The sequence below is a fragment of the Euprymna scolopes genome, chromosome 3 (assembly GCF_053919585.1).
Source record: "Euprymna scolopes isolate OS-2025 chromosome 3, ASM5391958v1, whole genome shotgun sequence".
NCBI classification, from domain to species: domain Eukaryota; kingdom Metazoa; phylum Mollusca; class Cephalopoda; order Sepiida; family Sepiolidae; genus Euprymna; species Euprymna scolopes.
Genome location: NC_136484.1, coordinates 21,146,712 through 21,290,890, shown reverse-complemented (window position 1 = coordinate 21,290,890; position 144,179 = coordinate 21,146,712). Strand labels below are relative to the sequence as shown.

At 35.6% G+C, this 144,179-nt stretch overlaps 1 protein-coding gene across 1 annotated transcript; it reads right to left on the bottom strand.

Annotated features, from left to right (window-relative positions):
* Positions 1-43,921: 43,921 nt before the first annotated feature.
* On the bottom strand, positions 43,922-138,649 carry LOC145253699 (ubiquitin carboxyl-terminal hydrolase isozyme L3-like). The gene is made up of 8 exons (XM_080112958.1): positions 137,063-138,649; positions 96,893-97,021; positions 91,984-92,119; positions 78,489-78,571; positions 74,563-74,610; positions 58,301-58,376; positions 47,246-47,304; positions 43,922-45,840 (listed from the first exon to the last, which is right to left on the bottom strand). Exons 2-8 carry the CDS (start codon positions 96,944-96,946, stop codon positions 45,751-45,753), a joined length of 546 nt encoding a protein of 181 aa, XP_079969084.1. The 5' UTR covers positions 96,947-97,021; positions 137,063-138,649; the 3' UTR covers positions 43,922-45,750.
* Positions 138,650-144,179: the final 5,530 nt, after the last annotated feature.

Below are 144,179 nucleotides of genomic sequence, written 5' to 3'. Positions count from 1 at the left end.
ATATATATATATATATATATATATTAATTTTATTTATACAAACATTAATGGCTACATATGTGCATACATGTTTCTGTAATCACCCACGTTGGGGGATTACGTCTTCAGGCCAAGAATTACCGTCGAAAGTGATATTTACACCAAAAACATTTTTCTATTTCGTTTATCAAGTTAGAATGCAATCTGGGTGGGAGTCATAAAAACGGTGACAGGATAAGTGAGGTCTTTGAAGATAATAAACATCTTTTGGATTTTCCTTCCCCCCCCCCATCCAACCTAAATTTTGGTTTTTATGGCATAAGGTACTTGAGAATTTAGTTTTTTTGTCTTGGAGTCTGTAAATTAAAAACATTAGCGATGGTCAACTAAGTACTGACCGGTGCCTTTTAATCTACATCCATCCACACATACATGCAACACACACACAACACACACATACACAGACACCGCCACACACACACACACACACACACACACACACACACACACACACACGTTAATACATATACTCAAAAGCGAATCAATGCTGTACGCTTTTATTTTACTCACAACACACGTACTGAAACTAGGCAATAACTCTAAACCCATAGAGAAGATTCGACATGAATGGCGATGGGAAAAATTAAAGTTCTTACCTTTAATAATAACTTTAATTTTGCCCATCGCCATTCATGGCGAATCTTCTCTCCTCAAAATTTGAAAAGATGTTGAACCTTTTCAAATTTTTGTACTTTAATTTTTCTTGCCTCGTGATATCTAATATGATTGAAACGGTATGCACATCGTAGCAAGATATGACTGTATTCACATAACAAAAAATTAAAAGATATAACTTCCTCTCATCTGATTGAGCACTATCAACGACCCTTGTTGAAATTCAATTATTTTCAATTTTTGGATATCTTTCCATCGGAAAACTATATATATATATATATATATATATATATATATATATATATATATATATATATATATATATATATATATAATTTTATTTTTTGTTTTATATTTTATTTTTTGTTTATTTTTTATTTATTTATTTATTTCATTTTGTGTCTTTTAATAACTCTTGCTGACATTTTCTTAAGTAATAATCTGTACATTTCAGTTGACCTTTTTTTGCCTTATATTTTTCGCGCCTTTTAACGTCATCTTGCTTGGGTCATTTTGACATTTGATTTCCTATTTTATATTTAATTCTATCACCATTTAATCTTTTTTTCTCTTCTTCTTCTTCTTCTTCACTGATTTTTTCTAATTACACTTTGTCTCGGCAGCCGTGTTAAACGCATATCTTATTTTTCTTTTATTAATATTATTGGAATTTTTCCCCCTTTTTCCTTGTACATATTTGTGAATTATTCCACGGATTTCGGCTTTTTGGATTATTTTGGACCATCTTCAATTACGCGATTTCCTTGGATTTTACTTGTGCGAATGGATATTTAATTAACTTTTTTGGATTTACATTTTTGGATTTTACCGTCATTGGATACTTTACCTTTCATCAGACTATCCATTCAGGTGAAATCACCCTTTTCTTCACCATATTCCCTCTGCTTCACTTTTTGTTATCAAGTAAGATCTTTGACTTACTTGAAGTTTCATCAAATACTTTTGTATGCAAAATCCGATCCCGCATTTTGCTGATTCCTACCCTATGATGAGAAGGAAAATATTTCTTCGAAACTCCACGGATTAAGGACTATCCACTTATTAAGTGTTTCCTTTTCAGATTAAATATGTTTTTAACTCTTTTTCAAAGTGTTTTTTAACATGTTTTATTAACTATTTGCTCTTTTATATATATATATATATATATATATATATATACATACACATACATACATATATATACACACATACATATATTATATATACATATATATACACATACATACATATATACATATATGTATATATATATACATATATGTGTATATATACATATATATATGCATATATATATATATATATATATATATATATATATATATATATATATATATATATATATATATATATATATATATATATATATATATATAACATACGATTCGTCTAAACCCGAAGGATCTGGATTATATTAGAATGATTTAAATTACAGAAAACAAAAAAAAAATTCCGCACAATTTTTTTTTTTTTTTTTTTTTGCTTTTTCACCACACTCTATAAATACTTAGCTATAGGTTTTGAATTTGAATTAACTCTTTATTTCATAATACATTTATTTATTTTGTGTTTTTTTTTGTTTTGTTTTTTAGTTTGTTTGTTTTTTTTTAGTTTTTTTTTTTTTTTTTTTTTTTTTTGCTTTTTTATTACTTTTGGCTTAAATTTCGTTTTCAAACATACGATGGTAGACTGAAACTATTTACTTAGTCATTATTGTTAGTGCATTTTTAATTAATACATTTGTTTATAGTAGTAGTAGTAGTAGTAGTAGTAGTAGTAGTAGTAGTGGCCTTTTTATACCGTTTATTTTTTTTTTTTTGGCGTACACGAGTTGATGAAAGTCGAAAGGTTGAAATTTAAATTGTTCGAAAACAAAGAAACAATGGCAATGCAAACTCTTTGACCAGGCGCGAAAATAATGTGCATTTTGTTAACAATAGCTACGTAGAAACAAACGTCTGTTTACAAATGCACATACTGACAGACGCGTGCACACACGCGTACACACACACACATGATTGTTTTGCATACACCTATATAAATAATGCAGAAAATGGGTGTTTGGAATGTTAAATGTATATTGGCAATTTATGAGCAAAGTTTCATGAAATTTAAGAAATATTAATAGTTTATTAAATGAGATGCGGTTAAATATGAGATTGCGTGTTCGTGAGTTTGAAGATGTGCATGTGTGGATATGTACATGTGTGATTATATATGTGACTATGTATATGTGTGATTGTATACGTGAATATGTATATGTGTGAATATGTATATGTGTGAATATGTATATGTGTGAATATGTATATGTGTGAATATGCATACGTGTGAATACGTATATGCGTGAATATGTATGTGTGAATATGTGTATGCGTGAATATGCATACGTATGAATACGTATATTCATGAATATGTATATGTGTGAATATGTATATGCGTGAATATGTATATGCATGAATATGTATATGTGTGAATACGTATATGTGTGAATATGCATACGTGTGAATACGTATATGCATGAATATGTATATGTGTGAATACGTATATGCGTGAATATGTATATGTGTAAAAATGTATATGGGAATGACCAAAACTGAAGAAGGGGATTATGTCATCCATCGTTGTCAATGAAGATCACAAATATCACTAATTTGGGGACTAAGATCAGAGTGTACTATCTGTTCTGATGCTACACTTAACCTATCCTTTCCTCGTTCAATGAAGGAGAAATCTTTCTGGGGAAATTTTTGTGTTTGTTCTAAGCGTGCTCCATTTTATGGGAGCCTGATTTTCGCCACACTAAAAACCGATCTTGTGTCTAACTCTGCCCTCCTGCGAGATGGCAGACCTCGAAATGTCAAACCTCAAACCCTGCAAGAATTGAAGGAAAACATCAGGAACGAAATAAGGGAGTTAAATAACAATCCAGAGATTCTGCAATCTGTCATGAATAATGTTTTGGAAAGAGCAAAAATATGCGAAGCTGAAAATGGGCAACATTAAAAAGACATTATTATTCATAAATAATGATTGTTTGAATTTTGTATTTTTTTTTTTAATTTCCCAATGTCGTAGATTATGTTAAAAACACAGAAATATATCATGTAAAATAAAGAATCTATTTAAGTTCAAAATCATTCAGTGACTGTTTGGATACCCTCTCTCTCTCTCTCTCTCTCTCTCTCTCTCTCTCTCTCTCTCTCTCTCTCTCTCTCTCTCTCTGTATATACATATATAATATAATATAATATAAAGCTGAATGTGTGTGTGTGTGTGTGTGTGTGTGTGTGTGTGTGTGTGTGTGTGTGTGTGTGTGTGTGTGTGTGTGTGTGTGTGTGTGTGGTCACGAATAGACTCCTATATGGTTGACTATTTAAAAAAACTGATTACATATAATGATAGAAGATGTGTCGAGACACAGGAATGGGTATGTTTGATTTGGCAGAACGGTGGTTCATTAAAATTGTGGAGTCTGCGGTCGTATGCATTTTGTAAACAAAGTATGGAAATAAAAAATTTAAAAATTAAAAAAACGTTTACAAGTGTTTTTGATATAGATGTACATAAGAATACTTTGATAAGTATGTTTTAACTTAAATAGGGATGGTATAATAAAATTGTGGGGTCTGCGTTCGCGCCTAGCCTCCATGGAATGGAAATAGGCACAAACTTTAATAAAGACTTTTCATATCTATCTGCGTAAGTATACTTTGATAATTATATTTCAGTTTGAAGAAATGTGGTATAATAAAATTATGGGGTGTTCTTTCGCACCTGACCTCTATCGAATGGAAATATGTCACAAAGTTTAACACGGTTTTTTAATATAGATCCACAGACTATTGTGATGAGTGTTTCAGTGTGGACAGGTATGATATAATAAATCATGGGGGTTATCTATTTTATTTTTACTTTCATCATATTTTGCTTTGGTTTTGATACTCCCAAATTCGAAGCTATCTCTTTACAAGCCTTCCTTTTCATAACCTACCATACTTTGATAAATCAGAGTCCATTTTCTGTAGGCTGTTTTTGAACCCAGTCAACGACGGGTACTTTTGCTAGTATATATATATATATATATATATATATATATATATATATATATATATATATATATATATAATATTCACACATATACGCATTCACATACATATAAATATTCACACATATACGTATTCACACATATATATATATTCACACATAAACACACATATATATATCTGCGTAAGTATACTTTGATAATTATATTTCAGTTTGAAGAAATATTGTATAATAAAATTATGGGATGTTCGTTCGCACCTGACCTCCATAGAATGGAAATATATCACAAAGTTTTACAAGGTCTTTTAATATATATATATATATATATATATATATATATATATATATATATATATATATATATAGCTTACAGAGTTAGGAGAATGGAGTAAATTCAATTCTATAAGAAACTTATTATTCTCAACTCGCATTTAGGTAAAAATGTACTTTCGTATAATTCATTTCAAAACAAATATCGCAAAAACAAATAACACACACACAGATATATATATATATATATATATATATATATATATATATATATATATATATATATATATATATATATATATATATATATATATAGCATACCAATGTATAATAAACACTTACAAGCCTCCACCCCTTGGAAAAACTTCAGATTAACTACGAAAATCGCCATTTTTACACATTTGAAAATAATTTCTGACGAGGATGCATCACAGACCGTCTGAAACGCGCGTAAACGATTTCAATGACTTAAAAACATTATTACAATGATCCAAACATAATTCTCAATGAAAAACCAAGACACGGGATAATAAAAAAATGTTAAAAAATACACATTGTTGGTGACTACTCCCTTATTTAAATATACATCTTTCTTTCGTTGGAATTTATTAACCCATTTTATATATATATATATATATATATATATATATATATATATATATATATATATTTAGTGGAAATGGTAATTAATAAAAACTGGAGAAAGTGTTCAATACTGTAGAGCAAATATACGTTTTATTTTTTATTACCGTATCTTTCTGTTAAGTTACATTATTGTTTCAGCTACTCGGTCATTTTTTTTTGGGGGGGCGTCTGTAGCTTCCTCAGACTTTTACAGAAATGTTCGTTATTATCATGAACATTTCTGTAAAAGTCTGAGGAAGCTACAGACGGCCAAAAAACAGCCGGGTAGCTGAAACAATAATGTAACTTAACAGAAAGATACGGTAATAAAAAATAAAACGCATATATATATATATATATATATATATATATATATATATATATATATATATATACTTTATGAAAAAAAATTAAACCCTTCTTCTTCACTTAATCTTCAAAACAAACGTTAGAACTAAATGAATGTATTTTGTCTTATACCGTAGTTTCTATAAAGTAACCATAAATTTTGGAATTTTTTTTCTCAACGTGATATGCATATATTGAGATACAAAATGCAATTATTAGAAACTCAGGTTCTTATGTAATAATAGTTTTGCTTATTTTTATAGAAAATCATCCTAAATCCTTTAGTCAAAAAAAATAATAGATTCAAAAACCTTTTCCAAAATAATTAATTATGTTTATCCATCGAGATAAAAAAAAAAAAAAATAGCGTTGAATGGTGCGTTTTTTTTTTTTGGAAAATTTAAAATTCTATTAAAAATAGAAGAAAAGTTTTATATTATTTTGTCTTTCATATGATTTTGTTTTTCATGTGATTTTGTTTTTCATATGATAATATTCAGGCTTTTTTTGGTCTGGAAAAAAAGTTGCTCAAGAATAATGGATTTTAATTGATTTCAACTCGTTTTATATATGTGTGCGTATGTATGTGTTTGTGTCTGTGCGTGTTTGTGTGCGCGCATGTGTGTGTGCATTAATTCGTTATATATGCATATATATATATATGTGTGTGTGATTTTTTTACATGTGCATAACTATTTATTAAAATGGGTGTACCGTGTTCGAATCCAGTTCGTTCCGCAGAAATTGTTTTTGCTAAGAACGTTAGCAACTTTCACGTGGTCCTTCCTGTAAGTACACGATGTATTTCTAGAAAGAATTCTAACTAGAAAAATATCGGGATAACCAATGCCAACAATAGAATCATGAATAATGATGAGTTAAGAAATGTATAACAAAGCTGATACAATTTTGCGTCCTAAATTAATTCGTTTAAATAATTTAAATAAGAAATAAATAATAGTTTTTGTTTTTTTTTGTTTGTTTATTTTTTGTTTTGTGTGTTGTTGTTGGTGTTTTTTTTTATTTTAAGCCCAATTTCAGCAGAAAAAACGTTTATTCTATTCAGCACTCTCTTTTCACTTCCTAATTTGTCAGAAAATTTCGAAATATAGGCGTTAAATGTGAAAATTTTGAAATATAGGCGTTAAATGTGAAAATTTCGAAATATAGACGTTAAATGTGAAAATTTTGAAATATAGACGTTAAATGTCAAAATTTTGAAATATAGGCGTTAAATGTGAAAATTTCGAAATATAGACGTTAAATGTGAAAATTTCGAAATATAGACGTTAAATGTGAAAATTTCGAAATATAGACGTTAAATGTGAAACTTTCGAAATATAGACGTTAAATGTGGAAATTTTGAAATATAGACGTTAAATGTGAAAATTTTGAAATATAGACGTTAAATGTGAAAATTTTGAAATATAGACGTTAAATGCCTTACACTTTTCGCTAATATTTTGACGCGGATTTTGTTCAACAATTTTCAAACATTCACAATAAAAAAAGTGTCACTCTAGCATTCGTACGTTGCCTTCAAGTTTCTCATTACAATTGCACAATTTATAGAACCACCTTCTTAATGTCAATCAGTTCTATGCCTTACTCTCTTCAAGTTCGTTTTTTCGTCTTCGTTTTTAAAGATTTATACGCTTCCAAAATTATATTACGAAATACAATATTGTAAAGTCTTTAAAGACTGCATACCAATTATTAAGCGTGTCAAATGTTGTATGAAACACTATAAAAATAACGAACTAAGCAAATTTAATTTTTAAAAAAACCTGGTCCAAAAATAAGACAGTACTTTCCGAACAACCTCATACGTTTAAAAAGCGTCGAGTGATAAAACAAAGGCGTATAGTTTCAGGGAGAAAGAGAAAGAATGAGATAGAGAAGAAAGAGGGAAAAAAGAGAGGAAAAGAGAAGTGTGAACAGAGAAAAAGAGAGGGCGAAGGAGTTTGTCTAAATAATAAAAAAATGTTTGCATTCCATACGAGTCAACACAATATTGCATATCAAAAAAGATTGAATGTTTTCAACTCCAAAGCAAAAAAAAAATGAATTTTAATTACAATAAAAATGCGACAAATCGTCAAAAAATGCTTTTTTAAATAAATAGATTATATTTTTTTTATATAACTACGTTAAGAATATTTAAACAAAACATATACCGTTCATTTTAAATGTGCCTTATTTCTAATTGCTAGTTTCTTTCTGTTCTGAAATCATTGCGCGTATGAGGTATTTTATCCTTGGCCCCCAACAGAGATTAGACCATTCCTGTAATGATCCGGTCCCAGTTGATTTTGCGGTGGGAATTTAATTCTGTGCAGTTCTAGGAGGTTCACCCTCCCACGCTTTGCCTTCTCTCTTTGAGAAGAGGTTAGTTTAATGCTAATGGCTTAAGGCGCCCTTGCCGAGGAATGCCGATGGGACTGCTCAGGTCTTTTTGCAGGTTAGAGTTCCCCTCCTCGGGGGCGCTGACTTCTCAGTCCCACTTTCCGACCCTGGTGTCTAAGTTCTTGCAGTGGGGAAGAACAAAAAACCTTAATGGATATTGTCGTAGACTATAGAATCGGTAATGCTGGGTTCAAATCCCATCCTGATTTTTTTTTTCTTCTTTTACTAGGGGTTTATCATTTATCAAGATCCAGAAGCTAATCAAGAGTAAGAATAAGACAAAGCAGGAATGTTCGGTAATGTTGGAAAATTGGTAGGATTTGAATAATTAAGAGGACGGCTTGGACTTGAAAACGAGTGTCAGCGGGGAAGCAGTCTCGCGATATTGTGTTCAGAGACAGACAGTTCTATGAAATAAACTTTGCTCGTGGAAATTTCGTTTAGTTTTAGGCACACATAGAGAGTAAAGAAAACTGTCGATATTGCCTGTGACTAAATTAGTGTGTGTTGCGAACGTTTTACTGGGGAGGGGGATGTAGGTTGAAGCTCAGTCGAACACCTGCCATAAAACTAATGACAGAACAGACATAGACTCACAGAGTCTCTTCTGTGAGAAGAAAAAGCTGTTTTCTAGGTTGGCAGTATTTTGCGCGAACAGTTGGCAGAGATGGCGGAAATTTTCTGTTTCTATGTCTATCCTTGTAGCCATGTCACTAGTAAGGGTGCTGGAGGTAAACGTTTTGTCTGGGCTGACGTTATCCGCCTGATAGTCAGGGACCCGAACCTTGGATTAACCACCAAGGAGGCTGTCCTATCAGCAGGTGCAAAGTACTGGAGCTGCTGTATTGCCATTTGGTGAATGGATTCTGGACCATGCAGTAGCTTCTGGTGGGGCCTCTCGATGCCATACTAGTGGGTAATTACGGCTTTACCTTTTCTCTCGATGCCATACTAGTGGGTACAATTAAAAAAAAAATAAAAAAAATTTCTTCGTTTCTTTTTCTCTCTTAGTTTCCCCTCTCTGTCCTGCTCTAAGTAAATCTGAAGACCTAGTCCACAAATTCCAAAAATTCATCATGACAAGTTTCAAGAAAAAATACACGATTAAACCCGGTTCTCCAACTTCCAACATAGACCCCTACTACCATGTCTCCTTCTCCAACATCAGGGGTCTACGTTCTAACCTTCCAGAGGTTGAGACCCAATTACAGGAGACTAAACCAGACCTTTTATTTTTAAGTGAAACTGGTATTGGACAGGCTATTTCCCTAGAAGAGTTCGCAATTAAAGGATACTCTAACTTAACTTCTAAATCTGACCCCCAAGATCGCCATGGGCATGGAATTTGTGCCTATATTAGGGATAACTTTCCATGTGGTAGGGACATCTCCCGGGAAGATTCTAACTTACCCTATATGTGCTTCCGGGTTGCTTTAGCTCACACTACGGCATTTATATTTACTCTCTATCGCCCCCATAACAGCGGAGTTACTATATTTCAAAGCATATCTAAGAAAATTGACCAAGTCTTATCTGCTTATCCTTCAGCTAACATTCACGTATGTGGTGACTTCAATGTTCACAACGTCGAATGGTTGACCCACTCTAACAAGACCGATGATGAGGGAAGGTTCTGTCATGATTTCTCCATTGCCTATGACCTCACTCAGATTGTTCAGGAACCCACCCGTGTGCCCGACAATGTTGGCCAGTATGCGAGCCTACTAGACCTTTTTCTCACAACTTGCCCTGAACTATGTTCAGTTTCTGTTCTGTCGCCTCTTGGCTCTTCCGACCACTCTGTTGTATCAATTAAGATAAAAATGAAATGTAATAAGTCCCCAGACGTACCTCTCCATCGTACAGTATATCGATACACTAAGGCTGACTGGGATAGCTTCCGTACATTTATATCTGATCTACCTCTGCATTCCATGTTTAAAAAGGATGTGTCCTCTATAGTAATAGACCTGACGGAATGGTTAATTGTAGGTATTGACCGTTTCATACCCTCGAAAAAGTTTCGGCAAAAACCTGACAGCCAGCCATGGTTCTCTCCAGAATGTGCTGCTGCCATTGCGCACAGAAATCACTTTTTCCACTGCTTCAAACGTAATAGATGTATGAAAACTAAAGCCGCTTTCAGGACTGCCAGCAACCATTGTAAGAAAGTAATAAAGAATGCAAGAGAGTTGTATGCTCAATCTGTTAAGTCCAAAGTAGCTGAGCAGCGGCTTGGTTCCCACCAGTTTTGGCAAATAGCAAACAGAATCATGAACAGCAGCGTGTGCTCCATCCCAACTATTATCAATGGACCTGAGGTAATCTCGTCAGCATCAGACAAAGCCAAACTCTTTGTCAATAACTTTGCAGCTAATTCTACCCTTTGCGATCAAGACTGCCAACCCCAATATTTCCTCCTGTATCAGAAAACACGCTATGTGATATACGTATATCTGTACGTGATGTTGCCAAGCTAATCAAAAACCTTGATTCCAGTAAAGCAACTGGCCCTGACGGTATTCCAATTATAGTACTCAAAAAACTTCAACCTGAACTAGCGCCCATACTTACAAAACTGTTTAAACGTTGTCTTAAGGAGAATAGTTTCCCATCTCCCTGGAAAATTTCATCAGTATGCCCTGTATTTAAGAATTCAGGTGATCGCTCATCACCCTCTCAGTACAGGCCAATAAGTCTCCTGTGCGTCATGAGTAAGTTGCTGGAATCTGTGTTAAATACAGAAGTAATCAACCATCTCAACAAAAATAACCTTCTTAGTGACACTCAATATGGTTTCCGTTCTGCTAGCTCTACAGCAGATGTGCTTACAGTTATATCTCATAGGATTAGCAAATCTCTCGACGGAGGCAACCTTTCTAGGGCAATTGCTCTTGACATATCTAAGGCCTTTGATAGGGTATGGCATAAAGGTTTACTTCATAAGATCTCTAGCTATGGTATTGCTGGAAATGTCTTCTCAATTATTAAATCATTTCTTTCTGATAGGTTCATAAGAGTAGTAGTTGAGGGGCAAAAATCAGAAGCTCACAGTATTAATGCCGGTGTCCCTCAGGGGTCCATCCTGGGCCCAACTCTTTTCCTGATCTACATTAATGATCTTCCAAATCACATCCTTACATCATTTGTAGACATCTATGCTGATGACACTACCATTTATGGTAGCACATCTAAGACAGTAAACGACCAAGTTCTCTCCAATTCTCTCTCCTCTGATCTTGAGCACGTAGTACAATGGGGTAAAGAATGGCTGGTTACTTTTAATGCATCTAAAACCAAACTTCTATCTTTACATCATCAACATTCTGATCCACATCTGACATCAATTGAAATGAATGGCTCTCATCTTCAGGAGGCCTCAAGTTTTGACAAACTTCTTGGCTTGACCATTACTCCTGATCTTAAATGGAACACGTACATCAAATCTGTTGCCAAGGCCGCTGGAAAAATGGTGGGATCTTTCTATCGATCCGGTAGATATCTCACTGCTGATGCTATTCTCTATCTATATAAGAGCCAGGTACGTCCAAGGATGGAATACTGTTGCCACATCTGGCCAGGAGCTGCTAGAAAGGACTTGGCCTGCCTTGATAGAGTTCAAAATAGACTTCGTAGCCTCGTAGGAGATGTCCTTTTCTCTTCCTTGCAACCTTTATCTCACAGAAGAGATGTTGCGAGTTTGTCTCTGATGTATCGTTATTTTCATGGAAAGTGTTCGAATGAGCTTCAATCTATGGTCCCCCCTCGCCAAACTTTCACAAGAAACACTCGTCTAGCTGTAAACACTATCAATAATTCCCCCCACTCTTTATCTGTGCCTAAACCTAAACGTAGATTCCATGAACAAAGCTTTTTTCTTAGAACTGCACGCCTGTGGAATTGTCTTCCGTTTTCCTGCTTTCCGGCTTACTACAATATGGTTGTCTTCAAGTCTAACGTAAATAAGTTCTTGATGAGCCGTTCCATATAAGTTATCAACTTTACCAAATTTTCATTACTAATGATTACTATAATGTCCAATTTCTACTGTACACTCTTTAACCCTTATCCTTGAGTGGCCTCTTGGCCTTGATAATGTGGTGATGCCTATGTAAAAAAAAAAAAAAGAGGTTGCAAAGAAAGAGAAAAGGCCCTCGTCCACTAGATTTCGTTTTTTTAGGGGGGGTCATGTACTACAAGGTAGATGGAGCTATAAGAGGAAGACAGCTGACATACTGCTCCTAGTCATGCCGATGTACGATTTGTTTTTGGTAACATTGCGTTATAGGACATTTAAAAACATACACGGTGTTACTAGTTTTTAGCAATTTGTCGTCGGGTGTCGAGTTATTACTTATTAGCAAATGAGTTTATTTATTTATTTATTTATTTATTTATGGGCTATTATCCTCATCACCTAGTTGTTGTTTCGCAATGTTTCGGCCAACTATTCCTCTGGCCTTCGTCGAGACGTACACCGCGACGTGATAAGAATGCTGAGTCTCTTAACTGTCTCCTCAGTAATTACTGCCTTCCATAGTTGTTGTCGTCTCGCCATGTTTTGACCAACTAATCCTCCGGCCGGCTTTGGGTAGTATTGAAACCGTTATCTTCAGATAATGCTTACCTGGAACCGTAGAAATTCCACGTCTCTATCTACTGCGCCACAGGCCCTGAGGGAGCGATCAAGGTTGGATTCTTACATATCCAATGTTGCAATATGTTGGGATTAATGGGGTAGTTATTTAATTGCCGCCCACATCGGCAATATTTGGCACAAGGCCTGGAAAGTGGGAACCCCGCAGGCTCCCCTAAAGGAGGGGCACTCCTGCAATTTTAAAAATTGCCTGAGTAACCCCGTCGGCATTCCCTGGTCGGGGCGCCTAAGGCAGCAAGCAATAAACTTGCCCCACCGGAAAGCCCGGTGGACAGGGCTGGGAGGGTGGACCTCTTAGGTATTATCCAGGCGGTGTACCTCAGTCCAACAGGTGCTGGGCCGGTTCCCGGCCCCTCACCTGTTGGGCTGAGTGTCAAGTGACGATTCCTTGACATGTATTACCCTGTCTCCCTGCAGCCGAAGCCGCTAGGAGACACATCCCATCACACTGGAGTGGTAATGTGGTTCAATATAATTTAATTTTTTTTATTACATTTTCACCCCAAACAAGGCACATTGCCACTTTGATGTAGGGGGCTACTATCAAGGACATAAGATCCAGGGATAATATGTGGGGAGTTGGGCAGCAAGATGTCGGTCACGTTACACTTGAACTTCTGCATCTCAGTACAGTTGGGGAAGCAGGAATCTGGAAGAAAATCCCAAAGTCTAGCGGTTCTGGGGAAGAAACTACTGGAGTAGAAGGCTTTCTTACATCTAGGGATCTCAACTGTGAAGGGTGGGATTTTGCTGCTTGTCGGGTTTGTCGGGGAATTTACGTAGAGGGGTTACAAGTACTTGCAGTTCGTCGGAGCATTCACCGTTAAAGTACTTGTAGAACAGGCAGAGGGATGCTACATTTCATCGATGGGACAGAGGCTGAAGCTTAGGTGACAGTTCAGGACCTATTAGGTTGGCGACTCTCTTTTGAACCTTGTCTAGGCGTGAGAGACCAGTAGCAGATGCACCAGCCAATATATGACAACAATACTCCATGCATGGGCGAATCGTGGCCTTATAGAGGCACAGGCTACTTTCGGGCGTTAGCAGCTTTCTAGCACGGTAGAGAGACCCTACTTTTTTCGCAGCAGTCCTGGCAATGCTCTCAATGTAATTGTTCCAACTCATGTTTCCTGTGAACTTTAGGCCGAGGAGTTTAAAAGATGTACTTTCAGATAAAGAGTCTTTGGCTATTGTTATTGGTGGTAGAGAAGGTTTCCTGTAGTTATTGAAGGAAACAAGTTTAGTCTTGGCAGCATTGACTGTGACCATCCATTTTTGTCCCCATTCCACTACAGATTGGAGGTCATCCTCTAGTGTTTTTTTGCCATTTCCTTAGATATGTGTTCATTTGTTTTCCTGTCGTGCCTGTTATAGAGCGTGGTATTATCAGCATATATACCCATCTCACAGACAATTTTGTCAGGGAGGTCATTTATGAATATTAGGAATAATAGAGGTCCAAGGATAAACCCCTGAGGCACTCCTGCATTTATATCATATTGTTTAGATGTACGACCATCGAGGACAACCTGGATTTTTCTCTCATCTAAGAATGATTTAATTATGTTAAGTATTCTTCCAGTGATACCGTATGATCTGATTTTCCTGAGAAGACCTTCATGCCATACCCTGTCAAAAGCCTTAAATATATCTAGAGCTACCGCTCTACCCTTCCCTGCTTTATCAAGTGAATGGTATATACGCTCAGAGATTATCGTTAGGATGTCTGCTGTGGAACGGGCTTGTCTAAATCCATATTGTTGGTCGGTCAGAATTTAGCATCTGTAAGGTGATGGACTAGAGCTTGGTTAATTATGGACTCAAATATTTTGGCGAAACGTGGGAGGAGGCTAATGGGGCGGTAATTTACTGGATCAGTTTTTTCGCCAGAATTCTTGAAAACTGGTACCACAGAAGCAGTTTTCCAGCAGGCAGAAAAGCAAGATTCATTAAGGCATTTGTTGTAAAGTTTGGAGAGAACTGGAACTACTTCAGCGGAGCACTTTTTTAATATGAGATCAGGTCCACATGCTTTTGAAGTGTCAAGATTTTTTATGATAGCATGCACCTGAGGAGGGGTGATTTTCAGATCTTCTAGTGTGGCGATATTGAGTAACTTCTACTTACCATTTGAAATATATCTTAATTTCATTTTTAATAAACATTTTTTACTTTATTATTTGTTTGAACATACACTCACATAATCCCTCCAATAACCCTAAGACACAGTGGCAAAATTTTTCAAAAGAGTTTGATTTTTTTTTTTTTTATTACTATTTGCCAAATAAAAATTAAAACAAAAATATCTTGGTTCGGTACCAAAAACAGACTCTTCGACAGGGGTGTATCAGGCGATTGGCAATGAAATAGTCGCCATTCTCAGATGGTGCACCTCACCTCATAAGACTGAAACGGACTATATGATTCCGTCTAAAAATGTGTCTGATAGATCCTAGGTGCCAACATTATGCCAAGGAATTAGTTCGGCTAGGTTGAACACTTGATCCAAGGCAAATTCGATGACGTAACTTTGTTTTTGTTTTCTTGTTTAACAGGAACACGACTTTCGATAAAGCATGAACAGAATATTAAATCTCGTGTCTTTGTTCTCGTTTGCTAATTAGCAACACAACGTTGTACGAAGCAGCGTTTGCTGCAAATTCGAATTCAAATTCACGAAAAGCTAATGTCAACTTCTGGCTAATCTCTAAGTGGTTAACACCCAGGTTAGTTTACAGAGATTAACATTAAATACTTCTCGTCTTTCTTTTTTTTTTCTTTTTTTTTTTTTTTTTTTTTTACGAAAACGTCACAGAACTGTGTGGTTTGTTTTATTATTATTTGGGAGGGGGGTAACTGATTAACTCAAACAAGGTCAACTGCGTACATGGCCACATGGGTGTTCTTCGTATATATTCCAGCTAAAGTACGTGGCATTGCCGGGCTACACTTTGTACCTTGGTACGAAAATAATACTTCGTATCAGATCGGTACTTGGTTCAATGTTGTCTGCCTTTGTTGCATTCTTTTGTGGAATGTAAATATTTACGCCGTGATTTTATCTCATCTCCGCTTTATCGTTATTTTCATGGCACGCGCTCGACTGAACCTTCATTTATGCCCAACATTCGCGACAAACACTTGTCTAGCTACAACTACTATCTACAATGTCCTATACTCTTTGTCTGTGTCAAAAACTAAACGAAAATTCCATGAATTTTCTTTCCTAAAACTGCCCGCCTGTGTAACTCTGTATCGCAGCACTGCTTTTCAGATGACTACAATATATTCGTTTTCAAGTCCAATGTAAACAAGTTATTTTTGAGCCGTCCTCTTAAATAATAAAAATTCTGACCAATTTCCACCACTACTCCTCATTATGGTGTTGTATTACCGACCTCCTGATACTCATTAACCCTTATCCTCGATTGACCTTCGAGTTTTGATAAACGGAGAATCCTTTGTAAAAATCCTGTATGCTATTGTCTTACAGCAGGATAGGATTAGTGAGAAGGCTGCCCCTTCAGCATTAGATTGTTTTAGATGCCTTTTTTATTTTACTTTATATTTTATTGTTTACTAGCTGTATCCGACCACGCGTTGCTGTTGCTCAGTTTATTTAAATAGAAATACAATAACAAAAATAAAAAATAACAATGTACTGTAAATTTACTGAGTATATATATTTATTTATTTATTTCACGAAAAGTTTTATTCTGTAATGTTTATATAAAGTTATTATGTTTTTGTAATTGTTTTTACGACAAAATTTGTTTTTTTAACACACGCACACAAATACACGCACATAAATACACGCACACAAATACACGCATGCACGGACTATAATAAGAACAATTAGTGGCGCATGTTTTTTGTTTGTTTTGTTTTGTTTCGTTTATGTTCTCAATACATGTGGATTCACAATATTTTGGACCTGGTTAATGTGTATAGCAAACGCCCAGCGAATTATGAAGTGCAACACACACACACATACACACGCACACACACACACAAAGAAGTAATGACCTAAGCATGAAACGAACATGACGCTGTGCGAAGTAATATGTCTGTTAGTGACGCGATATAGTAATGTTAGTAACCATTCGGTTATGAAGCGTAGATTTGGATTCCAGGATATGAGAATTATCAGAGCTTAGCGAGTCAGAATTGACGGAGTTTGACGCGGGAGCTTTTTTTTTTTTTTTTTTTTTTTTTTTTACAAAGGCGTCACCACCACATTATCAAGGCCCAGAGGCCACTCAAGGATAAGGGTTAAAGAGTGTACAGTAGAAATTGGTCAATATAGTAATCATTAGTAATGAAAATTTGGTAAATTTAATAACTTATATGGAACGGCTCATCAAGAACTTATTTACTTTAGACTTGAACACAACCATATTGTAGTCAGCCGGAAAGCAGGAAAACGGAAGACAATTCCACAGGCGTGCAGTTCTAAGAAAGAAGCTTTGTTCATGGAATCTACGTTTAGGTTTAGGCACAGATAAAGAGTGGGGGAAATTATTGATAGTGTTTACAGCTAGACGAGTGTTTCTTGTGAAAGTTTGGCGAGGGGGGACCATAGATTGAAGCTCAGTTGAACACTTTCCATGAAAATAACGATACATCAGAGACAAACTCGCAACATCTCTTCTGTGAGATAGAGGTTGCAAGGAGGAGAAAAGGACATCTCCTACGAGGCTACGAAGTCTATTTTGAACTCTATCAAGGCAGGACAAGTCCTTTCTAGCAGCTCCTGCCCAGATGTGGCAACAGTATTCCATCCTTGGACGAGCTGTTATTATTTATGAATCGGAAACTGTGGAGATTATGGCAGGCCTATTTTTGTAAAAGCCAGTTACGAGCGGTATAAGCACAGAATCTGGGAGTAATGGTAGGACTAAATATTTAGAAAGAAAATAGGGCTTCTTCCTCTAAAGATGTTGCGATTGTGATGGTGTTGCTCGTAGGATGCAATGCAGCATTTTAATATCACGGCTAAATTTGTATACAATAGTGTTCGAAAGCTACATAAGACAGTAGCTATTAGCCTAGATGTATTGAATTTGTATGTGGCATCTGTTGTTATAAACCTACGATAATTTGGTCCAGAGGGGAATTTCTGCAGACATTTTATTATACATGGAGATTTGTTTCATCGCAATCCCACTGTCAGAATGGACAAATATTCTATTATGTTGAGAAGAAAGCTTTTGTCGAATTTTTAATTTTGATTTCAAATGATATATTTTCAAATAAGTTTTCATAATAAGTCATTTACTTTATATATCGTTTTAAATTACAATCGTTTTAAATTACAATCGTTTTAAATTACAATCGTTTTAAAGCAATTATATCTTCTTTACAGAACGGTCAATACAAGATGGAAAAAAGAAAATTCACATAATTTTTTTATTTAAATTCAAGCTAGGCCGAAAAACTGCTGAAATAGCTCGCGATATCAACAAAACGTTTGGCTCAGGAATCATTACTGGGCGCACAGCATACTGGTGGTTTAAGAAATTTCGTGGCGGCGACGAGAGTCTTGAAGTTGATGAGTGTAGTGGTCGGCCATCGGATTGTTGAAATAGCCTTAGTCGAAGTCAATCGACGCACAACTGTTCTAGAACTTGATTCTGAATGAGACGTATCGTATACCACGATTTCGAACCACTTGAGAGAAATTGGAACGACAAAAACCTTGATAAGTAGGTGCCTCACAAATTGAACGGCAAACAAAAGAAACGCCTTTATGAAATGTCACCTGCCCTTATTTTGCGCAATAAGAACGACCCATTTCTCGACCGGGTTGTGACTTGCTATGAAAAGTGAGTTCTTTACGACAACCGGGGACGCTCAGCTCAATGACTAGACGCCAACAAAGCTCTACGACACTTCCTGAAGTCAGAGTTATACAAAAAGTTCATACTGACTATTTGGTGGTCTGCGACTGGTCGTATGTATTACAGATTTTTTTAATGTATGCGAAACCATTACTGTCAACGAATGGATAAAAGTCATCAGAAACTTCGACAACAACACCCAAAATGCACAATTTCCCACCACGACAATGCCCGACCATGCAGAAGTTGAACGAATTGGGTTACGAAACTTTACCTCATCCGCTATACTCTCCAAACCTCTCACCTACCGACTACTATTTTTTCCAGCATCTTGATAACTTTCGTCATTAAAAATACTTCATAAACCTAAGCGATATTAAAAACGCCTTCGGCGACTTCATCGGCACCAAAACGCAAGATTTTTATGTTACTGGCATAAATAAATTTGTTTTGAGTTGGCAAAAGTGTGTTGATTCTGATGGTGCTTATTTCAGTCAATAAATTTTTGTTTGATCCGATATATGCTCATCTGAATTTAAAAGTTAAAAACAGCAAGAAATTACTTGTCAATCTGATACAAGATATTGCGATGATACAAAAAAAAAATCGCAACACACTCGAAGATATTTTATTCAAAAATGGCTTAAAGAAAAAGACATTGCGAAATACATTCCCAAATCTCTACAATCGACCACACTTTTTCCTGACATTCAGCATCTATTGCATCACCCCTTTTGCTATCGTTTTTCCTCCCCTGGATGTTTCTCCCGTCAATGTATAAAATGTCGAGTTCTGTGAAATAAAGCTCATTTTTACCAAACGAATAATTATCGAACTTTCGATCGGAATATCTTGTCCCAGCTTTAATGATGAGTTTGTGTCCTTATTCCTACTGGCATGTTTCCTTACTTATCCACATTGCCATAAACTAATTTTCCATGTTATCTTTCATTTCATATTTACTCCCTTTATATATATATATATATATATATATATATATATATATATATATATATATATATATATATATATATATATGAGTGTTCTAAGAAAATGGTCGAATTTTGCTACGGTGCAATGTGTATTCGAAAGTTTGTATACAAATGTTCAACTAATTCATAACATTTTGCTAAATTGTATCTTTTTCTCTCTAGTGTAGAAGCGCTGTTAAACAGAATACTGGTTACTTATTCCTTTACTACTTCTGTTTACATTTCGCGCCTTTTTAATATAAAGGCATGCAAGTCTGAAAAAAATTACTACTGGATCATTTTCCTAGTAATTTCCCTTTCTGTGTGCTGCCACACACTATCCCACTCGACAACGATCGCCGACCCCAACATTGTGTGGAGTTGTCTTCTTCATCTCTCCTTTCCGTGTCGTTGTCTCTCACATTGGCGGCTGCCGAATAAGGTGCATATGGGTCACAAGTATATAAAAAAAATAATCCAACACAAAAGAAAACACATTCTGTTGTGATCTATTGGACTCTGGGTGCGTGTGTAGCATCATCGCTGGAAACAATCTTCCAAGAACTAGGGTTCACATCTACATCTTCTGTTGAGGTTGTATTCGTCAGTTGACGTCATGTTGATCTATTCTGAGCCACGATCTGCCTTTTATTGTATCGAACAGGGAAAAATGTCCCCAACAGTTGCAAACCTAAGACTGTCCGTAAATTGTCTTTAATTGTCGTAAATTGTCTTTAATTGTCATAAATTGTCGCAAAATTCACTGCCATTCCTAAAACTGTCCATAAACTAACTATGAATATATTAACTATGAATATATTAACTATGAATATATTAACTATGAATATATTAACCATGAATATATTAACTTTTATTGTCTAGTCTTTTGTCTCTATTACTGCTACAGTTTGATTAACAGTCCTATTTAAGCTGCCTTTATGTACGTCGGTGAACAACTTCCTATACCTTTGTACAGCTGATGAACTTATTTTCTTTTTTGTTTATTTCATAACATTTGCGGACGCTGATAGTATTACATCCGTACAATAAGAAGGAAGTGTATTCATCGTCAGCAAATAACAAATAAACAATGGGAACTGAAAACGTAATTGTTTCTTATTTTTTTAAACTAATTCCTGGGAATAGATAAGGTGCCATCCATTGAATCGTTAATCCGATTCACAATATTTTCCGCAACCCAACTATATTTGTTATAAACTTAAGTCTATGTTTGACTTGTCCACCAAGTTTTAGTTGTTTCTCATTTTATATATATATATATATATATATATATATATATATATATATATATATATATATATATATATATATATATATATATATAAAACAGAGCGTGGACGTGCATATGCAAATGTCGAGCGGTGTGCGAAGTTACGTCAAGGTAGTGAAAAAGAAAAACACTATCAAAATAATGTGTACACAGACAGACGATGACGTTCAAAAGGACAGATGTCAGAAAAAATGAACACAATCACGTTCGAGACGATCAGGTTAGAAACGTGGACGACTTCATGGCCGTAAGAAGTCACGCGGGAGAATGAGGAAATAAATGTTGTTGCAAAAAAAAAAAAGAAGTCGAGTTATTACTTGTCCTATGTTCCCTGCGACGTACTCTGCTACAACGCGTTGGGTCTAGATGTGTTACGTTACAATTTTATTTAAGAAATCAAGGAGAACCATTTTGAGGCGAACATTTGCTTTCTATGTGAGATACACAGATTTCATAGTATTCAATAAAGATTCTCCTCCACCTCTAATAGTTCACATAGTAAAGAACACTAATTTTCTCTCCTAAATTGTTCACTTAATTATGTTATAGCTTTTATTGTAGTTTTTGTCAATTTTGTTGGATTCAGTTCAAGAATCCATCTGGTCTAGTGGAGTATCCAGCTAAGTGTTATTACTCGAGGCAACGTCACTAGTAGAAAACACACCATTCCTTGTTTTAGCCAAAGTATAGCCATTTCGATGGGATCTTATCTGAGCTTCCAATACTATGTTATTTTGAATATTTGCTCACGATTTACTTGTAGAGTGAAGTATCCTCCTGCCAGGTTGTCCTGACAAGCTCTTGTACAGTCAGACGAAAGACGCTTGATGATAATGCCTAGGAGGTAATTCAAACTCTATCTGTCATAAATGTCTAACATTATCTCATTAAGAAAACTAAACCAAGCAAGTAAATTTTTTTTAAATTTTTTTTTACAAAGGCATCACCATTTATCAAGGCCAAGAGGCCACTCGAGGATAAGGGTTAAAGAGTGTATAGTAGTCAATTGGACAATATAGTAATCGTTAGTAATGAAAATTCGGTAAATTTGTTAATTTAAGTGGAACGGCTCATCAAGAACTTGTTTACATTGGACTTGAAGATAAGTATATTGCAGTCAGCTGGAAAGCAGGAAAACGGAAGACAGTTCCACAGGTGTGCAGTTCTAAGAAAGAAGCTTTGTTCATGGAATCTACGTTTAGGTTTAGGCACAGATAAAGAGTGGGGGGAATTATTGATAGTGTTTTAGCTAGACGAGTGTTTCTTGTGAAAGTTTGGCGAGGGGGGACCATAGAATGAAGTTCAGTCGAGCACTTGCCATGAAAATAATGATAAAGCAAGGACAAACTCGCAACATCTCTTCTGTGAGAAAGAGGTTGCAGGCAAGAGAAGAGGACATCTATGAGGCTACGAAGTCTCTTTTGAATTTTATCAAGGCAGGATAAGCCCTTTCTAGCAGCGCCTGCCTAGATGTGGCAAGAGTACTCCATCCTTGGACTACCTGGCTCTTATATAGATAGGGAATTGCATCAGCAGTGAGATATCTACTGGATCGATAGAAGGATCCAACCATTTTTCCAGCGGCCTTGGCCACGGATTTAATGTATGTGTTTCATTTCAGATCAGGAATAAAGATCAAGCCCAGAAGCTTGTCAAAACATGAGGCCTCCCCAAGACGAGAGCCATTCATTTCAATTGATGCCAGATGGGGATCAGAGCGTTGATGATCTAAAGATAAAAGCTTGGTTTTAGATTCATTAAAAGTAACAAGCCACCTCTTTCCTCATTGTACCACTGGCTCAAGATCAGAGGAGAGAGAATCGGACAGAATTTGGTCGTTTACGGTCTTAGATGTGCTACCATAGATAGTAGTGTCATCAGCATAAATGTCTATGAATGATGTAAGGATGTGATTTGGAAGATCATTAATGTAGATCAGGAAGAAAGTTGGGCCCAGGATGGACCCCTGAGGGACTCCAGCATTAATACTGTGAGCTTCTGATTTTTGCCCATTAACTACTACTCCTATGAACCTATCAGAGAGAAATGATTTAATAATTGAGAAGACATTTCCAGCTTTACCGTAGCTGGAGATTTTGTGGAGTAAACTTTTATGCCACACTCTATCAAAGGCCTTTGATATGTCAAAAGCAATTGCCCTAGAAAGGTAGCCTCCATCGAGAGATTCGCTAATCTTATGAGATATAACTGTAAGCACATCTGCTGTAGAGCTAGCAGAACAGAAACCATATTGCATGTCACTAAGGTTATTTTTTGTTGAGATGGTTGATTATTTCTCTATTTAACACAGATTCTAGCAACTTACTCATGACGCACAGGAGACATTGGCCTGTACTGAGAGGGAAATAAGCGATCACCTGAATTCTTAAATACAGGGCGTACTGATGAGATTTTCCAGGGTGATGAGAAGCAATTCTCCTTAAGACAACGTTTAAATAGTTTTGTAAGTATTGGCGCTTGTTCTGGTTGAAGCTTTTTGAGTACTATAATTGGAATACCGTCAGGGCCGGTTGCTTTACTGGAATCGAGATTTTTGATTAGCTTGGCAACATCACATATAGATATTTGTATATCACATAGCGTGTTTTCGGATACAGGAAGAAATATTGTTGGCGGCTTTGGTCGAAAAGGGTAGATAATTCTACCCTTTTCGACCAAAGCCGCCAACAATATTGCCAACAACGAATTTCTTGGCAAAGAGTTTGACTTTGTCTGATGCTGACAAAATTACCTCAGATCCATTTATGATAGTTGGGATAGAGCACACGCTTCTGTTCAAGATTCTGTTTGCTATTTGCCAAAACTGGTGGGAATCAAGCCGCTACTCAGCTACTTTGGACTTAACAGACTGCGCATATAACTTTCTTGCGTTCTGTATTACTTTTTTACAGTAGTTGCTGGCAGTCCTGAAAGCGGTTTTAGTCTCAGTGCATCTCTTATGTTGGAATCAATTGAAAAGGTGGTTATCAATGCGATACAAGAAGTCCAATAACAGGTTATTAAAAGTGAGGATATAGCAATCTCATTGGTTGGACAGTTTAAGCACGAAACAAAATAGAAAGCAGAAAACCAAGTGATGTTTTGGTTGGCTAAAGGAGACTTAAAACGGGAAACTGGTGCAATATTTAAGATCGCCTACACCCCTTAACACGAATTCAATTCGAAAAGGAATCTCCCACCAGGGTGACATAGTCAGGCGAGGATGTTGTGAAAATTAAATGGAGAATACAACCCAAAAACAGAAGAGTTGCAAGAAAAGTAGGTCACTTGTTAACTTGGCTCCTTTCGGGGGGGGGGAGACGAAGTTAGACACGGTGTTGGGTTTGAATGTAAAGAATTCCCCACCTTCTAAAAAGTGGAAATGTAAATTGGGATATAAATAAATGTTTCAGTCTAAAATAATTTCCCCTTCTCTGAGCGAGGACAAAACAGATACTACACTTTAAAAACTATTATTTGCAAAATAAAAAGCAAACAAAATTTAGTTGGTTACCACGCCTTAAAAAGTGTATATGTGTTACTCGATGTCTTTATTCAGCGATTTCTAACTAGAAAGATGTCTGGGAAACCAATGCCAACAATCGAATCGTCTTCTTTTTTCTTTGTTTTTCTTTCATTTTTTTCATTGTTTTCTTTTCTTTATTCTTTTTACCTCTTTTTTTTTATTTATTTTTACTTCATTTTTCATTCCGTTCAGTTTTTCATTATTTTTTTTTCTTCTTTATTTTTCATCCCGCCTTTCTCTTTTACCTCGTTTTTTTTCTTTTTCAGTTTTCATTCTTCGTCCCGCTTTTCATTATTATCGCTTCTTCGTTCTTTTATTCTATATTTAACCAATCTCGTTATTCTCCTACTCATTCTCCCACCTTTTTCTCATCTTTCCCCTTCCTCTCCTCGTCCTTCTCCTCTTCCTCCTATCATTAGCGTCGCTCTATTAGAAGCTAGTCTCCTGCAAAAAGATTACATATTTATCCGATTATTTCGTGAACGATTTCAATATACGATTTTGTTAGTGGCCCACGACTGTGCGACACCTTTCACCTTTGATACCTGATATTTCGACGCTGATTTAAAAGAAGAGCTTTAAAGTTTTGCAAATAAAAATAAGAAAGAAAGGTCGACATTTTTATTAAGCTGATCGAGAACTTTCTCTAAAAGTTTAATTTATGGCGAGGTCATTTTTATAAAGACCTCATTTCATATGAACAGCTGCATTTATACCCAGGAAACTATCGCAGTCGATAGGTCAAAAGAAATCGATGATAGATTTACACATATTAACTAAAGGCATTTACTGGTCTTCGTGTTATGGAATAGATAGAACAGAATAAGTTATCTAACTTTGTAGCTAGCTATCTATCAATCTAACTATCTGTCCATCTCGATCTATCTATCTAACTGCAGAGGTAGACAAGAGATGGATATGATGGTGTTTTCATAAAACCTGTCAAAATATAACAAAGCTAGACAATAGAAAAGTTTACCGGAAGATCTTATCAGCTGATCGGATCTATGGCCTATCCTGCCTTGACAGAGTACAAAATAGACTTCGTGGCTTAGTGGGGGATGCCCTTTTCTCTTCCCTGCAACCTCTCTCCCACAGAAGAGACGTTGCAAGCCTATCTTTGTTTTATCGTTATTTCCATGGCAGGTGCTCGTCTGAACTCCAATCTATGGTCCCCCCTCACCAATCTTTCATGAAAAACACCCGTCTAGCCGAATCCACTGTCAAAAACTTTCCCCACTCTTTATCTATGCCTAAATCAAAACGTAGATTCCATGAACAAAGCTTCTTTCTTAGAACTGCACGCCTGTGGAACTCTGTTCCGTCTGCCTGCTTCCCACCTGACTACAACTTGGATGTCTTCAAGTCCAACGTAAACAAATTCCTGATGAACCGCCCCCTTAAGTAGACACTTTATTAAATATCCACACTAATGTACTGTACTTACAATAGCCCTTATCCCTGAGTGGCTTCCGGGCCTTGATAAGTGGTGACCACCTTGTGAAAAAAAAGTCACGTGGATCAGGTTAGCTGGAGATGACTGGGAGTTAGAATTTGGACACGGTGAACAACGGTTGTGTTAATGATTGTCTCCACCTCCCCCCTCCTTGGGAGGGAGGTGACGTGTCTCTTAATCGGGACTGTTAAAGACCACAAGAAAAGAACTCACTTTCCGTGTTCCTCTGCTTCGACATCTCGGAAAGTGAATAAAAAACTAAAACCAATTATCATCCTGGAGTGAATGTCTTTCGTCCAACAGTTTCGCGCCCTTCCAAGAATATGAATTTCAGATGGACCAGTGAATATAAGGTATGTCGGATATATGACACCCACACACGCGCGCGCGTATATGAATTTAGACGATCACGGAACATAAAACGTGTATATATACATCACACAGCATAAATAGACGAGCACGGTTCAAAAAGTGAAGAACCACTAAAGACATTAGTAACACATTAAGGACACGTCACAAACACGAAACGTATACACCCGTTTAGATGGATGCCGTTCATGTTAGAATGACGTAACATTCGCAAACCTCCTCAGAATGTTTACATGATAATTTAAATGCGAAAGGTTCTTTAAGACAAGACAAGTGCAAGAAATTATTTTAATAAACATATTTTTTCATTAAAATTCTTTCGAATTCGAATCGTAAAGGATTCTTCTACAGTAAGTATGAATTTTTTCTCTATTTCGTGCCACGCTGTTATTAATACTTGGCACATACTCAAATGGATTTCGAAGTTGAGGGTTTAAAGTCCAATGCAGTGTAAAGCGCCAGTCGTGCGCATGTGTGAAAATGTTTAAGAAGTCACCAGCATTAACATCAGCATGGCACGGAAAAGAAAAAAAAAACATACTTCCTGTAGAAGTTTTACGATTCAAACTCGAAAGAATGTTTTAAAATATCCTGCACTTGTCTTAAAAAACTTTAAATTAAAATTATATATATATATATATATATATATATATATATATATATATATATATATACATATATATATATTGTGTATTTGTGCAGAATATTTTGTTGGTGCACTGTTTGATTCTTCAAGTTCTGCTCGAGTGTGAAGAGGAACATTATTTGCAAACATTTTCGACTCTTATGAGTCTTCGTCAGGCACGTGATGAGTTACAAAATCCAAATTGATGAAACCGTTTCAAAAGCATTAAAATCAAGTCGGGAACGACTCGAGGGAATTCTAGCCGAGTTGTTCAAGAATTACAGATGTTAAATTTGTCAACTGAATTCTGGTAAGCATTAATAAATAAATATGTTTAAAATGACTTTTTTTTTCTTTCAATTATGTATTAATTTTTTTCATTCATTTATTTATTTATTTATTTATTTACCGAATTGTTTTTCCTTCTACACTTGTCCCTGAACACCCCCCCAACAGTATTTTTTAAATTTATTGGAATTTATTTTTGTTATTTACGGCTTGTAATTAGCCCACTAAATTTCTTCAAAATAAACGCGTTCTCCAATTTTGAATTCAACGTCTTCCCAGATTTCTTTGGAAAAAAACTGCCGATGCCATTTCATTTTTAATATTCTTTTCAAATAGACATACTAATTAATGCGCCGTCTAGTGTCGAAGTAAGCAAAAGGGGTAGATGACTTCCATTCAAATCAAGTCGGGAACGAGGGAATTCTAGCCGAGTTACTCAAGAATTACAGACGCTAAATTTGTCAACTGAATTCTTTTTATATTTCAGTTAGTGAGAGGTGGGCCTATCGCCATACTTTCCCTAAACGGACCTATTGTACTTATATTAAGTAGAATACCTACTATTAGTATGGGGTATTTTTTCTCCTAAATTGTCTATCAGTCCTCGTTTGGAACGAGTGATTTTTCTGACGAAGGGAGAAGAAAAAGCTGTATTCTAGGTCGGCAGAATTTTGTGTTAGCAGTAGGCTAATATGTCGGAAATTTTTATGTTTCTAACCATGTCACTAGTAAGGGTGCTGGAGGTAAACGTTTTTCTTGGTTGACGTTATCCCCCTGGTAGTCAGGGACCCGAACCTTGGAATAACTACTAAGGAGGCCGTCCTATCAGCAGGTGCAGAGTATTGGAGCTGCTGTATTGCCATTTGGTGAATGGATTCTGGACCATGCAGTAGCTTCTGGTGGAGCTTCTCAGTGCCATATTAGTGGGTAATTGTTACGGCTTTACCTTATCATGTTCTACAAGAAATATTTCTTCACTTCTTTTTCTTCTTTTAGTTTCCTTCTATGGGTTGCTTTAACCAAATCTGTCGACCTATTTCACAAATCCTAAAACTTCATCATAAAAAGTCTCCAGAAAAAATATACGATTAAACCCAGAACTCAAACTTCCAACATAGACACCAACTACCATGTCTCCCTCTCTAACATCAGGGGTCTATGTTCCAACCTTCCAGAGGTTGAAATCCAATTACAGAAGACCAAACCTGACCTATTCTTCCTAAGCGAAACTAGCATTGGACCGACTATTTCCCTAGATAAGTTTGTAGTTAAAGGATATTTTAATTTAACATCCAAATCTGACCCCCAAGATCGACATGAGCATGGAATATGTGTCTACATTAGAGATGGCTTTCCATGTGGTAGGGACATCTCCAGAGAAGACCCTAAGTTGCCCTATATGTGCTTTCAGATTACACTTGCTGACACCACTGCGTTTATATTTGCCCTCTATCGTCCCCATATCAGTGGAGTTAGTATATTTAAGAGCATATCTAAGAAAATTGACCACTCCCTGTCTGCACATCCTTCGGCTAACATTCACGACTGTGGAGACTTCAATGTCCACAATGTGGAATGGTTAGCCCACTCAAACAAGACAGACGATGAGGGGAGGTTCTGTCACGATTTCTTCGTTGCATATGACCCAACCCAGATTGTTCACGAACCCACCCGTGTGTCTAACACTGGTGATCAATATGAAGGTCTCCTAGACCTTTTCCTCGCAACTTGCCCTGAGCTATGTTCGTCTTCCGTTCTGTCTCCACTTGGATCTTCAGACTACTCGTTTGTCTCTGTTAAGATAAAAACACAGTGTAATAAGTCCTCCGACATACCTCCCCATCGTACAGTGTCAAATCAAGTCGGGAACGACTCGAGGGAATTCTAGCCGAGTTGTTCAAGAATTACAGATGTTAAATTTGTCAACTGATAATAAAAAATAAATAAATACATATGTTTAAAATGACTTTTTTTTCTTTCATTTATGTATTAATTTTTTTTTTTTATTTATATATTAATTTTTTTCTTTCATTTATGTATTAATTTTTTTTTTCATTTAATTTTCTTGGCTAACGTTCCAATTAGTATGGCTGACTGGGATAACTTTTGTACATTTATATCAGATCTACCTCTTCGACCCATGTTTAAAAAGAATTTGTCCTCCATTGTATCAGACCTGACTGAATGATAAATTGTAGGTATAAACCGATTCATACTCTTCAAGAAATTCCAGCAAAAACCTAACAGCCAGGCAGGGTTCTCTCCAGAATGTGCTGCTGCCATTGCGCACAGAAATCACTTTTTCCATTGCTTCCAACGTAATAGATGTACTGAGACTAAAGCCACTTTCAGGACTGCCAGCAATCACTGTAAAAGAGTAATAAAGAACGTGAGAGAGTTGTATGCTCAGTCCATCAAGTCCAAAGTAGCTGAGCAGAGGCTTAGTTCCCACCAATTTTGGCAAATAACAAACAGAGTCTTGAATAGAAGTGTGTGCTCTATCCCAACCATCATCAATGGACCTGAGGTAATTCCGTCAGCATCGGACAAATCCAAACTTTTTGGCAAAAATCTTTGCAGCTAATTCTACCTTATGTGATCAGAACCGCCAACCCCCATATTTCCTCCTGTGTTTAAAAACACGCTATGCAACATACAAATATCTGTGTGTGATGTTGCCAAGCAAATCAAAAATCTCGATTCCAGTAAAGTAACTGGCCCTGGCGGCATTCCAATTATAGTGCTCAAAAAGCTTCAACCAGAACTAGCTCCCATACTTACACAGCTATTTAAACGTTGTCTTACGGAGAATTGCTTTCCAACACTCCGGAAAACCTCATCAATATGCCCCGTATTCAAGAATATTTAAGAAGATCGCTCATCTTCCTCACAATACAGACCAATCAGTCTCCTGTGCGTCATAAATAAGTTGCTAGAATCTGTGTTAAATAGAGAAGTAGTCAACCACCTCAGCAAAAATAACCTTCTTAGTGACACGCAATATGGTTTCCGTTCTGCTAGATCTACAGCTGATGTGTTAAAAGTTATATCTCATAAGATTAGCGAATCTCTAAATGGAGGCTTCCTTTCTAAGGGAATTGTCCTTGATATATCAAAGGCTTTTGATAAGGTATGGCATAAAGGTCTTTTCCACAAAATTTCCAGCTAGGGTATAGCTGGAAATGTCTTTTCAATTATTAAATCATTTCTCTCTGATAGGTTCATAAGAGTAATGGTTGATGGACAAAACTCTGAATCTCACAGAATTAATGCTGGAGTCCTTCAGGAATCGATCCTGGGCTCAACTCTTTTTCTGATCTACATCAATGATCTTTCAAATCACATTCTAAGATCATTTGTAGACCTTTATGCTGACAACACTACCATCTACAGCAACACTTCAAAGGCTGTAAATGACCAAGTGGTTATTCTTTCTCCTCTGACCTTGAGAATGTGGTGCAATGGCGAAAGAGGTGGCTGGTTAATTTTAATGCATCTAAGACCAAACTTCTATCTTTTCATCATCAACGCTCTGATACCCGTTTGGCATCAATTGAAATGAATGGCTCTCATCTTGAGGAGGCTCCATATTTTGACAAACTTCTGGGCTTGACCTTTACTCCTGATCTGAGATGGAACACGTACATCAAATCCATTGCCAGTGCTGCTGGAAAAATGGTGGGATCGTTCTACCATTTCAGTAGATATCTCACTGCTGATGCAATTCTCTACATGTATAAGAGACAAGTGCGTCCAAGGATGGAGTACTGTTGCCACATCTGGGCAGCAGCTGCTAGAAGCAGCTTACTCGGCCTTGATAGAGTTCAAAATAGACTTCGTAGCATAGTGAGAGATGCCCTTTTCTCTTCCCTGGAACCTCTTTCCCACAGAAGAGACATCGCGATCCTGTCTTTGTTTTATCGCTATTTTTATGGCAAGTGCTCGTCTGAGCTCCAATCTATAATACCCCTGGCCTGACTTTCACGAAAAACACTCGTTTAGCCGAAACCACTGTCAATAATTTCCCCCAATCTATATCTGTGCCTAAACCTAAACGTAGATTCCATGAATAAAACTTCTTTTTTAGAACTACACGCCTGTGGAACTCTGTTCCATTTTTCTGCTTTCCAACTGACTACAATATGGTTGTCTTCAGGTCCAACGTGAACAAATTCTTGATGAGCCATCCTCTTAAGTAATCCAATTTCCCAAATTTCCACTACTAACGATGACTGACATGTTCCCCATGATCACTGTACACTCATTAACCCTTATCCTCGAGTGGCCCCCGGACCTTGATAAATGGTGATTCCTTTGTAAAAATAAAAATAAAAGATGTAAGCCATACAATTCTAAAAATTGTCTCTAAGCTTTGTTGATATGTATTGCGAACGCCAATCGAATTGGGAATTGCAATCTCTAAATTTGAAATTACATATCCGGTGGAATCATAGGAATGCGTTAAATGAGAACATCTTCACCTTTGAAAGACCATGTCAAAATGTTTGCTTCTATGATGCTGTTCATTAATTTTTTTTTTTTTTTTTACTGCAGCCGCGGGCTATTCTAAAGCTATGACCAGTTGATATTTCACACGGTGGCATCTTTAGCAAATCTAATGATTTAAAGAAATTATGTTGGTTAAATGCTTCGTAAAATTTAATATCTTCACGTGTCGCCAAAACTAAAGTATTCGAGACAAGCATTTATTTCATCTAATGGTGTTGATTGAGGAATTACTGGTAATGTTTGCCTGAAAGCAATATTACTGCATTACTAAATTATCTGACATTTTCATGCAAATCTTGCAATGATCGATCAAGGGCATTGGGTGATTCTCCTGCGTGCAATGATCGATTCACCCTAAATAATAAGTTCGCATTTCTGCAATACTTTTCCTATGCTGGATATTTGGGAAATGTTTCGCGTTTGAGTTTCAATAAATTACATGTTTACTGGAAACTTCAAAATCGAATAAAGTTAACTTAATTTATTTGTTTGTTAATTTAAATTATTAATCCATTGCTAAAATAGAATTTCAGTCGATAGACTACCATTGAGAACATTTGAATCGGGTGCAACTCAATAACTTCCGAAGAATTTCTGGAATAGTTTCTTTCCCTTTGAGTGTTAACAGTACTCTCTTAACTGTATCCACTGTATCCATAAACCATTGAACCTGTCCATTCGATTGAGAATAGAATAGTAGCGTGCATATGTAACTAATATTATTCTGTTTCAGGAATTTGAAAATTTCACTGGAGTAAAAGTAGTACCATTGTCAAAGACTATGGTCTTTGGGACCCCAAATCGGTTGAGAATGTTCTATAATTTTTTAATCGTTTCCTAAGAGGAAACAGCTCATCAGAAAAATTTCGGTCCATTTACTGTAGTCGAAAATATTTTCCGTCAATGAATCCTGCAAAGTCAATTTGAATCTTGAATAAGCAAAAAGATTTTGTTTTCCTTTGAGCTTTTGTTACAAACTGACATTTTGAAAAGTTACGATTGAGATCTTCGAATTTGTATTACTTAGATAATTTAAACTACTGTCCTCATCTTGAGCGTCAGTTTCACAACGTGTTCGGTCAATATAACCGCCAACCTTCTTCAGGTATATCTTATCAAACTTAGGAATCTAAACTTCAAACAGAACCTTTCATTTACTCCCTAGGGGTAGCATACTCTCGTTCCTTCAAGCATGGCTGGGTAAAAGTTTTCAATAATTCGCAAGTGTATTCTTAGTATCACCCACACTGAGGATTGAACTTTTAACCTCCAAAGAGTTTCACTTATAACTGAATTTTACCTTGTACTTTATCCATTACGCCACAGTTCCTTGCCTAATTTTCATGATACAATTACACATTCTCCAAATAGAATACACCAATTAACCTTAGACTGATGCTGAAAAAAAGGGCTGGACGATTTTACATACATCATGCCATGTTGTACAGTGGAAACACTCCCTTCATTTACCGATTGGAAGCTGTAGCCTTGCGAATCATTTGCTCTTATGATAAAAACACTGAAATAATGTCTGGTTTCTCAGATAATTCTGAAATGATTCAATCCTCTTTGACTTTGGTTTGTTTTCCCGAGTTTGGATAAAGCATCTGCGTGTCTGATTTCATCCGTCGAAAAATATCAGACAGCATACTGGCCTATCTTAATTAACTCTATAAACTGGGATATCTCTTAGATACGAATGCTAAGAGATTTATGATCTGTGATCAAATGACGTCCATATAACATCTTGTGAAATTTTTTATGGCAAAAAATTATTTCCGATGTTTCCTTTACTATTGGATGAGAGTTTTACTCAGCAGGTATCAATGACCTGGATGCATGAGCTATGTGAAATGGCAGCTCTAACATCATAATCATATCTATAGATCGATTGTAGTGTGCGATCTACATATCTGAATGAAAGTAATTTTATATTATCAAAGGCAGCATGACAGTTGATCATTTCCATAGTACAACTATTTTTTAAGATTGTTGTGGGGAGCATGAATTCGATGAAGTTCTGGTGGCTAAGATAAAGAACATAAAGATCTAGCACATATGTGGATAGTACCATTAGTGAATGCTGCAACTCCTGTAAATCTGGTTAACATTGCGCCCATTATTTGCTGTAATATAGCTGGATATGGGTTCAATATTAATTGTCACTTTTGACTCCTCATCAAACTCCAATTCCACGCAGGAAAGCTTTTGAGAAATTGAATTTTTGTAAAACAATTTCCACCATTTAATTTTGCGATAATTTTTTCTAACAAAAGTAACATGTAAGAAAGAATTGATTAACCCAATGGAATAATCAGCACATATTCTTACTCTTTCGCTTTTTCGTTAACAACAATAGGAGCTACTCATGCGGAATAATATGTTGGCTATAGTACTCCTACCTCTTTGGGACACCCTAATTCCATGCTCTATATGACAAGTGCAGCATAATGTACCAAACGCTTGGGTGTGAAATCGGTTTCGTACCAGATCTTAATTTAGCCTTATTTTTTTAATTTTTGTTCAATATATATATATATATATAAAAGGCGTTTTGTCTGAGAGAGAGAGTGTGTGTATGAGAGAGAGAGAGAGAGAGAGTTCCTTATAGACTCCAATAAGACTAGGCTGATGGTTTTTAAATTTCACAGAAATGTCATTTACGTGTCCGGGAGTGCTCTTAGGTTTTGTACGGAATGCCCCTGATAAGTATCGAAAATCAATAATCAAAAATATTGAATTAAAGAAGGAACAATCCAATGTTGACCAGAGTTAAGACTCTGATACAACCTAACATCGCAAATGCATTTCAGAAGTTTTATCACCGTACAAGCAGAAGGGCCCACCATATAAAATCAACAGTAGATTTTTTCTAAGACAGGGGTGCTTTAGAAATGAATGTATCTGTTTAGAACACAATTGAACCATGATACTTAACTTTTGCATTTTAAAGTTTAATTAAAGTCATTATATAAAAATAATGTTATAAAATCAACAGCAGGTTCTCTCCAGCGCAATGTAGACTACAATGTATTGTAGACTGGTGCACTGTGGCGGATTCCCGACTAGAGCAGGCAATCAATCGATTTGATTGAAAAATGGGCGTGTTACTGATTTCGATGGCAATAAAAATAGTGGAAGGATGGAACATTCATTGATTCTTATTCAATCCCAGGTAACGTCGGGTCTCCCTGCTAGTCAGAAATAGAAGATTACAAGTGTTAAATACCCACTGAAGAAGAATATAGATGAGATTCAATTCCTCTGTCCAATCCAAACCAAATAAATTTAAAACTGGGAGAGAGATAAGATATTCCAGAAAATGCTGTTTTAAGTTTACTCATGCGTCAAGCTATATAATGTCTTTCTGTTAACGCCGGCTTCGCAATATGTTTGCAAGTGGAATGTAAGCTGAGGCTAATGTCCGAAGCTGTGTTGAACTGAAACGGAAATGGACTGCTATTTACATAACAGTAATAAATTTTGTGCGAGATTCAAAATCGATTTGGAATGTTGCAAACTCAGAATTTGATTTCCTCCAGCCTGTTTTCTTTTTCTCAAATTTCTTGCGTTTTAATGCCTTGTGTGTGTGTGTGTGTGTGTGTGTGTGTGTGTGTGTGTGTGTGTGTGTGTGTGTGTGTGTGTGTGTGTGTGTGTGTGTGTGTTGGACGTTTTGCCTTTCTGAGGATTACAAAATTCTTCTTTATGTTTGTAACTGAAACATTTCCAATACACATGCTTTTTAAACACATAAAAGTGCAAATTAAAAAAATGCATCTCACCTCAATTCCATCAAGTACTTGGAAGAATTTTACTTGCGTAATGTTGTTGTTCTCTTTAACAGATTCAAACATTGTATGCAGAGAAAGTTGCAAAGGAAATAACTTTCACGCAAACTTTCTACGTGTGAAAAAATGTTATTTATTTTCTCCGTTTACCACACTAGTTGCTGACACGTATTTAACACCAGTGTGGTCTCTTTCTGACTGCCATGTCAGCGACTGTCATTACACAGCACTGTTCTGTAATCGCCAAGCAACGCCGGATAGAAAGCATTTATTCAGTTATTGGATTATCTATCTATCTGTTTGTCTATCTATCTAATTGTTTATCTGTCTAGTGGAATAACAAAGTTGAATCATGGGAAATGATAAGGAGCGAGCATTGCAGGTGCAAAAACGTCAAAGGTTAATGTTGTGTCATATATCAAACTGGGTGACCAATCAAGTTGCACCGGAAGGTATGCAAATGGGGACCAGATCTTACGTTCAGGGGTTCCGGTTTGAATAAACTGAGTTAATTTTAGTGGAGTTTGTTCTAAGATGCCGAAGAGACAAGATGTGTTAAACAAGCACCCCATAAGGGGGCGATGGTTTCAAAATGGAGCCACAAGCCAAAGATCGTCATTCATTCCAGTCTGCTGTGACGAAATGGAGAGTAGATAATACAGTGGATGTGTTATCGGCAGCTCCAGTAACTCTCGCTTCTCCTATTTTGTCATTCAGTCCTCATTCAATGAGTGATTTTTCTGACAAAGGGTGAAGAAAAAGCTGCTTAAAGGTCGGTACTACTTGGTGACCAGTAGTCTGAGATGTCGGAAATTCTTCTGTCTCTGTCTGTCCTTGTGGCCATGTCACTAGTAAGGGTGCTGGAGGTAAACGTTTTGTCTGGGCTGACGTTATCCGCCTGATAGTCAGGGACCCGAACCTTGGATTAACCACTAAGGAGGCTGTCCTATCAGCAGGCGCAAAGTACTGGGACTGCTGTATTGCCATTTGGTGAGTGGATTTGGACCATGCAGTAGTCTCTGGTGGGGCCTCTCGATGCCATACTAGTGGGTAATTGTTACGGCTTTACCTTTTGGTGTGCTACAAATAAAAAATTTTTCCTGTCTTTTTCTCTTACTTTCCCTCTCTGTACTGCTCTAACCAAGTATGCCGACCTATTCCACAAATCCCAAAACCTCAACATGAAATATCTCCAGAATAAAAACTCGATTAAACCTAGAACCCCATCTTCCAGCGTAGACCCCTACTACCAGGTCTCCTTCTCCAATATCAGGGGTCTACGTTCCAACCTTCCAGAGGTTGAAACCCAATTACAGGAGACGAAACCGGACATATTATTTCTAAGTGAAACTGGAATAGGGCCGACCACTTCCCTAGATGAGTTCATAATTAATGGATACTCCAATTTAACAGCTAAATCTGACACCCAAGATCGCCATGGGCATGGAATATGTGCCTACATTAAGGATGGCTTCCCATGTGGGAGGGATATCTCTAGAGAAGATCCTAATTTACCCTATATGTGCTTCAGGGTTGCACTTGCTAACACCACTGCATTTATATTTGCCCTCTATAGGCCCCACAACAGCGGAGTTACTATCTTTAAGAGCATATCTGAGAAAATAGACCACATACTGTCTTCACATCCCTCGGCTAACATCCACATCTGTGGTGACTTCAACGTCCATAACGTGGAATGGCTGACCCATTCAAATAAGACAGATGATGAGGGGAGGTTTTGTCATGATTTTGCCATTGCTTATGACCTCACTCAGATAGTTCGCGAACCCACCCGTGTGCCTGATACACCCAATCAATATGCAAGCCTCTTAGACCTTTTTCTCTCAACTTCCCCTGAGCTATGTTCATGTACCGTTCATTCTCCTCTAGGATCCTCTGACTACTCCGTCGTATCAGTTAAGATAAAAACGAAATGTAATAAGCCCCCAGACGTACCCCTCCACCGTACTGTATACCGATACTCTATGGCTGACTGGGATAGCTTCCGTACATTCATATCTGATTTACCTCTGCACTCCATGTTTAAAAAGGAAGTGTCCTCTATAGTATCAGATCTGACCGAATGGTTAATTGTAGGTATTGACCAATTCATACCATCTAAAAAATTCCAACAAAAACCTAAAAGCCAGCCATGGTTCTCCCCAGAATGTGCTGCTGCTATCGCGCACAGAAATCACTTTTTCCATAGCTACCAACGTAATAGATGCACAGAGACTAAAGCTGCTTTCAGGACTGCCAGCAACCACTGTAAAAGAGTAATAAAAATGCAAGAGAGCTATATGCCCAGTCTGTTAAATCCAAGGTAGCTGATCAGCGGCTTGGTTCTCACCAGTTTTGGCAAATAACAAATAGGATCCTGAACAGAAGTGTGCGTTCTATCCCAAACATTATCAATGGACCAGAGGTCATCTCGTCAGCGTCAGACAAGGCCAAACTATTTGCAAAGAACTTTGCAGCTAATTCTACCCTATGCGACGAAGGCCATCAACTCCCCATATTTCCTCCTATAACACAGACCAAGCTAGGTAACATACAAATATCCGTGCATGAGGTCGCCAAGCTAATAAAAAATCTAGATTCCAGTAAAGCAACTGGCCCTGATGGCATCCCAATTATAGTGTTAAAAAAGCTTCAACCAGAACTTGCTCCCATACTTACGAAACTATTTAAGCGCTGCCTTAAGGAGAAGTGCTTTCCGACCCCCTGGAAGACCTCATCAGTTTGCCCTGTATTTAAGAATTCAGGTGATAAGTCATCTCCCTCTCAGTACAGACCAATAAGTCTCCTCTGTGTTATGAGTAAGTTGCTGGAATCAATATTAAATAGAGAAATAGTCAACCACCTCAGCAGGAATAACCTTCTTAGTGACACACAATATGGTTTCCGCTCTGCAAGATCTACCGCAGATGTGCTGACGGTTATATCCCACAGGATTAGTGAATCTCTTGACAAAGGCTTCCTTTCTAGGGCAATTGCTCTTGACATATCAAAGGCCTTCGACAAGGTATGGCATAAGGGTCTACTTCACAAGATTTCCAGCTACGGTATAACTGGAAATGTTTTCTCAATCATTAAATCATTTCTCTCCGATAGGCTTATAAGAGTAGTGGTAGATGGACAAAAATCGGAGGCCTGCAATATAAATGCTGGGGTCCCTCAGGGGTCAATCCTGGGCCCAACTCTCTTCCTGATCTACATCAATGACCTCCCTAAACACATACTTAAATCATTCGTTGACATCTATGCTGATGACACGACCATCTACAGCAACACATCAAAGGCTGTAAATGACAAAGTTCTCTCTGATTCTCTCTCCTCTGATCTCGAGCGCGTGGTTCAGTGGGGGAAGATGTGGCTAGTTACCTTTAATGCATCCAAAACCAAACTCCTATCCTTACATCATCAACGCTCTGATCCCCAGCTGGCATCAATTGTGATGGATGGCTCTCGTCTGGGTGAGGCCCCGTGTTTTGACAAGCTTCTGGGTTTGACCTTCACTCCTGATCTGAAATGGAACACATACATCAAGTCTGTTGCCAAGGTCGCTGGAAAGATGGTGGGATCCTTCTACCGCTCCAAAAGATATCTCACTACTGATGCAATTCTCTATCTATATAAAAGCCAAGTACGTCCAAGGATGGAATACTGTTGCCATATCTGGGCAGGAGTTGCCAAAAACAGCCTATCATGCCTTGACAGAGTACAAAATAGACTTTGTGGCTTAGTGGGGGATGCCCTTTTCTCTACCCTGCAACCCCTCTCTCACAGAAGAGACGTTGCGAGCCTATCCTTGTTTTATCATTATTTTCATGGCAGGTGCTCGTCTGAACTCCAATCCCTGGTCCCCCCTCGCCAATCTTTCACGAAAAACACCCGTCTAGCTGAATCCACTGTGAAAAATTTCCCCCACTCTATATCTGTGCCTAAATCAAAACGCGGATTCCATGAACAAAGCTTCTTTCTTAGAACTGCACGCCTGTGGAACTCTGTTCCGTCCGCCTCCTTCCCTCTGGACTACAACTTGGATGTCTTCAAGTCTAATGTTAACAAATTCCTAATGAACTGCCCCCTTAAGTAAACACTCCATCAAATCTCCACACTAACGTAATGTACTTGCAATAACCCTTATCCCTGAGTGGCTTCCGGGCCTTGATAAGTGGTGATCACTGTGTAAAAAAAAAAAAAAAAAAAAATGCCTCAGGAGTGAATAAAAAAATGTATGAAAACATCCATTCGTCTTGGGTCCATATCTTGCAAGCATCTTTGATTGTAACACAACCAGCTCCCTCAAGATGATTGGCGAATTCTCTAATCTTTCATGAAAAACACCCGTCTAGCTGAATCCACTGTGAAAAATTTCCCCCACTCTATATCTGTGCATAAATCAAAACGCAGATTCCATGAACAAAGCTTCTTTCTTAGAACTGCACACCTGTGGAACTGTTCTGTTCTGTCTGCCTGCTTCCCTCTGGACTACAACTTGGATGTCTTCAAGTCTAATGTTAACAAATTCCTAATGAACCACCCCCTTAATTAACACTTCATCAAATCTCCACACTAACATAATGTACTTGCAATAACCCTTATCCCTGAGTGGCTTCCAGGCCTTGATAAGTGGTGATCACTGTGTAAAAAAAAAAAAAAAATAGAAGACAGTATGTCGTGTCGTCATGTATATTCGTATTATATATTTCCACACACACACACACACACACAATAACAGACTAGATGAGCATAGGCCGTAACCATCTTTAACAGACAGACATTTAGAGACTAGACGGTTACAGCCTGATAAAATCGTAAAAAAAAAAGAAAAAAGTTAAATAAAAAAGTTAAATACACAGCTAGAGTATGAGCACCACCTAAGTAGATAAGAAACATACTCCTAATTACATTATATAGCAGCACCAGACACAGCTGTCTGTCAATACAGAGCACCAGACACAGCTGCCTGTCAATCAGAGGGGTAGGAGGAAGAGCCACTGTATACTTACTGAACGTAACTTCCCACGCATATTTTTTCCTTTTCTTCTTTTTTCTTTCGATCTCTATGCTTATATATGCATTCCACTCCATGATGTCACAACCACTCATGGCTTAAAATGCAGATTCAGCACATCATTTTGATGACGGAACCAAACAACGTTACATTTTCTTGGATATTGTCTTTAGTAAATGGATTAGTGTACTCTCCGAGTGTCATATTTAAGATATGATAAATATTAACCTTTTGTAGTAAGAGTTTAGACTGTAATGTTATTACCCAGTCTTGAAAGTACATGTGTACAAATGTTCGAATCACGTGAAGATTGAAGTCCGGCAATGAATATCTTGAAACGAAACCTCTTTGAAGAATTTTATTTAAAATCTTTCGCATTCACAATTTGCATAAACAGCAATTTAATTATTTCTTTAGATGAAAGCTGCCATACTCTTCTATTATTTTACATTATTGAAAGCCTAATGGAGGATGCCCTTTTCTCTTCTCTGCAACCTCTTTCCCACAGAAGAGACGTTGCAAGCTGGCCTTTGCTTTATTGTTATTTCTATGGCAAGTGCTCGTCTGAGCTCCATTCTATGGTCCCCCCACACCAAACTTTCACGAAAAACATTCATCTAGCTGTCAATAATTTTCCCCATTCTTTATCTGTGCCTAAACCAAAATGTAGATTCCATGAACAAAGCTTCTTTCTTAGAACTGCATGCCTGTGGAACTCTCTTCCGTTTGCCTGTTTTTCAGCTGACTACAATTTGGTTGTCTTCAAGTCCAATGTAAACAAATTCTTGATGAACCATCCCCTTAAGTAATCTCATTTACCAAACTTCCACTACTAACGATTACTATATTATTCCACAGACTACTGTACACTCAGTAACCCTTATCCTCGAGTGGCCTTCGGGCCTTGATAAGTGGTGACCCCTATGTAAAAAAAAGGCTATTCTTAATTTTAGTTCCTACTGGTGTGAAAACAAAATTATCTGCAGGAATTCTAAAACATCCAGTATTTTTATGGAGTTATCCCAATTTCTGATTGGTTGCTGGCAGAGTGTGACTCCATTTGATTGGTTAAAGACACTGGTGATAGGAACTAAAGTCTTCCAATTTTCTTTAATCATATTCTCACATTCTAACAAAAATATTGCAATAGAATAGAGTCCTCTTAGGTTACCAAGTAGGCAAAAAAAATATGTTAGCAAAGAAAATACATAATGTTATAAATTCCCTATATTGTTAGCAGCTAATTAGTGTGATCAAGACTAACTATATAAAACATTAAATTTCAAACAACATGCCGTGCATAACATTGCTTTTTTTGTTAACTCACATGTTTACATAGGTAATACCATTTAAACTAAACTACTTTTATGGATTTCATTAAAATTTTTCACATTCACGATCTACATAACCAGCAATGGTAATGCAGTTGTCATCACTATCGGCTTTGGGCAACTATAACAGACGTTGAATAGAAATTGATGAACACTAAAAAATACCTGTAAGCTATTCCAGTTTCAGTGAAAAGTTAAATCTTTTGCTCCCTTCGCAAAAACAAAATTAATGTAATAAGTAGGTCTATAACAGCATTTTCTTATCATTTTGACTTGAGTATAGATTAACTGAGAACTACATCACTGTATAAAAGCACATAAGATAAGATACACATTCTAGAGTTAAAACAAAAAGAATATGCTGTTGCCAAAGACCTAGTAACAAATATAACTAAACGGCATAATCACGTTGACACACCGGTTCCAGCCAGATCACTGAAGTTAAGCAACGTTGAGCCTGGCTAATACCAGATGGGTGACCATTTGGGAATTCTAGGCACTGTATGTGCTCTACGCTACGCTTATCTCTGCATTTGTTTCCAGTCGTCCTGTACCTTAACTTGCCACTAGTATACAACAATGTTGACTCTGGAGAGGCGTGGTTGGAGACTGCGCAATTCTTGCCACACAAATTTCACGTGCAGGCACCCATAGTCTGTCAAGACTGAAGGAAGCCACAGTAATAAGTATGCTCATCTGGTCAAAAGTTTAATATCTTCCACGTATCCTCTTTAGGGGAAAAATCTGTAGAGAAAGTGCCTTTTTAGCATGAATACTGTTAGGATCAACCTAAAAAATAAAAATAAAGTTACTTTCCTTGAACTGAAAAGTGGGTGATTGCTCTTGGATATTCAGCCATGACATCTTGAGACTGAAACATACAGATTCCAAAGAGAAATTTACATCCTTGCACATCCACTGACTAAGTTATTGGATGATTTTCTTAAATACTCCCTTTAACCAGCATATCATTTTTATGCGGTTATTTCACCAACATTCTAAAACTTGTAATCAATAACATGTAATAAAATTCCTTGTTCATCAGATGAATTATTTAATTCTTGCAGATAAGCAATAATTCTGTAGATTGCTGTTTTTGGGTCAACAGGGTTTTGAATGTCAAGCAATGCATAAACTTGGTTCAAAATCTGAACTTGAGTAAAATTTTTTTTTTTAGATGGAAGGTGCAGTGTACTGGAGGAACTTCAGATGCCTCCCCACAGTGAATTAGTCCACAATACCTTGTAATCCACATTGCACTCCAAAGAATCTACTGTTGCTTTTATAAAATTTGTACATAATGGTTTCACTTCATTTCAAAATACAAAGTCAAATATAAGCTTTAATTAGGCTCGGCTGTTCTGCAGTGATAAAACTTTTCAAATGCACTCGTGAGGTTAGGTTGTATAAATGTTAAGTTTGGTCAAAATCAGATTTCTTTACCAAATGTATTCTAATACAAAACCTATGCAAGAACATTCCCCAGACACATCAAGTACCTCCTTGCAAAATTTCAAAAGAAATCAGCCCAGCCATTTCCAAGTATAGGGAATGGACTCAAAGTTCCTCTTATAGAAGAGTAGATAGAAGAAACTATTCAACCCTTTTGCTTATGTATCCTTGGATTCAGAATTATAATTTTGTTTGGGGGGGGGGGGAGTGTAAACGAAACTCCCAAGCATTACCTTCTTTGAGAGGAAGAATTAGTTTGTCAGTTACTTACACTCCAGGATATTTTTATAACCTTTCAGTGACTCCTTAATGAATTCTTTAGCATCTAGAAATCCAAGTATTCTTTTTTTCTGTGAACTTGCCCATAAACAAATAAACGAAAAGAGGAATCAAATTGAGAGGGGGGGGGATACAAAACTCAACAAGTGACATCAAGCAAAATACTTTATTCACCAGAAAATGCAACTGTCAAAAAAAATAATATAAAAAGCAGTCTTCCAGCCATATAACAGATTGTCCTTGTGCCGTGAAATGCCATTTGGTGGTCAGCGTCTATGCTTCATTTCTAACCTGAAAGATTTAACTTATTCAGTGTTAACATTTCTATAACTGCAGAATTTTTTTTTTGTAAATCATTTATCAAATACTAACATTCCTTTGCTTAGATTATAGATTTCTTTATTTAAATTGTTTAATCAATTATAGATTAACTATAATTAATGAGGTAAAACAAAGGAAATCTACATCTTCATTATGATAAATAGAATTTATAAGAAAAATCAAGTAGATTATTTCATGATTTACTGGAAAAATGGCAAATGGCTACAATTCAAGCTAAAAATTTGAGAACTTTTGTCAAGCTTTTCAGGTTGTTGCAGTTCTACTTAAAACAGCATCTAGGATTCCTGGGTTCTTTGTTATTTTTGGTGCCATGCTATAGAACAGGTTTGGAATGTTCAGGTTTTGTTTTGCATTAACATTTAATTTAAGCACTACCAGTAATTCTGTCCAATATTTTTGGAGGCTGTAAATTATCGTCAGCAGCAATAACAGTAGTGCATAGGTTATCAAAAAAATCTGCTGGAATTCCGTGGTCTAACATACAGAAACTAGTAAACTTTTGAGCATTTGTGGAGTCTATATGTGAGTAAGGGAGGGACAAAAATAGAATCAGTGATAATAGCGATATTTAGAACCAGGATGATGCCATGCCGCTTCTCAGAACAAGTTGTTACAATTGTAAGCACGAACATCTGACATTGAAATATTTTTAGAGATAAAGTCAAATAAAAGTTTGGAAATATTGTTTTTGAGAAAATAAAGATATGCAATAAAATTGTTGCATCTAATCATATATTTTTAATGAGAGAAAAGACAGACCAACCACAAGTGGCGAAAAATTCCAAAATTGTTTTTGTAAAAGAAAGGCATCACATTAAAATATATTTTTAGAGGACGGCCCTAGATATATGTCATTTTTATTTTCCATACAACCCCCATATAACTTTAAAATATTAGCAAACCTAAATCATGTTCATTTAGGCAAAGACAGCAGATCACCAGTTACACAAAAGGATGCAGGTGAAAATGCCATAATTATCAGCAAGGTTACATTTTCTTCAGCAAGAAAACAGAATTCAGATACAATGTGCGTGGTTGGAGTAAGCTGTTGCAGGAAGGAAGAATTAGACCATTTTTTTTTTTTTTTTTTTTTTTTTTTTAAATAAATATCCCTACACTCAAATTTTTTAAAAATAAAAAATGCCGGAATCTTTGCTTAAATACCTGAAGTTTAAGGGAGAAAAAAAAATAGGTTTTTGTAACAAATTCAAATGTAAACCTAATGTAGTCATCTCTGATCAGGATATACAGGCAACTGGGGACTGCCTGTGAATTTAACATTTCCTTGGCATTTCCTCTTTAGGAGGAAGTCTGTTTAACTCTTCTAGGGTTGAATGCCATACAAACATCTAAAGTAAAAAAAAAAATTTTTTAAATGTTCAGACTACAAGAACTAAGATGAAAAGTTAATATTCAGTAATCCTTTCTATTGTACTCATCGAATATAATAAAACAAATAAAAACCAAAAATAATAGTGTGTATAAGCCAGTTGTATTTTCATAATTGTTTGGTTTGTTAATTTATATATTTATTGTTGCTATGAAAATAGTCATCAGCTGTAGAGTATCCAGCAAGCTTTGTTGGTCATTGAGAGAAGACAAGTAGGTAAGCCGCATGATGAGGGGGGGGAGGTCAACTCTAAGGAGACTTTTTGGCGAGTGCAAGCATGCTGAAGTTCACCTCCCCTGGATCACGTTCAATGAACTTGCTCACTACTTTAACAGCATTCTGCAATGAAGAGAAACATGAAGGTTTAAAGGATTAGTTTATTCAAAAATTAGTTCGATAATAAAACAAGGGAGGGGGATTACTCTCTTCAAATTTTATTCAAGGTGGAGGAGACAAATTGTAACAATAAAATTCAAATATAAATTTTGAATTTCCTTACATTTTTTTTTTTTTTTAAACTTACTGTTTTTGTGAAACATGTTAGAAATATGAAATAGAAAAAATGTGGTTATTTCTGTAAGTACATAAAGGAAGGGTCACTAAAAAAAATCTCATATTATGGAATTCAAAGTTAGTTATCACTTTGCTATCATAAACTCACCCAAATGAAGAAAAAAAAAAATTTATATTGATCTAATATCGTTCTTATAGAAATAAGATTTCAAAACTAATATTTATTTGAATAAAAACTATAATAATGAAAATTTTAAAATAGGCAGAAAAAAAAAAAAAAAAAAAAAAAAAAAACACTAGCTAAAAAAAAGAATTAACTGCATGGTGTATCACCCATGCTCATTTGTTAGAGTATGAAAGGCTTTTCTTCGCAATTGTAGACTTATAGTTGAGACTGATTTTCACATGTAACTAATTTGAATGTTTCGAGATCAACCGGTTCAAATGAAAAGAATGTTTGAAAGTTGGATTAACCCTTTTTTTTTTTTTTTTTACTGTTAGTTTACACATGACCACATCAATGGCAATGTAATTTTAATATATCAATGATGAACAAAGTCAACTGAACTTGGATGAAATGGAAATACCACTAATTTACACATGTCCAGCTAGTGTTATCATGAAGAGCTGATTCAACGTAAGGTGATGGAATCTGAAAGTAAAATCAGCTTCCCAAATCTAAGTATTTGTATCTCTTGCTTCTACTGCAGACATTAGAGCAAAACTTGTTTGGGTGCAACAATACAAACAAGTTGCTGCAATGTCAGTCAATGTTGATAGTATTCTTTTAACCCCACAAACTTGTATCCAAAAGAGTTTTTGTTTCAAAAAATAACATTTTTGGATTCTGTAATACTAAAGCACAGTACATATTGTAAACGAGTCATTGAATACAAATTGGGCAATTGAGAGGGTCATTAGTAGAGCGATGGTAACAGAATATTACTTCATTGTTTTGACTAGCGAATATATATCCGACAGTTAAACAACTGAGAACCACATCGTTATATAAAAGCATACAAGATATCAGATACACATAGTCAAAACAATGACAAGAATATGCTGTTGCCCTGGCTCTAATCAATTCCAAAGTACACAATGGTATTCATTACACGAAATCAGAGTATAGAGTAATACTTTTAAAGCAAAATTGAATGCAACTAATATTTGAGCTCAGCAGGTCACATGGTGACACTTGTAAAATAAACACGGAAATGAATTCACATATTACCTCAAGAAGAGTGCCTTTTGAAGTTTCTCCATGACAAACTGGTCCATCTTTCCGACCATCTGAAAAATAAAGTTTTATTTAACAAGATTGTAATTTTTGTCTGTTATAAAGTACTTTTATTGTTAGTGGGGTTAGGAATGATTTTAATATTGCTACAGACAGGGATCCACTAATTTCACCTAACAATTTAATAAGATACAGTACATTTCATTTTATATTCAAAAAACTCATTTACATTTTTTTTTTTTTTTTTTTTTTTTTTTTTTTTTTTTTTAAGTATTTTCAAATAATGTGAAAAAATAAAATAAAAACATTAACAGGTACTTATGCAGAATACAGACTAGGCTTTCTTGTAGAATTTAAACATACTGCAAGAATACTTTGTTTTTCTCGGGCGGGGACTTTAGTATTGCTATTATTTTTACTAATAGTAGCAGTTCAATTTTGTCTCTTTTTTTTTTTTTCAATGAAATTCAGGTGGCAATAAGCCTTCACAAGGTCTTATGCCAATTTGCACTCATCCAGTAAATGTCTGGTTAGTGCTTTCTCTCATTTTTCCCCATCTTCCTGGACACCAACTATTTAGCATGGTGCTAGTCGAGGCTGAAATTATGATTATTGGTGGTGGTAATATTATTGCTAATATTTTTACTAATACAATTTTGCTTTTTTATATTCTTCATTTGTTTCTGTATTGATTTATTTTATTAGCAGTAGTAATAGTCTTAGTGGCCTTTATTTGTTCTATTACTATAATTATTTTTACTATTGGTTGCATTACCAATGCAATTCTTATTTGTTTTACTATTAATATTGACAGGTTTCATTTTTCAACATCTTTAGTATTTTTTTCTTATTTAATGTTTATTGCTATGGTTCTATTAGTATCATTACAAGTTTTGTTATAGATATCATTATTTGAATTATATTCTCAGTATTACTATTATAATTAACATTCTTACAATAATGTCAGTACCATCAGTAGAAATATTACAATTTTTGTAATTGATAATGACTATGTATTCCCAGATGACTGGGACATGGGTAGGTTAGCATATATATTTTATTCAATTTAGATAAACAAAATTACCATTGGTCATGACAATAACTTGTTTCAATCTAAAAAGATCTCATCAGGCAACCAAAGCCTCCGGTCTTAAAATAAAACTTTGAAAGGCTTTTGAATTAATTTTTTTACTGTAGGCATTTGGAAACCTGTGTCGAGGGCACTAGAAGAGAGCAGCAACTAGACTCAATATAGTCTATTAGTTATTTTAATTAGGTCAGACAGCTGTGCTCATTGGTGACAGAAAATCAGAAATTAACTAAGGAGAAAATGAAAGGGAGGGAGAGTGTAATCAATCTGTCTACAGTCAGTCCTATAGTAACAAGCACATTCTACACATTAGCTTAGGTCTAACGTCTGTTAGAATTAAAATTAGCCAAAAACGTTCATTCTTTCACCGTCAACTGGGCCGCTTTTTGTTTTGTTTTTGTTTTTTTTTAACAAAGAGGGGGTCAGTTTTCTCGACATTTTTGCAAGTCATTCAAGCTTCGCATAAAACAGGTTATTTTGAATGCCCATGATGTCACAACCATGGTGGGCGCATTGATAAGACCGTTTGCTCTTTTTCATCTTTTCTTGCATGTTACACGTTCGAGCTTGCCTATTAATTTTTTTGCACTCACAGAGGCCTACTCGCTATTTTGAGTTGTTTTAATTAGTTTGTTTTTTTTGGGGGGGGGGGCTTTGGTTGCTCAACCAACCACCTTACACACCCAGGCTAGTTTATAATAACAGCAAAATTTGAGAAAAACTGTTTGCATTAAACTTAAATTAAATAAAAGGACTTAATTTTAACACCACTTTAAATTTTGAGAAACCAAGATTCTTAATTGATATAAGTTTAATCTGCTTTATAAATATTTTATATTACAATAAGAATAGGTGAAATCATACAAATACGAAATATAAAAACATCTTTTGCTATAACTAATTTAGAAAAGGTTAATATTCATTTTATTAGTTAAATTATAATGTATATAATTGTTAATATATTATAGGAAGTAGCAAATACAAATACCTTGTAAATATTAAACAATTATTTTTACAGTTAATACATCTTAATATTAAGTTTATGATCCATGTATTTTTATTAGCTTATACATTAAGATAGCTGGATTAATTTTTAAAAATTGGGATTAAAACCGTAAAACTTTAAGGTTAATGAGAAATTGATATTACAGTATTCTAGGAGAGTGTCTTAATCAAGACAACCTGGTTTGTTTAATTATCTTAATCTAACAATTTTTTGTAATAATTATTAAAGTTGGGGGTGGGCCCGATGGGGAGTGGGTGATGCCGGGAGACCTTGCTAGTTAATTAAAGAACCGCTTGTAGTCTAGGTGGTCCATTGGCACAAATTCAGGGGAATTCGCACGGCTGGACTCTAAAACATCAAACCATCATCATTAAACAGAATATGTGTTTCTTGATGGATAATCAAAATGCCTCCCCTCCACCGGGAATGGATACTAAAACGCATGTCTACGCCAGAATGAAGTCAAAAATAATTCCGAAATTTAACAAATGGACTCTTGTGTTGATAGACTGCCGATGGAGGTCGTTTGCCGAGCGATTGAAGGAGGAGACTACTCAGGCTGGCATGCATAACAAAAGACCTTGTGTTAATTAGATGCGACGGCTCATATTCCTGGTGAGAGAACATTATCTCCTTACCGACGTGTTGAGAGAGGGTGGAGAGAAGATGAGAGTAAAATCTCATCCTTTTGCTACAGTAAAGGTCGCTTTTATTTTTTTCTTTCTCTTCTGCGACCAAGCGGTCAGGGTTCGGCAGGCCCTTACTGGGCCCCCACTCCGAACAAAGGCGCGGCTGCTGATTGGTTGGCCGCCACTTGTGGGCATATTTGGAGAGGGGGAGGGGGTTACATCTAGCTGATATTGATAAAAGGAGAGGAAGGGATGTGATAGACTTGTTGCCACGCGCTTGGACGACACGTCTGATATGTGTGCCCCTAATCCTTCCCTGCATACTGACGATAGAGAAAAGTAAGTGCTTGAAAAAAAAAAAAAAAAAAAAAAAAAAAAAAAAAAAAAAAGGAAAGAAAACTGTCAGCCCCCAGCGCTTGCATGATTAGGCTAGCATGTAACTATCATTTGATTTGTAAGGTCGAAGGCAACAATTAATTCTATGTTAAGAAAAGCCAATTAAGCTTTGACTTTTTTCTTTATTTGAAAACACCGTTATTGAATACAATGTATTTCTCAGATAGCCCAGGTGACCGTTTGGAAGCTGATTCAAAAGCGGAACTGGAGAGCGGACGACGGAGATGAATTCAACCACTAGACGAAAACATGGGTGACGCCACAGGTATCGGCTACAGCTGCATCTCAACCCCAAAGCCTGTGCATCTGAGCTGGCCTGTAGAAGTTACAGGTGTATATATTACAATTTTTACGATACAAGTATTAGTTATGCATACTCATTATGAAGAGTGAAATCTACAATTTCAGTTAATGAAAGATTGCTTGGGTTGATACTTATAATTTATTAAAAAGATATGTTATACATTACACGGATTCCAAAAATATACAGAAAATTAGGCAGGATCAGATTTTTGCCGAGTCATAAGATTCCGAATAAAGTTGCATTACAAGATTTTATTTTTAATTTTAAAAATTAACTTATCAGCAACATAAGTTCATTGTGTGCACATCATTTTATACAAGATTAAAAGTTTTTTTGAGTAAATTACAAATTTAACATGTTATATTTTATAAAATGCTCAATTGATACATCTATGTTTTGGCCATTGTTTTATAGCGGAATTTATAAAAGGCAAAATAATTAACAGAAATTTAAAACTTTCAGAGAAGAAAAAAATAATTAGTCATAACTTTTAGCACATTTGCATCTAATGCAGCTTCACCACGGGAATTCATAGATATTCATTTACACACAAAAATATTAGGCAATAATTATATTTTCAGTAACTGTTATTACAATCAAATCCTCAGGGATACTGAAAATAAACATTTTTAGCAATCTAAGTCTTGTTTCCTAGTGTGTATGCATTATGTAATATAGTTTGTGTGTAGCAAATATTCATATAAACAAGACTAGCAGGAGATATTTCATAACGATTGTATTTTTTCAAGGAATCCAACAATTTCCATAAATTCTTGATACAAAATAGAAAGGAAAGATTCAAAGTTCATTAATGTCTTGATTATCCAAGCTTTTAAATTAAATCATTATCAGTTTATAGAGGACTTGTTGTAGACATGTATATCATCCGCAAACAGTCATTTCAGCATACCATGGTTCTATAATATGGCTACATACGGCAATGATTTTCATGCTAAAATTCAAAACAATTGCTTGATAACTCGAAACTGATCAGCAGTCAAGCATTTTAATTCTACACTATTATGCTTGCCCACAAAATAATGGAAACACCTAATTTTGAAAGGTTGTCAGAAACTGCTTTCTGCTTCATTGTTAATACTTCATTTTTATTTTGCTGAAGTTTTTTTGGTTTTTTTTTGGTTTTTTTTTTAGATAATAAAAATCCTAGACCTTTTTTTTTTTTTTTAATAGCAAAAAAAGTTCAACCATAACATAACACTAAATAAGTTTCATTGATTTAGTCAAACTCCTGATGTGAAGAAATGTTAAATTAAATTTTGCCCACCCAAAAAGTTTAAATTAAAAAATATGGGGAAGCAGGATTGTAAAGAAATAAGAAACTGATATTTAAATCCTATTTGATCACAAAAAAATTTAATAAACTCAGTTCACATAAGCATCAGATTTGCTTGAAGCCAGTTACAACTTCCAAAATAAGTTTAGTCTGAATTTGTAAGATTTCATTTCCATGTTAATACTTTTATTTGAATGGTATATACAAATGCGTTTTTGAACATCAAACCATATTACATACAATAAAACAATTTCTATATTTAGAATGCGAGAACATCAAATGTTGATTTGATAACAAAAGTTCATCAATATGAAATTATTTAGCTTGTTCCGTGTTTTTCTCATGATCATTTTTATTTCAACTTTTAAAAATTCTAAAATTAGAATCGATCACCAGAAGTGATAGAGATACGGTCAATCGTACATGTGGAAAACTAATTTTGATTTGTTAACAGATGATAGAATTCTAATTCAGAGACATCTTTCTGGGATCTACAAGAGATGCAATTTTAGCTTCGAGTATTCTTGGGAACTGATAAAGACTAAAAACAGTATAGAAGGAAGGGGAGCAAAAAAGCCCTGAAGCTGTAGCAACTGCCTCAAAATCAGAAAGGTAAATATGAGTAAAATTAATGTTATTTTCCAAAATCTGATTTGAAAAAAATCAGAAATCTTAGTAATATCTATTTGATATAAATTAGAAATGTTATACTGCTTTCAAAAAAAAAAAAAAAAAAAAAAAAAATGTGCATAAAGAGAGGGGGAGAAAGATAATCATGTTACATAATACAGATTTCACAAGTGGTATAAATAATTTAAGCCAAATATGATAACCACTGGTCAGATTAAAAAAAAATAAATAAATAAAATAATCACATGCAGACCATTTGCTATTCCACAAGAGGATACTTATACAAACTAAGTCAAGTGACATAACTACTTGACAATTAAGATATTATCTATACTCCTATAAATTTGTGAGTTTTGTGTACTGATACTCATTAAAAACCCTCTATTTAAAAAAAAAAAAAAAAAAAAAAAAAAAAAATTAAACTTATACATGGGTTGTGGAATTGTATTCACTAGCAAAAGATCTAGCTAATTTGCATATTCTTTTAAACATTCATTTTAATTAATTTGCTATTAGTTTTTTTCGGTTTTCTTATGGGATGATCATCTTTAGTTGACTATTACGTGTAATTATGTAATATTTGTGTAAAAATAATATATATATATATATATATATATATATATATATATGTGTGTATATAAAAAGGTTTTAAAAATTTGCCTACCAAACTCCTGTCAGTTTTTGGTCAACAGACAAAACATAGGATATTCGAACCCATACAAAATTTTATATTTGTGTTTCATCCAGGTAAAATCAGTGCAAAAGTGAAAATTAAAAATGTAATTTGTCAGGTGAAGGTCGAACAAATATGCATGCATAACATAGCTATTGGTTGAGGTTTCCATTTTTAGCCTTGCAACAAGCAGGTCTTCATAGGTTAGGCATTAACGTCAAAGGAAAAAGTAAATAGTAAGTTAAACGTTTTGGTTTTAATTCTTGGTGGTGGCACACAAGTCTTTCTTTAACTTTAAATCATTACTATATATTGGGTTGGATACAATATAATACGAAATTCACATTAATCAAAATGTAATTTAAGCATATTTTATGAACGGGCAATGCCGGGAGGTATGCTAGTCAATAACAAATTTATGCTATTTACACAGAGAAAGAAATTTACACAGAGAAAGAAATTTACACAGAGAAAGAAATTTACACAGAGAAAGAAATTTACACAGAGAAAGAAATTTACACAGAGAAAGAAATTTACACAGAGAAAGAAATTTACACAGAGAAAGAAATTTACACAGAGAAAGAAATTTACACAGAGAAAGAAATTTACACAGAGAAAGAAATTTACACAGAGAAAGAAATTTACACAGAGAAAGAAATTTACACAGAGAAAGAAATTTACACAGAGAAAGAAATTTACACAGAGAAAGAAATTTACACAGAGAAAGAAATTTACACAGAGAAAGAAATTTACACAGAGAAAGAAATTTACACAGAGAAAGAAATTTACACAGAGAAAGAAATTTACACAGAGAAAGAAATTTACACAGAGAAAGAAATTTACACAGAGAAAGAAATTTACACAGAGAAAGAAATTTACACAGAGAAAGAAATTTACACAGAGAAAGAAATTTACACAGAGAAAGAAATTTACACAGAGAAAGAAATTTACACAGAGAAAGAAATTTACACAGAGAAAGAAATTTACACAGAGAAAGAAATTTACACAGAGAAAGAAATTTACACAGAGAAAGAAATTTACACAGAGAAAGAAATTTACACAGAGAAAGAAATTTACACAGAGAAAGAAATTTACACAGAGAAAGAAATTTACACAGAGAAAGAAATTTACACAGAGAAAGAAATTTACACAGAGAAAGAAATTTACACAGAGAAAGAAATTTACACAGAGAAAGAAATTTACACAGAGAAAGAAATTTACACAGAGAAAGAAATTTACACAGAGAAAGAAATTTACACAGAGAAAGAAATTTACACAGAGAAAGAAATTTACACAGAGAAAGAAATTTACACAGAGAAAGAAATTTACACAGAGAAAGAAATTTACACAGAGAAAGAAATTTACACAGAGAAAGAAATTTACACAGAGAAAGAAATTTACACAGAGAAAGAAATTTACACAGAGAAAGAAATTTACACAGAGAAAGAAATTTACACAGAGAAAGAAATTTACACAGAGAAAGAAATTTACACAGAGAAAGAAATTTACACAGAGAAAGAAATTTACACAGAGAAAGAAATTTACACAGAGAAAGAAATTTACACAGAGAAAGAAATTTACACAGAGAAAGAAATTTACACAGAGAAAGAAATTTACACAGAGAAAGAAATTTACACAGAGAAAGAAATTTACACAGAGAAAGAAATTTACACAGAGAAAGAAATTTACACAGAGAAAGAAATTTACACAGAGAAAGAAATTTACACAGAGAAAGAAATTTACACAGAGAAAGAAATTTACACGGAGAAAGAAATTTACACGGAGAAAGAAATTTACACGGAGAAAGAAATTTACACGGAGAAAGAAATTTACACGGAGAAAGAAATTTACACAGAGAAAGAAATTTACACAGAGAAAGAAATTTACAGGAAGTTATTCATTCAAGGCCAAATATAAACCAGATCAGAGGAAAAATTTCAAGAATAGTTACAAAAAAAAAACATTTCTATGAATTAACTTCATATCAGAAGGATTTTCTTATATAAACTTGTGGTTCCCTTAAAACAGTGCTGGCAATAAAAAAATTTTTTAAATCAAAGTAATTATGAAATTTGCTTTACTTATAGTGGAAGAAGTGATGATACGTGATCAGTGTGCTATTTCTATTGTGGTTGTATTTCAAATTCACAGTATTTTTGTATGTGCATAATATAGAAATACGTTACACGTTTTTATCACAATTAATACAGTGTTTTGTCATTCACAAATAACGTTTTCACTTTTTTGCACATTTTTCTCCTACAAATGTTGATATTTTAACAAACTTTTGCAATGAACTTTACTTGTGTGAGACAGTTGTTGGCTTCTTGCGTCCTTAGAAGCTGTATTACTATTACAGAGTTGATAGTGGACGAATTACATTGATTTGATGCATGTGAATGCATTACAGATATGCTAACAAAGGGACAAGTACAATTATATGGATAACTGAGCAATAAAAATTCTACAGGATTCCTTTAGTATAATTGGGTGTAGCCACAACATTATCTTTCCAATAAAAGTAACACTAGTGTAATCAGGCTCTCCATGGCCTTCATATTTTAGATGTATCTGCTTCCTTTTAGATTTATTCTTCCAAATTTTAATCTTTTAATATGTTAGCACTAATGAAACCATAGAATCTCTATAGATTCTAACTATAAAGCTAAGTGAATTCAATTATTTCAGAAGATTAAAAAAAAAAAAAAAAATTTTTTTAAATAAAAAAAATTTAGTCATATTGAAATTTTGGCACTTGTACAGTTTACTCAAGACAAAAAAATGAAAATATCGAAAAGTTTATATTGTACGTATCCGTTTTGGACTGAAGATCTTCGAAAAATGTCCCTTAATTTGATTAAGTACGGTTTTTTTTGACAGCGGAAAAAACATGTTTTCATGACGGTGCATTGAAAGTAGACATCTTTGAATTTTTTGAACACACCACGGGGAGATAATTCCATTTAAAGCGCCGACACTACCTCCCCATCTTTAATACTAGCTTTTCTTCCTAAAAATCCAACCTTTTGCTTGGTATAACAAGCAATTGTTTTTTCACCGTTAAAAAAACTTGATACAAATTAAGTGAAATTTTTGTTTGGGAGATCATTCCGTACCAGATACATACAATATAAACTTTTTCCATATTTTCATTTTTTTAAAGTCTTGATTATACTGTAAAAATACCAAAATTTTAAATATAAACAAAAATTTAAGTTTAGTCATCCTATCAGTATTCCTTTTAAATTTACAAATCTGACAAAGTGTTTTTTCGTTTAAATAAAACTAATATTTATAATAAGCACATGCAAGTAATTATAGAATTTAGTTTTCCACTAAACAAAACCTACTTATAAATGGAACAGATTAACTGCGTTTAGCTCAAATATAACAAAAATCTTTTAAAGAAAAATATAGTGCAATAGTTAGGTTTACAAAAAAGAAATTTTATAATGTAAGGGAAGTAACTCATCAGAAAAAAAAAAAAAAAAAAAAAAAGATGAATGCCATGCTATCTCGGAGAGCAAGTATTGCTATTATTTATTCCATTCTTAGTTTAGTAGAATGTGCACTGAAGTCAAATTTGGTGACATGTTTTGTTTGTTTTTTTTTTTTTGTTTTTTAATTCCATCTCTTCAGCTTCACACTTACTTGAGGCATCAGATTTGACAAGATGAAATAGAAGCACAAACATGATTTGAGCCAAGAGTCATGTATTATTTACATGTTCAAGGCAAGGTGAAAACTAACAAAACTAATGCTGTATAATTTTTTTTTTATTAAATGAAAAATCATTCACCCACCCTCAGACTTTTAGTGACAACCAATCTAATAGAATTTTTTCCTCAGTGTTAAGGTCAGGTGAGATGAGACTTAGAAAAAAAAAAAACAAAAAAAAAAACAAAAAAAACTGTATATCCAATCTAGTCAACAATTGTATTCAAGTCAAATCTGGTTGATATGCATCACATGGTTGGCATGAAAAATTTTAGGAGTTAGTCACATCTTTGGAAAGTACTATTGTGTAAAGTTAAATTTGAAAACTCTTCTAGGGCCTTGGAAAAAAAAAAAATTATAGAGTCCTCTATGATTTTCAGGTAGATGCCACTGAAAGTCTCAGAAAAACAAAGATAAATATATAATTTCAATTTTTCATTTAATAAACAATTTGTAGATCATTACTCTGGATTTCTAAAGTTTTCAAATTTAACCTAATGAAATAAGGCTTTCAAAAGATGTGATAAAGTTCTAAAAACTGAAAAGCTCACAAACACAAAGGAAATAAAATTCAAATAATCAACAGATGGTGAGAGAAATCATAAATAGTAGGTTGGCCATGAAAGGAAATGGTAATTTAAAAGGGGTCCAAGGAATATATGATGCAACCAATCTGGCCCAGTGATGATGGTTTGAAAAAGTGAATAAACATAAGTATTTAACATTCGTGGTCATGAGTTTATGGCAACACATGACTTCCAGTAAATCAAAAAATGGCAAATTTAAATTATGTGGAATGCTCAGATAATCAAATATTCAACACATTTTTTTTAATGGAGGTATATAAGAACTTTCTCTTAATCCTCGTCTATGTTCATGGGATTAGTTATCGTTTCAGATTTAAAAGTTATCTTCCTTCAAATAGAGATTATGCTATTGTATGCCTTGTTGGTCAAAGTTGACACTGTTCTGAATATTTCGATTAATTAGCCGATATATGCATAAACAATTTGATTTTAATTTTAAATAACCATGAGTTGTATCTTTAGCTGGTAATTATTTTGAGGCTATCTTCAGAAAAGATACAATGAGCCTCTGTGCTTTATCTATCAGAATCTTGCATGATAGTTTAATAAAATTTAAATTGTAACTGCTAATCCAACTTCAAATCTGATATGATTAACCAACCATATGGGACTTAAATTAATCTGAATATCAAATTAATCATACAAATTAGTTTGGGTTTTTTTAACAGAAAGGTTTATGGATCAGGTGGATTTAAGATTTAATATAAAAAAATATATACATACCAAGTTCATATAAGGTATTGTTATGACAGACAAATGTAACAAAGTGACGAATAACAGCTTGGTCCCGGGGAGGAGCCTATATAAAAAATAAAAGTTTTAAAACAAATATGTACTTTAAAATGTGTATTTACCTATTAAAAAATTAAAACAATATTAAAAAACACTAAGGAGCTTTTCATATCACAAGTGGATGTAAATATTTTTAGCTTTACAAAGTAAAGTAAACATGACTTCAACTACTTTCTTTTTAATGTAAAAATCCGGCTTCGTACAGATTTTCAATGTCTCTTTTCAAAGCCTTCTACAGACAATTCAACAAAATTTGATATATAATAAAAGAAAAAAAAATTTCATTTAATTCATAAAATAGTTTTAAAAATTTCCAGAATTGGCTGCTTTCAGAACAAGGACATCTACTGATGAAGTTAAGGACATGTCATTTTCTATTTTTTTTTTTTTAATTCAGTTTTTCTAGCTGCTCAAAGTTTGGTTTTCTCTTCAGTTTTTGTCTGTTTCTATTATTTTTTCTGAAAACATGTCATACCTTTGTCTAACCATGTAGCATGAAACAATGAGGGGATTCATTATTGGGACTTGTACACACCCCTCCAGATGCTTTGACTTGGTCACAGAAAATCCTCGACACTGGCCGTACCATGAGAGAGCACCAGAACAGTCTCCAAAACTTGAAAGATCAGCCATGCAGTTATGAAAAGTTCAAGCTTGTCATTTTTCACAAATTTCACACAAACTTACTAGCAATTGCCATGTCAGACCAACCAAAATGCATTTCCAACATGTTCATTCGATACAATGTGCACTCAGTTTTCAATGCCCACAATATCTGCTCAAAACGTGTTCTTTGAAGTGAAATCCAAATCAGTTTGTAGCAAGGCTAAAATTTCACATTGATTTATTGTCAGTTGAAGTTGGTTTTGAAACAAAATTTTAATTTGTCAATTTAAGTGGCAATTCCCAACATGTGCGTTAATCGTTTTGTATTTAGTGCCAGCTATGTGCAATTTCAAGGCATTTTCACTCATTTTGCTAAAACAAACGTGTTTACATACACAACAATATGCCTGTTGACAATCATATTTACAATCCCTGACCAACTAATATTTGGTCAACCAAGCGCAATTAGACATTTTCCCCATTGTAGATTGATCTATGCGGAATTCATTTTATTTCTAAATTTTGAATTTCTAGTATTGTCGATACAAGTAATCCCCCTTTATCATGAAACTATCCAACCGAGCAGTTTCAAGATAAAGGGGCGTAACTCATATCCATAATATTGAAAATTCAAAATTTTAAAGTAAAAGCAAGTTTAGTAATAAAGGGACTTAACTCCGCAATATGATACGATTTCAAAACAATGTATTTCGATTTCAGTATTTAAATGGTATTTTTAATAATACTTAGTTTTGATTTTATTTTTAATATTTACACAAAATTTTACTAGACATAACGAATACGATTTTCAAGGCTTTTTTAAAAAATTAAGACATTTTCCATATTTAACGGCCTTTTTTCTTTTTTTTTTTTTTTTTTACAGTGATCACCACTTATCAAGGCCCCGAAGCCACTCAGGGATAAGGGTTATTGCAAGTACATTACGTTAGTGTGGAGATTTGATAAAGTGTTTAATTAAGGGGGCGGTTCATTAGGAATTTGTTAACATTGGACTTGAACACATACAAGTTGTAGTCCGGAGGGAAGCAGGCAGACGGAACAGAGTTCCACAGGCGGGCAGTTCTAAGAAAGAAGCTTTAGCTTTGTTCATGGAATTCGCGTTTTGATTTAGGCACATATAGAGTGGGGGAAATTTTTCACAGTGGATTCAGCTAGACGGGTGTTTTTAGTGAAAGATTGGGGAGGGGGGGACCAGAGATTGGAGTTCAGACGAGCACCTGCCACGGAAATAATGATAAAACAAGGATAGGCTCACAACGTCTCTTCTGTGGGAGAGAGGTTGCAGGGTAGAGAAAAGGGCATCCCCCACTAAGCCACAAAGTCTATTTTGTACTCTGTCAAGGAAGGATAGGCTGTTTTTAGCAGCTCCTGCCCAGATATGGCAACAGTATTCCATCCTTGGACGTACTTGGCTTTTATATAGATAGAGAATTGCATCAGTAGCGAGATATCTTCTGGAGCGGTAGAAGGATCCCACCATTTTTCTACCGACCTTGGCAACAGACTTGATGTACGTGTTCCATTTCAGATCAGGAGTAAAGGTCAAATCCAGAAGCTTGTCAAAACACGGGGCCTCACCCAGACGAGAGCCATCCATCACAATTGATGCCAGCTGGGGATCAGAGCATTGATGATGTAAGGATAGGAGTTTGGTTTTGGATGCATTAAAAAGGTAACCAGCCATATCTTCCCCCACTGAACCACGCGCTCAAGATCAGAGGAGAGAGAATCAGAGAGAACTTTGTCATTTACAGCCTTTGATGTGTTGCCGTAGATGGTCGTGTCATCCGCATAGATGTCAACGAATGATTTAAGTATGTGTTTAGGGAGGTCATTGATGTAGATCAGGAAGAGTTGGGCCCAGGATTGACCCGAGGGACTCCAGCATTAATACTGCAGGCCTCCGATTTTTGTCCATCTACCACTACTCTTATGAGCCTATCGGAGAGAAATGATTTAATGATTGAGAAAACATTTCCAGTTATACCGTAACTGGAAATGTTGTGAAGGCAAGTCAAAATTCAAGGACTTCTGAGTGAGCCATGTAAAATGTTTTTCTTCCTGTAGGATTAAAAAAAGTATTTTAATGAACAGTCAGAAACATATTTCAAAGTTTTTAATCTATAAATCAAATTTTCAGTAATTTGAAAAAACACCAGAAAAATGAAAGTTTTTTTGTTTTCTTTTACATGGAGGTCATCACTTATCAAGGCCCGGAAGCCACTCAGGGATAAGGGTTATTGTGTGTACAGTAATCAATGGGATAGTATTGTAGTAATCATTAGTATTGGAGATTTGATAAAGTGTCTTAAGGGAGCGGTTTATCAGGAATTTGTTTATGTTGGACTTGAAGACATCCAAGTTGTAGTCAGGTGGGAAAAGGCAAGTGGTAGAGAGTTCCACAGGCATGCAGTTCTAAGAAAGAGGCATACCCCACTAAGCTACAAAGTCTATTTCGTACTCTGTCAAGGTAGGATAGGCTGTTTTTAGCAGCTCCTGCCCAGATGTGGCAGCAGTACTCCTTCCTTGGACGTATTTCGCTTTTATATAGATAGAGAATTGCATCAGTAGTGTGATATCTTCTGGAGCGGTAGAAGGATCCCACCATTTTCCCAGCAACCTTGGCAACATACTTACACGTTCCATTTCAGGTCAGGAGTAAAGGTCAATCCCAGAAACTTATCCAGATGGGGATCAGAGCATTGATGATTTAAAGATAGGAGCTTGGTTTTAGATGCATTAAAAGTAACCAGCCACCTCTTCCCCACTGATGCACTCAAGATCATTTATAAAGTTATTTGATCATCAATTGATTAAACTTTACACAAAAATTACGCTTATGAAACGAATATAAGAAAATTTATCATTTCTGAATTTTGGAGATGAGGATTGGTTATTTGCATTATTTTGATTCATTGGACTGTTCTAATCTTGAGTGATTTTCACAAGATGAGAACAGTAATTCGAAGAATCCAAATACAACTAACCAATCCTCATCTCAAAAATTCAGGTTAAAAAATCACTCAAGAAAAGAGTAGTCCGATGAATCTAAATAAAATTTATTTGTACTTGAAAAATCAGTTGAAATATATTCTGCGGTGATTTGTACGGGAGGGGGGGGGGGGGGGCTTGTCCCACAGCACTTCATTTAGAGAAAGCTTTATTAAAACTAAATGATACCATTTAGCAGGTTTTGTTTTATTCTTTAACTAGCCTGTGTGCCCGGCATTGTCCAGGTGTTTGAAGGTGTGTCGAGAAAAAAGTGGTAGTAGGCAGGCAGGCTCAAACCCGTACCACGAAGGAGGAAAAGAACGTAAAAAAAAGTAACATCTTTGCTGTTGCGTCCATCACCAAACCAGAAGTGACAAAAGTTTAAATTAAGGCTAGTCAATCGAAAATAGGGGAAGACTCGAAAATATCCGCAGAAAAAGTGACCCCTCCTTGTAGAAAAAGGCCCAGTTGAGGGTGAAGGAATTAATGTTTTTTAGCCAATTTTTTGATCTGTCATCCAAAGGGTCGAGCTTCAAAATAATATTGATCTTGTGAAAATCCATCACCTCTGTCAAAAGTTTTAGGCAGACATACATACATTTAAACAGACATGCGAGATTTATATTATAGACTAGTGGGGGAGGGGTAGCCAGCGTTGCCCAAGTGTTTGAAGGTGTGCGTGTTAAAAAAAAAAAAAAAAAAAAAAAGTTTTAGTAGGAAGGTAGGATTGAACCCTGAAGCCTTGACGCAAAGGTGGAAACGAAAGGGAAAAAAAACAACCACCTAACCATCTCGGCCACGAGGGCAGAGGAATTGAGAAGCGTGTTAAATTAGGAGTTAAAAAGTAGCCACTTAATGAGGTCATCGCGGGAGCGTTACAATGACGTGGCAGTTTTTTTATTTTTATTTACTACAGGACAGTCTTTTGGTGTTTGTTTCAATGCGTGGCACTTTTTGCTTCCAAGATGATGGGGAGGGGGGGGGGACCAGCTCCCCATTTAAAGGGGATTGTTTGTCCAAATTGAGTAGCAATTGTCTGATATAAGGAGAAAATCCGCATCGATCAAAGCGGATTGCTTTTGGACGTTCCCGGCGATCGAAAAATGTTGAATATTTAGCTTTTGAAAGTCGGGCAAATTAAATACACACGCGATCCCCGTTTGTAACTCATATGATTGGCGTGATATAAAAAGTTTTAAAAATGAGCGACAGCCTTGAGAAGTCGCAAAAAAAAAAAAAAAAATACTTTTGCAGACATACAGAAAAATGCGCACACGCAAACACATAGATTTACCTGCTTTCCCATTCTCTTTTCTTTGTTTTTTTAATATGCACTTTAATCATTGCTTTGGAGTAAAGGAGAAAAATATTTTTCAAGCGTTTCTTCTTTGTTCCTCTATGTGTGACTTTAGTAATACAAGTTAAGAAAAGTAAAAATACCTCAACAATTGATAATGGCATTGCGTATAGTATTATTGAAATGTTTATTAAAATTATGTATCCATAAACATCTTTAAATATTTGAGAAGATAGGATAACTATTGTAAAGACATTAAATGAAGACATTGAATTGAGAGCTAAGATTACTTCAATCCAAATTATCTTTTCTGCTGTTTTGCTAATCATGCCTCACCGGTGTATATCTCTAGATGCATTTTGAAGGTTAACACAAGAAATGCAGTGAATATTGAACATGCTTTCTTAAAATATGAAATTGTTTATTTATATGCAGTTTTAATAGAAAGTAAAAAAAAAAAAAAAAAAAAAAAAAAAAAAAAAAAAATCACTGGCTGTGTAATTTTATTTGGTTAGCTTTGCCATTCTTTAAGAAAATACAATATTTCAGCTGGTGATATTTTGCAAAAAGATAAACCCCCAAAATTTAAAAAAAAAAATCTGTCTAGAAAGTTTGGGTCAGATCAGACTAGTGAAAGGCATATTTTTAATATTTGTTTTAAATATTCTTTGTCCGACATCAAGAGAGTTGTCCTCTCATAACTCCTTCATTTATTAAAAAGGTGGAGGTGTTTGCGGAATTTGAAATATATAAGAAACATATGCCCTCTTTGAGGATGCAGAATTGCTAAAAGCAAGTCTTGTACTTGACTATAGTTTAGCAGGGCTCTACATTGCGAGTAAATCACTCGCATTTGCGAGTGATTTTTCCAGTTAGCAACTAAAAATAAAACTTATCTTTTTGGCGACTTTTTACCGACAACTCTAGTAGTGAATGAAAATGTCTTTTCAACTTATATTTTCTTAAAATAAAACGAGCAAAGTCAAATTATTTAAACAGTAATAGAACAATATACTTTTCCTTTTTCAAACAAAGGCTTTTTGAAAGAAATATCTCTAAAATGAAATTGATCACGTGGTTTTATTTTGCAAAACTTTAACAGTAGTCGGCTTCTTTTGAAGTTTCAAAAAGAATATCATTGGAATAACATTAGAACTACGCATGCTAGGTGATGGTTTGCAGTTAAGGTCTTCAGAAAATTAATTATTTTGCTATCTCTTAAATACAGCGTTATATTTAATTTAAGCTACTACTATGGTAAGTCAATTTTCAAATATTTTTCTTTAAAAAATTTACATTCATTAAAATATTCAGCTAATGAAGAAAACAAAAAAAAATGTTGATGCTTCCTTCCAGATCTTAAAAACTATTTGCCAATTTTTAATGTAATATTTGTTTATAACACCCGAAATTCTATGAAAATTAAGATTTTAAAGGCAAGTCCTGCGGTAGTATATTATCGACCATAAAAAAAAAAAATAAAAAAAAAAATTAAAAAAAAAAAAAAAATTGCCTTTCCGAAATTTGCAATTTTTTAAAAATTCATTTCCATCTAATTTTAAATTGTCCGCGAAAAATTACTACGCCTATGTGCACACATATGGCACGAATAGCCTTGGTGTGCGCTCGAACATACCTTAACGAAAGCTGTATAATGACCGAAAATAGTCTGAGGGATAAGAGGCGCATACACACTAGCATAGCTAAGGGAGTGGGGACAGGGGATGCGGTCCTCCCCGGAAGGCAAAATTCCCCAAGTTTGTTTTTTTTTCGGCCAAACTAAGGTGTGAAAATAGTCAGAAATAGAATTTATATATTATGTAATTTTTTTTTAGTTTTAATTTTTTAAAAAAAAGTCTTCTTTTAGAATATTATAAACTCTTAAAAAAAATTACTTAATCATTGAAAAATCTTTTTTGAAAACTGTACTTGTGAAATCATTTGATGACACACACTCAACAGCAGTATTATTTAAAAACAAAGATTTAAGCTATTTATTCAAGTTATATTTGATAAAATTGAAACTGAATAAAATTTCTGAATTTCCCCCTTTTAATTTTGTCTCAATTCGAAAATTAAAAAAAAAAGTGAAATAGCATTACATTGGTTTAGCTAGTAAATTTTCTATTTGGCTAGTAAATTAAAATATTTACTTGTCAAAGGTCAACTAAAATTAAATTCGTCCGTAGAGCCCTGTTTAGTGAGTACTCCTATTGAATAGAAATCATTTGTGTTGTAAGTCAATCATTTCGAGGCTATTAAAGCTTTGAATAGCAATAAAAAATTTATATTATGAAACTAGACAAAGCCTCAGGAGTTGTCATTCTAGACCACAAATTATATTGAAAGAATGATACTTGGTGATGCTACCAAATTTGAGTATTTAGGCAATGCCAATTTTAGTGATAGGACACTCAAGACAGAAACTAAACTACAATCTCACTTTTTCAAACGTGAAATGTTTGATAAATCTAACAAACCACATCTTAATCTTTCCTAGGCATGGTCCCAAATAGTAGCCCCTTACGTCCAAGTGGCGATATATGCCTTGTTAGGGATGAAAGACAAGTAAAAAAATATTGGGTATCTATGTTCTTATGACATATCCAATTCGTTTACTAATGTGCTTATCGAAACTACCAGGATTTATGTCATTTTGTTTTCATTATAGTTCTCTAGCTAAGTCTTCCATTTCCTGAGCATATATTTTTGAGTACATGGGTTTAGCTACCAAGTCAGTTGAATTTAGCTTTACCAAGAACATGTATCGACAAATTGATGGGGTAGCTATGGGTGTCCTTTGGTTCCAATATTGGCCAATATTTCTGTTAAAATTCAGAAGCAACTGCTGTTTGACCTATTGCTGAAACCAATGTGCTATTTCCATTTTATATATGGCACAATCACGTTGACACAAGTTCTTGTCAGATCACCGAAGTTAAGCAATGTTGAACCTGGCCAGTACCAGATGGGTGACCATTTAGGAAGGCTAGGTGCAATATGTGCTTTCCACTTATCTCGGCATTGTTTCCAGTCATTCTGAATCACTTTCCACTGGTATTCAACAATGTCAACTCAGGAGACGTGTGGTTGGTTGGTTGTTTTACGGCATATCAACCCTTTTTAGGTTATTTAATGCTGAATCCAGTGATTGAAGAAAAAAATTTTTAATAGAATATATTTGGGTTTTTTTCAAGTCGGTTTCTATTTAACCCATAGTTGGGACTACCAGGTATTACCACTCCGGTGAAAAGTGGACCTGGGAGCAATGGCAATTAAAGGGCGGCTCCACACTCCCCAAAGCCCGCAAGCTGGGGCCTCAATTTTTTTTTTTTTAAGTACTAAAATAAACACTGAATTTTAAAGCATAACTGAAATCCTTTCGGCCAATGGTTTTCCTTTAAACACAATTAAAAAAAAAAAAAAAAAAAAAAAAAAGGAGATAAAATTATTGCTTTCAAAGATAACATTTTTTGGACCTTCAAAAATGTTTCTGAAGCTCCCATGGATTTATGTTAAAAATGAGTTTTCACACAGAATTTAGTCATTTTGCATTATTTCTTTGCAACTAAGGTTCAAACAGTGTTTAAGAATAGCGCTTCCTCCTTTCAGAAAGATGGTACCTCCTCCATTCGATACAATATGTTAGTTTATTGCTTGAATGGTAAGAGCACAGCTGACTACATGGAGCATACCATTCAGCACTTGGAGGTATGAATTTCATAATGTTTGATACCTAGGCACAAAATGGCTATCCGAGCATTTAGAAGCTCATAAGTTAGCCATTCATGAGCATTTATTGCACTGTCAAATCTGTACTGGAAGGTACATGCACAAAGCATTCGCTAATTGGCACAGAGCATGCTTGAAGATATTTAAAAATTCTCAAAACTTGCTATTGATTTACGTCAACTGTATATAAACAAAGAGTAAATCCATAACAAATTATAGGTGTAACTCGAGATATTTCTTCCCCTTTCCCCCATATTTTGTTCACCCTTAATATTTATGGTTTTTTGACTACTTTTTTTTTTTTTTTTTTAAAATCAACTTTCCTCTCATTACAGACGATTAACGTGAAAAAGCGTCAGCTAAAAGTTTTTGTCTTTAGTTTTGTTTTGTTTTCTTATTTATCTGTCCTCTTCAACTCCTTTTTCAAAGGAGTTGAAAACATTCATTTGGAGTAAAAGAGAAAAAAACTTTTCAAAAATGTTTGTTTCTCTTCATACAATTCATTCTTTAATAATCAAAGAACTAAAAACAAAAAACAGAAAAAAATACCTTAACAATTGATATTAATATCAATGTGCCAAGTATTATTCAAATGCTCATTTAGTATTTGTATATAAAAAATGCAACCAAATACTGGCAATTTTTTTTTTTCCACCCCAAAAACAAAAATTTCTTTCTGTAACTCTTATTCACTTGATAATTTTATAAAGTTCCTATGTAACTTTACTCTTTGTTTGGTTTTGTTTTGGCTTAACGGCATATCAACCCTTTTCAGGTTATTCAATGCCAAACTCAGGATTAAAAAAAAAAAAAAATTATGTATTCAAAGAACTTTATGACGTCGAGTATCAATCAATTCTGTATAGTTCAACAGTTTTGTTTGTTTTAATATCTAACAATCTTTTCTTTTTTTTTTTTTTTTAAGTTTTATATATCCTCATATATTCATTCATAAGGTTTAGTTGGGTTGATTCAGAGAATGATTTATATTTTTGTAAAGATCCTTGTTACTCTTAAAAAGGATAATATTTCCTCTAGACAGTTGTTTTCGAAAAGTTTCTTCATGCTGTTGTGTTTGAGGTATTGTTTTCTATCTTTATCTAGAGCTCTACATTCCACAAAAAGATGTTTAATGGTGCAAGTTTTCTGGCAGAATGGGCATTGTGGTTGTTGTTCTTGTTTTAGAATGAAGGAGTGTGTGAGTTTTGTATGGCCAATATGTATTCTAGTTATAACTTGTTCTTTTCTGGATTTGGGGGGAGTTTGTCTCCATTTTTCCAGTATGGATTTGATTTGGTATAATTTGTTATTTGTGTTGTTATTCCATTGTCGTTGCCATTTTGCATGAATTAATTGATTAATTTTGGGTTTGAAGTCAGTATATGGTATGTTTATTGTATCTGGTTTTAAGTTTAGAGCTGATTTGGCCGCTAAGTCGGCTCTTTCATTTCCTCTTATCCCAATGTGACTTGGGATCCAACATATAAATATTTCTTTGTGTTTGGAAAATGAATCAATTCTATTTGTTAGTTTGATGATTAGTGGGTTTTCAAGTTTTTTGTTATTCAGAGATGTCAAAACGGAAAGTGAATCTGAAAAAATTAGGAATTTCCTATGTTCATCTTTTTCTATAATGCTGAGTGCGAGGTCGATGGCACATATTTCGGCAGTAAAAATAGAGCTTTCTGTTGGAAGAGCTTTTTTAAGAGTTTTTTCATTCGACACTGCAGCACATGCCACTCTATTATGGTCTTTAGAGCCATCGGTGAAAATAGGTAGATGGTCTGGATATTTTAGGAGAATATCATAGGCTTTTTCGTGGTAAATATTAGGGTGGGATTTCGCTTTTGGGAGTTCATTCAAGTTTAAGATTACTTTTGGTTTTTTAAGTATCCAAGGTGGGGTTTTAGGTAGTATATGTTCTTGGATATTTTCTAGTCATTTCTGATTCCTGCAGTATTGCTTTCATTCTAAGACTAAAGGGCTTTATGGCCTTCCTTTTTGCTTCAAATGCCTCTTTATATCTCGGATTGAATGTAGCTTCATATGCTGGATTATTTCGTTGTGCTTTTAATTTAGTATAATATTGTGCACCCAGTTTTTGACTCCTTATATTTATAGGGATTTCGTTGGCCTCTGCATGGAGGCTTTCAACTGGGGATGTTCTAAAAGCACCGAGAGCTAACCTCAGTCCTCCATGGCAGATTGGATCTAAAATCTTTAGGTAGGACTTTCTGGCTGATTGGTATATAAAACTACCATAGTCGAGTTTTGATCTTATCAAAGTCCTATATAATTTCATTAGTGTTTTTTGATCGGCTCCCCATTCTGTATGGGCTATTACCCGTAGTAGTTGCAGTCTTTTGTTGCAACTATTTCTTAGATTCTTCAGGTGGGGGATGAATGACAGTTTTTTGTCAAATATAAGGCCCAGGAATTTGTGTTCTTCTACGGTGGGGATTATTGTTCTTCCAAGCTTCAATGTAGGATCATTATGAAGTTTTCTCATGTGGCAGAAATGAACGCATTTGGTTTTTGATTGGGAAAATTTATATCCATTTTCCATTGCCCATTTGTCTAATTTATTTAAGCAGTGTTGGAGTTTGCGTTCGATGGTGCATATATACTTTGATCTGCAGAACACCAGTAGGTCATCTACATATAAAGATCCCTCGACACCAGGGTCCAAACATTTCACTATGCTGTTCATTTTAATATTGAACAGTGTCACAGATAAAATGCTACCTTGAAGTACTCCTTCCTCTTGATTTGTGGTGTCTGAGTAAGTAGTTCCAATGCGGACTCTAAACTTTCGGTCAGATAAAAATCCTTTTATAAATTGTGGAAGTCTGCCTTTTAGTTCAAATTCGTGCAAGTCTCTCATAATTCCATATTTCCACGTAGTGTCGTAGGCCTTCTCCAGATCAAAAAATACTGCTGATAGGTGCTCATTTCTAATAAAGGCTTCCCTTATGGCTGTTTCCAATCTAACCAAGTGATCTGTTGTGCTTCTCTTATTACGGAATCCACATTGTAGGTTGGAGATAAGGTTGTTGGTTTCTAGGTACCAAACCAATCTATCATTTATCATTCTCTCCATTATTTTGCACAAGCAGCTAGTCAGTGAGATTGGTCTGTAGTTTTGTGGAGTCGAATGGTCTTTTCCTGGTTTTGGTATTGCTATTATTGTGGTTTGCCTCCACGAGTCAGGAAATTCACCTTCTGTCCATAATTTGTTGTAAATTTTTAGTAGCAACTTCAATGATTCCAAAGGGAGTTGTCGCAGGAATTCGTAATGGATTTCATCAGGTCCTACGGCTGTGTTGTGGGATCTTTTAATAGAATCTTCTAATTCAGTTAATGTAAGTAGTTTATTATAATCTAGGTTTTTTGATTTAAAGTTTAGTTTGTATTGTTCGATATTTTGTTTAATTGTTATAAATTTAAAGTTATGGTTTTGGTTAGATGAGTTTTGAGAAAAAGTTTCGGCTAGTAGGTCTGCTATATTCTTTTCATCGGTTACTCTGATGTTGTTTTTAAGCAGGTGTTTAATTGGTGTTGATTGATGTTTACCTGAAATTTTTCTAATCATCTCCCATACTACTCTCGGTTCTGTAGAGGAATTTAGTTTATTGACATACTTTTCCCAACTCTTTTTTAGCTGCTTTTATTACCCTACGAGCTTTAGCTCTATTTAATTTGTATTCTATCAAATTTGAAGTTGTGGGTTGTTTCTGAAATTTCTTCAGTGCAATTTTTCGCAATTTGATGGATTCCCGACATTTATTGTCAAACCAGGAGGGTCTGTTGTACCGATTAGATGCTGAAGTTTTAGGGATGCATTCATTTGCAATTTCTACTAGTGTTTCTGTAAAAAATTCTACAGTGTTGTTTGAATCATTCAACTTATGTCGACATTTTTCTTTGTATAATTGCCAGTTGGCCTTATTTAGCTTCCATCTGGGAAGTTTTTCGCTGTTGAATTCTGGAATTTCTATCACTAATGGAAAATGGTCACTGCAGCAAGTGTCATCATATACTTTCCAGGTTAAGTCCATATATAGTGATGGATCACACAAGCTAAGGTCAATGGCTGAATGGTTTCCACCAGTTGGGTTGATGTGTGTAGGTGTTCCATCGTTGAGGAAGCATATATCGTTTTCATTGAAAAATTCTTCCAACGTTTTGCCCTTTTTATTGGTGTCTTTACATCCCCATAGTATGTTATGACTATTGAAATCTAATAAGGCGAAAGGTTTGGGTAATTGATCAATCAATTTTTTAATCTCGTTTTTATCTATGTCATCGTTTGGAGGTATATATAGTGAACATACTGTCATTGGTTTATGTAGTGTGGCATTAATAGCAATTGCTTGGATATTGGTTGTTATGTTTATTTTGCTATGGGGTATATCGTTTCTGATTAGAATTGTTACTCCCCCGGAGGCCCTGCCCCCAAAGTTATGAGTGAAATTAAAAATTTCATATTGCTTAATATTAATTTTGTCTCCTGGTTTCAGAAAAGTTTCTTGAAGACACACCACTGCAGGGCACTCCTGCGCTAGTAGCAGAAGCAGTTCATTCATGTTTGTTTTTAAATCGCGACAGTTCCACTGGATTATTTTTTGTTTTTTGTTAGTCATTGGTATCAGATCTTCGGTCTTCTATGTCCATTTCTTCAAATCTGTTTTGTGTAGGGATTCTTGGTCTGGAACTTGAGCGTGATCTGTCTAGTTTTGTTTTAGTTTCTTTTTTGAGTGGAGGTTTATTTCTTTTCTCTTCATGGGCATATTTTGGTGTCTGTTTTTTCCCCTCTGTAAGTGGAGATGTTTCTATGGGTGTTGTTTTATGGGTTTATTTGATTTAGTTTTAGCTTGAGAGGTTTGTTCAGTTATAGGAACTTTTTTTTCATTGTTGAATTGTTTTATAATTTTTTTAAATTCTTCCATAAGTTCCTTCATTTCATTAAGTAATTTAATAATGTCCTCGGATTTAATGTTGAGTGAATTTATTTTTGTTTGTTTATTTGGTTCGGTAGTTTGCTGTATGTTTTTGTTATTTCAGAATATTTTGCATTTTCTGATAGTTTGCGAGCTTCTTGGAAGGTAATATTTTTTGTATATTTTATTTTGTTGATTTCTTTTTCACTCTTCCATTTGTCGCATTCTTTTGAATTGGCGCTATGGCCTTTTTGACAATTGATGCATTTTGGCTCTTTTTTACAATCTGTATGAGGTTCATTATCTCCGCACCTTATACATATTGGAGGGCGGGTACACCGGTCTCGATGGTGTCCGTATCTCTGGCAATTGTAACACCTGAGTGGGTTTGGTATGTAGTGTTCAACGTTTACCATTTCATACCCTATTTTAATTTTGTTTGGAATTTGGTGAGTATTGAATGTTAAAATGTAAGTATTTGTTTTTATTATTTCGCCAAGTTTATTAATTTGGACTCTTAACGTCAGTGACGTTTTGTTTTTGTAGGTTAGTCTGAATTTCTTCCAAGGGGCACAGTGATAATTCAGTACTCCTGATTACGCCTTTGCTAATGTTCAGAGATTTGTGAGGGTAAATTTTAACATTTTGATTGTTAAAACGTTTCCATTTGGAAATTTCAACAGCATATTTTTGGTTTTCTACTTCGAGAAGTAATGTACCATTATTTTGTTTTTTAACCATTTTAGGTTTGATGCTAGATAGAATCTTTTCAATTTTGAATGGGGATATTTTGGTTATTGGTTCCCCTTCAGTTGCTTCTATAACTATGAAGCGGGGAACATTCTGGTTTTTTTGATGAAGCTCTTTTTCAGTGTCAGAACTACTGGCATCAGATACTTCGGTGTGGTTTCTTTTTTGAGGCTTTCTGGATTCCATTAATATATTTGGTTTGTTTCATTTTTCATGCTCCCCACCCACCTCGGAGTCCTATATGGGAAGTGTTGGGGGGGATACCCATTCGCCCCAACCCAACAGGGATACAGGAAAAGTATACTCTTCTTGCTGGTGGAGTCAAGCACCTGTGGTTCTTCAATTTCTTTCTGAAGGCCTCGTTTTCAGTAAGAATTTCAGTTTTTCAGTCGTGTTTAGTCCATTATTCAGTAAGTTGATTGGCCCTCCAGCCACCGCTTACTAAATCAGTTTATTGTATAGTGTGGGAAGTGCAAGCATATTTTCTTGTTATGTCTGTCTGATTTAGGGCTAGGCGTGACCAACCGATTGATTGGATCGGGCCTATCCAACCGCCCGTCTTAGCTTAAGTAAGGGCCAAAGAGGTGTGTTGCATCTCATGTCCTTAAAATATCCTGGACATGATCTACTCAACCACCAGGATTCCTTTCCTAAGCCTTAAGGGATGCCACCCACGGTCAACAGGTGGCCCCATTGAGGGACTTATACCCTCTGCAGGGGGGCAGTCAGCATATTCTAATGCCCCACCGACAGAGTCAACCGGGAAGTAGGGAAGGAAAAAGAAAGGAGAGGAGGAGGGAAGGAGGGTTGTTGTTTTTGTTTTTCGTAGAACATAATTAGGTTTTACAAAAGAGAATAGAAAACAAAAACAAATCAATGTAGGTGCATTTCGTCTCAGGAAGCCAATAGACAGCCTGATCTGGTAGCACCAGAACTTTACTCTTTACTGTCTTATTTGTTTACTTCTCTTAACCAGGAACAGCTTTTTATCCAGATTTGCCTTATTGTTGCAATTTTTTCAGTTTAATCCTAAAATTAAATTTTTTTTTTCTTTATACACTATGACATAATATTTATTTTCCCTTTATCTTTTATTTTGTCTTTTCTCCATTATCTATAAAATTTTATCTTTAAGGCCCTTTCAATCATTCTAGTCTAAATATTTTTTTGCTCCTATAAGCCTCATCTACCCTCAGTTAATACCTGTTTTACTTTCCCCCCTTACATCTTGTTTTGTGGCAATTATATATATATATATATATATATGGGATAGAACTTATTTTATCCACACAAGTAAGCATCTTAAAATAATTCATTTAAATGAATCCAGTTATTCCAGATAAAAAAACCCTGAAAATTAGTAAACCATTTAGAATTGTTTGATTTTCACTTGTGTAGTATGGATTCATTTTTTATTGAGAATATTTAAAAAAGTAATGTATTACTTTGTAGTTAATTCCTTTATATTAAATCTGTTTTTCTTTTCCTGCTCATACATGTGCATATATCTATTTATACATGTGCTCTTCCTTGATATTTTATGCATAATCTTAAATTTTTAAATAAATGTTTAATATAAAAATCAAGTATATGTTAAAGAATCTGGTGAGAAGATATCTTAAGATACTTGGTTAAATGTATTTCTTCAAAAAGAAATCTTTAATATGAACATTTTTTAATTTAACAAAGCTACAAATTAGATATCACTTTGTTCAGAAACTAAACCAAAAGATTTTGAAAGTTAAATCAAAACAAAAACATCTACAAAAACATTTCCACCTGCCATATTCAAATTGTAAGCACATTGTTTTAACTTTACCTTTTCTAAAAAGAAAAAGTTTTTTCGATTAACTTACTTGAGTTTGTCCTTCTTGGGCACAATCTTCATGAACAACTCCCATTTCCTAAATATAAAAAAAAAAATTGTAAGTAAAAAGTATTCTGTAATGCTATTCACACATGTTTAATACATTTCAAAATCTCAATCCTAAAGTCAAACATCAAAATGTTACTTTTCTAATGTACACATTTTGAAAAGCATTCAATATTTTCAGTGAAATACAATTATTTTCATGTGAAAGATTTTCATTTTTGCTTAAACTGGTTTAAAATTGCAGTTTATTAGGAAAAGTCTATCAATTTGATATTTGCTTTATAAATTTAGTGACTTGCATATGAAACAATTTCATGAGTATTTTCAATGTCAAAAAGTATTGAATAAAGGGGGGGATCATTCAGTGTTTAGCATGTCTATTATAAATATGAGGACGGTTCCAAAAATAAAGCCTTTTTTTTTTTTTTTTTTAACTTTTTTAGAACTATGAAGATGGGAGTAGTACCATTAAAACGGGCAACCAATTATGCTTTAGAATTTATTTTTCTACAGTCACAACCATTCTCAATGTACTTTGCCAGGAATTCAATTCATGGCTGGCCACTTTCTTAGTCTCAGTCAATATCTGCAACAGAGCAATGAAAATTTCAATGAATGAATGCATAAGTTTATCATAATGCAATTGCCTCTGATCCATTTGAGTGGAATAGAATGCATTACCTTTTGAAACAACCCTCGTGTCAAGGGCTAAGCATATATTGCAGACACAAAAAGTAATTCAGGTTTTGGTGGCCTTTTTTTTTTTTTTTTTCACAGGCATCAGCACATTATCAAGGCCAAGAGGCCACTCAAGGATAAGGGTTAAAGAATGTACAGTAGAAATTGGACAATATAGTAATCATTAGTAATGAAAATTCGGTAAATTTGATAACTTATATGGAACGGCTCAAGAACTTATTTACGTTAGACTTGAACACAACCATATTGTAGTCAGCCGGAAAGCAGAAAAACGGAAGACAATTCCACAGGCGTGCAGTTCTAAGAAAGAAGCTTTGTTCATGGAATCTACGTTTAGGTTTAGGCACAGATAAAGAGTGGGGGGAATTATTGATAGTGTTTTCAGCTAGAGTGTTTCTTGCGAAAGTTTGGCGAAGGGGGACCATAGACTGAAGCTCAGTCGAACACTTTCCATGAAAATAACGATACATCAGAGACAGACTCGCAACATCTCTTCTGTGAGATAGAGGTTGCAGGGAAGAGAAAAGGACATCTACGAGGCTACGAAGTCTATTTTGAACTATCAAGGCAGGACAAGTCCTTTCTAGCAGCTCCTGCTCAGATGTGGCAACAGTATTCCATCCTTGGACGTACCTAGCTCATATAGATAGAGAATTGCATCAGCAGCGAAATATCTACTGGATCGATAGAAAGATCCCACCATTTTTCCAGTGGCCTCGCCAACAGATTTGATGTACGTGTTCCATTTAAGATCAGGAGTAATGGTGAAGCCCAGAAGCTTGTCAAAACTTGAGGCCTCCTGAAGACAAGAGCCATTCATTTCAATTGATGCCAAATGTGGATCAGAATGTTGATGTAAAGAGAGAAGCTTGGTTTTAGATGCATTAAAAGTAACCAGCCACTCCTTTCCCCATTGTACTACGTGCTCAAAATCAGAGGAGAGAGAATCGGAGAGAACTTGGTTGTTTACTGTCTTAGATGTGCTACCATAAATGGTAGTGTCGTCAGCATAAATGTCTACAAATAATGTAAGGATGTGATTTGGAAGATCATTAATGTAGATCAGGAAAAGAGTTGGGCCCAGGATGGACCCCTGATGGACACCAGCATTAATACTGTGAGCTTCTGATTTTTGCCCCTCAACTACTACTCTTATGAACCTATCAGAAAGAAATGATTTATTAATTGAGAAGACATTTCCAGCTATACCATAGCTAGAGATCTTGTGAAGTAAACCTTTATGCCATACCCTATCAAAGGCTTTAGATATGTCAAGAGCAATTGCCCTAGAAAGGTTGCCTCCGTCGAGAGATTTGCTAATCTTATGAGATATAACTGTAAGCACATCTGCTGTAGATCTAGTAGAACAAGTAGAACAGAAACCATATTGAGTGTCACTAAGGTTATTTTTGTTGAGATGGTTGATTACTTCTGTATTTAACAGATTCCAGCAACTTACTCATGACGCACAGGAGACTTATTGGTCTGTACTGAGAGGGGGATGAGCGATCACCTGAATTTTTAAATACAGGGCGTACTGATGAAATTTTCCAGGGAGATGGGAAACTATTCTCCTTAAGACAACGTTTAAACAGTTTTGTAAGTATGGGCGCTAGTTCAGGTTGAAGTTTTTTTTGAGTACTATAATTGGAATACCATCAGGACCAGTTGCTTTACTGGAATCAAGGTTTTTGATTAGCTTGGCAACATCACGTACAGATATACGTATATCACATAGCGTGTTTTCTGATATAGGAGGAAATATTGGGGGTTGGCGGCCTTGGTCGCAAAAGGTAGAATTAGCTGCAAAGTTCTTGGCAAAGAGTTTGGCTTTGTCTGATGCTGACGAGATTACCTCAGGTCCATTGATGATAGTTGGGATAGAGCACACGCTTCTGTTCAGGATTCTGTTTGCTATTTGCCAAAACTGGTGGGAACCAAGCCGCTGCTCAGCTACTTTGGACTTAACAGATTGAGCATACAACTCTTGCGTTCTTTATTACTTTCTTACAATGGTTGCTGGCAGTCCTGAAAGCGGCTTTAGTTTCCATACATCTATTACGTTGGACGCAGTGGAAAAAGTTATTTCTGTGCGCAATGGCAGCAGCACATTCTGGAGAGAACCATGGCTGGCTGTCAGGTTTTTGCTGGAACTTTTGAGGGTATGAAAGTCTATACATACAATTAACCATTCCGTCAGGTCTGATACTATATAGAGGACACATCCTTTTTAAACATGGAATGCAGAGGTAGATCCGATATAAATGTACGGAAGCTATCCCAGTTAGCCTTAGTGTATCGATATACTGTACGATGGAGAGGTACGTCTGGGGACTTATTACATTTCATTTTTATCTTGATACAACAGAGTGGTCAGAAGATCAAAGAGGAGACAGAACAGAAACTGAACATCGTTCAGAGCAAGTTGTGAGAAAAAGGTCTAGTAGGCTCGCATACTGGCTATCTTGTTAAAACTGTCCAAATGGAGTTTGAAACCAATACAAAAGCTGGAGATGAAGGTCAGCTGTATAGAATCTTCATTCTCAGTTTTTTTGAGAATTGTGAATTTCAAAAGCCTGGAATGATGCCGGTGTAGACATTTTTTTTAGCCACAGCTTGTATATGACATTCTGATTTCAAAACCATTAATATTTAAAACAAAAGCAGTAAGAGAGATCAATAAAATTGGGTACTTGATCAACTAATTTATCTTCACTAATGAAACCATATTCTGTATCCCCCCCCCCCTCACATCTGGAGGAAGTCATCTGTCAGTAAATAAAAATAATGGTATTTGAGGGAGGGGGGGGGGGTCTTTAATCAGTAATGATTTGGAAATTTCAGGTTTACAACCTTTGTCAGGTGCATTTATTGAAAAGCTAGATCAAGGTTGTTAATATATATCTAAAATTTCTTTATTCCATAAAAAAAAAATATGGAAATAATTTTTAAAATTTGTAATTTTGTCCAACATTTTTCATTCTTTCAAAGTGATACACATTGCTTTCGTGTTTTTTCTGCAGATGTTCATTTTTCATGATTAATTATTCCTTTTCTTAATTCCAGTCATTTTTGTGAAGTAAGGGTAGACTTATACTGGTCACCATATTCAAATTAAATCACTATTATGGTCAGTTTTAAAGGATATAAAACCTAAATACATTTAAGTTTAGTTTATAAGAATGGATATTTTTCCTATCAATGCATTACCTTGTTGGATTCCAGGTATGAAGCCTTTTCTGCTGGAGTCATAGACTTCGTTTCTGCTAGAAACTTGTTCATATACCCATCAGCTAAAAACAAAAAATAAGGAAAGAAAGGTTTATTATTAAAGTCTGTAAACGAAACTTTACACTTCATTTAGTTAGGGAAACTTGATAAAATATAATTTGGGAGTGGGGGTTCAATATTCTGAAGGCTATTTGAATTTTAATAAAACTTCAAGAAAGCAAACCACAATGAAAAGAAAAATTCATCTCAGCATATATTAGAAATGTGAAAGAAAATAAAAATCCTCACTTATTTTTAAAGTAACAGGAATTCTTTGAAACTTTTCCAATTTAACCATTAACCACAGACTTCATATATTTGGAACAAGGTATTGGTGGTGTAAATGAAGTGTGAATTATATAAGTTCGTAAGTTATGTATGATGGGGCTTCGTATGACCTGTTGATTGATCAGATCAGGCCTCTGATCTTCCATTTAGTCCAAGAATTGGCCAAAGTGGAGCATTAAAGTGTGCATGATTTTGCAAGTTTATGATCCACTTAAAACCTTCAAACATCACAGGTCACCACCCATAAAGGGTGGCACCTTTGGGAGACTTATCCCTGCAGAGGATGCAGTCAGTATATTTTGAGGCTCCACTGATAGGTTGAATGTAGCTTTAGTATCTTACCCAGGACAAGTTCTATTCAACACAACGTACTACTAAGAACTATTAGCAACTAAGGGGCAACTCCCTATATTAATGGGGGCTTCACCACTGAATTTCTTAAGGTCATACTTGACAATTCCTTGAAGCTTATGAAAGACTAAAAAGGATAGATCAACTTCAACCAGATATTTGTTTGCATGCAAAGTTTAAAAATTAAGTTTCAACAGAAATCAGACATTTGATTTTTATTTGTACAAGAAATAGTAACACCCACCAACAATAAAAACACTTTGGATATTTCAAGATATTTTTAAAATAGTCATATTTCAGAAACCAAATCATTTTAAATTCTCAAAATACCATCTTGTCTGGAAATGAATATCCTTATGCATTAATACATGATTGAGAAAAAAAAAAAAAAAAAAAAAAAAAAACTTAATTATGAAACAGCTACAGGATTTATTTTTATTTCCTTATAGAAAAAAGTTTAACTGCTCTAAAATGTTAGAATAAACCTAAAACCCAAGATTATTTTACAATGGGCCTGAACAAGCATCACCCACCCTGTAAATTTTTCAGTGGATTATTGATTGGACACTAACCAGATTATGAAAAACAAATTGACATCTGTAAGGGGTTACTCACTTTTTAGTTACATTCTGGTAAATTGATCCATTTTGTAACCAAGAAACGCGAGAAAATCAAAAATAGATAAAAATGACATGAACCACATTTGTAATTCAGAAAATTGTTTCACAATGAAAAAAAAAATTTCTTTGGAGTTTTTTTTTTTTTTTTTACTTTATTTTTTGTTGATGAAAAGGGAGTGGGTGTGTCTTTAATTTTTGTTTTATGAAAGGCGTTTTTTTCTTTCAGATTTTTATTAAACATTTTTCTACTTTTGTTTTTCAATGAACGATGAGTTTTGGGGATTTTTTTTTTTTTAAGGCTCTAAATTTCACTAGCATGCTGTGGAAATTGTCATTTTCAAATCTTCATTTTCTACTGGCAGCATCTTCAAAATTATTCAGTTGAACACTGGCATATTTATTCTTGCACGTTTCCAATGAAAAAAGAAAATGCAATAAAAAAAATAAATAAATAAAAACAGGGCAGTAATTAATTTTCAAAAAAATTTTTTTTTTTTTTTTTTTTTTAAGATAATCTGATTAGTATTCAATCAATAATTGACTGAAAAAAAATTAGAGGGAGAGGTGACGCTTATTCCAGTCCACCTATTTTACATTAAATTTTTGTAATTCATTTATATTTTTACCATTTTTTTTTTTTTTTTTTTTTTTTTCAATGTTCATATGTAAGTGCCATAAAAAAAAATTAGTATTACAATAGTACGAAAGAAATCTTGCAATATATTCATTTTTTTTTTTTAACTAGTTCTAATATTAGATTTCAGTTTCTTGTACATAAAATGCATTACAATTTAATTGAGTTCTCCAACTTTTTTTAATGCACAAATGGAATTTTTATTGTATTGCAACATATGTGCATTTACTGCAGATTACTTGGAAACTAATAACTTCTGGAGTGTTTCAGTAGCAGTAGCAGAAATTTGGGGGAATTTTTGACACCCCTAACAGAAAACTGCGATTAAAATATAGAAAACTCGTAATTTCTCTTTCTAAAGTGGGTTATTTATTTTCTTTATAGAATATGCTTCCAAAATAAACTATTTAAGTTGTTTAAAAAATAGAAATATTATTTTTCATTGTTTAAAAAACATTGTTTACAAAGTGCGTGCGTGCGCTCTAGGGAGCCATTTTGTTACGTAATGAAATCAATTGATTTTTATGAGATGAATATTTTTCAATTTTTAAACTTTAAAAATCTATCAAAATTTTCCTATTCGTTCAATTGTTACGTTTTTTTCAGGGTGAATGTAAAATGTTATGCTCTTTCCGATAAACTAAATATAATATTCTAGACAAACGTTGTTTTATAAATTCACCCCCCCATTTTGGAATGTCTATGAGAAATTTAATAATTAATTTTGCTTGAAACGTTTTATATATCACAAATTGAAGATAAAACGAATAAATAAAATACTCAAATTTAAAACAACAAAAAAATATTACTTATCTGGTAATTTACCGGTAAAGTCCAAAATTTAAATCCTTTTTTCGATAACCACGTGTTTTTTTTTTGTTTTTTTTTTTTTACGTGGAAGCTGAAGTTTTGTTTAGAATGTTCCAGTAATTAATAGTCCATCAGTTGATATAATTATATTTAATTCCTGGTTTCCTTTTTTTCGATATATAAAAAAACAAAGACGAATTCGGGTAATGCAGATTTATAGTATAATAAAAAAAATATTCAGGTATTTCTTTAAGATATTAAAAAAAGAAAAATACCATTGAACATCTGCGTCATAGTAATCCGTCTTAATGAAAAAATGAAAACTATCAGATTTTGTCTACGATAGCGTCAAGGCACAAAACTAAAAAAAACCGGACAAGTTATCTCCCTTAAGTCAGGCAAAAACGTACTGCTACCGTCAATCTGTTCATTGCAATGTGGCCATAAAGTGGGTGCCCATTTGACGTCACATCATTATAGAAAAGTGACCCCCCACTTTGTGACCATTTGTAAAATTTTTTATCTTGGAAACTATTAGTTTCGTTTGCCGTATATATGTTTGTTTTCAGCGCCTCCGAAAACCTTTAAAAGTGGAAAATTTGAAGGAATATAATCCAATATCGAGATTATTAAGGTTTCTGAATTAGTGGGGTTTTTTTTACACTTATAGGCCTCCGTACATAAGTAAGAGATAATTTTTCACTTTCCGGTGTCGTCACAACTTGCTTTAAAGACACGCCGTCGTCGCCGTGTGTTGGAAAAATCCTTCCATTTAAAAATACATGGATTATAATACATAAATATGAATAAATTCTCATACAGGAAGATTAAAAGAAAGCATATCTTACTCATTAACCAGGTAAGTTCTTTATTTTGCCGTTAAAATAATTATCGTAAGATTCAAGTAATGTTATTGTTCGAATGTTAAGTGTCACTTAAGTGAAGAAATCGACGGAAAAATAAATAAAATTGTTTATTTCTCTATTAAAGCTTTTATGATATTAAAATTTGGTCTTTGCTCGTTTTATTGAAATAAAATTTACGGGTTTAAATTACGTTTTACTATTATTAAAATCTGATAGAAAGATAGGTGTATATTCAAAATGGCGACTTCGCCTGCGAATATCCCCAAATTTCTGATACTGCTAGTGTTTCAGTGCCATATTCTGATTCTTTGCACAAAAGTACATGTGTCAAAAAGAAAACATCTTAAAGGGGGGAAAATATCCAAATATGTGAGGCACAAAAATGTTCATAACTTCCTTATTTTTAGTCAGATTTTAAAAAGTAAAGATTTTTTACATCAAGCTCTATGCATGCCATTAAAGAGATATTTTAAGCAATTTTAATTTTTCATGTGTATTGCTGGAAATATAAGGGTCGAGGGTACTAGTGCACTTGATCCGTGCTGAAATAACATTTAAAAAGCCATTCTTAACATGGGGAGGGTGTTTTGTAACTATTCTATACTTTAACCTTATAATTGAATAAAAAAAAAAACTTTAATTAAACTTGGAAATACAATTTAAAAAATAGCGTGGATCAGTAAGTGCACTAGCACCGGATTGAGCCATTAAAGATACCAGGACTTTATGGTCAGTGGTCTTGTCATCAAGCCGATAACTTAATTAGTTTCTGTAAATGCGTTGGTATATATGTGCCAAATGAACTAACCAATAAAAGTTTACATTATAGATAGCATGATTTTGTTTTTATATTTGTGTTATTAAAACTAGGTTTCGACTTAGATGTTACTAGCAATGCTCACCGTTTGTAAAATACCATTAAAGTATTTAAATCTGTAAAATCAGTTTTTACATTTTTCATGTAATTGTCATAAATATCTATCCAGAAAGTTCTTTGGAAATATATATATATATATATATATATATATATATATAAGGCAAAATGTGGGTGACGATTTCGTGTGTGTCTCAAAAGATTCTTTCGCACACTCCCAGGGTCGTTACGACCGTTTACAACTGTTTATATAGACGATAGATAATATCTACGATTTGGGAACGCAGGTCGCCTCTACATTTATTTACGTCAACTTTTGAGATTCACGCTGTTCCCTGTTTGTCTTGCTTTTTAGTATAAATAAAGTGAAACTAAATTCAAGCCGTTCGTTCTCAGCATCGCGCCAGGAAACATCCAGAAGCAATCAGGTTTGATAAATGTGGAAACAAACTCCTCTCATATCAGACAATTGCTAATCAATCTGGACAATGGGGAGCTGGTTTCCCCCTCCAACATCTGTTGGGGAAAAAACTTTGGTTAACAAACCTGTTAACTGTGTGACTTCTATTTGACATCAATAATTAGGTCAAATAGAAGCAGCAGAGTTAACTTTTATTGCTGCCACCTGTCAATAGTTAAATTTATACGAGTTTCCCTTGTATGTCTCCGTGGCCCAATAGTTAATGTCATACGTCTTTTTCACACTTTAATTTCCAACTTTACCTCAAGGGTTTGGGTTCGATCCTCATACTCACTTACCAAAACTTTTATTTTAAACCCCTCCCCGGAGTTTTGATTTACTCAAAACACCCGGGCATCGCCGGGTACCCCCCGCTAGTCCATAATAAAAGGCACACAAAAACCATTCCTTCAATTGCCACATGTAGGATTTTTCATTGGAGGTGAGATATTGCAAACATTTTTGGACTCGGTTTTGGTTTACACTTAAGAAATTTATTAAACAAAATTAATGTCAAACTAAATAACATTTTTACATAAATGTTCAAGTTAATTGAAAGAACAATTTCAAAGATATTTTTGAATTCTTCAGATTATCTTATCTTTAAGAATCAGATAATGTAACAGAGTATTCTTTATGTGAGTCTTGTCAAGTTCTGGAATCTGTACATAGAATATGTAACAAAATCTTTTATTTAATCCGGGGGGGGGGGGGGTAAATCGTTCTGGTTCTGTCAGCCATGACCGGATATAAGTCTTTATTCCATACAGATTCCTCCCAGAGTTAGACAAGAGGTTACATTGGCCGAAATGTGAGAATAAGATAAAAATGAGAACAGTAGCCTGAATTCAAATTAGCAAGAATCATCTAAAAAATTGTGAAACATTTTTGCATGTAATACATGATTGGTCACCACTAAAAAGATTTTATTTTAATTTAATTTTTAAATAAAACATTTTCTCTAACCATGTATATGATGTATGGTGCAAAAGTGTTTCTTATGTACAAGTACATGTATTTTTAATGCCCCCTCGTCTTCCTACTAACCATGTATTTTCAACTAATGTGTAAGCATTGTCATTGTGGTGTCATTTTTTTGCTAATGAGACTAATCAATAAAAACAATCTTAGAAATGATCATACACAAAATGTTGGTTGAATTCTTGGAACTGATATACTCAAAAATGTTAGAGTTTTTGTTTAAAAACCATGCATATTTTTTTATTGTACATTTGACGCTAAAATATTCGATTTTACCATACCATTTTAAACAATGCATCTTATTACAACTTTTGAATCAACAAAGAAAATATATAAAGAATAGAGCAATTTTATTGAACCCACATTAAAATTGTACCTATAAGCAGCCTCTAGCCAGATTCTTGTGCAATAGATGCCCAGTATGTATTTCAAATCTAGAACTTCCAAGTGCCGACCAATGGTGGGCAATATTTCATTTTTCTTACATACAATTTACTTGAAATACAAGGCTTTATATCTCTAAAGGGATACTGCTTTATATAACTCATAACAGCATCTTTGGATGTAAGGGATTACTATTTGGGACCATATCTTACAGATACCCTATGAAGAGAGTGGGTGGATTAGAGAGAAGTATTCACATTACACTTGAACTTCTGCGGATCAATAGTCAGAACAAGACTGGGAGAGAGAATTTCAAAGTCTAGCAATTAGAAAAAAAACTATTAGAATAGAAGACTTTATAGCATCTAGAGATCTCTACAGTGAGGTGGGATTTTGCTGCTTAATCAAGTCAGAAGGTATTTATGTTAAGGGTGCACCGATGCTATGAGTTGGGTCTATAATTTTATGAAGAAACTGGTGGACGATTAGTTTAATCCAATATTGTTCCCACTTTGGTCCTCAACTTTCTATTTTCGCTTGCTTTTGGGTTATTCCAGCCCAATTCATCCAGCCCCAACACACCCCCTCTTGGATTTTTTTCATATTTACACCATACAAACTTTGTATTAAAACTAAGAAATCTGTAATTTCAGCCCAGTTGGATTTGAGGAACATTTTTTTCACAATTGGTTTCGGCCTGGAAATAAAAATTTGCTATGTCATGATGTAGAATTTTCGACCCCCGGTATTTTACAAAATTTGCATTTTTGTTACAAAAAATAAAGCTTTGGAGCTAAAAATTCACACAGGCAATGTTTTGAGGGCAAGGAATCCAAAAATCATGGTTAGAAAGATGGCAAATGAGAGGAAGTACCTTATTTTTACCATTTTAGGTGATGCCGCAGCACTTTTTTAGAGCTTGTTTGGGACGATATTTTGTTGAGAAAAAAAACATAACTGTGGTGCTTTGCCAGACTTCTTTGGATTTTGAAGTGATTTTGGGTTGGAAATCACAAAAATCAAATAAAACCTTTCAGCATATTTAACATTTCCAGACACTAAAGCCTCAAAATTGGCATTTTTATAAAAATTTAAGGATTTTTTGGTGAATTTGGCAACAATCTAATCTTAAGCCATGATCAATATCTAGAGCTGAGAAAGGACTTGGATCGACCCATTAGAGCGCATTTTCAATATAGAATGTCAAATTACATCATATAAAAGGATATGGACCTATACTTCAGTCAAAATGGACAAAAAATAGTCGAAAATAAAAAACTGATGCATAATCTAGTTTATCGAAAGAAAATATGTCAAATATAAAACAGACATTTGTTATAACTCCAACTATCGACTTGATCGGTCAAAATAGTTCTGAGTCTTATTTTTCTCCTCCTCAGTGATGAAATATGTTCTAGTCACTGAAATACTTGGGGTCTGCACTCTCAATGACCTTGCTCAGTGGAATATAGCCTCGATCCCTATTAGTTGGCCAGTGGAATTGATGTGATGGTCCATGTGGATGCAGGAACTTGCAAGTAAGATCTTTCTCTTCCCTGTTGACACTCAATCAATGCTAACCACCAATATCCATCAAAAATGCAAGTAATAGTCATTGCATTTGAGCAACTCCAGAGTTTCATCTAGCGGTGCAGGCATGTCCAAGAAAGAATGGTCGATAAAGATCGTTATGTCAGCACTCAACTGCTTGCCCTGAATAGGAAACTGAGAAGTTGGTTTGAAATAGTGAAAGCTCCTTGTACCAGGCACAGTATCTCCCAGTTTATATCTCATTTGAAGTTTTTCTCAAACTGAAACTAAGTCTTCTTTGTCGATCTTTAGAAACATGATACGAGTGATCGATGATCTGCAAAAGTCTGCAACAGCATGAAAGGTGAGTATTTGGTCTTTTATTGACCTTTGCAAGCTGGCACAGAGAACTTTGCGTTTGGCAGCCCCACCAATTCCATCACAGGGTGATCTGCCATGGCTAGTTGCAAAAAAAAAAAAAAAAAAAAAAAAAAAAAAAAAAAAAAAAAAAAAAAAAGAAAAAAAAAAATGCCCAAGTTGCATCAATTCCAAAATCTGATGAGTGATGGCAAAGGTTAAAAAATGCTTTGAAGTTTCTATATTGGCCAGCGCAGCCAGCGCTGAAGTACTCTACGCTCTTGATCCAGGGAAATTCCTTTGATGTACAACATCATCCTTTGCAGTTCATGCACAAAACAGGTGTCATGCTCAAGGTCATCTGAAATGATGCATAATGAGATCTGTCGAAGTTTCCCATTGTTATTTTTGTAATAAATTATCACTGGATGCATGGTACACTGGTCTTTGTTCCAGTGATATCCCTGGATCTCATCTTGCACCACAGTGACAATTTTCCACAAAGTCCAGGAAAATGATACATTCGGGTTTTTTTTTTTTTTTTTTTTTTTTTTTTTTTTTAGATACTGAGCTTAGCTCTTTGTTATGAAGGAATGGGTTGTTAGATTATCAATACTGTATACCAACATCTCTATGAAGTCATCTACATCAGCCATCTGTGTCCATAGCATTGATCTATCCACACTCTCCTACTGACTATCACACCTCACCGTCAATTTCCAATTCAGTAAATTTATCTGATATACTTCTCTAGAGCAGGGAAGCCTGGGCATTTAGGACAACGGTGGACCATACATTCAAGACTATTGGTCTCGCAAACTACCAAGGCCATCAAATCTTTGTAAGTGATATTAAAATTGGGACTTTCAGTTGGTACATTAGCAGATTCTTCAGCTTTCCTTCTGAACCGAGTCTTGACAGCTGAAACAAAGCAGTCAACAAGCAATTTGCTGTTTTGATGGTGGGTGCAAACAAACCGAATGAGAACCTGATGTCAAGACCGTGACACACCATTTTGGACGGAGCTCACAGAACTTTGAAAGACCTATTTTGTGTTCAGGATATCTTTCTTTGTAAGCTACATAAAGCTCATAATAGCAGCCGTTTCTGGATATGAACTTTGTTACCAATGCTCACAAAATCTTCCCCTCTAGGTATAAACGGTGAAAATTCATCGTCCTCATAGAAAACCAAGACAGAATTAATAAACTCTTTTGAGAGACCTCTCCCCTTATTCTGTGGCAATGAAAGAATACCTTGATCATTTTTCAGTTGCCGTGCTTCATGTATTATATATTAAGAGACCTTGAAATATTCAGACACCTCTTTTCGAGACCAACTTTCCAGAGCTAAAGTCATCAACTGGATCTTCTCACTGGTTTTTTCTTTATTCTCAAGTTTGGCCTTCATTGCATCCAACGATCATGATCCTTTGCCTTTGCCACTAAATCCATTTGACTTGTTTGGCTGTTAATAGGGCTTCCTAATTCAGGGCTAGAGATGTTAAGGACTTTGGCAGCTGCCTCTACTTGCATTTCATAGCTTCTTTCTAATTTCTCTGACAATATTGATTTTTGTGCACTTCTGCATTCTACCAGTCTTTATAGGGGATATATCAAACATCATTAGACTGTCATTCAGTTTCTCTCTCTTTTGCTCAATTTGTGACTCATTTTCAAGGTCTTGATTGTCACTTTCTGTTTCACTTGGCTCTAACTTTTTGGCAGCTGCTTCACAGTGACAGCAAAGCTTCCAGCCAGGAACAACATGCTAGCCCTTCTGCTTTAGCATCTCAGTCATGTCTAACTTAATAGCACAATCACCCTCTAACTTTTTTTTGTGCTTCAAAAAGATGTTGCAGCACTTTGTATATTTTTTCTCAAAGTAATGCCCCAAATGAAGTTCGTGATACCTGCAAATGTTAGCAACAGTTTTATCAGTGAATGTGACACCAGCTCTTAATTTGAGTACAGTTCATACATCATGCTCTAATGCAGTTATTGATGTTGAAGATGGCTTCAGATTGCAGTGACATGCACTATCATTAGTAATCCAAAAGAACATTGAGGAGCACTTGTCATGGATCTCCCTCTCTTTTCCTTGTTTCAGAAGATATTCTTAATTTACTGCTCTGGAAGAAAGATGTGAAATAATTATTACAATCTGATAAAAATAATTCACAATGAGCAGAATCTGCAATCCCCAACTGCAACATTGAGATTTATAGACAGTATAAAACACCAATGATGTAACAGTAGCACTTTCTTGATCATAAACAAAGGCACTGTAATCAAAGAAATGAAATTTGCAAAAATTAATATTTATGACCATTCAAATTTGATAACGAAAAAAGATTTATGGTGATTTCTAAAGTGTGAAATTCAACTGTATGTATTTCAAGGTGCTACAGAATTGCAATTCTGGGGTATAAGAAATTCTATTTTAACCATTATTATGCCTTGAGGTTAGTGGGCTAAACAATAGTTTAGTAAGAAACCATAAAAAAGTGACAGGAAAGAATAAACTTGGATTATTGACAAACTTAGTTCACACCAAAGAATGCATTATTAGATTAATGCAACGAGTAAATAGCCTGAAAGAAAAAATTAATCATAGCAGCGATGAAATATAACTATGAGACCATCATAACTAGCCAAAGAGAGACACCTATTTATCAAAAAGGGTTTCATGTGAAAGTGTTTCTTCTGAAGATTACCCTTTACAAATATGTTTTTGAGAGCCACAAATGTTGACTTCCCTGTTTGTCTTTGACAGTATTTAACATGCTCAGGTAATAACTCTGAACAAACTTGAAAATGTATCACCAGAAATAGAACAAAATTGGTCAATCAAAAACAGAACATAACAGCAAGAAATCATAGCATGAATTCTTTAATTCACAACTGAAGTAATGTAATGTCATTTGAGTGAAACTGATCAAGAAAAAGTATATCCATTTGAATCAACATGAAACAATTAGAACCGAAGTCAATGTAGTGTCTTGAGCTAAACTGAACAGGAAAAAGAACATTTAAATCAACGTTTAAAAAAAAAAAGCAGCATAGGACATTATTCGGGTATCATTTGATAGAGGAATTTGCTCTAATTGACACTCAAACTTGATTACTCAGGTGGACATGATTCTGAACAGCTTAAATGCATTGATTAAAAGCCCATAATACAAGGATTTGCTGATTTAATGGTTTAGAAACCATGATCCAACTGTACAAAAATTATGAACTGCACGGCACGATTGTATGGTATGTGCCTGAAGGTATAAATAAAAAACACAATATCTTATTCCCACTGACTTTTTGGTCAACTGAGTTGACTCTACACTACCCTTGTCACAATTCATCCACACATACAAATTAAAGAATACTGTTATGATCAGTACTATTCTACTGCACATTTTCAATTAGATCTAAACATAAAAGAGAAGAGAGGGTTAGATCTTGCCTCCGCATGATCTAGAGCAGAATGTTATGCTTCAAATGAAAATGTGACCGCTTCATTCATATCTGAATGTTACTTTACATCTTTATTCTAAATTTTAAGCTGTTGCTATCTGCAAATCGAAAGACAATGGCCAAAAGTTGCTTTTTTTGAAAAACTCAAATGTCCAAAACTTGTACATCATCAAAATTGCTGTCCATATATCCATACGTGTCAAAAATCTTATTTTCGACTACTTTTTGTTCATTTTGACTGAAGTATAGGTCCATATTCTTTTATATGATGTAATTTGACATTATATCATGAAAATGCGCTCTAATGGGTCGATCCAAGTCCTTTCTCAGCTCTAGATATTGATCATGGCTTAAGATTAGATTGTTGCTAAATTCACCAAAAAATTCTTAAATTTTTATAAAAATGCCAATTTTGAGGCTTTAGTGTCTGGAAATGTCAAATATGCTGAAAGGTTTTATTTGATTTTTGTGATTTCCAACTCAAAGAAGAAGTCTGACAAAGCACCACAGTTATGTTTTTTTTTCAACAAAATATCGTCCCAAACAAGCTCTAAAAAGTGCTGCGGCATCACCTAAAATGGTAAAAATAAGGTACTTCCTCTCATTTGCCATCTTTCTAACCATGATTTTTGGATTCCTTGCCCTCAAAACATTGCCTGTGTGACGAAAATTCTACATCATGACATAGCAAATATTTATTTCCAGGCCGAAACTAACTGAAAAAATGTTCCTCAAATCTAACTGGGCTGAAATTGCAGATTTCTTTTATTTTTTACCCAAAGTTTGTATGGTGTAAATATGAAAAAAATTCAAGAGGGGGGGGGGGTCGGGGCTAGATGAATTGGGCTGGAATAACCCTTTTAAAAAGACAATATATACTTCTGAATACTTTGTAATTCAGAATGAACTTTCTAGAGTTCTGAGTAAATCTTGTTTGTTACTGTTCTGTGTGAATAAAAAAAACTTTTGGAAGATTAGGTGAGATCCATTACAAATTTAATTAGAGGATCAGTTAAAACTTAAATGTAGGTGCGTAAATGCTGAGCTATCTTTAATGGTTTCATGACAGTAAATTTTACACATGCACGACAAGTCTCATTGCTTTATATTAAAATTTTGAATAGTTTTATGAAAACAGAAAAATACTGATTTAATATTTTTGGAGGGCATGGGGGTGGAAGGATATAGTTTAGTTTCAAATGCTTATATTTCAGAAAGTTACAGATAAATTTTGTTAATTTAAAATAAAGATTAATTCATCCCATTTTTGAGGGGAAAAGTCATTTATAATCAGGTTATATTTTGTAGTGCAAATAAATGGTTAAGGTAAGTAAATGCAATTTCTACATTTTAGACAAATTTTATCAACAATTCCTCTACCTGGAAAAAAGAAATTAGTTAGAAACTAAGTTGAAAAAAAAAAAAAAAAAAAAAAAAAAAATAGCATGTTATGTTTTTTTTATTTTAATGATAGACACTTTTTTATGAGTAGCAAATATTTAATGAAGTGGGTTTGCTAGCCGCCATATTCAAATCTAGTCAATTTAATTATTTCAAGAAAGATGGATTCATATCCTTTTGCAAAAATATCATGCAATATCTCCTCGGTTTACAACAGTAGCCATTACACAGATTGGTTTTGTTCTAAGAACCCTTTTAACATTTTATATGGGGAAAAATGCATATTATATGCAATTGAAGACAAGTGACTATTTTACCAATTGTAGCAAATGGAGTGGCTCATACCTTTTTAGTGTGGAATTCAATTACAATGCGTTAAAATCCAAGTAAAACAGCATGAAATACTTACATTTAAAGTTAATTTGGTCTGCATTGTTTGCTAAAGCATGAACTAAAGCAATCGTTCCACAAGCATTTCCAATTGTCTGTTTGATGAAATACAAGTCAGTGGATTCCTTCACAGTACCAATTTGATTATCGGTAGCCTGGGAAGACAAAACAGAGTTATAAACAAAATAAAAGTAATAAAATCCTAAGAAGTCATTAATAAAATATGTCCTGGTCGTCTAAATAGCACACCATTCACGCACCTTACATTAAATAAGCCTTTTGTTAAACTTGCGCTCATGATGAGAGTACTCTTCAAGGGTTATTTGCAGTCTTGAAAAGGGAGATGACTAGCTATTTTCAACAAGGGAGACAACTTAAGATTTGCTTCACATGCAAATGTAGAATAGTCTCCCTTGAGTAACAAAAACGATTTTCCGAAAAAAAAAAAAAAAAAAAAAAAAAAAAAAAAACATTTTTATTTACAACTTATATATATATATATATATATATACAATATATACGTTGAAAGGTGGTTACATTTAATGGGAAAAAAGATTTAATTTTAGAGTTAAATTTTTATATAATTTGTTTTTTTTTTTTTAATAAGTTTTTTAAAATAAAATTTTAAAAAAAAGCCGATTGTTTCCACGAGGCTTATATTAGGTTGAGAAAGTTCTTGCAGAATTTAATTTCAAATGACGTATTTTCAAATAAGTTTTCATTATAATACCTTTACTTTACATATTTTAAATAGTGTTTCTCCGCTTTCTCTGGTCGTTGAATACAAGATTAAAAACTGCTGAAACAGCTCGATCCCCAAGCGTTTGAACCAGGAACTACTAAACACACAGCACAATGATGGTTTAAGAAATTTCGTGACAGTGACAAGAGTCTTGATCAACAGTGGTTGACCATCGAATGTTGACAACAATCAATGAAGAGCCTTAGTAAAAGCTAAGCTGCAAACAACTGTTTGAGAACTTGTTTCTGAAACGGACGTAACATGACGATTTCCAACCATTTGAGATTGCAAGACAAAAAGACTTGATAAATGGGTGCCTCACGAATTGAACAACAACCTAAAGAAAACCTGTTGTGAAGTGTCATCTTTCCTTTTACGCAACAAAATCCCGTTTCTCAACCGGGTTGTGACTTGCGATGAAAAGTAGGTTCTTTATGACAACCGGCAATGCTCAGCTCAGTATTAAATACTGACAAAGCTCTAACACTTCCAGAAACCAGAGTTGCACCAAAAGGTCATGTCAACTGTTTCGTGGTTTGCGACCAGTTTTATCCATTAGAAAAAAAAACATTACGGTGTAGAAGTATCATCAACTGTTGTATATGGAAAGGGGCAGATGCCGGTAATTAGAGAAACGAAGTCTAGGATCTAAATATTTTAAAAAGGAGTATGCTAAATTCGAACTCTAGAATCAAAAATACATATATTGCTATTTAGATATGATAGGAATGTAGAGAATTCCTCATTATATTAAAAATAACTGTACAACTAGTTAGGTCAGAGAAGTAGAATGAACAATCAATTTAGGAATGTTCTTTGTGTTGCCAAAAACATGTTGAGGCATGTTATATGTAGAATCCACGTGAGGAGACATTCACAGGTTTGAGCACGTTCCAACGTCACAAAGAAAGATTTCAATATATTCAAATGTTAGGGTCAGAAAAGCTCGGAGTTGACAGTTGGGCAAGAGGAGTTAGCTAGACCCTTTTCTGAAGCGACACAAAAGGATACAATACAATGTAAAAATCTAAAAGGCATCGAATAACTGACCATTCTCATCACCAGCTGGAATAAATGTCTTCATGTTATTTGTAAGCCTTTGTCTTCATCGTCTTTTCAACCGCAAGGTAATGTTTTGTCTATCGTCTCTAAATGATCAATAACGAATTCCTTCTCCATGTTAAAAGGACTATTTTACATCTCATGTTTCTATTAATATGAACTCAATTGTCACATTGTTGCTGTGTACCCAGTTATGTCTTGTCCTCATCATGAACCCCTCCCCCACCCCCACTATGCTACACCTTTTGTTGATTCGGTACCAGGAGTGAGCCGACGTACCTCAGGATGGAGACTAGAATTAACCACCCAAGCAAAGATCGATCACTCCTCTGCTGGACGTAATGTCGGAGTGAAATAAACTATAAAATACATAGCATCTTGGTTTCTGTTGAAACATCTTCATTTACACAATCCTTCTCCCCAAGACTGGCTGAATATCTTCCAGAGACTGACAGCAGAAAACCAGGTATGTTGTCAAATGTAATTATGTCTGACACATGCACAGAATCACGTAACAAATAGACTAACAAATGGTCTAGATACTAAAGAACCCCACTATAAACATTTAGTAGCACAACACGATCAAAATATGAACTCCTCCATAATGTTATATAACAAATGGATGAAATGCATAAGAAACTTCGACACCCAGCATTAGTTAACAGAAAAAGGCCCAATTCTCCTCCACGATAATGTCTGATCGCACAGAAGCTGAACAAATTGAGCTACAATGCCTCATCCATCACACTTTCTAGACCTTTCACCTACTGGCTACCACTTTCAAGAATCAAGTTTCTGTGTGAGAAATGCTTAAAAAAAAAATTTAAGCAATATCAAAAATGCCTTCACCACTGGAATGCAATATTTTACATTACTGGCATAAATACACTATGTTTTGCATTAGTAAAAGTGTTGATTTTAAGGGTGCTTATTTCAATCAATAAATTTGTTTGAGCTGAGATATTTTCATCTGAATTTAAGTTAAACCACAAGAACTTAAACTTGATAGTAACCACAAAGATACTAAAATAGTCTTTTTTGAGAGCTGGTCTTTTAAAAAGATTTCCATTTGAATTGTTCTAATTAGGCATACTTTTATCCCATCACTAGAATATTTGCCCCCCCCCCATTTTCTATACATCCTCTACAATGCTTCTGTCACTGTTTAAACAGTTGAGCTTAAATAATGAACGATTTCAATCTTAAAAGGATATATACATGTAAGCACAGGCAAGACTTTCATTTTTAAAGTTGTACAATTTTAGTTTACATAAACACATTTTAATTATAATTTTGTTAAACAGATAAAGTCAAATTACCGAAAGAGTTTTCTTAAATTAAACATTGTGATATATAACTGGCATTTCCCCAGGAGTATTCACTTTTTTGTTCAATATTTTTTCTTTAAATATGGAATTTTGTTTGATAGTTAAACAATTATCAGTATCGATTGTTTGAATTATGAAGATTAGTTTTCAGGTACCCCAGAAATAAGCAAATATGAAACTAATCAATTCCGGTCTAGACTAGTTTGACTTGGTTGATCTTCGCACATGCACGTGACATCTGTAAGCAAATGGATAATAAATCAAAGTGGTTTGGATTTCCCCCCCTTGTAACGTGCATCCAGGAGATAAGCGCCCGCGTGTTTGCGTGTTGTGTGGGTACGTGGGAGAGACGGATGAGGGGAAAAAGACTTAACTCGAGACCAGCTCAGCGTTACCGACCAAAAATAGAAAAGAAAGACCAAGATGGCGACCGCCGTCTTTTGTAAAGTATGATGTCTCGCAAAGTCACGAATTCTCGGAATATGCAAATTTAGCCGGCCTAGAACGACGATAAAAGCGGGTGAGGGGAAAGACGTGGGTGAGTGACGATCGAGTTGGCTGGGGAATCGTGTGGCTGTTGCTTCTTGTGCCGTGTTGAGGATATCTTACCGTGTTAAAGAGAGAGTCGGGCGCCATCTTGAATTTTTCCTTACACCCCTCCCCACAATTTTTTAAACTTTCTTTTTAACCTCTGAAGGTAAAAAAAACAAACTAGCTTTAATTTATAAAAGAGGCACCCAAATAAATAGATCTTTGCAAGGTTTTGTTTAATAAATGATTTGTAAATAAAAGTGTATTTATAAGATTTTGGTATGCATAAAAAAATTGCCTCAGTCTAGAAAGACTAGAGAGATTAGAATGCTAAAGAAAATCCAGCCCAGCCTACCCCCCCACCCCAAATGAGGCACTCTGGATTGGAACAAACAAAAATTAACTGTGAAAGAAATCCTTTTAGACTAACCAAGGACAGGAAAGATTGACAAAAATGCAGAGTTTTAAAAACCTAGAGTTTTTAATCTAGCTACACTCGGGAGGTAAAAACGGAAGATCATTGAAGTCGCCAATATTTTGGGTTATCCTAATCTCATTTGAAAATGACTTCATTTTTCATGATTAATTTATGTAGCAAAAAAAATTACTGAAAAGCTAAAAGTTAAAATGCCTTAAGAAAAAAAAAAAACAAAAAAAAAAAAAAAAACTCAAATTTATTATCCATTTGTGTATAGATGTTATGTCTACACAAAAGGTTAACTGGAAGTCAAAAGAAACAGGTGTAGATAGAAATTCAGTTTCTCATTTGCTTATTCCTTGTAGTACCTGAAACTAAATTGATCCAATTAAACCAAATTGTTATGTAATATTTTAATCTAGTCAAAAATGATTGGATATAAATAGCTCCTAAAACTTTCAATACATAAGGATTTGCCAAGAAAAACTATTCTATTTAACAGTTTAAATACTTTCAAACTGTCAAAGACTAAAAGTCAGCTTTTTTTACTATTAATAAAAGCATTACAATTGCTAATGTTAACAAAAACTTAAAATAAAATTTTGATATTTACATTATTGCATTTTTATTTCAATAAATCAATAGTAAAAATTAAAGCAATAAAATAGGTTTCATAGAGTAGTGAATTGAATAAGTTCAAGTTACTTTAAAACTTGTAAAAATTGTATAAGTATTAAATATACCAATATTATCTACAGTTTCATTTCAATCTTTTTCACAACTATTAGTTATCTTTTATGATTGCTCTGGATATTTATAGCACAGTAAAATTAGTTTTGTCACTTACATTTTTGGTTAGAGGATACAATAGCATAACAGCAAGAACTGGCTTGGGTACCATAGCCAATAAAGCTTCATCGGTGCCATAAACATCGGTAAACTCCCATTCTTCTGGTACTCCAATACTCTTGCTGAACTGTCAAAGAAAAAGAAAAGAAAACTTAAAATCTGGTAAGAGAAATAGAGTTGTCAGTTAAAGAAGTTCAAAGATGATTGCATCTGAACAGGTACATTTTGCTACCTCGTGTGATACAAAAAGATCACTGAATTTTTAAGCAATGGAAACTTATGAGAATCAAGAGCAATAATCCATGTTGAAGGGGAATTTTTATAAGTAGTCTACATAAACATGACACTTCAAACTAAAACTTCAAAATAAGGGAGAATTCCTGCTTACTTTCCATGTGAACCTAGTGTCAATTTTATATGCATTGTAATTTGTTTTTAGATGAAAAGAGTTACAAAAGAAATATTAGGATCAGATTGAAGTAAAAGATTTTTGTATTTAGTGTTACTAAGTTTCTACATAATGATATACAGAGATTAACACGTTTTCAGTGAAGCAGACGGTCTTGACTAAAAATTATGTACGATCAATTGACGACTAATTGACTGGGTCCGTCAGTGTAAAATATAAAACAATTTTGTAATAAAGAAAACGTATTTACTCAGAAGTTTAGATTATTTTTTGGCAAATATCTTAGTTATGGACTTTAAGAAAAGTTCGATTTTTATTAAGTCACTCTTACAAGGGTGATCTACAGAGTCTGTTAATGCAAAAAATATTAAACAATGAAACGATTTACGATTATTTTTGTAAATTCTTAGACAATTTTTTTCAACCCAGTGTGCCACTTTAATCTTTGTAACAAAAAAAAAAAAAAAAAAAAAAAAAAAAAAAAAAAGTTTATTTCTTTATTATTGAAATACTAGCAGGACCTGTTAATCAGCATTGCCAGGTAGAAGGATGATGCTCTTGTAAAAAAACTACAGTTGTTGGAGGAGGGGGGGGGGTCACTGCTATTCCTGGACAATTGCGGGTGTGGTGGCTGTGGCCGAAATAAAATTTAAAAAAAAAAAGGGGAATGCATAAATGCGGAGCTAATGTAAAAATTTACTCTCCACATGCATAGTAAAGACAAATTAAAAAAATAAACTTCACGTGTGCAGTCTAGCAAAAGCGGTAGAAACAGCTTTCTGTAAATAATGTAATTTACATTCAAATTAAAGCTTAATTTTTTTTTTTTTTTTTTTATCAGGGCATTTTTGGGAGCGGGAGGGGAATGCTCACCTGCTTGGGAGGGGAGGGGGGGACACGTACAATGAACTAAATTTAACATAAACTGAGCACCCACATGTTGACCCCCCCCGCCCCCCAAATATTAGATGCTTATATTTGCAGGAAGGGGCAGCCCAAACAATCGACTTTGCAAAAAAAGCTATAATACAAAATTTAAAACTTGATTATAAATAGACTGTCGAAAACCCTTAAAGAAAACAAAACTATAGTTTTTAAAATATAATTATCCAATGATCAAAGGGAAAATTATTCCCAACTCGCATTTAGATAAAAATGCACTTTGTATAAATTCATTCAAAACGTAACGACACATGCACACCCCGACACCCCCCTCCACACACACTTGTAAGATTCGACCGATAGTTTCTAATCCTAAAAATTATTGGTACCCTTATTTTTTTTTCTATGAGGACATTTTATATTTTCTATTGGGGGAAGGGGGGGGAGTGGACATTTCCACCTTCAAGAAAAATGCTGCAAATGAAAATATTTACAATTACTGGCAACAGTTTCTAATATGAGGAAATTAGAGTTAAAAAAAAAAAAAAAAGTGATCATTTTCCTGTAAAAATTTTACATACGAGCACCCATTTTATGACCACCTGTTTTGGTAGGGTGGTGCGAAAATGTACAATAAACTGAATTTAACGTCCAAAGTAATAACATGATTTCTTTGTCTAAAAGAGAAAGTGGAAAACAGTTTTTAAATGGAATCAAGTAATGTATTTTTCAAAACCTCAATCTTGCAATAAAAGTTGTTAATTTGCTTGCGTTTGTGCATAGTCGCGCATGTGCACACACACTTTCCATGTTACTTTAATGTAGCTTGTTTTTGAACCCAAAAGAAAACCATGTTTGACATTGTTTTTCTGTCTCAAAGACAGATAGCATCATATGACTGGGGAAAAAAAAAAAGCTAAGGAAAAAAAAACGTATAATGCAATATATATGTAGATAGATATATGTATTAGTTTTTATTTCAGTAAAATATTTGTCAACTACGAACTGGTATCTTACTAATATTATGGAAGGTGCGTATAGACTAGCTATATTTTAAGATATGTTGTTCGTTAATGTAGACAAAAATGGAAATTTAAGAATGGAATCTTCCAGCGCAGCTAATAGGAATGGACCGACGATGGCTCGGGAGGCATTAGTAATTATGTACAGGGAGAAGGGAAGGTTATGTTTAGTCTATGCATGTCATAAGCAGTGAAGAGCGATGAAATACAAACAGCGTAGGAAAATGAATAGTACAGTGTATAGTGGTAAGACTTGACAATCAGAGAAAAGTAGGACCTTCTTCCTCTGTAGATGTAGCAATCATGATGTTACTTCTCTTAAATCCTATGTTATCCTGACGAATAAATGTGTATATAACTTAGTAAAGTTACATAAGATGAGGGTTGAATGTTAAGATATAAATTTGTATGTGGCATCAGTTAACTTTCAGACAAGTTTTTTTTTTTTGGGGGGGGGGGGCAAATTAAGTTTTACAAGTGACATTTTTCTTTAAAATTGGAATTTTTGTAACATGGTAACAATAGAAAATTGCAATGTAGAAATCTTTATCGCCTATTGCTCGTTTTGTTTATTTTAAAATTAAACTTGAAACTGTCAAAGTTGCGTGGATTAATTAAGCCCTTAATGACAGGGACAATTACTTTTTTTCCACTACAATGTGCTAAATAATCACTTAGGATTTAATTAGACATGCATAAAATTTATTTTTAGTATAATCAAAGCATGACTAATATAAAATAAACCTATTTATTTTAAAGATGCAACAAAAAACGAAAAGGTGGCACACAATTGGAAAAAAAAAAAAAAAAAATTGTTTTAGTTTTTAAGGAGTTCATTATGTAAATAAATACTTGTGTATTTATTTACTATCTGCCTTCAAATATTTTAAATCATTTTTGTAAATATTTTTTATATGAATCTAAAAATATATTTGCCAAAAAATAACCTTGTTACAGATTTGTTCCTAGTCTAAGGGTTTCGGAACACTGCAAATATCAAAGAAAAGTAAACAAAAAAAAAAGATAATTTGAAAAGAAAAACAAATTTTTAAAGAAAAGAAAAGCAAAATCAAAAATAGTAAAGAAAAACGAATGTCTAATAAGCTGTTTATAATCGACAGTGTAAGGGAAGTAACTGTTTTCTATTTATTTCCCTTTTAATAGAAGTAAATGTTTTTATAGTAATGTTTGTTTTTATCTTTAGACAAATGCTTTTTGGTCAAATATAATTCAGAAAAATTTATATTTATCAGTTATTGAGGAAAGATCTTTCTCTGCATCTTGTTTGGTTCGTCTGTTATTTTAACGACTCGAGTTTTCGTGTTTTCCTTCGGTCGGAGTTATAATAGGTGGTCACCTCATTATCTAATGTCATGTTATAACTAAGTTATAATGCTCGTTCGCTATTTATAGCGATCACTAGAGAAGGTTCGAGAACAGTTTAGAATGTTTTTTGTTCCATATTTTGAAAATCTCCAGAGACGTTAATTTGAACATTTTATATAATCTTATTTCATTTTAATTAAATAAAATATCTTAAGTATTTTTATTTTGTTAAAATTTATAGTAATTATATTATAATAGTAATTATATTTTTATTTTAATAACAGATTGACATTATTTTGCGCCGATAAATCAGTAGTTTGTGTGGAAGTTGGTTTAATAGCAAAACAGCACATAATTGTGCATCATTTAATCGTACACTAGTTGTACAATTGAGTACCATTAAATGAAAGACAGTTTGACACTCACTAAAATTCTTGGTGCAGAGATTTTTTTTTTAGATTACTGTCAAATATTGAATTCTAAAAGTTGCCATCAACCAACAGGTTTTGGGGCTTTTGTTCCTATGGTTTAGTTAAAAACTAAAATAACTAAGCTTCTACACTATCAATACTGAATTAATATGTAAAACAATTTCACATGAAAACAATGGTATCTACATATTCCTCATTTTTATGATTATATATCCAAAAATTATGAAAATCGATAAGGTAGAAAATTATTAAAGAAAATAGAATTTGAAGAAAACTATTTGCTTGTGTAAGATACAGAATTCAAAAGGGAGATAATTTTCCATTTGAATTTAAACAAGATGGCCACAATTTTTCACCTGCTAACCCGATTAAAGTTTAATAATTCAGTAATATTCAGGTAATTTCGACTACATAATTTGGAAGCTAACATTGTAAGTTATTAAAATTGACAAAAAAAAAAAAAAAAAAAAGTTTATCTGAAAACTTCATTTGGACTACAAAATTTTGTTCTGATAGTGTAGAAGCGCCAAGTGTTTTTTTTTTTTTAAGATTCATTTCAGCTTTTTATACATTATGTAAAGAAAGAAAATATCAGTCGTTGTACAACAGTTCTGTAACCAACCCAATAAAAGTCTTGAAACAGAAGAGAGACTAGGCACAGCTGCAATAATCAGTGGCACTCAACCCATCAACTACACTAGGACACATTTTTATATCCTAACATCGCATTTCCTCATCAACTTGGCATTTTTTCACTCTTCACCACAAATAAAACATTGCTACTGGGATGTAGGAGACTTATTTGGGACCATGTTTACAGGGGCACTATGTAGAGAGTAGTGAGACGTGTTCATATTGCATTTAAATTTCTGCTTGTTAGTACAGTAAAGGAAGGAGACGGAATTTTAAAGTTTAGCAGTTTAAGAGAACTAAAAGAGTAGAAAGCTTTTGGCATCTGGGGACTGCTACAGTGAAGGTGCAGGATTTTGCTGCTGTTAGATTAATCATCAAGGGGTGCAAGTGCTGTGAGCTTGTCAAACCACATCCCATGAAAACACTTGCAAAATAGGCAGAGATGTAAGATTGAGGTGATGAGATAAAGAGTTGGAGCTGGATTAATAGTGCGAGACTTATTAGAATCTTTTTTGGATGCCGTTTAAGAGGAGGAAACCTGTGGTAGATGCACCAGCTCTAATGTGGTAACAATAAGGCACACATGAGCAAATAAGGGCTTACTGGCAGGTGCAAGTAGTTTTCTAGCATGGTAGAAAGAGCCCATCTTTGAAGCAACCTTGGCAATGTCTATGTATTTGTTCCAATTCAGGTTTCCTATGAATGTTAAGTCAAGGAGTTTGAACAATGAGTTTCCAGGTAGAGTGTTATGTAGATCCCATTGTTCAAATAGTGTAAACTTTCTGTTCTTTCAATAGAATTTTCAATTTCGTAATAACTTTTGAGAGTTTTCTCACTCGATATAGATGAACAAAAATCAGCAAGATCACAAACAACCATTTCAAGAGTAGTCTTTGAAACGCATTTTTGGAAAAGTAATCCCAAAAGATACTAGCAACCGCATTTCCTAGAACTTGTTGCACTGGCATATATCACAACACAATTTTAGGGCTCAAACAAATCCTAATTGATTAATGTAAAAGGAAAACAAGTGCTTTTCTTTGTTTTAGAAAGGGACTTTCAATTTGCTCAATCGATTACCCACATCACAACCGTACAGTATAAATATTTCAATAGTAATAGAACACGACTTGATATAGAAATCTTATAAGAAAACAAATTGATAAATTTCTAGCAAAATTTGAACCAATTGTTTTCTAAAACAGCTCAATATTTTATGTTTGTAAATATTGTTTTTATTTTGAATATCAGAACTTTTTAAACAATGGGCGATAGTATAGTCTTCAGTATCTTACATTAAAATTTAAGAAATCTAAGATTGTTTTTCAAATCACAAGTGTTTTGAGATTTTTGAATATATGTGAAACGGTTTCTTTTTACCCCCCCCCCACACACACTCCATCTGTTTTATTCTACATTTCGTTTTCACACTAGTATGATCATTTTTGTCTTCGTTTCTTTAACTATGTTACATACAAAATTTTTATGCATTTTGCTAACTCCTCCCCTCTGACAAGGAAAGTACTTTGAAATTTGTGTCTTTCTAAATATATGCTAAAGTGTTTCTCAACACATGTTTCTGAATTTTTGAGATGAGGATTGGATATTTATTTTGAATTTTTTGGACTACTGTTCTTATCTTCAGTGCTATTTTTATTTTATTTTTTTTTTTTTTACATTCTAATGTATGTAACCTGACCTTATTCAGGTGTATCTTTTTGAACTCTGGAACGTTTCTGTCAAACTTGGGAATCTGCACAGAATATGCAAGACGAAAACCGTAGACTTAATTTAAAGACATATAGAAATATCTAACTTAGGTTTCTTTAACATGATGTTGTATATCCATCAATTTCAATCAATTAAATGATTTTATTAAGTGTTTTATCAAGATGTGTTGCATTATTTGCACCATATTTTTGTGTTTCATACCATATACAATTTATAGACGACACAAAATCTTGGTTCACAAGATTTTGTTAAAGTTTTTACTGATTTTAATATTCCCCTTCCGAGTTCTTTAGATTTTATTTAAAAAAATGATTCCAAGGTATAATGCAAAGTTTTAACTTTAAAGCATTTTTGCAAGCTTAATTCTGTTAACATACATGTAGTTTTTATTTTAATTTTTTTTTTAGGCTTTGGATTTTTCAATATTTAAAAATTGAATCGACAATATTCTGAATGCAAGATCAAAATGACAGGTGAAAGGCTCTAGCTTTAGCGGTAGTATTTCAATTAAAATACTGGTCCACATCACCTCACAGCAAAGCAGTTTCATCGATAGAATATATTGTAATTTTATGTCAAAAAGGTTCTTTATAATTGGCTTTTTACAGCATATCGGTTTTCCATTTGAATGTAGCAACAAGTCCTGGGAACATCAGAAATAAGTCATACATCATCCACTATAATTATGCAATTCCTACAATCACTTACCTAGAGTGAGCTAAAATTGGATACGATATGAGAAAAATAGAAACCACCCAAGAAGTTAGTGTCCCCAATGATGCTGAATTTAATAGAACTGAAAAGGAAAAGCTAAAATACCAAGGTCTTATGTATAACATAGGTACGGGAAAAAATAGGCAGGCAAAAATAGGGGAACCTAATTTGGAAGCTGATTTATGATTTTTTTGTAGGTTTCCGACTACTTTTTGATTGTATTTGAAAGATTAAAGACTAAAGTTAATTTACTAAAGAAAAAAATATTTGTACACAAAAAGTTATGAAAATGTTTGCACGGCGAGTTAACCAATTCAGCTAAATTTTGAAGTTAAATAAATTCATTGTAAAAATCCTTTAAAAGAAATTAATTTTCTGGGTCTATTTCAAAGATAATTAGTAAAGTACTAAGATTGAATTAAAAAAAAAAAAAAAAAAAAAACCTTGTTTGTGCACAACAAAATTAATTGGCCCTCAAAAAGTAAGTAATTTACCGTTCGCCAAAACGCAAGAAACTAAAAAATGTAAACATAAGGAGGCCCAAAATTTCAGCCAATCGAAACGCTGTTTCAAAACGAAGTCATGATAGTAAAAGGAGGTAGGGATGTCAGATTTCTTCCCCCCTCCCCAGACGTGCATCCATACATTCATATTCTGAATGTTTGTATCAATTTTTATTTTTTAATTTAATTATTTTTATGTTCCTGTTTTTAAATTAATTTTTTTAAATTGTTCGAGATTATATAAAAATTGTTACGCCAAAAGTTTCATTCTTGCGAGCAAGGAAATTAAAATCTTGCATATAAAAATTATGCAAAATATAAAAGATTTTGCTATTATAATTGTTTTTGTGTGAAAATATTAAATAAACAATGCTTAATTCAATGGTAATATCAGTAGTTTGAGAAATTTATTCTTAGAGCGATATCGAATTCATTAATACGGACTTTAGCTTTTTTGTAATGTTCCTGTAAAAAATTTTTTTTTTTATTGTTACAAATTACGATGTTTTATTTATATAAAAAAAGCAAAATTAAATGCTTGCGTTTTGTTTTTTTAATTTACTACTGAAAACCAAAACTTTAGTAAAAGGCATTTTTTGTTTAAAAATAATACATTTCCACTCAGATTTAAATACAAATAATTATTTCATTATATTCTGCGATCATTATTTGATAAATACTAAAAATTTCATTAAAATTGGTTAATTTCCTGATTTTTGGTGAACTTTTAGAATATTATGCAGTTAATCTTAGTGGAAGAGAGAATATTCATTGTATCCAAAGTAAGTTTTAACAGTTTAGAATTTAAACATGCGATATAAAAATTAAACAACTAGTTATTTAAAAGTTTTTATTTTTAGTAACCTATCATAATGAGTGACATTTCCCATCCCCAGTATAGACATCTTTTGATTGAAATAAATATTGACAGCTGAATAGGATCAGCAAGTACCTGATGAATAGTTCTTTTGGGGTTTAAAAGAAAATGTCAACGTAGAAGTCAAGAAAAAGATATTCTTATAGATATTCTAAGCAAAAGATTTTTGGCGGACATGTAACAGAAAAGTTAAAGTCACATTGACCTCTTGGCAATAGAAACAGTAAAACTTAAAATAATTGCAATGTTAACCTTTATTCTGTCAACCATAAAATTTACTTTGATTTAATTTGAAGAAAAAAAAAAAAAGTTTATCAGCTTGTAGACTACATAATTTTTTGCAGTTTAATATACATGAACTACTGAAATCAAGTTTAATGCCAATGTGATAAAAATCGAATGAAATGACTTCTATATTACTTCTGAAATGTGCATCTCATTTAGGGAACAATTGTAGGGAAAAAAAAAAAAAAAAAAGTTAATTAGTTGCATTTTTAGTACTTTGAATCAGACATACTATACATTCCAAAAATTTATGTGACAATCATGCGTTTGATTTTTTCATCTTTACTTCTAGACAAAAAAAAAAAATCAGCTAACAGTTCCATTAGAATGCAATCCAATCTTTGAAGTTGCATTGGAAAGATGCAAATTTAATGTTTGAAAGAAAAAAAAGTCGAATTTTAAAGAGAAAATAAGGAATATTTTAAATTTAAATAGAACTTGGAAACGAGACAATAAATTTTCATCTGAAGCAAGAAAAGCACAAGTCTAGGAGTGAAAAAACGATTATATTAAATTGTGAGAATGGAATTGCAGAGTTAATACAAGTTAAATAAAATTTCAATTTTCTTGCATTATAAATACTAGAAAGATCATGTAATATAAGTACATTAGGTTTTAAAATTTTTAGTTAACCTGAATTATGGAAACTTAAATTCTTAAAATTAAAATCAATGCACATTATGTTCAGTTTAACATTCATTTCACATGCTGGCATGTATTTGAGGTTTTTATGAAATTGACTTCTAAAATAACCTATCTCTGGCCAGGCCTTTATTCCTTTTACAAGTCCATCCTTATCACTTTCTCCATTTTGTTTTTCTTCCCCTTTTACCTCAACTGCTCTATATCAACCCAAGCACTTTAATCTATTTTTTTTTCTCTCATAAGTTTTCTGCATACATCTCCCTTTAAAGTCATTAGAACTATGACTAAGACTTATTACACATTCATTTGCATATGATTTCTCGCCATGCAACACAGGTCTTCAGCCCTCACTAGTCCAGTTTCACTTCCATACATCACACTGCATACATGCTTGATAAACTCTTTCCTTGGTCAACAGTGCTGTTTTGTAATGACAAGAGATTCTTGAACACCAAGTAATCAAATCCAACAAGAAAAACAAACAATGCTGCATGAAACCCAGAATGCAAAGCACTTCAGAGAGATGTAGTTTACTTGAAATGGTTCCATTATTAAAACAGAAGGTAAACTAATTCATAGATTCTCCCATATTTTTGTTTTTAGCAAATGTTCATTTTCAGATGCAGCAAGCTCAGGAATAGGACAGAAAATTCTAAACCATTATATAGAGAACTGCAAAGTAAATGTTTGAGACATTTTAAGGATGTTGCAAAAAAAAAAAAAAAAAAAAAAAAAAAAAAAAAAAAAAAGTTGAAGACTTCAGCATTAATGTTGAAGACATTTTTGAAAAGATCAATTTGGCTGATGCACGTCTGTTTATGGGAGATTTGAAACAAAGCAACCAGAGCACACAATCTTTAAGCAGAAGCAATATATATATATATATATATATATATATATATATATATATAAAACATCCCAGATATATTTCAGCCTGACAATTTAGGTAGTGTTATGGCAGAACCTGTCTGTCAAGGGCTGATCCAACTAGTCTCAGGAGATGCTATGGTGCAACCAATCAAGTGCACTACAAAAAGTAAAAAAAAAAGCATAGGTATAAATAAACAGAAGTCGATTGTCTCATGCATCATATCTGCAACAAGACTTGTAAAAGTAATTCTGACAATTGGACACTACCATCTTGTAGAGATGGTCTGTAAAGAAATAAGTAATCTTTAATACAACCAAGTTTCCTTAACCTAGTTAATGTTCTTCAGTAAAGCTAAGATGTCATTACTTACAAGTAGTGTTGGGACGATTCCTAATTTTTATACGATTCTGATTCCAGGAAAATATTGATTAACGATTCCGATACCAAGTACGATTCCGATTCCTAGGGTAGTTTTATACTTATGGTCGGTAGTTCCCAAATATGTTCCCTAACTTTGGAAGAGATATTTAATGTTTACACCGTCGTGTTTTGGTTTAAATAAAATTATTATATAGTAAACTAAACGGAAAAATTAGCAAAATTCATTTTAGAGAAAATTTATTTTACTTAATTGGAATACAGAAAAAAAAAAAAAAAACTAAAAGAAAATAGAATTTATCCTTCAGAGAAAAAAAACAAATAAAATAGAATTTATATAACAGAACAAAAACAAGAAAATTAGAGAATAAATACACACGATTCATTATTTTGGTCCTCATAATTAACAGATTTAATGAATTAAATAAAAAAAATATAGCAGAAAAGAAAAATATATACTAATTAAATATAAAAAAGATATTTAATTTAATAATTTATAAATGAACGTGTAATGAAAAAAAAAAAAATATACCACGTGAAATGGCGCCGTAGATACAAAATAACCTTTCCAAAGTTAACGACCATATATGAGAAATACCATTAATCGAAAGTTTTTGTGTTTTATACCAACAGGTAGATATAGCGAAAAGTTACAATTAAAGGAATTTCAAAAACGATTTTTTGTTTGGCTATTGATAGTTGTATTTGTGACGGCAGTTCTTCAGACCTCCATAATTCACAAGGAGTAGTTAACACCTATTATTTTTTCTTACTTTTTCATTGCTTTTACATGTTTCTAACGTGAAGAATAAGTTTAACCAAACTAATTTTGAAATAGGGTATATCAAAGGAACACAAAAATGACACCACTATAAAAAACAAATGAAATACTAGATAAAATTGAGCAAACATAATTACCAAAATTACAGAAAAAGATTAAAAAAAAATTTTTTTTTAAAAATGGTGAAGTTTGTTGAGTGAAATGAATTATTGAAAGAAAGTAATTGAACTAATAGAAATGTTAAATAAAAAAATGTCACCTTTCAATATTTTTTTAATTAAATTCTCAGGGTTGTCGAAATTAAAAATTGAGTGATTTTTTTTTATTAGACTTCTTTCGAAGCTTGTTACCTTGAAAAATACATTTAAAACCCTGTTTTTTTTTAAATAAATTGAAAAATAAACGCAATTAAAAAAATTTAATTGATAATTAAAACTTTAAAAACATTAAACATTGAAAATTTACTTATCTCACAAATTAACGTCCAATAAAGTAGATCCAGTCTTCATACAGGAATTCGGTTATAATAAATATATCCTTCCCAAACTTAAAAATTAAATTTTTTTTTTTTTTTTTTTTTTTTTTTTGGAAAGAGAGAGTGCTTTAAAATCGCCGGGGAGTGCTGCCTAAAATTTTAAAGAAGTAAATTTTAGGAGTTTAGTACCTTTACAAGACGGTTATCATAATTTATTATCATTTAATTTCCTTTTTTTTCCTCCCCCCACACCTTTCCACATGGTTCAGTAGTTAAACAGTGCTCCTGTTGCTGTCAGTCAGTTATCTTTACCTAAGTTTTAATTTCTAGTTAAAAGAATTTTTCATGAATAGAATCAGCATTTTTAAAAAATTTTTTAGTTGTATATATTGTATTTACTCTTTGAAGTTAAGGAGGGTTAAAAAAAATTGGTGACACCTAGATGGTGACGTAGGCAAAAAAAAAAAAAAAAAAAAAAAGACACTGCGATTTCGACCCTCACTAATAAAACTGCTCTGAGTGACTAGTTGGTAATTTTTTGTTCCTTTTCTTTTTTATTTTGCTCCTCCAATTTATTTGGATGCTTCATATTTAAATGTTTTAACATGTTGGTTGTGGTCATGTTAGATGGTTTTATTCCTCGCGATATTTTAATTTGACAGACTTTGCAAATGGCTTTCAACTCATCATCTTCAACTTCAAAAAGTTTCCATGCAAGACTTTTTTTGGACTTTGGGCCATATTAGAAAATTCAGTTTATCTGTAAACAAATAATTTACTATTAAATTTTGTTTTAAAGCTAGTCACTTATTTGGATGATTAATTGAAAATAATCTGCTAAAAAAGACAAAAAGAAAAAAATATAAAGAGATGGGGCGGTAAATTGTACCAACCGGTAGTTAACAAAAAAAAACTTATAGAATTTAATTTTTGAAACCAATGTATAAAAGTTTACATAATGAAATGCAAATATGCATTTTCTTTTGCATTTTTTTTTTTTGGTTGACTGTTCAATTCACACATGGTTGATGCGGTTCAATATTGCTAAACTATAAGTCTTAAGTAAAATTCTATTTATAAATACTTTTTAAAATGAAATTATTTAATTAACCGTAAATATTATTTAGACATAAAAATTAATTGATTACAAAACCTTTTAAAAATATATATATTAATTTCTTTTTCGTTCAGCAAAAAACTGCGCAAAACACTTAATTTTCAATTTAAAATTCTAGAAAAAAGATTATATTATTCTGCTTTTAATATAATCAAATTCAGGGTTTTATCTTTCTGGAGAAGAATTTAAAAAAAATAATGGATTTTATTTCAATGAAATTAAAAAAAAAAAAAACTTGACTGAATTGAATTAATTACCCTTAAATTAACGAAAGGGTTATTTAATAACTTTAGGTTTGGAAGAGATAGGTATGGGGTCGATTTTTTTGAAACTTCAAAAGAAGCCGACTGTCAAAACTTTGCGAAATAATACGTGATCAATTTCATTTTAGAGATATTTCTTTCAAAAGCCTTCTTTTAAAAAAAAGAAAAAAAGTATATTGTTCTATTAAACCTTTTACTGTTTAAATAATTTGACTTTGCTCGTTTTATTTTAAGAAAATACAAGTTGAAAAAGCATTTTCATTCAGTATTAGATTTGTCAGTAAAAAAAAAAAAAACAATCGCCAAGCGTTTTTTTATTTTTACTCACAATGTAGAGCCCTGCATACTTCTTTTCAAGTTAACTCTTTTGTAGTTTGGATTACAATAGATCTGAATAAATGAACCTTGTAAGGGAGGGGCACTAAGCATTGCCCTGTTAATAATGAATTTCTTTGGTTTCTTTTTATAACATGCTACATTTCTCTCTTGCAGAAAGAAATATCAGAAAATTTTTCTTTTTTTCAACATCAGACTAAAAGAATCGTAATGAAGGAATCGGAAAATTAAGGTATTTTTTAACAATGCGATTCCGATTCGGATACCTCCCAAAATACACGATTCTTACGATTAACGATTCCGATTAATCGTCCCACCACTACTTACAAGTCAAGAAACATTTACGTTTGTCACATCTTTGCAATTTAGTGCATTTCCTATTAAGACATCTTAGTCAAGAAAGTGACAAAAATAAGTTGGCAAACAACTATGCAGCTCATTAGTCAACTGATTATACCAATTGCAAAGACTGGAAATTACTGTGCAATACTTTGGTGGTATTTAACAAAATGCACACAAGAGAAAGTTTTATAAAATCCGTTTCTTGGTTTTCATTTGGCATTTTAAATTCGCCCACACATTTCTATAACTAGGCTGCATCTGATATTCTCAAGTTTTGCATCACTGAACATGGATGGATCTTTCATTTTTTACATGGGAAAAAACTGAAGGAGCCAAAGTTACTTCAAAGTTTGCTAATTTTTCAATCATTCTTTAAAAAAAAAAAAAAAAAATTAAAATTTGGTTGAGTAATCAAATAGTCGTAAAATTTTAGAATCTTTGTACATTTTTCATTTGTAGTTTCATTTTACTTATTGCATAATATTACAGATATCGTCAATAAAGTATGGCAGCAGGTGGAGTGCTTTATGGATATTAACTTGCAATGCTTTGTGTACCTGTAGCATGCATTTCATTTTTACCAACCGTTCAATACAAAGGTAAACATGACAATTCTCTTAATAGCATCATGTAAGTTTTAAAAAAAAAAAAAAATTATAGCGTTAAATATTTATGTACATTAATATTCAAGAAGTTTACAATAATTGGAGTACGCACGCCACAAAAAGTGCATGGTTAAGTTTTTTTTCATGACAGTAATTGTAAAGAACCAAGTTTGTTTTTTATACAAAATGAAAGTGTTAAAAGTAATTGAAAATAACTAAAGTACAAGAATTTGTAATATGGTTAAAAAGGAAATACTGAAAAGTAAAACCATGTTACAAATCTAACATTCATTAATCTTTTTTGATTAATTATTGTTGTGTAGATAAAGTAATCTAATTGTAAGAAATTATTGGTTACTTTAAGAAAAGCAGTAAAAAAGGATTCATTCTCTAACTCATCCGGATGCATCCCATCATGTTAGATTTGTTGCAATTATCCAAATTTGGAGGCTTGTTTATTATTATTATACAACCTCTAAATATTAGTAATATGAATTTTAAACAACCTAAAACATCTCAAAAGACACTTCATGCAGAATTTGTTGCAGAATTTGGGAACCTATGTGACCAAACAAAATGATCAATTTTAACATACATATAGAACTATAGATTCAGAAATAAAATCTTCCTTTAAACACAGAGTAATAAAAGTTCCAAATTTCAGGTTGAAAATTACCAGAAATTTACATAAAGAATTTGGTCTTTTAAACATTCCTTTGAATTGGGTGCCAGACATAACCAAACATAAGCACAAATACAGTTGAAAATAACGCTTATGAGAATCTTGACCAGATTTTTCGAGGAGGTGGGGGGGGGCTGTAAATTTACCAAAAAAAAATAAAAAAATAAATAAAAGCCAAGCATGCAGAGTCCCCCTCCATGAGGAAAAAATTTTACTTTCATCATGAATAATATTTGTGCAAATTTTTTTAAATCCCAGATGTGGTTGAGAAAAGTGCAAGCAAATAAACAGGGGTGAATTACAAGGTCCAAGCCGACCTTTGTCAGGAAACAAATCTTACAGATGTAATATATTGTAATATTCTTACAGTTGCATGATCACATTGGTATTGTAGCAGTCGTGTGAACTCCCTCCATTACCATCCCATCCAACTCTTTACTCAAGAAACACTGATCCAATCTAGTTCTGTCTCATGAGAATACCAGTGTTAATAGTGAAGGTGAAAGCTTTGAAATTAATCTGGTCAGATTTATTAACATTTTTATAAAAATAATGCAATAAATTTAGATGGTATATTTGAAATGATTGCTATGTGCATACTGGATCTAACAAGTGAGGATTACATCGTTTATAACTTCTACTTTAAAAAGTCAAGAGAAGAAACAAATGCCAACTTGATTGGAATATAAATAGCCAAATCACATATCCATGTCAACTTAAAGTATAGCAAGGTTCTTTTAACCCAGACAGGACTGCCAATCAATACATGAACAAGCCACTATTTTTAATAGGTGTTTGACATTTACTCTGCAATTCATCTCTTCAAAATATCAAACCGAACACTTGCTTGCTTCAGAAGTTGTCAAACATTTTAACCCCCCCACCCACGTCTCTAAAATAGTTAGAAACACATACAAGAATAAGGTAGAAAGAGTCTTGGGTATTATCATACAAGATTATTTGAAATGTCAAGACAGAATTGAAGTTTATTTAAATAAGTAGCATAAAATATTCAAACAAGGTTAGATTTTAACATTCATATTAGAATTGCCAACATGGACTTGTGGCAGAACAGTTAAAGGTATTGGTTAACAAGGAGTTTTAAGTCTTGAGGCTGGAGGTTCAATCCTTACTTCAAACAATAAAGTTAATAGTTCTTAGTAATGATGACAGAACAAGAACACTTTACCCTGTATAGGTTCTAGAATTTAAAGATTCACTTTAGTTTAAGGGATGATTTCAGGATCTTTTGACAGACTTGGTTTGTCTCTTTTCCAACCCATTTTTGGATTACTTAATCAAAAAACTATACGCTTATGGTGAGTAATTATATACAATTAGTACAACACACATCACTAGTTTACAATAATTGGGGCCGGGGGGGGGGTATGAAATCTTCCTCCAGAGTATTTGCAATTGTACACAAGATCCGATAGAATCAAACTTGACATGACCAATGAATATATTGAGTAAAATCCATTATTTTATTGTTAAACAATTGATCTTAAGACTCAAAAAGTAAACATATACAAGATTCATAAATTTTTTTTCAAACTGAAATAAAGACATTTGGAAAAATTCATGTTTGAATTATATTTACATGTGTAATGTGTGCATGTAATTCAAGTACTATAGACTTACAGAGTACCTGTTATGGTGAACTAAAACATGGGTACTGATGTTAAAAAATTTTTAAAATAGGAATTGTTTTTTGTTAATGCCTGTTAGTCCATCTATCAAATAGATGTGTACATATAAGTGACATTGTTTGAGAAATGGTCACTATACAACTCCTTTCAATCTTTAGTCTACAGACTTGAAACTAGATATATAAGGAATTTGAACCTGTAAAACAAATTTGATTTAGTTGTTAGTTGGCAAAAATAGCTGCTAATGGGTCAAAATTGAAAAAAATTGGAACTTGGCAGACTAATTAAAGTGCTCCTCCTTTACACATGCACAAACACATTTGTTATAGTCTGTTCATTTCTAATTATTTTTTTATCCATCTGACGATAGCTCAAACAGTAACAACTAAGGCTAGAGTACTAGGTTTCGATTTTGATTCTAGCTGATGGCATCCAAGTTTTACTTTTGAAATCATTACTATATATTGGGTACAATATATAGAGAATAGACTAAAAATATAAAATCTGCATAAAGGAAAATATATTTAAGTGTATTTTATGACCGGGCAACGCCATCAGGCAACCTGCTAGCTTTTCCTATTTTCATAATTAGTTTAGGGGCTTATTCAAAATTTTGCATGAAATTAATCATCCGAAGAGAAAATCTGACAGATTTCTCAAAAAAAAAAAAAAAAAAAAAAAAAATGGTTTAGATAAACCAGAGTTAAAAACTCACTGCTAACCAACATCTTTAACAGTTTCGCTACAGATTATGTAGGTAATTCTAGTAGGAATTTGGGAATAAAAAGGTTTCATTAATATTTTTATGAAAAGTGGCAAGAACAAGAAAACTTGTTCACATTAGCATGTTGAATATTTTCCACACAAAAAAAAAAAAAAAAAAAAAAGTATTCTCATTCACTTTTGCAAAATCAGAAATCTATAACAGTCGCTGACATCAAACTAACAGTGATTGCCGAGGGACGATATATGCTTTAATTTTATTACACATACTTTCCCATTTTACCACAGAAACTCAAAATGTTATGACAAACATTTCCTTCATAACTTTCATAAAAGATCTCTAAAAAAACTTAATCCTTATGAGACAATTTAATTTTTTTTGTTTTCACATATTTCAACAAATACATATATACAGAGCAAAAATTAAGTTATTTTATTGAAACAAAAACATTGGCGACAAGAAATAGGAAAGGTGTTTCCAAAGAAAATATCCATTTTATTCTTTGATTGTACCATTACAAGAATGATACATACAATAAAATTATGCAGTGAAACACCAGGATCTATACTCTTGGCAATATAAGATTAAATAACCAACTGCATTTTCCCATTATTAGTGAAAAAATAAAATTTCTTCTAGGATTAAACTTTTTCCTTCAAATATCGTTTTTGAAAGTTCCAGAATTATGTTAATAATGAGGTTGTGTCAACATGCCATAACTATTCAACATTCTCGATACTGAAATCTGGGCAATATTAAGTGATGTCTAATAGCTATTGTTAAAATTGTTCTTGATTGGATATATTTGAATTTTAAATGGCTTCCAGTCTCCTTTTGCATAAAATTACATTAAACTAAAAACAACCAAGACCACTACTTATATCTAATCTGCATTATAGACATTATCTTAACTCCTTATACCAGCCATTAATCTTACCCACTTCCATCTTAATATACATTAATACTATATCTTAACTGTTCAAATCAAAAATAAGTCTGCTTTCCATGTTGCTACATAATTACAATCTTGTAGTTTATGTTTATTAGAAGGGCACTTATCTTTTCAATTTTACATAAGATAACTTTAAGTAGTTACTTAGCATCGATGCAAACATAGCTATATAAAAAAAAAAAAAAAAAAAAAAAGTTAAGTTGACACTATATTAAGATAATACTCATTATCTATATTTGATATTAGATCTGTATTGAAAAAATACTTTGTCATAGTTTATATCTATAATTAAAAGTATTAAATACTCATTTCTTTTCCTTTTATGGGATGAAAACTGAATCTAAAATCCTAATATCATTTAGAATCATATTCTACTAATGTAGTCATGTTTTAACCATATTTTATTGCTTGTTTAAATCTAATTAGATACAAATCTGTTTACACTCAATGCTTTATACTTACTCCCTATCTTTTCCACTTATGAGAGGGGAACCATATACTTTTTTAAAATCATACATTTTTAAATTTTTGGAGTAACTTTCAGTAGAGATATATATCCTTAGTACTAAATCCTAAATACCTATGCAGGGGCACAAAAACCTGATTTAGAACTGATGCAGGGCTACCCTTCTCAGTGTAATAGACCCATAGATCTCGGGTCATCCATCTAGAAGGAAAACTGATGTTAAACCTGTGCCACTGACCTCATGTTTTGGCACCAAACAAATGGTTGAGGGAGACCTCCTTAATCTGGGCTCAACTTCCCTCGAGCTGGTCATGAAGAAATTACCGGTTTGCAAACCTAAACTGCTTAAAGAATAAATAGGCTGCCTCTCACAGAGTTTTCATACTCCTTTGCTTATTAATCAGGTGCAGAGGTGCAATCAGAGACTTGGCAGACATTGGCCTTGTTTCCCCAATGACTCATTGCCTGCTCCCATCTCATTCCATTCCTCTAAAACTAGTATCTTTGAGGTGCTTGATCGTCAAATATGTCTACATAATTAGAATTGGCAACTCATTCAACAGGTTTGAGGGTAACTTTTTGACAGTGTCTGGCTACCGTATTCCGACGGACAGTAGCACTTAAAGTGGATGCTCCATCAGGAGTTATATCAGGATGGTTGTAGTGCCACATTGTGTATGGAAAGGGACCCTGCACCCATCTCTGGTGGATTTCCCAAGGCTACAATCCTGTGGATTAGTCAGCTGATAGTCTACTTGTGTTGCATGTTTGGTATTATGCACAATTTACTTTGTCCAACATCTCACCCTAAAGCAGAAACTTAAAATGACAGCTTAAATAAAATATACACTTAAAACCAATTTGTTCCTCCCTTAGGGCTTGCATTCACAAATATCCAGATTTATAACGAACTTCAATAATGTAGGATCATTTCTCCAAGCAAACTCCCAGATATATTCACTCCAAGTGAAATTAACCTACACTCTTCTATCCCTTCTTACCACTTTAACATGTCTGGTTATCTCCTATTTTGTCGTAAGGACTCAGACATATGCACGGACTTGGGGTCTATATTTGAAACACCCTCCCTTTGACTAGAGAATCCAAACTAGAATCAGATGACCACACTTTCATGTGCTTAAAAGCTGCACACAGCATTATCAATTTATATTTTATTGTTCTCCCTCAACCCAGGACTGTACTCTAATCAACCACGTCTGACAGTATAGATACAGCACTGTCCCTAAATACTAGCAATCAAGTACATGTATTTAGTGACTTTAATGTCAACAGTAATTGGCTTGGTTTCTCTAGTTACAGCTGATAGTATCACGCACAGCTTTTCTATATCTTATTCCCTATCACAGTCATGTTCCCCACCCATCTCCCAGATCGGACACAAGTGTAGTATCATCCCTACAGATCATGACTATTCCCTGTCGGGGATGTAATGTGGAGGTCTCTAGCTTCATTGTCAACACTTTTTTGACTCCCGTTCACCTCTAACAAAGCATACTGACTTTGATGTAAGAGGCTACTATTTGAGGCCATGACTGGGACCACACCTAGGAAAGGTCAACAAGAGCTTGCATTTAAACTTCTGCATATCAGTACAGTCAGGAAAGCAGGAAGGGAATTCCAAAGTTTAGCTATTTAAGTGAAGAAGCTATTAGAGTAGAAAGCTTTCCGACCTCAGTGAAGAGGTGTCATTTTGTTGCTAAGCAAGTTTGTCAGGATATGTACGTCAAAGGGACACAAGTGCAAGGAGTTCAGAGCACATTCCATTAACATTTGTAAAACAGGCACAGATTCAACATTGCGGCGATGGAATAGGGGTTGGAGCTTAGTTGACAAAGTGGGGCCTATTAGGTTGGAGACTTTCGACCCAGTCCAAGAGGAAGAGACTAGTGCTAGATGCACCAGTCCAGATGCACTATAGATTGGAGTCATTTGGTAACCTTTTCTGTCGAATAGTATTTTCTGAAATAGCAGCACATTCTACTTTATTCCGATCTTTGGAACCAGCCATGTAAATGTGTATACAATTTGGATAACAATCCAGAATGTTTTAGTTTTTCTCTATAGTCTGAAGGGGTAAGTATTGGATTTAGAATATATAGTCATGTCTAGTGTGACTTTAGGTTAACAGCCAGGGTGGGAGTTCTGTGAGATTTTCCTCATGGATGCTAGTTTGATCTATTGAGTTGTCCAAGTGGTTTTATTGTTTCTTACAGGTAAAGACCAAAGTGTTTAATTGCATTTTTTTTTTTTGATGTGTGTAGTTGGAATCAAAAGTGCATTAATAGGCAGAATTTAAATTTAACAATATTGTGAGCCTAATTTTTCATGTCTCAATTTTAATGGGGGTTCATAGGCTTCAGCATATAAGCTTTTTATCGGCAACGTTTTGAATGCACCCAAGGCAAGTCTTAATCCTGTCTGATGGAGTCTAGTTTTAATTTTTTCTGGTTAAACCATACAAAGCTTCCATAATCTAGTTTGCCTCTTATTAGGGTGATGAGCAGTCTGATCCCCACACAGTACTTGCTATAACCCTTAATAGTTTTAGGGTTTTGAAACATTTTAAATATTTGGAGAGAGTCATGGAAGAGAGTTCATGAAAAATAAGTGCCAGAAATTTATGATGGTCAGCTATTTCGATTTTTGTTCCTTTTAGGTTGAGAGTAGGGTTATTGTGTATTTTTCTGATTACAGAAATCAGATACTTTTGGTTGTAGAAAATTTAAAGCCATTTTCTGTAGTTCATTGTGTTTGGTTATGCACATCTGTAGTTGGTGTTCTGAAGTATATTTTTTCATCTATGGCAGATTACAAGGTCATTAAAGGAGCCATTTATCTCACCGTTTAGACAATTACAATATTATTGATTTTTATATTAGGGAGTGTAACTGATAAAATACATCCTTGTGAGACTCCTTCCCATGTTTTTGTGTGATAGGGTTGGTTCGATTCTTTCTTTAAAACTTCTATCAGATAGAAAATTTTATATCAAGATGGGTAGTCTGCCCTTTAATCCAAGATTGTATAGGTCTTTTATTATACCCCGTCACCATGTTGTATCAAGCTTTTTCTAAAATCAAAAAGATAGCTATTGCAAGTTTTTTAATGAAAGCTTCTTTGATAAAAAGGTCTTCAATCCAATTAGGTTGTCCATTGTTCCTAAAACCACTTTGTATGTTGGCAATTGAGCCGTTAGTTTCCAGATACCAGTTCAGTCGTTTATCATTCTTTCAAATGTTTTGCAATTGGTGTGAAATTTTGTGGATCTGAATTGTCTTTCTATGGTTTAGAAAGGGAGATCACGATAGCATGTTCCCAGCTATTGGGCAGTTTTCCCTTGAACCAAATTTTGTTGAGCGTGTTTAAAAGAGGAGGAAGTGGTTTCAAAAACTTTGAATGTATCTCATCTGCATCAGTAGCTGTATTATGTGCTTCTTTTATGGCTTTTAGTTCATTTTTAGTAAAAGGATAGTTGCATTTTTCTTAGCTGTTAGAGTTGAAATTTTATTTTATCTTTTTTCTGTATCTTGTTTTGTCTTTTGGAAGGACCGACTAATTTTTACTGGAGGAAAATTGTTTTGAAAAGATTCAGCAAGAAAATTCACTATCTTTTTGTCTTATTTTAAACTTTTGTAGGAAAGGACTTAAAGCGCATGGTGAGTTTTTGCACAATTTTCCTTACCATGTCCCACACTTATTTTGGTTTGAGTTTATTTTATTTATGCAATCTTTCCATGACGTCCTTTTTGCTTAAGGTTTTGCTTGTACTTTGTTGGTTGGGAGTTGAATTTTTGTAAGGCAGCTTTACGTTGCGAAATTTCTTTTTGACATTCATTGTTAAACCAGGGTCTTTGTTGTTTGTTAATTCTGCTACTTTAAGTATACATTCATGTGCAATGGCTAGTACTGTTTTAGAAAAATATTCTACAGATTTATTTGGGTTTTCCTCCTGAGAGTTTGTTGGTATTTTTTTTTATATTCCTCCTAATTTGCTTTTCTTTTTTTTAAAGTCACCACTTATCAAGGCCAGAGGCCACTCGAGGATAAGGATTATTGTGTGTACAGTAATCAATAGGACAATATCGTAGTAATCGTTAGTAATGGAGATCTGATAAAGTGTCTTAAGGGGGCGGTTTATCAGGAACTTGTTTATGTTGGACTGGAAGGCAACCAAGTTGTAGTCAGGTGGGAAACAGGCAAACGGAAGAGAGTTCCGCAGTCGTGCACGTCTAAGAAAGAAGCTTTATTCATGGAATCTACGTTTTAATTTAGGCAGAGATAAAGAATGGGAAAAATTATTGACAGTGGTTTCAGCTAGACGCATGTTTTTTGTGAAATATTGGCGAGGGGAGACCAGAGATTCGAGCTCAGATGAGCACTTGCCATGGAAATAATGATAAAATAAAGACGGGCTCGCAACGTCCCTTCTGTGAAAGGTTGCAGAGGAGAAAAGGGCATCCCCACTAGGCTACGAAGTCTATTTTGAACTGTCAAGGCAGGGTAGGCTATTTTTAGCAACTCCTGCCCAGATATGGAAGCAGTACTCCATCCTTGGACGTACTTGGCTTTTATATAGATAGAGAATTGCATCAGCAGTGAGATATCTACTGGAGCGGTAGAAGGATCCCACCATTTTTCCAGCGACCTTGGCAACAGACTTGATGTACATGTCCCATTTCAGATCAGGAGTAAAGGTCAATCCCAGAAGCTTGTCAAAACATAGAGCCTCCCGAAGACAAGAGCCATCCATTTCAATTGATGCCAGATGGGGATCAGAGCATTGATGATGTAAAGGTAGAAGCTTGGTTTTAGATGCATTAAAGGTAACCAGCCACCTCTTTCCCCATTGTACCACTCGCTCAAGATCAGAGGAGAGAGAATCAGAGAGAACTTCGTCCTTTACAGCCTTTGATGCGTTCTCAGATGGTTGTGTCATCAGCATAGATGTCAACGAATGATTTAAGTATGTGTTTTGGGAGATCAGGAAGATCTTGAATATTAGTTTAGATTTATTTTTCTTTGTGGGATATTACTTCTAAGTATAAATACTTCTCCACAGGCTCTGTTGGGTATTGTGGATGTGATTGTATTGTTTTTAGTTTTATATTTATTTTATCTTCAGCTTTTAAAAAGGTTTCTTGGAGACATGATGGCTGGTTGATGGTTTGTTATAAGTAATAGGTCATTTGTTAGGTTTTAGGTCCAAACAGTTCCATTGGATGATTTGAGTTATGGTCAGATTTCATGTATTTTTTAACTTTAGTCATTTGTGTGTTATTTGTCCATTTCCTCAAATCTGTTTTGGATCCAGTCTCTTAGTCTGGAAGTTGAACGTGATCTGTTTATTTTGGTTTTAACTTTGTTGGTTCGTTTCCTACATGAGTATTTTCTGGGGTCGTTTTTCTTTTCAGTGAGAGGAGTTATTTCTATAGGTGTTGTAGCACTTTGGAGTTTTGTGGGTATTTTGAATAGAGTTTCGGGAGTTTTGTAATCTTTATTTTCGGTGTTGATTTGTTTTAAGGTTTTTTTTAACTCTTCCATTAGTTCCCTTATTTCATAAGGTCTTCAGGTTTGATTTTGTTGTTTGGTTATTTTGTTTGGTGGTACGCTGTATGTTTTGTTTCAAAGTATCTTGTATTTTTGGCTAGGTTACAAGCTTCTTGGAAGGCCATGATGGACTCAATCAACCATCTTTCCTAATGCCCTCGTTTCTAGAAAAGATGTTTTCCAGCAGTGTTTTATGCATTCTTCAGCAAGTTGATTGACCCTTTAGCCACCGCTTACTAAATCAGTTTATTGCTTAATGTGGAGATGTTCGATTTAGTGCTAGTCATAACCAACCGATTGAATTGGTCCCATCCGACTGCCTGTCTTAGCTCAAGGACCAAAGTGGCGTGTTGTATCTTGTGTCCTAATAGGATCTTGAACATGAAATGCTCAACCACCAGGATCCTGTCCTTAGGCATTACAGGTTGCCACCCACAGTCAACAAGTGGCTCCATCGTGGGACTTTTTCTCTCTGCAAGGAAGGGGGGTGCAGTCCGTGCATTTTTATGCCCCACCGATAGGGCAATCCCTGAATCAAGACAGAAAGCAACGGGAATTGTCTTTGCAAGATTATCATGGCTCTACAATTTGGAGAGTCGTGGTCACCGACACTGTTGAAACAGGCCTGCTGATGAAGATGAATTCAATTTAGTGACATCTAACAGTTTCAGAAATAACATTTTGTTATAAATATATGCACAAAAATTTAAAGTCAAATCAACAGGTCAACCAATAATTAGATATCAAAGATACATTTAACTTTTTTATGTATCTACAAAAGGCACTGGGGGGGGGGTTAAGTCTCACAAATGTACTTTATGGATCTGGGAATATTCTAAGATTTTGTATCAGAATGTCTAATAAATACTGAAAAAAAGAAATCCGATTAAAGGAACAGTCTGATTTTGACCAAAGTTAACATCCTTATATAGCCTAACATCACAAATGCATTAAAAAAAATCACACAAGCAAAAGGACCAAAAGTATGTGGGGGGGGGGGGTCGAAATGAAGGTTTCTGTTTAGAGCACAATCGAACCATGATACTTGACTTCTGCATCTTAAACTTATTCAAGTAAATAATTTTATAAAATCAATAGGTTTTCTACAGTGCGATGTAGACTTTAATATATTGTGGATCAAGTCACTACAGAGAGGCATGTGAAGCTTCCTTCCAATGCAATCCCAACTAGAGCAAGTCATCAATCGATTTCATTCAAAAAATAGGCAATTTCACTGATTTTGATGACAAAAACATTGAAAGTTTGGAACATTCGTTGATTCTCATTCAAATCCCTAGCAACGTCAGGTCTCCCTGCTAGTTCTCACATAAGTCTGAAATAGCATTCTCACAACTAGAATAGACAGAGTTACATAAGCTAAACAAGAGTCAGGCAAACGAGCTTAAACAATTGTGTCTGCAGAGAGACTTATTGATTTTTGCTACAGGTCAGATGATTCTTACAAGCAATTTAATCACAAGAATTGCGATTCTTCTATAAACAATTCCATGCAGTTAAACAGCTGCCAAGTTAGGATAAAGCTTCACAATTAATATGACTAGGTTTTATTGGAAAACAAAAAATTTGAATACAAAGGGCTTTAGAAGTGTTTTCTCACAGTATACATGCAAACAATTCTGCAAATACAAAGGAGATAAAGATCTACATTTTTGTATGGCCTTATCTGACATAGAAAATTATCTTGTGAGATTTTAAAAGTTAGACTTAAACAGCATCTAAGCCAACATATTAAACTGATTCTGACAAGACAATTTTTCAGTTTTGCTCTTACACCAGGTTATTGGCACTAACATAGTTTGCTACAATTTACTTAAATTATGTAGTTTCGTTCAGATAATTGGAAATATTTTTTTTCAGTTACAATAGTTTTTGAAAATGAAAATGAAAATTTCAAGGAGACAAACTTGCAATGAAGAACAAAGTTTTCTCCCTTAAAAGTAAATTTATTTTTTTCTGTGCAAGTTTTAAAACATTAAATTACTTTATTCCATCCTAGGTAGCACCGGATAGATACAACTAAGGTGTATGTAATTAATATACATACTCCTATAAATTGTTTTTTTTTTGTGTGCATCGATATTTAGATTAAAACCCTTTTTTATATATATATATATATATATATATATATATATATATATGGGTCGTGAAATTGCATTCATTTGCAAAAGATCTAATGCGCACATTCTTTTAAACATTTATATTCCCTGTTTTTTTTCGGTTTTCTAATGGGTTGCATGAAAGGTTATAGCAAACAAATCTATTTGTTTAAAAGAATTTACCTACCAAACTCCTGTCAGTGTTTAGTCTACAGACACTAAACTCATATATAGGGTATTCAAATCCATGCAAAAATTTATTTGGGTTTTAGCCAAGGGGGAGGGTCTGTGCAAAAGTGAAAGTTAAAAATGGAATTTGCTAGGTGAAGGTTGAATGACAGCATTACGAATATGCCTGCATAACATAAGCTATTAGTTCACGTTATATTTAGCCTTGCAAACACGTCTTCAGAGCTCAGGTATTAACTTTAAAGGAAAAAGTTAATCGTAAGCTAAATATTTTGGATTCAATTCTCAGTGGTAGTGCACGAGTCTTAACTTTTAATTACTATATATTGGGTTCAATATAATAAATAGGAAATCTGCATTAATCAAAATATTTAAGCATATTTTACAACCAGGCAATGCCAGGTGGCCTGCTAACATACAGTCCAAGTGATTAAAATCTTGTTTCAAGTTTGTCGATTTCAGTTTTGAACATTTTTTTTTGCCACATGTTCCTTTGACAAACACTTGAGGACTTTGCATAAAAGTTCACTTTGATGTTTTTTTTTTGTATTGACAGTGCCCTGATGAATGAAGTTTGTTTAAGAGTTAAATTTGAATCATTTAATTTTTAAGGACATGTTAATTTTTATTTGCTTTAAAATCAATAAGTTTTAATTACATCAAGAACTTTGATCTATCAATTTAATGTTCAACAGACTGCTTCTGCAAGATAGAGTACCCTAGTTAGCCTTGCTTAAATTACAAATATGCCTTTGCTAAATTGGTCATTTCAACATGGTCTTTCAGTCCCATGTGGGCCTTCAGATTATCTCCGGACGTTTAACTTTTGCAGTTATCCATATTTAGAGGAAATCTAGTTAATTGCCCTGCCCAGCGCATATACATGCGACACATTTCCTTCATCCCTAAAAAATAATCATGCCCTCAACTTTGATATCACTCTGCACAACACACTGAACAGACTAAATTTCGATATATATATATATATATATATATATATTCTTTGATACACATTGAAAGGCTCTAGGGCAACAACATGTCATAATGTAAAATTGAAAAAGATTTCGAATATTATTTTATTTTATACAATTACGTATGATGACGATGTTAAAGCTGGACCTTTGAAGTAAATTTTTACCATAAATAGGTTTAGCATGATATTTTGAAAGCGTTTTTTATGTAAAGATTATAATCAAACAGGTTTCTACGGTTTAAGAAGCCCACATTCCAATGTTACTTTCAGTTTCATATAAGAAAGGGGAATTTATTGTAAAATAACCTTATTGATTTCTTATGACAAGAAGACTGATAGGTTTTGGCCTTTTGGTGAGTAGCAAAATGTTCTGATGCTACACTGTCTATCACAGGTCGCTGGTAAAGATTCTAGACCAAGGTTTTTTTTTTTTTAAAGAGTGACTTTTTGAGGAGCTGAATTTTCTCCTCACATGAAAAATTCACCTATGTTTAACTTTGCCTTTGTGCGGGAGGAAAGCAAATAGGAACACTATTAAATAACATAAGAAATTACACGTTATGTTTAGATGGTTCATTTCATTCATAAGAGCATGAACACCCCTTCCTTCATAAAAGGGCCAGTAAGAGAGAATCCAGTAAAGCAAGTGTTGCACAATCAGCAACCCTACTTATACTCATAAATAGTAAGTATATTATAAAGGAATAAAAATTATTAGACCAAATGAATGGGTGGAAAAGGTCTTAATTGGAAACAGAAGAAATAATCCTGCTTGTGGATTACGGTCACCGACTAAATCTTCATGCATGGATTTCATAAAGCACCTGGTGAGATTAGGTATTTAATCACATCTTAAGAAAAACAAAGTGTATGATCAGAAAGTTTAATTATTTGTGGCAGTGTTGCTTGTAATCAAATCGAATGATTTTCGTCATGAATTATTCATTGTTGCTCGGGTTGTGAAAGATTAAGGTCAAGGCTAAGCAAATATGGCAAAGAGTTACTGATTTCGTCTAGTTTTGCTCATGACAAAATTACAATGATGAAAAACCTTAAAATGAAAGTAAACGTTTTTAAAATTAAACTAGCTCTTTCTCTACACATTTTGGTAGACGTTTAGGAAATTGCCCACCCCACCCCTAAATTCCACAATTAATCTCATCGATTACAATGGCCTTTTGGTCAAGATCAAAGTGTAGTATCTGTTCTCTCAGTTACTAAACTTTCCGCCACCGGGCTTTCGGGCTAGGTTAAGGTGTTTTCATACTAACTTTCGTTAGCAAGGACCGACCCCCTCCTTTGGGGAGTCAGGACCTAAAAGACCGACTCCACATTTGTGGGAGCTTGGACCCGGAAACCGATCCCCTCTTTTGGGAGACTGGAATCTCGGGACCAGCACCACTAGCTGGTAGTTGAGACCTGCTTTTGTTGTTTTTTGCATGCATTTTTTCTTCGTTCCGGTCTCTTCCCTCTAGAGACAGGGGATGGTCTAATTTCTCCACACTTAATTGCCTGAGCAGCACTCTGACCTGCCAGGCCCAAACTTTGTCTATCTTCGCTGCTCTCCCAGTGGATCGAGCAGACAGGGTTCTCTTTCTCGCTTCCGTTGGGGTAAGTTAGTGGGTAGGGTGACGTGGGGTAGGGCGGGTGCTTCGTTTCTGCTCCCCTCTGTGGGCAGGGATGCCTATCCCCTCTCTCTCTTAATTGCGACGCGGCACTCTGACCCGCTAGCACCCACTGCGTCTTTCTTCTCTGCTCTCCCCCCTCGCGGGGGGATCTGAGCTGCTAACCCGACATCCCCGTGAGGGGAAGTCAAAAACTCTAATTTCTTCAAAGTCCGCTCCTCCCCCTCCTCCCCCTCCATTCCCCTGGGTTTTCTTTTCCCCCACTACACTTTGGTCCGCGCCAGCGGCCAGTGCAACCGCCACGATGCCAGGCAGGAGGGGTACGTCACCCCAAATGCGCAGCATCTCAACTGCGAACGACTCCCTATGTGAGGGAGCTGATGCATCTCCCGGCGAGACGGCGCCAGGAAACAAGGTAGGGCCCCGGCGCGCGGCGACCTTGGAAGAAAGCGGGAGCGTAGGGCCGCAGCCCGCGGCGACCCCCCGAAAAGCACCTGCAACCGCTCCCCACGAGGGCAACCCAGCGGAAAAAGCTGCCGTTAACTCACTAGCTGGGGAAAGTGCAGAACCCAGCCAACCAGCTGCACCCCAGGACGGCAGAACCAAGGGAGGAAGACCGGGGAACCCATCCCCCGCTCCCCCAAAGGGCGACTCCCCAACAGAAAAGGAGGAAAACAGCACCGCGGACCAAACCGAGGCGCTGGACGAAGATGTAATAGCCTCCATCTGCTCACTATTCGGCGGGGAAGACAGTGATTGGCCCCCCAACACTCCCCAAGAGGACCAAATACGGAAAAGGGGTGACTCTCCGGCCAGTGGTAACAAAAGCAAGCTGGAAGGAGAGACACCCTTGACAGTACCCACCAAGGCTCCAGCTGGGAACACGGCACCAGAAGGGGAGACACCTCCATCCCCCAAGGGGACAGCCACCCAGCAAAGGAAGAAAATAAGAAAGGGGAGCGGCCCGGAGAGCAAACCAAGCCAGGACGAAACAACGCCAAAAACACAATGGCCTACTTTGCCTGGTAACGGCCCCGTTCCGAAACCAAAAATGCCCATGACAATGGAGAGCCCCACAACACCAGCTACGCCCCCCAACCCGAGTCAAGCTGACACCCACCAGGATGGAGGACCGGCATGGGGCCCCAAAGAGCAGCAAGGGAAGTTGACGCCCGAAGACTACAGAGCACTCTTCGACTCCACTTACAAGGAGTATACCCAGGGGAACAACATCCAACCCCTCCCGGGTCAAGTGGAAGTTCTGGAGAAAAGAGTGCTCTCGCTGATAACTTCAGACACCAAGACAAGGGGTCTGACGGGCGTCAACAAGGACACCATGATGAACGTGTTGCTGGAACAGAACATTCCCGCCAACTACATCTGTAGAAGGAGTTACGCACAGTGGGATGTTCTGCTCCCCACCTCCGAAGACGCAGTCAGGCTGTCCAGGACCTGCCATCAGAGCAGGAACATAAAGCTCCAACCCATCTATATGAACAAGAGGAGAGCAAATGTTTCTGCTCTAAACGTCCCCTGCTATATGGAGGCCAAACAACTGGGGGCTATCCTAAGCCAGTATGGGGACGTAGAGGAAGTCACCCCGGTCCGCGGATTAAGAAACATCATGACCGGGGACTACAAAGTACAGATGGTCCTGGACAAGGCTGGATTCTACGCCATCCCAGCCACACTCAAGTTCGGAGAGTGGACACTCTCCCTTATAGTGGAAGGGAGGAGGCCCCATTGCTGGCTGTGCACACAACAAGGGCATATGGCGAAGGACTGTCCGAAGAGGAATGGAGGGAAGAAGCCCACAAAAGCGGCGGGAACAAGCGTGACAACAAATCAAGCCGCTGCTCCCGCGCCGGCCGCAAATCCTCCAGAGGCACCGACAGGCTGGGTGACGGTCGTAAAGAAAGGCAAGATCAGCAAACAGCCATCCTTGCAGACAGTCACCCAAGACCAAGAACAACCGAAGAGCGAAACGGAGAAAATGGACACACAGACACCCTCCTCCTCAAACAAGAGGAAACTACCAGAATCTGAGGAGGAGGCCGCGTCAGAGGCAGAGGAAGAGACAACAACAGTCTCTATGGCCCTGAGCGCAACAGAGATCAGGAGGGCCAGGAGGAGGAAAAGCCGCAAGACACGCGCAAACCCTCCTACCCCCACTGAGACTGAGAAGGACTCCCTCGCAACAACAACACAGGATGAGCCCCCTGTGATCCCAACACCCCAGCAACCCGAACAACCTTCCCCCTCTCCTATAAAGGCCCCAAGAAACTCTTCCCGCCCCTCATCCCGTGACAGGAGCCAAAAAGAAGAAAACGAGCAGGCTACCCCCTCCCCAAGCGCTCAGCCTCCCCATCAACAAAAAGAGGTCCCCTCCCCCACTCCCAAAGTCCGCACTGAACGGACCAAAAAGCTCCCCTTCCTGCCAGGAAGCAGGATTTGTGAAACAGACCCTCTCCAACCGGCTCCGGACCTTAAAGGACAACAGAAGGTCCGGTACAATAAACTAAAAAACTTTGAAAAAGTCGGTGGAGACCTAGTAACAGACCCCACTAAATTCAAGGACGCTCCCTTGTTGACCACTTTCGTTAGGGTCAACAAGGACGGTAGGACTGGAGGAATGTGGGCAATGATTAGGGCAGCGAAGAATGCGATCCCAGGCCAGCAGCTGGTGGATAGGGACCATCCTTCACTGACCAACATTTTCTTTAAATGTGAGGGTAGAATCCCCATGTATGTACACCCATCGCTATACAGGGCACTCAAACTAACCTTCCCCCTGGACGTGGGGGGCGTGGCCAAGGATGGATCACCTTCATCGGATTTACTTACCGGCAGCCTTGGCCAGGCCTGCCATGTCCTCACTGCCCAGGATTTCAGACCCGTCTGTGACAGTGCTTGAGGTAGGTGATCATGTCTTTGAACTTGGCTACATTGAATGTGAGGGGCATCAGGTGTCGAAGCAAGGCCTCGCGCGTTGTGAGAGACTTGGTGTCCCTCAAGGTAGATATTGCCGCTATCCAGGAGACCCACTTTGTTTGTGACGGGGATTGTCAGGTGTTGGTAAACGATTACGATGTCTACTCAGCATATGGCAATACCTATAGTCGTGGAATCTCCTTGCTAGTGAGTCGCACCCTGTCAGCGTCGGTGAATGTTGTTCACGCAGGCGAGGACGGGCGGGCGCTTGTTGTTGATGTTGCTGTTAATTGTAGTGTTTTTCGGATTGTTGCTGTTTATGCTCCCAATGCTGCTGTAGAGAGGGCAACCTTTTTTCGACGGTTGGAGGGCTTCTTAGTGGATCCGGAACGGTTAGTTTTAATGGGGGATTGGAATGCAATCCTTGATCCCAAAATAGATAAGGTCGGGGGGACTAGCGGGTCGGCGTGGTGTGACAGCAGTCTGTCTGACCTGATGGCCTCGTGCGATCTCGTCGACAGATTTCGTCTGGATCATCCTGGGCGGGAGATGTGGACGTGGCATCCTGTAGTGCCTTCCCATCCAAGCACTTACTTGGATCGGATGTTAGTTAGAAGAGGCGATGTAGACTTCCTATCTTGCCCCACGTTCCACTTGCTAGGACACTCGGACCATAAACTTGTTATGGCCCGTTTGAGCTTAAGTGCTAGGCCTAAACTGGCCGGATACTGGAAGTTCAACAGCACCTTGTTGGAGCTGGAGGACTACCGGTTGAAGGTCACTGAGCTAATTCAGCGGGCTTTAGTGGGGGCGGTTACAGGGAGTAAGTGGTGGGTTAGTCTCAAGGCCAAAATTAGGCGCTTCTCTGTCCAGTATAGCCAACGCCTCGCGATAGATAAGGCTAAGGCAAAGAAGCGTTTAGAGGATAAGCTGACCCGGGCGGTGGAGGGGGGAGACCCCCTAGAGTTAGCACTAGCTAAACAAGATCTCAACCGCTTGGCTAGCGAGCGGTATGAAGGTCAAGTAGTTAGGGCTAGGTTAAAGAAAGTTTCTAACGAGGCTGTGAATGTTGACGCTGTTGAGCGTAAGGCTGCTTTAAGGCGCGGTTCGGATGGGTACATTCGTAAAGTACATAACCTGGAAGGACACCCCTTAGTATCGACTCGGGAGATCTGCGAGGGGTTTCGGGAGCATCTATCGGTGCGCTTCACCCAACTACCCGGACTCAGGGTTGATGAGTTTGGCAGCTATTTGGCTGACTCGCCCCGCCTCACGGCGGCTCGGGCGGCTAGCTGTGATGGTCTTATTACTGAACATGAGGTCATTACTGCGTTGAAGCAGGTCGGCTATAACAAATCCCCGGGGCTTGATGGTCTACCCTACGAGTTTTACTTGAGGCTGTCGCCCATGTTGGTCCCTATTCTGAAGGATATGTTCAACCATTGGTTTGCCCAGGGTTCCATCCCTGGACAGGTGACCAAGGGTGTGATCACATTGCTGAGGAAAGGTCAACGGCATGGTGGGAGGGAAAACTGATGATTTTAGGCCCTTGACTCTGCTAAACACAGAGTTAAAGATTTTGGCAAAGATTCTTGCGAATCGCTTGCAGGTTGTCATCACTGACTTGATCGAACCGGACCAGACTTATGCTGTGAAGGGGAGATCGATTCAAGACAATTTGCACTTGATACGCTCGATCATAGAGGGGACAGAAGACGACGCCGAAGCCGCGCTGATCAGTTTGGATCAGTCCAAGGCATTCGATAGGGTCGACCATCGGTTCCTAGGATCTGTGCTAGAGGCCGCCGGATTTAATCCGGACTTCCGCAAGTGGATCTTTGTTCTGTATGACAGGCCGACGGTAGCGGTGCAGATCAACGGTAAGCTGTCGGAGTCATTCGCTGTCTCTCGGTCGGTGCGACAGGGTTGTCCGCTGTCGCCTCTGTTGTATGTCCTGGCGTTGGAACCCCTCCTTCGCAAGTTAAGGGATGAGGCGGCTACACCAGTCCTGCGCGGAATAGCTCTCCCTGGAGGCACACGAGCCAGGGTTTCCGCGTTCGCCGATGACGTCACCGTGTTCGTGTCTTGCCTCACGGACGTTCAAGCGGTGGTCGAGGCGCTCGCTCGATACGAAGAAGTAACAGGGGCCATCTTCAACCGTAGCAAGTCTGTTGGCCTGCGGTTGGGGGCCTGGACCGGGGTAAACTCGCTTCCAGGTATTTTCAGCTGGACCGATGGACCGGTCCGCATTCTCGGTGTCTGGTTTGGACCGGGACTTCAGCTGGAAAAGAATTGGTCGGAAGTACAGTCTAAGGTCAAATCGTCAGTAAAGACTTGGATTGGAAGGAAATTGTCCTTGAAGGGTCGGGCGGAGGCGTGTGCTACATACGTCTTTCCGCTCATCCTTTACCGTTTGTCTGTACTTCCTCTCCCTGCAGAACGACTAACCCACTTACAAGGGCGCCTCGATTCACTTTTGTGGAACGAGGGTAAGCATTATGTCTGCAGAGAGGTCTGTGTTCAAAATCCGAGCGAGGGAGGCCTGGGTCAGCCCAGTCTCTTGTGTCATAGAAACGCCGAGAGATTGGCTTTCCTGGGTCGTTCGCTTGAAGGAGACGCTCCTTGGGTCCCTGTGGTTGAGAACTCGTTTCCCAACCTCAAACCCAACCCTTCGGTAGAAGGTCGTCGTAGACCGAAGGGGGAGTCCAAGTTCTTCCCCGAATGCCGAATCGCTCTTAGAGCTTTGCCGGGGACCAATGTCCTCGATCAGCCAAGGAAGAAACTGTATCGGGATTTAGTGGAGGGGACCGCGAAGGATCCACTTTGTAGGCGGATGGGATGGTCGATGGAGGTTGTCCGTTCTCAATGGCGTTGGGCGCCGGGACGGGAGATTCTGAATAACTCGGAATTCTCCCTGACTTGGCGACTGGTCCGAAATGCGCTGCCCCTCTTCGACGTACTTTTCCGGTATAAAGAACATACCAGCCGCTTCTGTCCGTGCTGTGACGAACGCGAGCCCGAAACAATCGAGCACGCGTTTTTTAGTTGCAGCCGGATACAGCCCCTATTAAGGTACGTCGAGGGGGTAACAGCTCGCATCGATGCCGAGTGTCTGCTCGATCTCGACGTAGGAACTTTTGTGTACAACATGGAGCCGCCGTTCCCCAGGGAGGAAAGTTTGGTTTTCCTGGCGATCCTAGCAGTAGCGCGCATGACCATTTGGATCGCGCGCCTCAAGTTGGTCCACGAAGGGACATCTGTTCCTGATCGGGATCTGATCGTTTACTTTAAACATTTGCTTAAAGTAAAGATCAGATGCGATTGGAAGAGGTTGCCTAGAGTGGAATTTGACAAGAGGTGGGTGCACAGCACTAGTTTGTGCATCCGTCGAGGAGCCAAGTTTCAATACGTGTTCCCTCCTTAGGCATGGCATGGGCGGTGCTGGGTCCTACGGAACCCATCCCGCCTAGGTTAGCATTATAAGTTCAGTAAAGTAACTCTTGACTGGTGGTACAAATGAGATCCTGCTCCTGATTTTATTTTTTGGTATTAGAGAACCTCTGAGTCTGCCCAACCCCCCTGCTCCTCATCTTTATTTTCTGATGCTCCCGGTCATCCCCCTACTCAGAGGTCACCTTCCTACCCCCTCCATCCGTTGCTTTATTTTCTCCCACCTCCATTAAGGCCACTTCCCCAAACCCCATTAGGGATGCTCTGCTTGTTTTCGGTTCCCCGGAAAACAGTGGGGGATCTAGCCACATAGAATAGTACAGGGGGGTCTTACTAACAACACATTAGTAGTTTTTTCCTTTTTTTTTTTTTTTTTTTTTTTTTTGAAATGAACATTTTCATTAGTTTTTTCCCACTCCACGAACATTTTATGCCAATTAATTCAAGAACTCTTTCTAATGAAATCGAACTTTATTTTCTCACACATACACACACACAAAAAAAAAAAAAAAAAAAAAAAAAAATGCACACACAACATACAGAAATGAATATACAAATTGTACATAGTTAAATTTTACATTGAACGCTGGGGTTATTAGTTAGATTAGGATCCACAGAGTGATTGAGGTATTTTGGTAAATGTTGCCAGTCAAGAGTAAGACTTCAAAGTCTCATCTGTTACATAGTCAAAAAGACCCTGTACCCTCCCCCTCCCAACTTCTTGTAGGGCCTTGTGCCTAATTTTGTTGAATTGAATTTTTTGTACGTTTTTTATGTTCAATTTTTTCTTTCTCAATAAAATATATAAACAAGATCAAAGTGTAGTATCTGTTCTTCCTTCGGACTGCTGCACTTCCATTTCTTGTTCTCTTTTGGTGGAGGAGAAATCTTTCACGACTGAGACAATTTTTATTTTTGTACCTTTTCTCCACGTTAAAAAACGACCCTGGTGTCTAACTGTCCCGTGGGGAGGCATAGTAAATAGGTACAATCTTATTTTTGACAGTCGAGGATCAGTTTCCCGGCAAATATTCCGGTAAAAAAAAAAAAAAAAAAAAAAAAAAAGCTTATATTTTTTTTATATACAAAAACTTCGTATTCCATTTTTTTAATGAATTAAATCTTTTTAAACATTTTCCGACGCTAAAATAAGACATTTTCAACATACTCGAAAACCTGTGAAAGTCGTCAGAGTTAGAAAGTAAAAATTTACCCCCCCTTTTTTTTTTTTTTTTTTTTTTTTTTTATTTTTTTTTTTAAGATCGACATTCACCGGTCAGGTGAAAAACGGCCACAAAGATGTTCAATTTAAAATTGAATAATTGAAAACTGATCCAGACGAGTTTTTAATTTGAAAGTTTGTAATTGATGAGATTAACATGAAAATGTAAATTGGGGAATTTAGGTGGGGGGGTCAATTTCCTAAACGTCCACCATGCTTTGAATTTCTAGCAACTTATTTACGTTTTATTTCCTAATCATTTAATACAAGTCAGAAATGACTTTCGGATAGTTTAGTTCAAATTTCCCAAGTCACAATGTATGTTTTTGTTTATAAAACCAAAACGTATTCTGACGGATTTGCGTTTTTTATAAATATAAGCTATAATACAAAAGAACTGAAAGTCACAAAGACGAGAAACAAGGAAAAAGTCAAGAAATCCTCAAGTGCAGAAGAGAAAATTCTCGGAAAGTATTAAATATGGCCTACATTATACAATTGATGCATTATGCATCAATGACTCAAATTCATTGATGACTAATAAACGTTGTACATTAATCAGAAAGGAAAACGAAGTTCAATTCAATATGGTTGGTTGTGTACGTTTTCAGCGTACTACATTTGAGAATTAATCCTAATATTGAAATCGGCAAAAATATGTGAACGTGAAAAATAGTTCATATTTAATCTTTATGAACAGTTTTACTCCATTTGAAATTTCACCATAAGATTGAATAATCGTACGAGATGATTTGAATTTGGGATGCTGATGAATATCAGCGTTTTTTTGTTTTGTTTTTTTTAGGGGGGGGGCAAGAATTTTTTTTAATAAAAAAAAAAAAATAAATTATATATATGACTCTAAAAAAATGTAAATTCAATTGCCTCACCATTATTTTGGAATTGATTCAATTTATTCTTAAAATTACATTGGGCGTAGACAATTTGCAATTCTCTTCCCAAATTAAATGCTGCGTTTATATTTAAATGGAATTTATTTCTGAAAGCCATCTTTCAATTTAGACATTTCCTTCCCCACACATTTCCTATGCTTAACTCGTGCTCCTAAAGTTTTGTTCGCTTATTAAAAAAAAAATAAAAATAAATAAATAAATAAATAAAATAAAATTGGAAAAAATCAAAACGAGTTTCATATTGCAGACGACGGCTCCGGGCTCCGCGCAAAAAGTTTATAAACACGGGGTAAAGATAACGAAACTTAAACGAGTTGGTTCCATTTCGGCGCTTCATAATGTGGGGGGAAATTCAGCCACAAGGAAAATTCTGGATTGCATGGATGTCGGGCATGTTTCGAGGAAATTTAGTTTAATTCTCAAAATATTTTTTTTATACAGAGAAATGTCAGGTTTGTTTCAGTCTAGGAAACTCGTGTTACTTGCCTCCCCACGAAAGCATAGTTAGCCACAAGGTCTTTTTTTTTTTATGTGGGGAAAATCCAGATTAAAAAAAAAAAAAAAAATTAACGACTAAGCGAGTCGGGTTATCCTGTAGGAGACGGCTCTTTGCTCACATGCCCCTATTCAGATTTCAGCTCAGCAACCCGGCTTGGCAGATATCAGTTAATTTTTTTTTTTTCTACCAAAACTCATTAGATCTGATCGAAAATCACCCCTTCTATAATTTAAACCGGTATTCTGCACTTGGTATATTTTTTTTTTTTTTTTTTTTTTTTTTTTTAGGACCTAGCGACGTAGCATAAACACCCAACCTCTCCATGTTAAGAACAGCTTTCGGAATAAACACCCAACCTCGGAAAAATTAAAGGGAAGGGGATTCCCGTTCAGGTCCGACCAGAGCACGGTAACATAAGTATAGTTTTAAATTATAAACTTCTCCAGCTAAGTCGAAAAAAAAAAAAAAAAACTGTGGGGGGGGGGGTCCACTTTTGTTTGTCTAGAATCAAAAATTCATACATTTTCAGTCATTAAGAAACGCAGGGCGTAATCAATTCATCAAAAATGTACAATATTTCCAATGAACTAAGATAATGGAATTAATTTAATACGAGATCTATTGGAGGGGGGGGGGGTACTTTCACTTACAAAGATCAATGTTTTTGACGTTCTAAATTTCTTCAAAAGAGGTTAGGTTCTGTGATACAAGTTGTAGTTTTAAAATTAAGTTCCAATTCAGAATGCAATAACAATGAAAATATAAAAATTTCAATAGCAGAACTGAGGATGTTGCAATTCTTTGACTTTTTTTTTTTTTTTTTTTTTTTTTTTTTTTGCGGACCTGAACGAGCTTTACCTGCTGTCGTAAAATTGTCGATAATGAACTTAAATTTTAGGATGAAAAAAAAAAACATTGTATTCATGTATTTTTGGTACCGCGTTGAAATAATTTCGAAAGCCATTTTTAACATGGGAAAGGGAAGGCGTTTTGTAACTTTTGTGCTTCTGCTTCACCTAAACAATTTCAGATATCGTGAAACTTAAATTTAACCCGAAAAAATAGCGCGGTACGAAAAACATGTAAGCACCAGTTTCTTTAAAAGTGTATTTAAAGACTTAACGGGGGGGGGGTGAATCAAACCACAAAAATAGTTACAGAATAAATTGTTAATTTGGATCTGGACGAATATGTTTATTTTGCAATTTTCAAAAGTAATCGCAAACAGAATAATCGTATAGAATGACGGCTTTTGAAAAAGGAATCTGGGACTCTGAAAACATACAAGCAATTTGATTGGATTGCATATTATTAACGAAGTCTCATGTAGTTACCTTTATTATCAACCGGCTTAGTAACAGCATTCAAATGAAAAGCGAAAATGCATCAGCTTTATGAGGCAGGGTAAAAAAAAAAAAAAATCATTGTGACACAACGGGGACAAAGAAATTAGCATGTATATATTTTAAATTACTTACCTTATTCAGAACCTAAAACGAAAAAGAGAAAGAAAATAGATTAAATTTGAATTCCAAAACTCATCCAAACATTTTTCATAATTTCAGAAATTTCAATATCGACATTCAAATTACCTCTGGGTTTGATTCTAGCGGTATCCACCAAGATTTGTTGCTGTCTGACGCCATGCTTTCTTTTTCACTGCAAAACCGTCTGCTTGTTACTATTTATAGCATAACGTCAGCCTTCATCTCGGACACAACGAGATTTTACTTATAATTAATTTTCAAACGTGTTTATTTTAAATAAATATATTAATCCGATTCGATAGATTGTTTCTGATGACTATACAATTTATTTCATCATAAATCAAAAATTTACAAAAAAAAGTTGGATTTTTTTTTTGTCATTTCATTACACCCCTACCCACTAACTACTACATAATCCAAAATACTCCAAACTAATGTAAACCAACAGAATGCTCGTCCTAGGATAGTTATAGTGCTAGTTCCTATTTACAATGTCTTCCCACGGGACAGAGTTAGACACCAGGGTCGTTTTTTAATGTGGAGAAAAGGAACAAAAATAAAAATTGTCTCAGTCGTGAAGGATTTCTCCTCCACTGACAGAGAACAAGAAACTGAAGTGCAGCAATGAAGAACAGATACTACACTTTGAGATATTAAATCTTTTATTCATGTTAAAAAATACAGTCAAAATCAACGATGAACAAAAAACTTAGGCACATGGCCAACTCAAAAGGGGGGATTTTGGGGGTCGTTGGTCATCCTTGTCACTCCAGAACTAAACAAAGTCAAAAGTTTCTCCCAGCTAATATCTTCTTTCACCATAATACCGCATTCACCCTTTCATATTGAGGGACGTCCTACTTAACTCCCAGTTTTTTAAACATTTTTTATTGACGTGTAAAAGCAAAAAAGATAACAATAAAATGGTACAATAATTCATTTGTGTCGAGGGCGGGGGAAGAAAAAACAAAAGGTGATTAGTAGGACCCTCCCAACCCCGTCTAGTTGATAGACTGCCAGTTCCACTAGGTTTGTAAAAGGAACCTCGCTTCTGCGGGTCAGTCTCTAGGTGGGGATGCCCTCTAGATGGGGGTGAATGGAGAAAAGAAATTTTTTGTGGGTAAGCGATGGAGGTTAGTTTGTATTTCTTTTTCTCCAAGATGGGTAAAATTTAGAGGAAGGGGTGAAAACAAAAATTGCAGGTAAGAGGGGATGGGGATCTTGGAGGCTTCCTAATCGGGGAGGGATGGAACACACACTCAGCTAGCTGAGAGGCTACTTGTTTAATTTTACTTTACGGAACTGCGCGTTCCACACCTAGGCGGGGAACACGTATTCAAATTTGGCTCCTCTTCGTACACACAGACTTGCCACATGTAGCCATCTTCTGTCAAATGCCGCGCGATGCAGTCTTCTTCTATCACATCTGATCTTCACCCGTAGTTGGTGTTTAAAGAAAGCGATCAGATCTTGATCAGAAAAAGACAACACTCCCCGGCAACCTTGCAGACGCGACATCCAAATCACCATTCTCGCCACGGCCAGGATCGTAACGTAGACCATTTGTCTTTCCCGGTCCCACGGTGGCATCACGTTGTCCACAACATTGGATAGAGTAATTGGGCGAGGATGCTCAGGATCGATGCGAGCTGTCACTCCGCTGACATACGACCAGTACTGGTGGAGTTCGCGGCAATCAAAGAAAGCGTGATTCGTAGTTTCTACGGGCATTGTCCCACAACGGGGACAATCAGGCGACTCCAAAAACCCGGAACTGCATTGTATGTTGTTGAGTGGAAGTGCATTTTGGGCCAATCGCCAGGTCAGAGAGAACTCCGAATTGTTCAGATGACTCGAACCTGGCGCCCAGCTCCACGCGGAGCAGATCTCACTCTGCTGCCACCCCAAACGCGCACATAGCGGGTTGTCGGCGGCCCCCTTCACTAGATCCCTGTGGAGTTCCCTACGAGTAGCAGTCACAAGGTCACTGGACCTTGGTAGTCGTTTTAGCGCGGCTCGGCACTCTTTCATGTAGGCAGATTCTCCCCGCGGCCTGCGACGGCTCTCGATGGAAGGGTCGAGAACGAGGTCGGGGAAGGCGGCAGTAACCACGGGGTGCCACGGTTGGTCATCCTGCATATAGTGGCTCAGGAAGGCCAGCCTCTCAGCATCTCGATGACACTTCAAGTCCGGCATTCCCAAGCCTCCCTCACACGGACGTTGAATACAGACCTGTCTGCTCACCCAGTATCTTCCTCTGTCCCAAAGGAGCAAGGACAAAAGTTCGACAAGAGCTTTTAGGTGTTGTGCAGGCAGGGGAAGTACGGCCAGTCGGTAAAGGATGAGAGGAAAGACGTAAGTTGCGCACGCCTCAGCTCTACCCTTTAAGGAAAGTTTCCTAGGAAGCCACGAATTGACTGCAGCCTCCACCTTTGACCGTACCTCTAACCAATTCTTGTCAAGCTGGAGACCCGGTCCGAATCACACGCCGAGGATCCGGACCGGGCCATCTGTCCAGCTGAAGGGCGCCGGGAGGTTTGCGTTACGACTCCATGCGCCCAACCGTAGGCCTACCGACTTGTTGCGGTTTATCTTGGCCCCCGTGATTCTTTCGTACTGTGTGAGTGCCTCCGACACGACCTCAATGTCTCTGAAGCCCGACACAAAGATCGTGACATCATCGGCGAACGCGGATGCCTTGACAGCTGAGCCGCCAGGCAGAGCCATTCCGCGCAGGGCCGAATTTGCCTCCCCATGTCTCAGCTTGTGGAGAAGAGGCTCCAAAGCCAGGACATAAAGCAGGGGCGACAGCGGACAACCCTAACGAACCGACCGAGAGATAACAAAGGGTTTTGAGCGCTTTCCGTTGACTTGCACGACAGCCATGGGCTGTCGATACATTATGGAGATCTACTTGCAAAAGTCCGGTTTAAAACCGGCGGCCTCTAAGACAGATGCCAGGAAACGATGGTCGACCCTATCGAAAGCTTTGGACTGATCTAAGTTGATCAGTGCGGCTTCCATGTCATCATCTATTCCCCCCTCTACGATCGTGCGGATCAGGTGCAAGTTGTTCTGAATCGATCTCCCCTTCACAGCGTAGTTCTGTTCCGGATCAACCAACTCGTCGATAACAACCTGCAGCCGATTCGACAGGACCTTGGCCAAAATCTTCAACTCTGTGTTTAGCTGTAGTTGTCTAACTCTTCCCCTCCATGCCCGTCACCTTTCTTCAACAATGTGATCACTCCCTTGGTCACCTGCCCTGGGATGGATCCCTGAGCAAACCAATGGTTGAACATATCCGTCAGAAGAGGCAGAAACATGGGCGACAGCCTCAAGTATAGTTCGTATGGCAGACCATCAAGCCCTGGCGATCTGTCACAGCTGACCTGCTTCAGCGCAGTAAAGACCTCCCGCTCCGTCACCCGGCCCTCGCAACTAGCCGCTCTAGCCGCCTCGAGGCGGGCAGAGTCAGCCAAATAGTCGCTAAACTCAAGGACCGGAAGATCGGGCTGCTGCATAAAACGCTCCTCGAAATGTTCTCGAAACCCCTCGCAGATCTCCCGAGTCGATCCTAGGGTGCGTCCATCCGGATGTTTGACTTTCGCAATGTATTTGTCCGAGCCATGCCTAGAAACCTCACGGCGCACGTCTGCATCAGAATTGATTGCTTCATTGCCTATCTTTCTAAGCCTAGCTCTAACTACTTGGCCTTCAAGGTCCTGCTTAGCTAGTTCCTGACTAACCCTATCACCCTCCCCCGTAGCCTGGGCTAGTTTCTGCTCTAGCTGCTTCTTCGTCTTGGCCTTATCTAGTGCGAGGCACTGGGCATACTTGACGGAGAAGCTTCTGATCTTGGCTTTGAGACCTAACCACCACTTACTCCCGGTAACCGCCCCCACTAGTGCCTTTTTAATCAATTCTCTTAACTGATCTTGGAAGTCTTGTATCTCCAGAAGGGAGGTGTTTAACTTCCAGTACCCCGCTAACTTAGGCCTATTTCCTAGCTTCAGCCGGGCCATAACTAATTTATGGTCCGTCTGGTCTAGCCAAGTGAACGTGGGATAGGATAGGAAGTCTACTTTGCCTCTCCTAACCAACATCCTGTCCAAATAGGTATTTGGATAGGAGGAAACGCTATTGGTCCACGTCCACATTTCCCACCCTGGATGCTCGACCCGAAACCTGTCGACCAGTCCGCATCTAGCCATCAGATCAGCCAGGCTGGACTCGCACCTCTCCGACCCTCTAGCTCCGCCTCCTACCTTATCTATGTCGGGGTCTAAGATGGCATTCCAATCCCCCATTAGCACTACCCGCTTCCGACAATCTACAAACACGTCAAGCTGACTGAAGAATGAGACCCTCTCACGAGCGGTGCTGGGCACATGAACCGCAATCACCCGAAACACAGAATCTTTTATGGCAACATCTGCCACGACCAGCCTGCCCTCCGCATCCCTATGGACAATGTCGACCGTCGCAGAAACAGTACGTTTAACTAGCAAGGATACTCCCTTCCCCCGCGGGCTGCCATATGCTGAGAAAACCTCAAAGTCTCGGGCCAGCACCTGACAGTCCACAGAGGAAACAAAATGCGTCTCCTGAATCGCAGCAACATCCACTCCCAGGGATAAGAGGTCGTGCCGGAGGCGAGCCGCCCGGCCCGATGATCTCAAGTCCCTCGCATTCAGACTAGCCAAATTCAAAGCAATGGTACCTACCTTAAGGTGTGTTATACTCAGCTCCGAAGTCAGCCGGGGAAAGGACACCGACATTGTGTGCAATGCTCAAGGTGGTCAGGTTTTTCATGTCCTGACCTTCTCTCACAATGCCGCCGACATCCAAAGGGTAAGTCAATTTAAGGGCCCTATAGAGTGACGGATGGACCAACACTGGGACCCTTCCCTTGCATTGTTTTGCGAGTTCCTCAAGGGAAGGGTCATTTTTCCTAATCAGTTCAATTCCCGGACCAGCCCCTTCAGCGGCCTCCAGCATTGTCCACACGTTGGTTTTGCAGGCCTCAGGAAGCCTGACGAAAGTTGTTAGCCGTGGGGCGTACGGGAAATTAGAGGGGACATTAACGTCTTTTCCCCCTATCTGTTGGCAGTCCAGCAGAGGTTTTAAATTTTTTCTCTGCCGGTGTGGTAAGCCCATTGCCACGGACAGGGGGTCTACAAAACAAAGTTCCTCTGTCGTTTCGAGGGCGAGAGTCCCTGTTGGAGTGAGTCCGTAAGTGGGAGAATCTGAAGGGTCTCTCCCCCTCCCGGGTTCATTCTTTTCTTTCTGGGATGGCGGCTCAATTTGCATTGGTGTGGGGACGAGTGTCTGTGTGGTGTCTGGTGTTGGTGTTGGTGCGGTGTCTGGTGTTGGTGTTGGTGCAGTGTCTGGTGTTGGTGCGGTGTCTGATGTTGGTGTTGGTGTTGGTGCGGTGTCTAGTGTTGGTGCAGTATGTGGTATGGGGGTGGAAGTGGGTTGTGTTGTTGTTAGAGGTGGTGTATGCTCACAGGGAGTGGGGGCTGTCTTTTCTTCCCCTTTCCTTTTTTTGCTTTTCTTTTTTATTCTTTTGAATGAACCGGGGAGTGGTGAGGTTGAGTTCCTCTCCCTCTCGCTAGCAGATTCATCCTCAGAGGAGCAGTGTTTTCTTCGCTTGGTCCCCGTCTCAATTGGTGTTGCTACTCCTCTAATTGCTGTTTCTCTGGTTGATGCTGTTGCTGTTCTGGTTGCTGCAGCCGTTTTTGTTGCTGCTGCTCCTGTTCTGGCTGTTGCTGCTGCTGCTTTGGCTGCTGCTGTTTTTGTTGTTGCCGCTGTTTTCGTGGCATTGGTTGTGGAATTGGCCGCGGCAGCTGATGTTGTTGCTGTGGCTGGTTCAATGGCTGGTTTGGCTGCTGCTGCTGTGTCTGCTGCCGTGGCTATTGCTGAGGCTGTTGTAGAGGCTGCTGTTGTTGTTGCTGCCTCGGTTGTTGGGTTGGTGGTGGGACGGTGGCAGATGGGATTGTGGGCTTCCGTTTCCGCCTCGTTACCGTGATCCATTCCTCCCCATTGGCCTCCTGCGTAGTTTTGGGTTTCCTCAGTGCTGGGGTTGGTGTTCTGGTTGCAGGAGTTGTGACAGCCTGTTTGGACACTGGTGCTGTCTCAGAGGTTGGGACCGCCTTTAGTGTCACTCGAGTAGGAGTTGACCTTTGAGGGCAGCTCTTGGCCATGTGACCCTGCTTTTGGCAGAACCAGCAGTGCGGACGACGCCCCTCCACCACTACCGTCATAGTTGCCTCCTTAAATGTCAGCTGTGCTGGTATCGCCTGGAAGCCTTCTTTCTTTAGCCTCATGGCCACAGTGTAGCTGCCCAAGTGCATGCCGGTTTTCGACCGCACTGGGGTTATTTTTTCCACCTCGCCGAACTGTGTGAAGAAGGATCCCAGGATTTCTGCTGATATTTACATAGGTACATTGAATACCTGCACTCGGGTCCTTGTCCTGCCCTGGTATTCGGGCTTTAGTTTTATTCTCCCATACTTAATTTCCTGTAGGGAGAGTCTCTCCGCATCTTCCTTGGTGGGTAGGAGGATGTCCCACATGGCGTAGCTCCTCTGGTACAGGTATAGTACCGGGATGTTTAGCTTGTGTAGGAGCCCCGTCATGTCTTCCTTTTTCATCCCTAGGAGGCGGTTTTCCGGCATATCCGAGATGATGAGGGAGAGGACTCTGTCTTCGATTGCCTCCCAAGCGCCTGGCACTGGTTTAATTTCTGCCCCCTCTATGTATTGTCTGTACTTGGTCAAGTACAAGTCTCTATACTCTTGAGGGGACAGTTGCTTCTCTACAGTCTTCCCCCATGCCGACCCTCTTGTTGGTGTTGGATCTTTGGTGAGGTTGGACTGTTTTTGCTGTTCCTTTGCGGAAGGGTTGCTATTTTGAGGGGCATTTCCCTTTCCGCTTTCCTTTGGGACCGACTCTCCTTGCTCTATACTTCTTCCAGGAAATACCTCTCTTTTTGGGGAGTCGGTCTCCTGGGGAGCATTGTCCTCTTTATTGTCCTTTGGAGCTTTTGCCCCTTTTGTTTTGGGAAGGTCTAGGCTATATGCCCCCTCGTTTTCTTGATTTGCTCCCCTTTTGGGGCAGTAGCCCTCCTGGAGAGCACTGTCTCCCTTATCGTCCTTTGGGGCTACTGCCTCTTGATTTTTGTTGTCAGAGCGGGATGCCCCGTCCAA

Excerpts from the sequence above, each read along its gene's own strand:
- LOC145253699 (XM_080112958.1), bottom strand. The coding sequence starts at position 96,946 with ATGGTACCCAAGCCAGTTCTTGCTGTTATGCTATTGTATCCTCTAACC. Across the intron at positions 78,572-91,983 it reads AGACCAAATTAACTTTAAAT|CTGATGGGTATATGAACAAG; the intron begins GTAAGTATTTCA and ends TTTTGTTTTTAG. Across the intron at positions 74,611-78,488 it reads CATACCTGGAATCCAACAAG|GAAATGGGAGTTGTTCATGA; the intron begins GTAATGCATTGA and ends TTTTATATTTAG.